The sequence below is a fragment of the Eschrichtius robustus genome, chromosome 4 (assembly GCF_028021215.1).
Source record: "Eschrichtius robustus isolate mEscRob2 chromosome 4, mEscRob2.pri, whole genome shotgun sequence".
Classification (NCBI taxonomy): Eukaryota; Metazoa; Chordata; class Mammalia; order Artiodactyla; family Eschrichtiidae; genus Eschrichtius; species Eschrichtius robustus.
In genome coordinates this window covers 67146135-67290313 of record NC_090827.1, presented here as the reverse complement: position 1 = coordinate 67290313, position 144179 = coordinate 67146135, and positions in this window count along the sequence as shown.

Here is a 144179-nt window from a genome sequence, read left to right as displayed (position 1 = left end):
TGTGGTGTATATATACAATGAAATATGACTCAGCCATAAAAAAAGAATGAAATAATGCCATTTGCAGCAACATGGATTCAACTAGAGATTATCAAACTAAGTAAAGTAAGTCAGAAAGAGAAAGACAAATACTATATGATATCACTTATATGTGGAATCTAAAACATGACACAAATGAACCTATCTACAAAAGAGAAACAGATTCATGGACATAGAAAACAGATTTGTGGTTGCCAAGGGGGAGGGGGTTGGGGGAGGAAGAGTGTGGGAGGTTGGGGTTAGCAGATGTAAGCTATTATATATGGAATGGATAAATAACAAGGTCCTACTGTATAACACAGAGAACTACAGTCAGTATCCTATGATAAACCATAATGGAAAAGATTATAAAAAAAAGAATGTATATATGTATATATGTACGATTGAATCACTTTGCTGTACAATGGAAATTAATGCAACATTGTAAATCAACTATACTTCAATAAAAAAAATTAAAATAAACTTTTAGTGATGACATCTAACTCATCTGTGTGGTAGCCTGTCCAAAAATGCGCTCAGCATTCATATGACACCTATTGGAAGATAGCTTTTAAACAAATAGGCATTAGCTTATCTTCATTTTTTTTGTACCAAATACTGTACTTCAGGCACTGTTATATTAAAGTAAATAAGCCTCAGTGACTTCCCTGAAGGAGTTGAGGTTTAGTGTTTTCTGATCTTTATGGTAAAACCCAAATTCTCCTTTTGATATGGCAGTGAATCATTAAATTTTAGAAGTGCCGTTTCCGTAAGTGCAAATTTTTATATTTTAGTAGTCTCTAGTGGAGTTCATCAGCAAGCAATACCTAATCAAGGTGCCTCTGCATTTTAGTACGTTTCTTCATTGCTGAGCAATCAATGATTCATTATCAAATTATAAGGAAAATCAAACTCTCAAAATTAGGACAAGAACTAATTTTTAAAAGAATGTTAAAACTTAAGTAAAAGTTTCTTTATATAGTTAAACCATTTATTAAGTGCTTACTATGTGCTAGGCACTGTATATATGTGTATTACCTAATTCTCACAATAACTCTACAAGCAAGATATTATTGTCCAAATTTAACAAATAGAAGTTCAGAAATGTTAAGTAACTGGCATAATTTCACACAGCTGATAATTGGAAACATCATGATGGGTTTTTGACTCCACAGTCTCCATTCCTTCCATTACTTCAATATCTCTAAACCTAAATTTTCTGTTTCAGAGAACAATCTGTGTGGTCTTTTGACAAACTGTTTTTAGAAGCAAAGGAATACTTTGGAACAAACAGTATAACATGGTTGGAAGTATTTGCTTGCCTCAAAAATGTCTGGCAAGAAGGTGTATTTTGTGAAATAGGTACCATCACTATACTACTTAGTTCACTGAAGTTGAAAACCTTAAATTACATCACAGTGGCCTGAAGGAGTTAATATAGTTTCAATTTTTTCTACATGATTTTCATTGACTCATTTATATATTGCAGAAATACATTGATGTCCAGATGGATTTATTGGAACTGCTGGTGTTTCCCAGATTTCAGGTTTCCTATCACTGTAGATTACAGATTTTTTGGTCCTATTGCTTGGACCCATAATAACAAGCAGCAGAAAACTGAAACAAATGACTATTGATTGTTTGACTCAGCTCTCTGAGTTTTTAATAGCGATGATCTGTTAGAGTTTTTAAATTATTGAATTGAACTTGTGCTCTCAACAGCAATTCACTAAATTTTAATCTTCAGATGCTCCTTTTGCGGTGCCCTTCCTCCAAATCAATAAGAAATTATTATATTACATTGACAAAAACATTCCTATTTTGTAAAATTATCCATAAATTTTCATTTATAATCCTGTCAGTACCTGTCACATCCTCTGATTTCTTTTTTCTGATGTCCTTAGTGGTAATGTTCATCTCTACAATTTTAAATTTCCATAATTGTTTTTTCCTTCTTGTATAAATTTTGATAGAACTGTGTGCAAATTTCAGTTTTTTATGAAAATTTTCCCATTGAGTTGGAATGTCCCTGAATATATGCTAATAATAATAATAACTTCTATATTTTAGAAATACTAAGTATGGCACAAGTAGATAGTCTATTTATTTCAACAAATACATATTTACTGTCCAGTATGTTAGACATTCTGCTGGAGGCTGAGGCGAGACTGTTTTAAACAGGTCAGATGAAACAGGTCAGTGGGGGAGACAGAAAAATAATCAATACTATTAAGGATTATTAAGGAAATAAACTGGGGTCAGAGAGTGAGCAAAAAGGCACAGGGTATTCTACTGAATTTAGGAGCTCACACCATCCGTTAAATAAAACAGACACTTCTTTATTAAATGCAGAAAAGACCATGCCTTCTTGCTCCATGGATAATTTTATCTTCAAGTTTCTTCAACCATTGAATAAAGTTTTTGTTTTTTAATCAGCAATTATACCAACAACTTTTTTCAGTATGAAAGAAAAACATACAAAAAAACCCCAAAACCAAACTAAAAAAAAAAAAAAAACAAGCAAAAACAACAAAAAAACTGATTTTTTCCATACCTTAGTACATATTGCTCACAATTTAGGAAATAAGAGTTCTATTCTTGAGTGAATGCTTACCTAGAAGTCCCGCATACTAAATGCAGTTTTGTGACCTGGTGTCGAGAAATAAAGGTTTTTGAACCAGTTACTGAAGCTCTCAAATTCCCTCCAAGTTTATCCTTGATATTTCTAAAGATTCAATAGTTTATTTCCTTTTTTTTTTTTTTTTTTTGTATTTAATAGGAAGAATTGAATAATGGTGTCCATTATATTTTAACTGTGAAAGATGCCAACATTAGTGCTAGAAATTGGACTTGGAGAATTAAAGTTACCCTTGAAACACACACATCTCTTGTAAGGCTTATTTCTTCCGGATTATTCTAGCCTCACTTTTACTTTATAAAGTGTGGCTTACCTTGCTTCCTAAGAGTAAGCAGGCCTAGCAAGGCAGGTTCATAAGAAATATTAAATAGAATTAATATTAATAAAGTAAGGAAACCAGCCTGGTTTAGAGAGGCAGTAACCTTGTGAGGGCTTCAATGGATAGACTTTCATTGTGGCTGTTGATTATATCTTATAACATACAAATATCCTCTGTGCCTCTTCAATTTTACCTGTAGGGATCTCTGAACTTTCTTCACTTTCTTCTCACTAACTTGACTATGTACCTGGTGACATTACTGGATTTTAACTCCGACTCTGCCCTTCTACACTCTGCACAGAGTTGCTGGGTCTAGAATTCTAGAGACTATATTTCTTAGACATCTTTGTCAGCTAGTTTACTGTTAAATTCTGCCAAGGGAAGCCAGGGAAATTGGAACAAATGACTCCCTCCCTGCATTTAGTTTCAGACAGTGTGCCTCATAAAAAGAGAGCAGACAACTCCAGCTCCAGTCTTTTGGGTCTCCTGCCACCAACCACAAGGAGGCCCCTCACAGGTGCCAGTAGCATCTTGGCCTTGGCAGCTGGAGTTACAGCTGTGGATGCCCCCTCCTCATAGGTCAGGATGTCAAACCCATGCTATTCGTGTCCATTGGTCCAAGCACTGGACCTACAGGATCCATCGTCTCAGCTACTAGGTTCTGGCAAGCCCGCTCTTCCCACTGGTTTCCCAATCCTAAGGGTAGTAGCCTCTTCCTGGAGTTATTAATCTCTGAATAACTTCAGCATCCCCTTTATGCCCTTTGGACTTTCTACTATCTGTGTAAACAGTGTCCTCTATTAAATAATTTTCTTTTAAAAATACTTAATATCTTTCTTTTCTTTTCTGATTATACTTGGCCTGATATGTACATGTGGCCCTTACATCATGTTTTCCCCAGCATGGAATCTTTGGTAACATTTACCTGCTCAGTGTACACTGAAACACATGTTGCCTCATTTGTACCTAAAACTCTTCACTATATGTTTCAATTTAAAGAAGGACAATTTTTAAGTTATATTAGAAAAAGGGTACACATGCTACATGAAATGAGGCATATATGGAGGATACATCTTTTGTAAAATCAACTTTTTCATGGTAAAACAGAATTATATTATTGGAAATCAAAAAAGGGCCCCACCTTCAGGCCAGAATCATAGGATTCTTTTTTTTTTTTTTTTTTTTGAGATGGCATTTTTTTTTTCATTTTAACAATATATTTTATTGAACATAATATATCTAAAATATTATCATTTCAACATGTCATGAACAGAATAAACTTTGTTATTAAGGTATAATTTATAATGTGTTAGTTTCAAGTATACAGCAAAGTGATTCTGTTATATATATTCTTGGGTAGAGGACCAAAACCTAAATGTGATAAACCCTGTCGATATGTTTCATGTGTAAAGATGAAAGAAAGACATTTTCAAACTGGCCGAGTCTTCAACTGTATGCCAGCCATACAACTTCTCTAAAGCAGACTACTCTAGGGCACATTCCAGCCTAAAGAAAACTGAACCAGAATAAAGTTGAGATAGGCAGCCACAAGACTGGATTCAGTTTGAGGATTACCATGATGTAAATTTATGTTTGGTTACATGTTGCATTAAATGTAGTTTACTTCAAAGTAGTTAATAGTCATTTACCTCAGCGGTCCCCAACCTTTTTGGCACCAGGGACTAGTTTTGCAGAAGAAAATTTTTCCACGCAGGGGGTGGGGTTGGGGGGATGATTCAGGCAGTAATGCCAGCTATGGCGAGCGGCAGATGAAGCTTAGCTCGCTCGCCCGCCCGCCGCTCACCTCCAGCTGTGTGGCCTGGTTCCTAACAGGCCTTGGACCAGTACCAGTCTGCTGCCCAGGGTTGGGGACCCCTGATTTACCTTATACTAACTAGATAAGGATACAAGTGGGTAAATCTATCTCCTCACTGCCTCCTTGAGACACACCCAAGTTTAATATGGTATTTTAGCCATATTTTGGAGGGCAATACCTTACCAGTTCAGAGAAAGACTACTAAACTGAGCCTTGCTACTTTTTATCTCTCAATTAGCATACAAAGACAGCTTATAATGGCACTAAAGCAATAAGTCTGCCTTTCAGCAGGCCATGTCACACAGGCCAACATTTAGATTTTGGACTTGAATTTGTAAGTGCTTAGGATTCTCTCCTTATCTGCATCTGTGGCTCAATATAAAAACTTTTAGTTTATACCTTTTTAGGAGCCATGGCCAAATAGGTGTTTCTTGATACAGAGATTTAATATACAGGAGAAATAAATGACCAATAAGGCCTTTAGAATCTGTATTAAAATACTATACTGTGGTATATTGTAGCAAGATGATTAACAGCACATTTGATGAAGAAATATACCCATCCATTCAAATTCCAGTTCTGCCTAATACCAACTGTTACCCTGATCCTTTACTATACTTCTCCTTTCCTTATTTCCTTATATTTAAAGTAAGGAGTCAATAGTATTTGGCTTATAGGATTATCATGAGGGTTAAGTAAGTTATTGTAATATAAGCAGGCAATGGCTTAAATACTATTCTAAATCATAATAAATACTATAGCTTTTGACAATATTTTTATACCTCTGTAACGTTTGATATGGTGATTTGTAATATACAATGTAATTCTTAAATCAAACTCGATGTGGAACAATGTTAACAAGAATACCAGAAATCACTTTTAGTATGGTAACAGAACAGTTAAAATATGCTAAAGATGTTTTATTTTTGTATAGGAGAGGATGTAAGCACATTTATAGTTGAATCTTTATATTTTGATATTGAAATAGAAATGTTGTTCATTCTTATAACCACTAGGGGAATAAAAATAAATAAAACTTCCAGTTCAATAGACAGAAAGGCAACAAGAAATATGATATGAATTCAAATGCATATTCACCCTTAAAGAGGAATATTTCTCTCAAACGCATGTAAAATATTATCAGAATTCATTAACTGCCTCCCCCTCCCCCATGTGCACACACACCTTTACTTATCAAAGTACAAATCTAATTGATTTCCTCATCTGACACCAATGTAATCAAACTTAATACTAGCAAAACAAAATTGAATGAACAGATTCCTGTAAAGAACTAAATAACCTTTAGATCAAGGAAGAAATGGAAGCATCAGTTACTGGTTATTAACAGACTTAAATAAAATTTTTTTAATGCAGAATAACTGTATTCTGAGAAGCTTTCATAGCCTTCAGTTATACTGGATACAAGTAAATTAAACCTTCAACTCAAGTATTTTGAAAAAAAAATCAAAGAAAAAATATAATGATCTTAGGAAAAATAACTAGCTTAGAAAAATATCATTAGAATTATCAGATATCAGATTCATATATTTCCTTTGAAAATATAGAGAAAACCCCACAATCCTGTTTTGGCTGATGAAGAACATCAAGAGAAAACATACATAGGTGACACTGCAAATAATAAATGTAATAAATCACAAATTCAAAGGAATACATCATCTAAAGAAGGTTATTATAACTTTGGATAAATGCTTCTGATAATAGTCATAAAATAGCTTTTTCCCCCTTGGAAACAGATAGAAATTGGTATAATATTCTCATCAAGAGGTAGGAATACAGACTAATTGCTCTGAAGAAATGAAAAACTTTATCAATAATAAACATCAGAGAAGCCTAGTGGTCTTACAGATAAAACATAGCAAAGTTCAAAAAGGTATTTATAGGATATAAAAACACAAAATAATTCTAAATGTAATTAATGAGGTCAGCATATAATTCATTGGGTTAGAAATAAGTTTAAACTAGGCTTAAATCAACCAAATTGACAAATACTAAGAGAAAACAATAAAAAACAAACAAAATATAGACCCATATTATAAATACAAATGGAGAAATTCCACAAAAGATCATTGTTAATGAAATCAAACAGAGTAATAAACATAGACCATGGACAGTTAGGCTTCAACTTAGAAATTTAGGTTTTATTTACATAGCTCGGTCTATTCAGGTATTATGGGAAAAGTATAATATCAGTAAATACTAGCATGCATTAAATAATGCATAATTATCTATTATAGTCTTTTATGCTTTGAAAAAAAGACAAACTTGTTAAATGACACCTAGAATGGATTAACTATATCAAAATTAGATATAATTTCTATACAAACTGCAAATGCCATATTAAACAACTCCACCCAATTCTCAGTGAAGAATTTATTATATTAAAAATAAAACAAATTTCTCCAACTAAATTGTTTGGAAGTTTTTATCCAATGCAATATAATTTTAAAAAATTGAATAGCACTTCTGGAGAAGAAATCATATAGGCATTTGAATTAGTCTTCACAGAAAGCACATTGTACTTGCATCCAGCTTGGTCTTCAATTCATCTTGAAAAATTCTCCATATAACCCAATAATCTTTTGTCACATTCTGCTCAGAAGATGCTGCAAATATTTAGTGTTCCCCTGAACCTCCCTCTTGTCACTTTCAAGGATAAACTTCACTATATTCTATCAGAGAAGGAAAGATAATGATGTAGAAACTGCCTCAACTCACTTCCTTCCCACACAGTTTACATTTATCCAAGATCATTCCTTTCATCTATCTTCCCATCACAGTGGAAGAGATCTCACTTTTATATCCAAAGTAAATAAGTTTCTGGAGTGGTGCTTAGGATAATTGTATTAAGATGGACAAAAATTGAATATGTTTATGCACCAGAGAGAACCTTATTGATACATCAAGGAAGTATGAGGTAGCTGGAAAAGATGGAATACATTCAACAGACAGGTTTTCTATTCAAAGGCTTTTCTAGAAGCCACCACGCTGAATTCTAAACTTCACTCCTTTTCTCCCACATCACCATATGCTTATTTTTTATCATATGTTGGGTTATATTTATGTTAGTGTTTTACCTTTTTCTCCACTATGTTATAATCACCCTCAGAAGCAATGTTAATAAATTCACTTACTATTTCACTTACTAAATCCATATATTTATTAAACCCATATCATGTGTCATGCATTCTACTAAAAGGATGGAGGAACAGAAGAAATGACTTCCTCATTCAATAGGACAAAGGTGTAAACTGATGTTAATTTTATATTTACTCATGTAGGCAATTACCTATCAAATTTCTAGGCAGTGGAAATGACCAAAGGTGCATAAGGTTTAGATATAAAAATATGATTGAACTAAGATCTTAAGAATGAGTAGGATTTAATTGGACATATATAATAGGTAATAATAAGAGGTACTATGGATGACAATTTAGTATTTGTTTGGAAAATCACATAGAAGTCTACGGTTCTTTGTGGCTTAGTTGCAACACTAAAGATATAATATAAATCATGTCATTACATCATGCAAAAATAATTATTAAGCACCTAGTTCTTAGTCAGCGTACCACATAAATTAATAAATACTGCCTTTTCCATGGAGCACCCATGTTAAGTAATTCAAATAGTTACAAAAAGAATCACAAAATCCTTAACAAACAATTTAATAAACACTAAATAATTACATGCATTAATAAAAATAAGAGTATATTTTGAAAGAAATATCATTTCTTTAACTAAAATAAAGGGGGCCAAATAAAGCTGGAACCCTGTACAGCCTTCCATTTCTGGTGCATAATTGTTTCTTTGTTGATTATCTCCAAGCCATAGGTAAGGCCCAGCTAGCACCATTCCTTATACTGATATAAAGCCCGTGTCTTCTCTCACTTGGCTGCTGGGCTTAAACAGTTCCCAGAGTGAAGAGACCAGTGAGCCTTGGCAGGAGAAAACTTCCCTCCTTGGAAAAGAGACTACGTAGAGGAATCAAATTAAATCTCAAAAGAATGTTAAGTGATTTGATAAGAATACATATATATTTGATTTCATCAAAAAATTGAAGAAACATCTGCATCTGCATGAAGTAAAATATAAGAGAGAGGGAGAGAGCTTGCTGTTTACGACCATACATTAACTTTATGCTAAGCTCAGCATAAATACGGTGGTATGGTGAATAATGGATTGTCACAGCAGATCCTATTTAGATGATATAAAGCCTCTCTATTAATTAGTTATAGTGGTAGCCCTTCCCATTTCCCTCCCAACAAAAATTATTCAGTTATTATTCAGAAAGGAGAAGCAAGTTCTGATAAGGTAGAAGCCAATATAGAAAGAACAAGCTCATTCAGAATTTACTATCACATTAGGTCTATTTTTTTTTGAATTATATTTATTTTTTATACAGCAGGTTCTTATTACTTATCTATTTTATACATATTAGGGTATATATGTCAATCCCAGTCTCCCAAGTCATCCCCCCACCACCCCCCACCCCTGCTTTCCTCGCTTGTTTTCCATACATTTGTTCTCTACATCTGCGTCTCTATTTCTGCCTTGCAAACCAGTTCATCTGAACCATTTTTCTAGATTCAACATATATGCGTTAATATACGGTAGTGTTTTTCTCTTTCTGACTTACTTCACTCTGTATGACAGTCTCTAAGTCCATCCACGTCTCTACAAATGACCCAATTTCATTCCTTTTTATGGCTGAGTAATATTCCATTGTATATATGTACCCCCAACTTCTCTATCCATTCGTCCATTGATGGGCATTTAGGTTGCTTCAATGACCTGGCTACTGTAAACAGTGCTGCAATGAACATTGGGGTGCATGTGTCTTTTTGAATTATGGTTTTCTCTGGGTATGTGCCCAGCAACGGGATTGCTGTGACATATGGTAGATCTATTTTTAGTTTTTTAAGGAACTTCCATACTGTTCTCCATAGTGGCTGTATCAATTTACATTCCCACCAACAGTGCAAGAGGGTTCCGTTTTCTCCACACCCTCTCCAGCATTTGTTGTTTGTAGATTTTCTGAGGATGTCCATTCTAACTGGTGTGAAGTGATAACACATTGTAGTTCTGATTTGCATTTCTCTAATAATTAGTGATGTTGAGAAGCTTTTCATGTGACTCTTGGCCATCTGTATATCTTCTTTGGAGAAATGTCTATTTAGGTCTCATGCACATTTTTGGATTGGTTTTTTGCTTTTTTGATATTGAGCTGTATTAGCTGTTTATATATTTTGGAGATTAATCCTTTGTCCGTTGGTTGTTTTGCAAATATTTTCTCCATTCTGAGCATTGTCTTTTCATCTTGTTTATAGTTTCCCTTGCTGTGCAAAAGCTTGTAAGTTTCATTAGGTCCCATTTATTTTTGTTTTTATTTCCATTACTCTAGGAGGTGGGTCAAAAAAGACCTTGCTGTGATTTATATCAAAGAGTGCTCTTCCTATGTTTTCCTCTAAGAGTTTTATAGTGTCTGGACTTCAATCCATTTTGTATTTTGTGTTATGGTGCTAAGGAGTGTTCTAACTTCATTCTTATACATGTAGCTGTCCAGTTTTCCCAGCACCACTTATTGAAGAGACTGTCTTTTCTCCATTGTATGCCCTTGCCTCCTTTGTCATAGATTAGTTGACCATAGGTGCATGGGTTTATCTCTGGGCTTTCTATCTTGTTCCATTGATCTGTATTTCTGTTATGTGCCAGAACCATATTGTCTTGATTACTGTAGCTGTGTAGTATAGTCTGAAGTCAGGGAATCTGATTCCTCCAGCTCTGTTTTATTCCCTCAAGATTGCTTTGGCTATTCGGGGTCTTTGTGTCTCCATACGAATTTTAAGATTTTTTGTTCTAGTTCTGTAAAAAATGTCAATGGTAATTTAATAGGGATTGCATTGAATCTGTAGATTGCTTTGGGTAGTATAGTCATTTTCACAATATTGATTCTTCCAATCCAAGAACATGGTATATCTCTCCATCTGTATGTGTCATCTTTGATTTCTTTCATCAGTGTCTTATAGTTTTCTGAGTACAGGTCTTTTACCTCCTTAGGTAGGTTTATTCCTAGGTATTTTATTCTTTTCATTTCAATGGTGAATGGGATTGTTTCCTTAATTACTCTTTTTTATTTTTTGTTGTTAGTGTATAGGAATGCAAGTGATTTCTGTGCATTAATTTTGTATCCTGCAACTTTATCAAATTCATTGATTAGCTTTACTAGTTTTCTGGTGGTATCTTTAGAATTCTCTATGTATAGTATCATGCCACCTGCAAACAGTGACAGTTTTACTTCTTCTTTTCCAATTTGGATTCCTTCTATTTCTTTTTCTTCTCTGATTGCCATGGCTAGGATTTCCAAAACTATGTTGAATAACAGTGGTAAGAGTGGACATCCTTATCTTGTTCCTGATCTTAGAGGAAATGCTTTTAGTTTTTCACCATTGAGAATGATGTTTGCTGTGGGTTTTTCATATATGGCCTTTATTATGTTGAGGTATGTTACCTCTATGCCCAATTTCTGGAGAGTTTTGATCATAAATGGGTGTTGAATTTTGTCAAAAGCTTTTGCTGCATCTATTGAGATGATCATATGATTTTATTCTTCAATTTGTTAATATGGTGTATCACATTGATTGACTTGCATATGTTGAATAATCCTTGTGTCCCTGGGATAATTTCCACTTGATCATGGTATATGATCCTTTTAATGTGTTGTTGGATTCTGTTTGCTAGTATTTTGTTGAGGATTTTTGCATCTATATTCATAAGTGATATTGGTCTGTAATTTTCTTTTTTTGTAGTATCTCTGTCTGGTTTTGGTATCAGGGTGATGGTGGCTTCACAGAATGAGTTTGGGAGTGTTCATTCCTCTACAATTTATTGCAAGAGTTTGGGAAGGATGAGTGTTCGCTCTTCTCTAAATGTTTGACAGAATTCACCTGTAAAGACATCTGGTCCTGGACTTTTTTTTTTTTTTTTGGAAGGTTTTTAATCACAGTTTCAATTTCATTACGTGTGATTGGTCTGTTCATACTTTCTATTTCTTCCTGGTTCAGTCTTAGGAGGTTATACCTTTCTAAGGATTTGTCCATTTCTACCAGGTTGTCCATTTTATTGGCATAGAGTTGCTTGTAGTAGTCTCTTATGATGCTTTTTATTTCTGTGGTGTCTCTTGTAACTTCACCTTTTTCATTTCTAATTTTATTGATTTCAGTCCTCTCCCTCTTTTTCTTGCAGAGTCTGGCTAAAGATTTACCAATTTTGTTTATGTTCTCAAAGAACCAGCTTTTAGCTTTATTGATCTTTGTTACTGTTTTCTTTGTTTCTATTTCATTTATTCCTGCTCTGATATTTATGATTTCTTTCCTTCTACTAACTTTGGGTTTTGTTTGTTCTTCTTTCTGTAGTTCCTTCAGGTGTAAGGTTAGATTTTTTATTTGAGATTTTTCTTGTTTCTTGAGGTAAGATTGTGTTGCTATAATCTTCCCTCTTTGAACTCCTTTTGCTGCATCCCATAGGTTTTGGATCATCGTGTTTTCATTGTCATTTGTCTCTAGGTATTTTTTAATTAACATCTTTATTGGAGTATAATTGCTTTACAATGGTGTGTTAGTTTTTGCTGAATAACAAACTGAATCATCTATACATATACATATATCCCCATATCTCCTCCCTCTTGCTTCTCCCTCCCATCCTCCTTATCCCACCCCTCTAGGTGGTCACAAAGCACCAAGCTGATCTCCCTGCTGCTATGCTGCTGCTTCCCTCTAGCTATCTATTTTGCATTTTTAATGGATAAAGAAGATGTGATCTGTGATCTCTTGGTTATTTAGTAATGTATTGTTTAGCCTCCATGTGTTTGTGTTTTTTACTTTTTTTTCCCCCATAATGATTTCTAATCTCATAGCATTGTGGTTGGAAAAGATGCTTGATATGATTTCAATTTTCTTAAATTTACTGAGGCTTGATTTGTGACCCAAAGTGTGATCTATCCTGAAGAATATTCCATGTGCACTTGAGAAGTGTACTCTGCTGTTTCTGGATAGAATGTCCTATAAATAGCAATTAAATGTATATGGTCTATTGTGTCATTTAAAGCTTGTGTTTCCTTATTACTTTTCTGTCTGGATGATCCGTTCATTGGTGTAAGTGAGGTGTTAAAGTCTCCCACTATTATTGTCTTACTGTCAATTTCCTCTATTATAGTTGTTAGCAGGTGCCTGATGTATTGAGGTGCTCCTATGTTGGGTGCATATATATTTATAATTGTTATATCTTTGTCTTGGATTGATCACTTGATTGTTATGTAGTGTCCTTCCTTGTCTCTTGTAACATTCTTTATTTTAAAGTCTATTTTATCTGAGTATTGCTACTCCAGCTTTCTTTTGATTTCCATTTGCATGCAATAACTTTTTCCATCCCCTCACTTTCAGTGTGTATGTGTCCCTAGGTCTGAAGTGGGTCTCTTGTAGACAGCATATATATGGGTTTTGTTTTTGTATCCATTCAGCCAGCCTGTGTATTTTGGTTGGAGCATTTAATCCATTCACATTTATGGTAATTATTGATATGTATGTTCCTATTACCATTTTCTTAATTGTTTTGGGTTTGTTTTTGTAGGTCCTTTTCCTCTCTTGTGTTTCTCACTTAGAGAACTTCCTTTAACATTTGTTGTAGAGCTGGTTTGCTGGTGCTGAATTCTCCTAGCTTGTACTTGTCTGTAAAGCTTTTGATTTCTTCATTGAATCTGAATGAGATCCTTGCCAGGTAGAGTAATCTTGGTTGTAGGTTCTTCCCTTTCATCACTTTAAATATATTGTGCCACTCCCTTCTGGCTTGTAGAGTTTCTGCTGAGAAATCAGCTATTAACCTTATGGGAGTTCCCTTGCATATTATTTGTCATTTTTCCCTTGTTGCTTTTAATAATTTTCTTTGTCTTTATTTATTTTTTTTTTTTCAATTCGATTACTGTGTGTCTTGGCTTGTTTCTGCTTGGGTATATCCTGCCTGGGACTCTCTGCAGTTCCCGGACTTGGGTGGCAATTTCCTTTCCCACGTTAGGGAAATTTTCAACTATAATCTCTTCAAATATTTTCTCGGGTTCTTTCTCTCTTCTCCTTCTGGGATCCCTATAATGCGAATGTTGGTGTGTTTGATGTTGTCCCAGAGGTCTCGTATGCTGTCTTCCTTTTTTTTACATTTTTTTTTTTCATTATTCTGTTCCATGGCAGTGATTTCCACCATTCTGTCTTCCAGGTCACTTATCCGTTCTTCTGCCTCAGTTATTCTGCTATTGATTCCTTCTAGTGTATTTTTCATTTCAGTTATTGTATTGTTCATCTGTTTGTTTGTTCTTTAATTCTTCTAGATCTTTGTTAAACATTTCTTGCATCTTCTCGATCTTTGCCTCCATTCTTTTTCCAAGGTCCTAGATTATCTTCACTATCATTATTCTGGATTCTTTTCCTGGAAGGTTACCTATCTCCACTTCATTTAGTTGTTTTTCTGGGGTTTTATCTTGTTCCTTCATCTGGTACATAGCCCTCTGCCTTTTCATCTTGTCTATCTTTCTGTGAATGTGGTTTTTGTTCCACAGGCTGCAGGATTGTATTCTTCTTGCTTCTGCTGTCTGCCCTCTGGTGGATGAGGCTATTTAAGAGACTTTTGCAAGTTTACTGATGGGAGGGACTGGTGGTGGGTAGAGCTGGCTGTCGCTTTGGTGGGCAGAGCTCTGTAAAACTTTAATCCGCTTGTCTGCTGATGGGTTGGGCTGAGTTCCCTCCCTGTTGGTTGTTTGGCCTGAGGTGACCCAGCACTGGAGCCCATAGGCCCTGTGGTGGGGCTAATGGTGGACTCTGGAGAGACTAACAGCAAGGAGTACTTCCCAGAACTTCTGCTGCCAGTGTCCTTGTCCCCTCGGTGAGCCACAGCCACCTCCTGCCTCTGCAGGAAACCCTCCAATACTAGCAGGTAGGCCTGGTCAGTCTCCTATGGGGTCACTGCTCATTCCCCCTGGGTCCTAATGAGCACAGTAATTTGCGTGTGTCCTCCACGAGTGGAGCCTCTGTTTCCCCCAGACCTGTCGAGGTCCTGCAATCAAATCCTGCTAGGCTTCAAGTCTGATTCTCTAGGAATTCCTCCTCTCGTTGCTGGACCCCAAGGTTGGGAACCTGATGTGGTGCTCAGAACCTTCACTCCAGTGGGTAGACTTCTGTCATATAAATGTTCCCCAGTTTGTGAGTAACCCACCCAGGGGTTATGGGATTTGATTTTATTGTGATTGCACCCCTCCTACCGTCTCATTGCAGCTTCTCCTTTGTCTTTGGATGTGGGGTATCATTTTTGGTGAGTTCTAATATCTTCCTGTCAATGATTATTCAGCAGTTAGTTGTGATTCTGGTCCTCTTGCAAGAGGGTGTGAGCGCACATCCTTCTACTCTGTCATCTTGGAACCACTCTCTCTCATTAGGTCTTTAAAACTGGCTGATGAGGTATTTGGTAATTTCCACTTGCAGTGGCAAATAAAAGAAGCAGCTTCACTTCTAATCTTGCTAGCAACATTATTCACAGAACATAGTCACTGAAAAAGACTCATGTTAACTTTAAACTCATATTTTGTCAGTTAAAATTCATGCCTCTTATCCCCTCACTGGATCACTGCTTTGTTGAAAAGTAGCATCATTTACAATCCTGAGAGCAGGGGATTGGGGTGCCAGGAACTGCAAATGTGTTGTCTTCTGACCTCAGCAATGGTTTAGGAGTCCAAAGAATAGTGCAACATACTTTCAACAAGGAAAATTCTCTTACAAAACGAAAAACAAAAAAAACAAATATGTATATAGGATAAAAGTAAAACAGGTGGTAAGGCCTCCACTAAGTAGCTTTTCATTTATTCTTTTATATTCTTTTCTTTCTGATTATTTCACCAAATAGGATTTTAAGTGTATTCTTCCTCTCTATTCCATGAAGTATTTCTGCCAAATCTGTAATCACAATAGAAGCCTTCAAAGAAAAAATTATTATGCATTTTTTTAAATTTAGTACTTTCAAGTGCTTATTACTTTAAAGATTTTCTTTTATCAAATGGTGATAACCCAAGAAGGGTTGGCGCCTCAGAAATCGAAACCTGCTATATTCTGCAAAGTTACATACAGATAACATCAATGAATTAATTCATAGATTCTAAAAATTATAAACGGAAATGTGAATTCTAGACCTTATTCCTTATGTACCTCAGGTTGAGAAAAGGCATTCAACTTTTCTCCCTAAACTTTCTTCTGGGTCACTCTCTTCTACTCACACCAGTTAGACAATAAGAAGGAATAATCAGCTTCCTGGACACTGATCGGCTCACATTCCCAGGTAGGGGCAGGCATCGGTGGCTGCAGCCAACTCTGGAGACCCTTGTCTTAGCACATGTTCAGGTGCAGTGGGACAAGATTCAGAATTTGTCTTAGTGGGGAGAGATAGGTCACATCCTCCAAACTTCCAGAGGTTTCTACATTGGAGGATTTGGCTTTGCTTCCTTTTGAGATACTCTTTTAAGTTTATAACTCTGTGGGGAACAGTGGCAGTGATACAGAGCAGGATCCAGATATGTTTGTTTTGCAGAGGGGGATATGGGACCCAACTTGTCCTTGGCTATCCATTGAGACATTCATAGTTTTATCTGTCCCCCACAGATTGCCACTGCCATGCTTTGAACAAGTCTTTCTTGTCAGGTAATCTCCTAGGTATTTATTTGCTACCCATTAAGACTTAATTTCAGGACATACTGGGACACGAGAATATTCAAGGCTTTCTAAAGCTCTGTTTCCTTGAATCACATGCACAAACGTACGTTTAGTAGAACCTTACTATCTGTCTAAGAAGCAACAGACTCAAATCACTTTCTGCAGTCATATTTTTCTTTCATCCCATCACCTATTTCAAAACAGGGGATTATTTGTTACTTTGGAATAGGATGGTCTCTCATTCTTAAAATACCATTTCTCCCATACCTTTTGGTTATATCCTGAATTGCCTTTGATTCTCTAAATGCTTAGCTATTTATAAACCTCTTACATTTTTTTCTGAAGACAATTTGTACAGAATTTCTTATTCCTTGACTTAAAGGTGGATCGCTATGGGAGAAAAAAAGAGTAAGAACCAAGAGAAAGGGAAAATAGTTGATGTTTAAAAATGTCTTTCCATGTCTGTCTATCCATATATCCACCTACAATTTGAGCTAAAGCTATTAAAATTGAGTGAAGTTGGTACAATGCCTACTTATTTTGTAAAAATGAAATACTTTCCCTATTTACAGTCCTTATTCTTTTCTACCTAATTTTTGTGACAAAGCTAGTTGTCACTAAACCCAGAATGTTATTTCTTTGATATTCTCACCTTACAAATTTTCTGTTAGAGGGGTTTAACCTGGAATCTATGAATACAAAGCAGGCAGTCCATGAATCAGGGTGGGAAAATATTAGCTACATCTATGTTCTCACTAACTTTTAACTGAAAATTACATATAGATAATAAACTATGGTAGTATTAATATCTGTGAATTGGCAATCAATATAAATTACAGATATATTCATGTAATAGTACAGCTTATGCAAATCCTTAAAATGTATTTGCATTTAACATTATAAAATTTCAGTATTTATTGAAACCACAACTAGATCTTGTTATTTAATACATTAATAAAGAAGTAGGTATATTAGTCTATCTTTATTTTGATTTTAAATTTTTTATAGCTAAATTTCAGTATAACTAATTTCTTTTATAATTGCATGCATTTCATTATTTACAATTAGAAACATTATTTAAAGAATGGTATATAACCTCACACTGGTCAGAATGCCCATCATTAAAAAGTCTACAAATAACAAATGCTAGAGAGGGTGTGGAGAAAAGGGAACCCTCCTACACTGTTGGTAGGAATGTAAGTTGGTACAGCCACGGTGGAAAACAGTATGGAAGTTCTTCAGAAAACTAAAAACAGAATTGCCATATGATCCAACAATCACACTCCAGACAAAACTCTAACTCAAAAAGATACATGTACCCCTATGTTCATAGCAGCACTATTCACAATAACCAAGACATGGAAACTACTTAAATGTCCAACGACAGATTAATAGATAAAGAAGATGTGGTACATATATACAATGGACGACTACTCAGCCATAAAAAAGAATGAAATAATGTCATTTGCAGCAACATGGATGGAACTAGAGATTATCATACTAAGTGAAGTAAGTCAGAAAGAGAAAGACAAATACCATATGATATCACTTATATGTGGAATCTAAAATATGACACAAATGAACCTATCTGTGAAACAGAAACAGATTCATGGGCACAGAGAATACATTGGTGGTTGCCAAGGTGGAGGGGAGATGGGGAAGGGATGGTCTGGGAGTTTGGGGTTAGTAGATGCACACTGGTATATATAGAATGCATAAACAACAAGGTCCTACTGTACAGCACAGGGAACTATATTCAGTATCCTGTGATAAACCATAACAGAAAAGAATATGAAAAAGAATATATATATATATATGTGTGTGTGTGTGTGTGTATATATATATATATATATATATATATATATATATATATATATATATAACTGAGTCAGTTTGCTGTACGGCAGTAATTAATACAACATTGTAATTCAACTATACTTCAATTAAAAACAAAAAAAGGAATGGGTACATAATCTTTACCCGATGGCCAAAGAGATACATGGCACACACACACAAAAGTTTAGGAACCCCACATGTGACTGTAGTTTCTGATAGAGCCAGATATATTTCTATAACACCCATGTCACTAGCAGAATTATGAGGGCTTTTAGTTAGTGAATTGATGTTTTCTGATCCTTGATTTGAAATCTTCTTGTATAGAAATATGATTAAACAAGAAAAAGAAATAATGTAATGCTTACTTATATTTGACCAAAAACAAGAAAGCAATTGTTCTTTACTAACAGTCAATGGATGGAGTGACACTGATGCCCATGCCCTCACCAGGTCCACATATCTGTCAAGTCACTTGTCACTTATGTGGAAGGATTCCTAAAGGAAGGGGGTGTAATTATAAAGAGTTGATAATGATGGACTCATTAGTCTTTCAATAGCAGAACTTTACAATATATTGTATTTTATATGCTATAAAATGCCCCTAATATGGGTATTTTTTTTTTTTTGGAAAAATACTTTTAATAGTAGATTCTAGTCATTTGTAATGTAATGGATTGAGTTTAAGAAGGAGTCACACAACTTCCTGTGTGAGAATGAGTGGGAGCACTCATTCTCCCACTCATTTTTTTTCACTTTACAGAGATAAGTAAATGTTTCAAATTTGCTGACCTTTTCTGTAGTAAGTCAGTAGTTTGCTACCAAGCAGTTATAATCAAAAATAATAAAGACACATAATCTGTCATTTCAATATAAAGGTGGCATTTTAATATTAATGGAGAAAGTAACTGCTGTTCAAAGGAAAGTTTTCCTATGGAGAGACTAGTTTAAGAGAGGTGCTTGCAAATTTTTTCATCTTTATGTGTTTTAGTTGCCAAAAATGATTATGTGCCATCTATATGTGGTAATTTCAAAACACTAAAAGGCTTCTAAATTAAAATTTTCAGTTGTTTTTAATTTATTTGGTAAAAATATAAAAATAATGCAGTATCTTAGTTTGGAAGAACTTTCTAGGAACATGGAAAATACAAATTTTCTATCTGTATTTCAGCAAAAATCTGTATATAATTGGAAAAGTAAATTGAAAAATCATCATAATGGTTTGATAAGTGCATTTAATAATGCCTTTTCCCCATTTTTCACATGTGGATTTTTGTACAGTATTTTTCTCTTTCTCAACCTATGATAGCCCATAAAACTACTATTTAAAAACAAAAGAAAAACACTGGACTTTGCAAAAGATGCCTAAATTGGTAAACCCACATTTTCAAAAATCATGAAATAATCATCTGCTCACAACAGAAATATCAGCATTAATTTTAGTGAAACCAAATGTTTTGTACTATTAATAAGACTATAATTAAATATTTTATATACATATGTCTCACCTCATTAACTTACTATGTTTAATGTATTTTATGATATAAACATTCTCTTAGTTTGGTTGTATGTGTATATAGTTTATTGAAGTTAATAAACATATATTAGGATAGAATATTTAAAGTCTTTTCACTAACAGAGCACATAATCCAAAAAGTTGGCACATCACTGGAATAAACATGAAAGAATTTCCATGAGTGAATAGATTTAATCTTTGTCAAAAGATATTTTGTAAAATTCATTTACTGTTATATTGACTGCTTTGCTTTTAATATATCAAATGATCATTTGAAAACCATTTCCTCTTGAAGGTCACTTGAAATGACTTTTACTAGCAAGGCTATTCCTTTCATGTTTCAATTATTTCATGACTTCTTATAATTATGGTCATATTCTTTATGCTCCTTGTTCCATGATATGGAAGTCCTCTCTTGCATAAGTATGGTCTCCTAAGTAACTTTTTGAGCTACACATGAGTTTTTATTAACTTTTGTTGTTCTCTCACACCCTCTCTCCACTATCAATGCCTTAGGTTTGGCTATTCAGATCTCGTGCCCAGATTAGTACAAGAATCTCCTAACCAGTTTCCCTATTCCTTGTAGCATTTTCAAGGTTACTGCCAGAATGATATTTCCAAAAAGTAACCCCATACTCAAAACTCTTCAATGGCTTGCTTTCAGCCTCAAAATAATATCCCAATTCCCGAGGCTTGTGACAAAGTTCCTGCTGGATTGGCCCCTCATCACCTCAGCCTCTTTTAGACCCTGTGCACCACCAGAAGTGAGCCAGCTTGTTCAGCACACCATTGCACGGGCAGTTTCCTTTGCTGAAAACCCCATTTCTGACACCTAACACCTTATTTCTTAATTCTGGAATCTTCTGTTCTTACACATCTGATGTTTATCCTTCCTCTGTTCCATTTCATTTGGTTAATCATCCCTAGTCTATACTTCAATTGCTCCCACATTAATGTTTATCAACTCATTTATCATATTTTAAATTAAGTTATATAATTGGCAAGAATACCTAGACAAAGTCTTTGACCAGAAATTCTAAAATGTGACAATTCCCTAAATTTACCCACAGAAATGGAATGTTGAAAGCTCCTGTGAAATTATATCAAAAATGGTATAATTTTCCCTCTGAATTATAGTATTTATTGACGTTAGAGGAGAAAACATTTCCTAAAACAAGTAAAAAGGATTCGTTGTACGTACTGAGACTAATTGAAGAATGTGTATGTATTTTTAATATCAAAAGATTTTACCTTTTATGTTTTTAAAATAAAGATAATTGACTATCCTGTCTTTACATGAGAATCAAATATTCCTCTTTTAACTTTTACATTATATTTATTCATACATTCAAGCATAACACAAGCATATGAAGCATTTATTCTGTCCCATGCACTGTTCCAGGAACTGGGCATATAATAGTGAAAACAAGAGATAAGGCATAGGCCCTGACTTTTCCCCCCGAGCAAACATACAAAATATATGAAGTAATGGTCTTCGTAAGGATGTTGAAAAGCCCACAAACAATATCCCTCTTCCTACATATTTACCTATTTATTGATTTACTTCTATCTGATAATGCTGTGATGATTTAGCCCTTCATCCAGACTAGATACCTCAGAATATTTTTATTATAAATTGAGGGTGTACAGCATTATAATTCAACATCTATATATATTATAAAGTGATCACCACAAGTCTAGTTGTCATCCATCACCATATAGTTAAGCCCTTTCACCTATTTGACCCACCTCCGAACCCCCTTCCCCTCTGTTCTCTGTATCTATGACTTTTTTTTTTGATTCCATATATGAAAAATTATGTGGTATTTGTCTTTCTACATCTGACTTATTTCACTTAGCATAATAACCTCAAGGTCCATCCATGTTGCTGCAAATGGCAGTATTTCATTCTTTTTCTTGGTTGAGTAATATTTCATTGTATATATATATGTCACATCTTCTTTATCCATTCATCTATGTCTGGATACTTACTTTGTTTTTATATCTTGGATATTGTAAATAATGCTAGAGTGAACATAGGGGTGCATATATTTTTTGTATTAGTGTTTTCATGTTTTTTCTATATATACCCAGAGGTAGAATAGCTGGATCATATGGTAAGTTATATTCTTAATTGCTTGATGAACCTTTATTGTTTTTCATAGTGGCTGTATCAATTTACAGTTCCAATGTACAAACAGTGTACAATGGTTCCCTTTTCTCCATATCTTCTCCAACATTTGTTATTTTTTTGTCTTTTTAATAATTGCCATTCTGACAGGTGTGAGGTGATATATCATTGTGGTTTTGTTTGCCTTTTCCTGATAATTAGTGATGTTGAACATCTTTTCATGCGCCTGTTGGTCATCTGTATGTTTTCTTTGGAAAAATGTTTATTTAGATTCTCTGCCAATTTTTTAATCAGGTTGTTTAGTTTTTGTTGTTGAATTCCTTATATATTTTGGATATTAACCTCTACCAGATATATGATTTGCAAATATCTTATCTCTTTTAGTAGGTTGCCTTTTTGTTTTGATGATGGTTTTCTTCACTGTGCAGAAGCTTTTTAGTTTGATGTAGTCCCATTTGTTTTGTTTTTGTTTCTCTTGCCTTTGGAGTCAGAACCACAAAAAAATCACTAAGACTAATGTCAGGGAGCTCACTGCCTATATTTTCTTCTCGAAATTTTATGGTTTCAGATCTTACATTCAAGCCTTTAACCCATTTTGAGTTAAGTTTTGTGTGGATAGTGACTTGGTTTCTCAAATATTCTAATTTTAACTATAAGGAAAAACACTAATTACCCTTATTAAATAGCATAAAAGCTCCATAAATCAGTTAAGGCTATTTCAAAAGTAAAATTAAAATACAACAGAAAAAGAAGAAAGCACTCTTTACTTAAGAAGATAAATTGATACACTGTATACAGAGTGATTTAACAAATGCAAAAAAAATATGATGCCTTTTAAAAGTGTGTGTACTGAGGGAACAAGATTAATACATTCATTCAGATGCTAATTTACAAACTAAAATTATTCTTAAAATGTATTCTGATTAAATCTCTCATATTCAAGCTGGGAGTATCTTCAAAAGTTGTATTGATACGTAATCCTGCTACAGTGGCTCTACTTCTGGCTGATTTCAACTTTTAACTATTATTTTCAGAATGGATTGCAAGTAGAAACACCACATTGTTTTTTCCACAAAACTTTTCCACTATCATCACATGAAAACTGATTATTTCATAAATAAATATTGGGTTGGCCAAAAGGTTTGTTTGTTTTTTCCATAAGATGGCTCTAGTAACACTTAGTTGTCTTGAACTTCATTCGAAACAATTTTGTCAGATTGTATGTTACAGCTGTCATATCATCGTCCATTTAAAAAAAGACTTACCAAAATTGGTGAATTTTTGTGTAGCCATTTTAATATTGAAGATGGAAGGAAAAGCAACATTTCAGTATATTACGCTTTATTATTTCAAGAAAGGTAAAAACACAACTGAAACGCAAAAAAAAAAGATTTGTGCAGTGTATGCAGAAGGTGCTGCGACAGATCAAACGTGTCAAAAGTGGTTTGCGAAGTTTCGTGCTGGAGATTTCTCGCTGTATGATGCTCCACGGTTGGCTAGACCAGTTTAAGTTGATAGCGATCAAATCGAGACATTAATATAGAACAATCAACATTATACCATGCGGGAGATAGCTGACATATTCAAAATATCCAAATCAAGCGTTGAAAGTCATTTGCTCCAGCTTGATTATATTAATCACTTTGATGTTTGTGTTCCACATAAGTTAAGTGAAAAAACCTTCTTGACTGTATTTCCGCATGTGATCCTCCACTTAAATGTAAAGAAAACATTCCATTTTTTAAACAAATTGTGATGAGTGATGAAAAGTGGATACTGTACAATAATGTGGAACAGAAGAGATTGTTGGACAAGTGAAATGAACAACCATCAACCACATCAAAGGCTGGTATTCATCCAAAGAATGTGATGATGTGTATTTGGTGGGATTGGAAGGAAGTCCTCTATTATAAGCTCCTTCCAGAAAACCAAACGATTAATTCCAGTAAGTACTGCTCCCAGTTAGACCAACTGAAAGCAGCACTCGACGAAAAGCATCCAGAATTAGTCAATAGAAAATGCATAGTCTTCCATCAGGATAACACAAGACCACATGTTTCTTTGATGACCAGGCAAAAACTGTTACAGCTTGGCTTGGAAGTTCTGATTCATCCACTGTGTTTGCCAGACATTGTACCTTGGGATTTCCATTTATTTAGGTCTTTACAAAATTCTCTTAATGGAAAAAATTTCAATTCCCTGGAAGACTGTAAAAGGCACCCGGAACAGTTCTTTGCTCAAAAAGATAAAAAGTTTTGGGAAGATGGAATTATGAAGTTGCCTGAAAAATGGCAGAAGGTAGTGGAACAAAAGGATGAATACATGGTTCAATAAAGTTCTTGGTGAAAATGAAAAATATGTCTTTTATTTTTACTTAAAAGCTGAAGGCACTTTTTGGCCAACCCAATATTTCCAGCCAATGATGCTTTTACTATGTACATAAGTAAATGTCTATTTAAAGATATATATATAATATTCATTTCCTAAAGATTAAGTTGCTTAATGAAAATAAAGCACTTTTACTGTACAATTTTCAACTTTGCTTTTTGTCCTTGGTAGGAGCCAGAAGTGTATATATGCATTTCTTGTTCAAAACATTTACTGCCTCTTCCTTTGTCCCATTCTGACTGGCCCCCTTCTATCAGTTCCTTTTGTATAGGAAAATTAGGCTTTCTAATCTACCAACATAAGGTACCCGACTTGTTTTGGTCAATGAAATGTGAGTGGAGGTGATGTGTGCTAGTTTCTAGTAGAAACTTTAAAGCCATTGCATGGTTCTACCATAGCACTTTCCCCTTCAATGTGAAGCCAGCATGTTTCAGGTAGGACCTTCAACTTCACATTCATGCTAGAATAAAGATCTGCAACCACTCTGTGCAGGGAGCCCAGATCAAATGCTCTGTGATCTCAGAAGCTGGGCTTCAAGCTCTGGTTCCGGACCAGCTCCTATTGAGGCCCCAAAGTTCAGCGTTCAAGGGAAAATACCTTGAACGCTGAACTTTTTATTTCACCTTTTGAACCTCAATTTCCTCAGCTTTCAAGTGGATACTATCAAATTTGTAGGATTGTTAGAAACTTTAAATGTTTTTGGTACACAGTAAACTCTCATTAAATGACCTAATTACATATATGACCAATAATATAACTAGAGTCTAGGAGAAACACATTTATTTATTCTCCCTAACTGAGCGACAATTAAAAATGTTTCTTGTCTGAACAACTTACGTATTCCTCTCTAATGATTTCTGAAAATATTGAAAGTACGGCAAAGAAGCACTTAAAAGTTATTAGAAAAGATTTATATAAGTATTTTCACAAACCAGGTAGTGGTAGTTTAGAGAAAGACCCCTTTTCCTATATTTTAGAGAACACTATTCAGACAAACTACTTCATATATTTGGAAACATAGATATTTTAGAATTTTCTTCACATTGTTTCTTATTTTTAAGAGAGACACAAAATTTCATTTAGATTTAGATTAGTACCCAAGCCTATCAAAGGTACATTAACAAGTTTTGTGCTTTCTAATGACAGATACATATAAACAGAGATTACTGGTGTTGGAATAATGAACATATTACTTGCATTGTATTTATTTTAATATTCATTTTAATTTAACTAGTTTATTTTCTTTAAAAGCGACATATTTATGGCAAGTGTTAAAGGTTTTGCAGTTTGCAATATGTTTAAGTCAGCTGATAAAAATATATAAATAAATATATAACACAGGTAATATAAGGATATGTCAAAATCATAGACAGTATTAATGTGAATAACTAACTATAAATTAGAAAATACTGTCATAAAATAGGGTTACTGATTAATATAGTTTCCTGATTTACAAAATCTCTTTAATACCTCTCCTCTAATCCAGGTAACCTAATTCATTCTTTTTAGAACATATTTTATAATTATTTTCCTTACCCTCTCTTCTCAATTTTTATTATTTTTCTCATCTGTTCTTCTTTATTACCATGGAGTAAATATAAAATAAATATATATATAAATGTATATATAGATATACAAACCACTTTAGCTTCCAGAAAGCACAATTTTAAAATACTGTGGTCTCTTTATAATAGAGTTATAAATACTCTTTAAAATATAATTATAACTTGTTCTTTAATGTTCTCCACTTTTCACATATTTGTCTTATATACTCAAGTAGAAAGTATAGTTTTTGGTAAGTCAAGATTGTAACATTTCCATAGTGCATGGAACACTGGACTAGAGTCTATGATCTTTAATTTCTAGTCCTGGCTTAGTTATTCATTCATGAATGTATTAATTACATACTCTGGTTATCAATTTTCCTTTCTTCAGAATGACAGAATTGAATTTTCTTGCATCTATTATTCTTCCCAGATCTCTAATGAAAGAAGATGTGTCTCTTTAAAATATTGACATTTCCTGCCTTTATATAAATTCATTTTACAGATATAGGCATTTTTAGTTCAGACCTCCTAATTGGTTTTCGTCTGCCATTTTTGACCCACACTATTTTTATCAAAAATTAGATAGAAAAATCATTAATAATCATGATAGATCTCTAAATCTTGAGGCTCACTTATTAGAATCAACACTTTTTAATAAGTTTTATGAATTGTTCTGTCTTCCCTACTGAAGTGGGAATACCTTAAGGGCATAATCATCTCGACAAATTCATTTTTGTATTTTCATAACACATAAACTGCCCTGCATGTTTGGGTCTGTAAAAACGTTTATTGAATAAAAGAAACAAAACAAATAATATCTGGTTTTCTAGCACTGTTCTCATTGAAAAGGCCTAATTTTCTGGAATCCTCAGTTCAGAAACTTGATACAGTTTCATGGTAGATGCTAAAACTAAAACTGGAAAAATAATTTTGTATCATCAACTTTTAGGCTGATTTTCATCAGGTAAAGCCAGACTCTACATTTAGAAAAGGAGATAATAACATAGAAGAATGGAGAAATGCAGTTATTAGAAGTGGGAGATGATATCATTGCTATATAGGAGATACCAAACATTTCACTTAGCTGTAAAAAAAAAAAAAAAAAAAAAAAAAGGATATTTAAAAGATTTAGCTTTTTACTTTATCTTAGGAGGTTCTCTTTTCCATTTCTATGGTAACTTACTGCTCATTATCTAATAATTGCAGGTACACTTATAAAATCATATTCTGAGAGTTTACTTTTTAATTTTGATCCCCTTTCCCTTTGCTGCTTCCATCTGCTTTGAGTGTGACTGATGATGTTGGGAGCCTTTGCAGCATCATTGCCTCATGTACTTTGTATGCATGAAGAAGATGTAATCTCAGATGATCAGGCATCTATTACTCCTATGAGGAAATATCTACAATAAGCAATTAATTGTGTTTCAGATCCTCCAGTTAGTCATTTATAGAAGATTTAGCAGTACTGTTCATGGACATTCTATTGATCTGTATGTGTGGCTAATTTATCTTCCCTTTCCTATGACTGAAGATAATATAGAGCATATTTTTTCTTTTCTTTCAACAGATTATCATGCACTAGATTTGCTTTTTTCCCCCTCCTTAAAATGTTATTGAATTTATTTATAAAGTCCAGCATTTCTGTGTACTATATGATTCTTATTACCACATGAATACATTTACAAAAATACAGAAGCTTGAACCTAATTTAATAAATAAGTAAAAGCAATGCCCTTGAAGTTCTCTCTTTAACTGCTCATAGCTAACCCTCATAACACAGAACACAGAGGCTTCAAAGAAATGCTCCTTTCCCTTCCCTTTCATTTCTCCTCAACACACATGAACACATACACAAATGTACTGCAGAGGCTTAAGATTGTCCAATGCTGCAGAAAATACTGCCTTTCTAGGATCTATCATAGTCTAAGAGTATTTTGTGACAAGAATAGTAGTTCCACCAGAAAAGGGGTAGAGAAGGGGACTTTAACAATTTATTCTCTTTATTTTCAAACATACCCACTACAGAAAATTATAGAGGGAGTCATTAGTTTACACAAATTTTCTTAAGCTTTTTCCTCCAATGGCAGCAGAGAGTTTCTGGAAAGAAGCAGGGAGGGAAGAAAACAACAACACAATCTTCAGTATTTAAACTAGGATTCCTAAACTTTAACCAGCTTTTGGAAGCATCCTCTGAAATGCATTTTTCTTGTTTTCCTGGGGAATTTTTTCCCACTTCATATCTATCACATCAAGTTTTAAAAAATGAATGCTAATTCATATATAGTCTGCTAAAGGCAGAAAAAGCAAAAAAAAAATAATAATAATAATAATCACAGCCACTTCCCAGTTAAATAATAACGTGAATTTTTGCTGTTTCATTTCTTATTCTTCTCTTTTCCCGTATCTCAAAGGACACCTCTTAGTATTCCAGAAGAAGTCCAAGATTTGCATATAAATCTAATTGTGTGTATTCATGCAAAACTTTTCAATTCATGACAAACTATCCATAGATATTAAAATTAATTTGTGAGGAAAGAGCCATTGTGTTCAGAGATAGAAAGTGTCAAGCCTCCTGCTCCTGCACGTTTTACTACCACTTAGCTGTACACAAAGTGGACTTATGAAAAGTGCTAAACATTCACCTAAGAAAAGGGCTATATATTTGAGAAAGGTGCATCTATGAACTGTGTCTCACATATCGGTGTACATTTGCATATGTACTTGATGCTTTCATTTTTATTGAATGGAAATGTAAGGCTTTACATATTTAGAGTAGATTGATCTAAATAAGAAATCATTTAAGCCTAAGACAACTGAAAGTTATTTTTATCACTTGGATCATATAGTAATCCACGAAGCTATTTAACAATGGACTAGCTATTTAAGTATTTACTCTGTGTAAATCAATATTTCTGGCTAAAATCAGGAACATTCAATTCTCAGATTTTTAAATTAATCTTTTTAACCAGGTTGAATTCAGTAGATATGATATTTATGTATTCAGTTAAGTCTTATCCTAGGTGTAGTGACCATTTTTCTGCTGATGTAAGCCATAGGGCTTTCTACAAATTGCGTACATTAAGGGAGACAGAATGGGATACTTCCTGTAAATATTATGCACCTTCGTATTTTGATGGTGACTTCTCCATTTCCCATCAGCTCTCTTTAATTGTGAAATTCCAAAGCTCAATGTTTACTTCCTGGGAGTCTATCATCACACTATGTCTATAGTTGAACTTATCAGTAAAAAAAAAAAAAAAAAAAAAGACACAGTATCTATTGATGCAGGTGGAACAATAATATCAAAACTGGCAAAGGGAATTTTATTATTAAACACATATGAGAAAAAACATCAAGGTCCATTTCTTATATTTATAGCTTTCTCAAAGCTACTGTTTAGGCCTATACCTGTTATCATGGGGTTAGGAGAGAGAAGTTTAAGACTGCAATCTTTCCACAGGTTAGTAGTGGAAGTGGTATCCTGAATAGCACTTGATTTATCGTATTTCCTGTCTTTTTGTTAGAAATTTTAGACTATGGGCTTAAGTCATCCACTATGATATACTGGTCGTTCATGACTTTATCCAGTGTAATATAATTAACATCATGAACATAACAGGTAAAGAAGAAGATATGTTTGGCCTAAAAGTTCAAGTAAAATTTTTAAAAACATCAGTTGACTTTGGAAGGAGTCCAGTTGTTTGGAAACACTTGCTCTTATCAATTCAAATAAGAAAAGTTAAAATTTAGAAACTATTATTAACACAAAGTCAGAAATTCTGTATCTTGGAATTTCTCTTTCAAAGTGAGCTATCTAGGTAAATTACCACAAAATTGAGTTTAAAATAATTATCTGTTACCAAATAAAATTTGGATAATCTTTGAAAAGGCCCCGAAGGAGATATAACATTTCATACCTATATAATGAGAATTGCTTTTCAGACTTAAATATGTGTATCTCAATGTCGTGTTTGTTTATAACAAAGACCTCTATTCCTAAGTTACTAAAATGTAGAGAAAAGAAAACTAATGGACGTTTATAATACTCACATAGGCAATTAAGCTTATTCTGCTTATTTCATTCAAACATTCTATTTTCTAGCTGGTAACGACAGAAATATCAAATCTTCTTTAAAAAAACCCAGTCAGTTGATAGCCTAAAATCGATAGAGTTTGCATATGTCCATTCAAGGATAGAATTTAATTTTTGAAATTTGGGATGATAGCTACTTCTTAAATGCTACTTGTACAGATAACCTCTTACTATGACAGTTGCATAACAACTAAATTTTCTGCCCTTGAAGTCAATGAGAGTTCTGTTCCCAGAAATGTGACCGCAAATTGACTTACTCTAATACCGTAGATTTTATTATTTACTTATGAGGCCTCCCTCATGCGCATTAGGAGTTGACAAGAGTTCGTGGATGGGAGAATAATTATTTACTAAATGTAATACATTAATTTCAAAAGGTTTACTTTTCAATTGATAAGCTCATGATGAATATGTCATCAAGGTACGACGATATTTTATCTTTCAGATGTTCTTAATCTGGAAACCATTAAGACTATATGCAACCTAAATTCAAGTTGTTTAGCAGTGATTCTGTAATGTCTACTGGAAACTTTATGTCTACACTAATGAGATTTGTATATCAAATCACATTTTTATTTCAAGAGGAGTAGCATGGGATTTTTAATATCTAGATCTTTGAGAGTAAATATATTTCAACGTATGTGGTACCATTTTTTCATAGCTTTTAAATAATAATCAACTAGGAGAGTTATTATAATAAAGAAATATTATAACAGGATATTCATCTAATAAATAAATCTTAATAATCATTAGAAAAAGTCACTACAATGTGTGTCACATGAAAACCAGAAACATTACTTGACTAATCCGAATTTCAAAAGGTATGGAAATTCATTTAAATAGAATTGGATTTCTACTTTTTTGAAACCAGCCAAATATTCAGTGAATTAGAATTTTTGTTTTATATACATTTTCCAAAAAAGACAAATAAAATTCATTATGACATAATTAAGTCATAAATTATAAAAAAAATACTTTATCTGTTTGCTTTATTCTGGACAGGCAAAAACACACACACTCACATATGCAGAAAGAGGAAAGAAAAAACAGATATCAAATATACCAATGCTAAGAATTGAATCCATAAAGTAAAACTATGAGAATAATTTTACTTTCCTTCCCCTTAGTTAAATTAACACCAGGGTTTATATAATTTCATTAAAGAAAGATATTTAGACTATTGCAATGTATAAAACCAACAACTATAATAAAGGTTGCTCAACTAGACTGAATAGTATAATAACTAATACTACCTTTGAGTAATTTACAGTCTACAAGTTAAGAAAGACATAACAAAATGAATGATGTGCAGGAATGGAAGGAATCATCTGGCACTAGGCAGAGAAAAAGAAAGAATAAATGTAGGAAAAAGTCCTGTGAAGCTTAGGAGTCTCCCACCCTAGAAATTGCAGTGGTCATAAATGAATGAACATTTGCAAAAGAAATCACTTACAAGTCCTACTTTAGAATTATAACTTCTATTTTGCTCTTGACAAAGATAGCTTTCCCAAGAAAGTAAAGAAAAAGTAATTTTCCTGCCACACTAAAAATGGAGATGAACCTGAAAACACAGAATATGATATATACCAGAGTGACTAGCGTATACTGAAAGGAAGTAAAACAGAAATAGAGTCACAGAGGTAGAAAACAAATTTATGGTTACCAAAGGTGAAGGGGTTGGGGGAGGGATGAATTATGAGATTGGGGTTAACATGTACACACTACTATGTATAAAATAGATAACTAATAAGGACCTACTGTATAGCACAGGGAACTCTACTCAACACTCTGTAATAACCTATATGGGAAAAGAATCTAAAAAAGAAGAGATATATGTATATGTATAACTGATTCACTTTGCTGTATACCTAAAACTAACACAACATTGTAAATCAACTATACTCCAACAAAAAATTTAAAAAAAAAAAGAAGTGGGCTGACATAGGTGTTTTGCCTTTGAGGTAGGGAGATTGAATTAAATTCCTAGACTTAATATGTCAGCTTGTACAACTGTTCAACAAGACTTGATCTAAGGAAACATATTTAAATAAACAAGACTTGTAAAAGAAGTAATTGTTAAAACGATTGTTGTAAGGATTGACTCCCATATTTTTATTGAAACATATTAATATATAATAAAATGGAATAATGCACATTATCTCATTCAAAAGGGGTTTTTTCCCCCCAGATTATTTGTGGTAGACAAGTCACATTAGAAGAGACTTGTTTAATGATCTTAAACTATGACATAAAATTAGCAAAAAAGAATCACAATAATTTGCGTAAAAGGTAGGGATAAAACATTATAATACAATTTCTAACTGAATTATTTTGTTGCCCTATTGATATAACCACAGAATAAGTAAATCCACAGTTTATATGTAAAAAGACATAACCATTATTTGACCTATTCCTTTGAATAGAAATATGTATTCAAGAACTAGCCCTGATGCTTCTTCTCTACTAAGAAGCAAAACCAAACAAAAAGAAACAAAGCACTTTACATGAAAGGGACTTTGCAATAAATAACTATTTACTATTAGTATGTTGTTCTCACAGTTTCTGGACTTTTTGCCTATTTATAATGAAAATAACAGAACATTTCTAGACACAATTGGCAAATTCATCCAAAAAAGATTGTAACAGATTGTTTTGTTGTTTTTGTTTAATTTGCTAGATGAACTATAAGAGGCACAGGACACTAGTATATATTTAGGACAATGTGAACCATCATAATATGTATAAATGGGTAAGTGCTCTTATGAATATGTTAGTATGAAAACAATTTAAATGCCAGAATGATTACACAAAACAAAGATTATTGATATTTGGCTTTTATTTTTAGATCCTTTCCCTATAGTGTAATCCAATCATAATTTTTAAAAATTCCTCTGTTAAGGAGACCAAACTCAAAGAAGTAGAAATCAGCACGGCCATGCCTTTTTCTTATCCCCCAATCACCTCACTGAAATAAATCCTGACAAAACAAAAATTGAAAGAAATTATTGTTTGCTTTGCTTTATCCATCCTATACATAATTACAAAAATTTTCTTCGCATAACTTCTTGAAGTTCATTAGCTATCTATAATTTCTCAATTGTGGCTTTGTCGTGGGATTAGAACTTCATTATTTTGAGTCACTATTGTGCCAGTAATCTTCAAAACTTAACTCTAGGTCAATTAGTTTAAATGGACTCCAAAGTCCAGAAATATGCTCCCGTCTGGTGCAAAACAGTGTTTTTAAAAATTACTTATTTTAACAAGTAGTTATTGTCTGAATAATTTAGACTGTATAGAAAACAAATATTTTCATACATCTCCTAAAATATGAGATAACTAGCTCTTTGATTGCTACAAAATTACTCTTATTATTATGTTTTCTTTGGAATATTTGGTCATTTTTCAAATATGCCAAGTTTAATTTCATTCTTTTTAGGTGTGTTATAATGCAGTTTGAGAAATTATACTCAAGTAATCACCATAATAACTTTTTGCATATTTAAAAGAAAAAGGTAAAAGAAAATATAAAAATTACAACTTTATAATGGTCAAATGCTTTTTTAATGAGTTATGTTTGATTAATTCATTTGTTCCATTAGAAGAGAGTTGACACTATAAGGAAATTCAGGAGAGACCATGTCTATATTATCATAAATTGTATCATTCCCTACCATTGTCCATTCTATGATATGTAAAGATCCTTCATTATGTGTACAATTAAGTATTAACAAAATAATTCACTCTAAGAGGAACTGTTTCTATTATATTACCGCACTTCATGTATCAGATAATTTTTATTGTTCTCTTTAATTTGAAAGTCCCATTTCAGGATATGTTTAATTTTCAGAATTTATGTTACTCGAATCTTTGCATTTGAAACAGAACATGCAGAGAAAAGATAAAAGTCTTGTTTTCTTTAACTTTGATTTTGAGTCTTTTCACTCTGGACTTATTAAGAGAGATTTATTTGCTATATTTTCTTTCTGAAGAAATATGGATAATTCTCTATTTTCCTGTCCATTTCTACTAGATAGTATCATAAAAATCAGTAGAATTTCTTACTTTATGGCTACTGAGCTTAGAATCTTCAAAGACGTAATTATTGTTGACAGAAAGTTGATACAGATAAATGGCCAAAGAAGGCCATTTTTTCACATATTTCAAGGAAGACATTTCCCTTGTGATAAGTACCAACTATTCAATGACTTACAACTGAAATATTTTATAATTTAGCTCCTATAAGCACTTTTGTTCCCTTGAATAACTGGTACATTTCTCTCTCTCTTTTTCTCTCTCCTTCCCTCATTCCTTCCCACATAATTATATAATCATATATATTTATATTGTATATAGAAAAGTATATATACAAAAATATTGTATATTTAACATATAAATATATGTTATATGTAACATATACAAAATTATACAAAATATAGTATATTTAACATATTATGTATTTAAAATTAAAAATTTGTTTCTACCAGTAAGTGCAATGGCACTTTTAACACATATATTCTTCTTGTGAGACACACAATTTCAAAATAAAGCTGTATATATATACTTGAGCATCTAGTCCATATCATTGTTGTGCCTAAGAATAAAGAAAAGTATCAAAATAAATTGTTCTTTCAAAAGCTCAAGATAAATTTCATCGTATCAAAAACAAAGTTGATGTAAGCAAACTATTGATAGCCATTTTCATTTCACTGTCCTTCATTCTTCATATAAAATCTGTAATCAAACCTTTCTATTTTTTAAAGTCATTATTTTGATAAAAGGGTTTCCTCTCTCCCATAAGAATTATATAGTTAAAAGACACTTCTATGTAAATATTTGACTAAAAGAGCTCAATTTTTTTGAATATGTTTGAACTCTCCTGAAATAAATAATGGCAATCTCTTTAATGAGTTTGAGGTGAGTGAAAATTTGATAGATTTACTAAAGAACAGCATTTAGCTATTCAATAAAAATAACTTTCATAAAAAAGTATAGAGGACAGGATTAAAATAAATAATATTGAAGTCTGCTTGCCATTTGTTTTCTTTTTTAAATTTAATTTGTTTTTCACTAATTTTTATGTCTACTATTAGCCAAGACTGAAAAGAATATTGTTGCTGAATAGAATTAAGTGAAAATAAGACTTATGAAGTGAAAGCAAAGCTAGGATTTAGATGGAGGAAAAGAGAGCTCTGATATGAAAGATAAAAATGAATAATGGTAGTCTAATATTCTTAACTGGAAAAAAAATTCTTACCTGGAACTACTCTAAGTGTCTTGCATATACTAACTCATTCAAACTTTTCAATGATGTATCTTCTAAGGATCAGGTATAATTTGATGTCTATTATATGATTTAGGTAACTGATACACAAAGAGGTTAACAAAGTTGCTCAAGGTAACAGAAGTGGTAGAGCTATGGTAGGAATTTAGCCAGTTCTACTTCATTGCCCACATACTTATACTGAGCCATACTGCCCGTGATGAAGAAATTTGACTTAATTATTTTAGGAGATTAGTCCAAGTAATCTCTTAAGATGGGAAAGAGCTAACTATGGAAAGCCAACCATTTGCTTACACTGTGAAAAGACTGAAATAAAATGAAGAGTAAAAATATTAGGAAGTGGAAAGTATATGGTTTCTGGAACAAGACTGTGGATTAAGTATACATAACCTATCTCCCTGCCCTCCCAATCTCATATAAATGAAAAACAAATATGTACTAAATAGAGTAAAACCATAAGAAAACAAGCAGTGCACCCATTAGAACCTTTGACAAAATGTTGGAATACCAAGAGCATATGGAATGCAAGTGATTGATGAAGTAGAGAAAGACATAGGCAAAACAGGTAGAGGCAAGGCTGTAATAAAATTTGGAGTTTTCTACCAAACTCCAAACTCAGAGTGGAATATCCAAACTCAGATTGGAATATAAAGAAATGCTCTAGGTTTTTAATTTAATGATCATCAATGGCTACTCATTCATACCCACACTCATATAGAGAACACTTGTCAGTGGAGATATTTACCATCATAACCACTGAATCCATAAGAAATATGTGTAATTTGCCAGTGAGTTACTGAAGTTTGGGTGTCAGGATTGGCACACCAGAATAGGGCCCTTAACTTCCCTCACAGTTTGTCTGCTAATATTTTGACCACTAATTCTAAAATTAAAAGTGTCAGTGGGCATGCTAATATATTTAAAGCTCATAATTAGTTCAAGAAAACACATATAAAAAGTAAATCCTTATACAAACCATACTGTACACAAATATTAATAAAAAATAAAAACCCAGTGGTTAAGTTATATTTAGGGAAAACAACTGCATAGGAGGGAAGCATCACATTAAAAATAGACAAATTACACCAGAGGAAAGAGATAATTCAAGGAACACAAGGGCATCTTAAAATAATCTAACTAGCAACTTTGGAGAATATAAGAAATATTGCTTCAATAAATCAACCTAGGGTATTATAGGAAAATTGAATTGAGAGAATGAAGAAAACATTTCTAAAATTATAAATGTATGGAAAATGAAAAATTTAATAGAAGACTTTGAAGACAAAAATGGGAAAATTTGTAGATTGAATAAAATGTCAAAATAAGACAACATTTAATAAGCATAAAGATCCTATTCTAAAGCTATGTTTAATATCAGAAAAAAAGAAGCGTGAAGTAGATAGAAAATGAATAAATAAATGTTAGAAAAAAATCACAGATTTGAAAGGCAGGAATATGCAAATCAAAAAAGCTCACAGTGAAACTCTAGTACACTGTTGGTGGGGATATAAATTGGTACAGCTATCCTGGAAAACAGCATGGAGGTTCCTCAAGAAATTAAAAATAGAACTATCATGATCCAGCAATTCCACTCCTGGGTATTTACCTGAAGAAAATGAAATCACTAATTTGAAAAGATACATACACCCCAGTGTTCACAGCAATATTTTTTTACAATTGCCAAGATATGGAAGTAACCTAAGTGTCCATCAACAGATGAATGGATAAAGAAAATGTGGCATATGTATGTATTTTTCTGGGTGAGTAGCATTCCACTGTGTATGTGTGTGTGTGTGTGTATGTATAAACACACACATTGTGATGTGTATATATACACAATGATATGTGTATGTATGTACACACACATGCAAACACACACTGGGGAATGGTACTCAGCCATAAAAAAAAGAATTAAAATTTGGCATTTGTGACAACATGGATGAACCCAGAGAGTATAACACTCAGTGAAATAAGTCAGATAGAAAAAGACATATACTGTATGTTTTCACTTACATGTCGAATCTAAAAAATAAAGAAAATGAATGAATATAACAAAAAAGAAATGGACTCAGAGATACAGAGAACAAACTAGTGGTTACCAGAGGGAAATGAGTGAGTAAAGGGGCAAAAGAAATGAAGGGAATAAACAGGTACAAATTACTAGGTATAAAATAAATAAGTTACAAGGATGTAATGTACAGCACAGGGTATATATCCAATATTTTATAATGACTTTATATAAAATATAATCTATAAAAATATGAATAAGTATGTTGTACACCTGAAACTAATACAATATTGTGAGTCAACTATACTTGAATAAAAATACTCACAGTAACTGCTAATTTTTATTTTTCTCCATTTTTGTAATATTGACCTAATTCATTAATTTCCTTCAATAAAAACTATATTGACACATTTGTAGAAAGTCTTTCATAAAGTATGACCAGAACAATGGACCAGACACTTTAAATGTCAAGAATCATTACATCCATTGTAGATTTCTCTTTGAACTAAAATGGTACTAACTAAAATATGTTAAATATATACAAATAAGTGTTAAAGTTTGGCTTTAGGTCTGCATGGTGTTATTTAATAAATCTTCTAAACCATATACCTAGTATATTGAATTTTTCATTTTTTAAGCTTGAAGCTAATTAAAGTATACCTTTCAGAGAAAATAGTAGGTTCTGGAATTTTTAAATTTTTTTTTTAATTTTATGTTTCTGAAAAATATTAAAATAATTGACCTAATCAACAATGTAGGCATTAGGTATGAAAGGGCAAACATGAATACAGGAAAATTTCCATGTTAAAGAGCAAAAATCTGTCAATTTTCTGCTTTCATCAGACGAGAGCAATGCATTTTTATTTCTCACAATACATTTCCTGACCTCCACCTGGTGCCTTGATTTGGTATAAACATTCTGTCTTAGTGATGCCTATTAATGTCATAGGCCCCCTAAGTAAGAGCACCAAAGGCATATATTTTAGTATTAATTTATGTTAATTTCACTCATGATAAAGCATGATGAGACAGTTTAGTGCACATGGGCTCTATAATAAAATCAAACTGAGAGAAAGGTAGCTCTATAGTATTGTCACACTATCACTGATGTATGTGTGTGTGTGTGTGTGTGTGTGTGTGTGTGTGTGTGTAGATAGATAATATTGCTGGTCTTAGTGTTCTGATATTTATGTCTAAACACTATGTACCAAGTGCATATATTTAAGTCCAAAAGAGAAACTTGTTTTCAGTAAGAAGTATCTTAAAACACTTAATATATTTTACAAATGACTTCTTGTAGAAAATAAGATTTCATTAGTTAGGAAGAAAAATTGGCAAAATCGCACTGCTCTAATACCATTTTGGCAATAGCTGTATCAGTAATGCATCATTTGTTTTACAGAAAGTGCTATAAAAATATAGATGTAAAAGGCATAGTCATTCATTATCTTTCCCTTTAGCAAGGTAGACTAAGTATTTTTCAACATATTTCAATCCTTTGGCATTTTTTAGTTAATTTATTCACCTATCACATTTCAGCTCAAAAGCAATATCTGCTTTCTTGCTTGCTTTGTTATTATATTGAGAAGTGAAGCAAAATAATTATCTTAAGATTATCTACTCATATTTTCTGTATAGCATACGTGGTATAAAATTTACCTTAAACTTGTATTGTACAGGTAAAATTAAGAGAAAAAGTACAGAATTGTGTATATACATGATCTATGCATATATTCATAGAGTAGAGCAGTAAGATTATTTATTAGTTAATTCAGGATCTAAGATTTCTGCAGTCTTCTATTGTGTAAAGGAAGAAACTAAGGATAGAAAATTGATTTAGCATACTCAACTCTTTGACACTGAATAATAATAAGAAAATTGAATATATCTAGTGTATGCATATAAAGGAGATACTTCTGAAGACGGACATTCATTTATTCATTTAACAAATATGTATAGAATACATGCTCTATGACAGGCAATGTTCTAGGAAAAACAGAGAAAAATATCACTAAGGAACTTATCTTCTAGTTGAGAGTAACAGATTATACAGTTTATTCAAAGATGATAAATGTTTGAGGAAAAAGGAAGAAAAGAAGGGGAAAAGGGAGCACAGGTTGAAGCTGATGGATGTATGAGAAGACAGCAAAATTGTGAATGTTATTTGAGGAAGATTTTTAAAATATCTTGAAAATTTCTACAAAAGGAACTTGACATGAATATTCTTGTTCTGGCTATGCTTAAGCCTTCCTTCTTTATCCCCTTCAGATATTTCCACAAATGTCACTTTCTTGGTATTATTTTCAGATTTCTATCCTTCCAATCTTTGCTCAAATTTCACCTTCTCAGTATGCGTTTCCATGTGGGTTTCTCTTATTTGAAATTATGATTCTCCACTCATTTAACCATTAACTCCACCTCCCCGTACATTTTCTTGATTTTATTTTTCTCCATTTTTCACCATATGAACAAATCTATATTTTATTTACTAATTAAGTTATTATCTGTCTCCTCCAACTAGCATATAAATTCTATGAAGGCAGAAATTTGTTTTGTTTTGTTTTGTTTTCACTGCTATTGCTCTGGCCCTTGAATGGCATTTGGATTTAATAGGCACTCAACAAATCTTTATTGAATATATGTCTAATTAATCTAGCTATCATCTTTGACACATTCATTCCCTTCACTTTTTCTACCCAATCAATTATTATATCTCCTTTATTTTTTCTCTCAAATATCTCTTTAATCTGCATACATCACTGCAATTCTACTGGCATCAAGACTGCCTCATGTCCATTGCTCCATCTCCTACTTTTCTCAGTTTCCACCTATGGCCTTTTCAAATCCATTCTCTTCACTTTTGCTAGAAGGAACATGCTAAAATGAATATCTGATAAACTCATTTTCATTTTAGAAATTCCTCAATAGAGTCCTTGGTTCTTTTTTTTAAAAAATAAATTTATTTATTTATTTATCTGTTTTTGGCTGCATTGGGTCTTCATTGCTGCACGCAGGCTTCTCTCTAGTTGCGGCGAGCAGGGGTTACTCTTTGTAGCAGTGCACGGGCTTCTCATTGCGGTGGCTTCTCTTGTTGCGGAGCATGGGCTCTAGGTGCGTGGGCTTTGGTAGTTGTGGCTCGCGGGCTCTAGAGCACAGGCTCAGTAGTTGTGGTTGCAGGGGCATAGCTGCTCCGCAGCATGTGGGATCTTCCCGGACCAGGGCTCGAACCCTTGTCCCCTGCATTGGCAGGTGGATTCTCAACCACTGAGCCACCAGGGAAGTCTGAGTCCTTGATTCTTAAAGTCCCAAATCCAACAGAACTTGGCTGTGCCAACATCTCCAGTCTCATGTTATGCCATTGCCAATCTTACCTGATATCAGGGTCATACTGCCCTTTTCCAGTTGATCAAACAATTTTTTTCCTCTAGAGTTTTACACATAACAAGCCTACTTCTAGCGTATATGCTCACATCCACTCCACCCTCATCCATTCTTTGCTCTTGGGTCAATTACTTTTTCAGGGAAGCCTTTCCTTCTAACTCCTAGAACTTTGGTTTGTAATATTATACAGATCTCTAAACTTTTCTTTCCTAGTCTTTACCTCAGCTTGTAAATATATATATTTGAGGGATTATTTTTATTAATTTCTGTCTTCTCCACTAGGTTGTATGCTCTGTGAGAATGGACATCATTTCTGCTATGATCACCATGGTTTCCCTGGAACCTTGTACACAGTAGATGCTCAAAATAAAACCAGGGGAAAAAACAAACAAAAAGGAATGGATGAATGAAGACAAGGTATCTTGGATTCCTCCCCAAAATAGTGATCTATAATAAAGGGGAAATGTTACCTAATTGAGAGTGGCAAACTTGAGAATGAATATTCAGTTGAGTCAGTACCTCTTGATGCCAGTTCAGTATGTTGATTTAGATAGACTAGCTGAATAATGCTAAAATACTAAGGCCATTTAAAACAAATCAGTAATAGTGTGTGAAACCTATATAAGTCTAAATACAAAGAATTTATAAATCCAATTGAGGACGCATGTGTTTCTGTTATATTTTTTTCCTTTTTTCATTATGTTTGACACTTTTGAAACTGAGTTTTGTTACAGTTCATTAGCCTATTGCAATGTGCTAGTATGATGAGATTGCACTGAAATGCATAACATAACATTTTAGCATGAACAATTGAAATTACAAGGTTTTACAGATAGTGTGTGGTAGAGATTGTTTCAGCTTGGCCTGGGAGTTGAATTTGTGAGCAGGTAGCTTTTTGTGATGGAGTGAGATGAAATTGGTGCCCAGTCATTGGAGAAAGTTGTAATGATGTATGAAATGAGAAATCTCTGCCCACTCTGTGCAGAGAATACAAGCCCTCCTTTGCATTCACTGCTTGCTATTTTCTCCAAAATGTTTTGTAACTCCAGAGAATGGAAAGTCCATAGCAGAGCCAAAACTTGCAGTTTATCAGAGAAACTGAGAAATTAGATTTGTTAGAGAATTTGTGAAAATGAAGAATTATATAACCTCCTATTGTAAGCAAGATTTTTGGTAACCATATAGATACCACCACTTATACAATTAAGCTCCAATGTCCTTAACCCAATGCATGTGCGCGCACACACACACACACACACACACACACACACACACACAGAGTGAGAAAACAACCTATCCAGGAAAAGTACTCTGAAAAAAATGTAAGTTAAAACTCATTTCCATTAAATATTTTAAGCAACTTTTATCTTGACTCCTTTTGAAAGTTATAAAAGAGCCTTATGATAAGAAGATTCATTCATTAATTAGACAACTATTTATTAAAATGTATTATATCATTCACAGTACTCACTGGGGATACAGAGTGAGCAAAACACAAAGACCTCTGCTTTACTGGAATTTACTTTCTAATTCAGACAATACAGGGAATAAATTAGGAAAGTATGCAACATGTTTGTAGTAAGTGCTATGGAGAAGAATAAAGTGGAGAGAGGAATCGAAAGAGTAGAGTGAAGGTTTTTATTATAAATAAGTTGGTCAAGGAAAATCACACTAAGAAGACTTGAGAACAGTTCCGAAGGAAGTAAGGAATCAAGGAAGAAAGCCATTCCACGATTAGGGAAAAGGGCCTTTCAAACACCAGGAAAAACAAGGGAAACCAGCAGGAGAGTGCCTAGAATATTTGAGAAAAAACAATAGATCAGTGTGGGTATGCAAATAACGTTAGAGAGACATTGGAAGAGAAGGTAGCTTACATAGAGACTTGCACATTATTGTAAACTTTTTGCTTTATTTATTCTGAGTGAAATAGGAAGCCATTGGTGGAGGATTGAGAGCCAAAGAATGACATAGTCAGGGCTATTTGAAAGTACTACTGAAAGCACTTTGACTGCTTTTTGGAAAGACAAAGATCAGTCAAGAATTATTTCATTACTCAGGGGAGATAGAATGATAGCACAGACTAGGATGGTAACAGAAGTTGAGAGAATAGAAAACTTAAAATGGGAGACAGACAGATAAGCATAAAGCTACTTCAAATGTGTAACAATCACACTGAAATAGGAGAAGAAAGAGGAGAGAGGGAAGAGGGGGGGAGAGGAAAAAAAAGGACTAATCCAGGTTAACTTTTAAACATGGGATTTTTATAACATCCTCTGAGACTAATGACAAAAAGAGCTTACAGTGATGAAACTTTAGTTACTAGGTTTAGCAGTATATTTTCTGCAATGATTTGAATTCAGGATTCTGAGTTCACATTCTATGTATCCTAGAAAAAATGTAGTAAGTAATTATGTTGAAGATAATATAATAGGAGCCAAGTTTCTCATTTTGGGAGAAGAGTGTTACAAATAAAAGGGAGGAGGCCAAGAATAAACCTTATGGTATTGGATTGGAATTGGATGTATCAGTATAAACTCAAAAAGCGATATGAATACATACAAATGTACAAACAAACACACATACCCCACACACATATTTCCTAGTTTTTGGTTTCTTTTTCTCCTCTGAAAGGACATAAGAACAATGATATCTCAGTAGCAATGAGCACCCCTTGTGCCTGGTGTCCATGTTAAACATCAGTCTGAATTAAAAGGAACAAAGGCTCTGAAGAGAAATGATTCCAGGGCTGGGCAATACAAGGAAATGTTGAAAGACATACGGGAACATGTTGAAGAGGCTCCTACTGACCAAACTGATTTAAACATCAGAATAAATAATCATAGTATTGCATTATAACCCATAGAAAAAAACATTATTCTATTAGTGCATAATAATATAAACATAAAATTAATTAATATGTTAATGTAGCAAAAGGAAAAGGCATTTCTTTACAGTAGACTTCCAACAAATAAAAGCAGGATGTAATTAATTAATCACATTTGGCAACCATCAGAATTATAAATGATTCAATCAGGAATCATGAACAGATGCTAAAAATAGTAAGTGAAAGTTTGATGAGGAACAGGATGTTTACAGAACCTCAAAATATTTCCCCACCAATTACTCACTAATTGTAAAGGGGAAAGTAGTAACTTTACCATGAGAAACCTGAAGGCACAGTCTTAAACCAGGGATCAACAACATCACCAACAAGAGGACAAACTTACAGTATGTATCTCCCTCTATTGTGCATTGGTAAGTTCACAGCATCACTTGCATACAATTTGTGACCCAAGTGGACAACCTGAATCTGAGAAAACACTGAGAGGAATTCTACAAACCAACAGCCCTGTACTCTGAAGATCAAAACCATGAAAGACAAAAAAACCAAAAAAACAAACCCCCAAAAACAACAAAGGAGACTAAAGTAACCTGGCAAGGAAATGCAATGCTGACTTGCCCGATTTTACGATTTTGTTATACTGTCAAAGAATGTCACTGTCCTTAGGAAATACAAACTGAAGTATTTAAGATAAAAGGCATGAGGTTTGAAACTTACTCTCAAATGGTTAACAGTTCTTTAAAATAAACAGAGAGAGAATAAATCAAATGGGGCAAATTATTTTAAATGGTTGAATCTGTAAAGAAAAAACAAAGGGCTTGTAAAAGTGCTATGTAGTATTCTTGAAACTTCTCTGAAGTTTGAAATGAAATAGGTAGAAAAACTTTCTTCAAATATTTTATTCTTTTACGAATTAAGTACATATTTGCAACACTGAACCTTCAAATGTAGTAACAGTCTACTGCCTTTTTTTCCTTTTTAAAAAATATATTTCTACCATAATTCAAAAAGAGTCATGTACCACAATGTTCATTTCAGCACTATTTACAATAGCCAGGACATGGAAGCAACCTAAGTGTCCATCAACAAATGAATGGATAAAGAAGATGTGGCACATATATACAATGGAATATTACTCAGACATAAAAAGAAACAAAATTGAGTTATTTATAGTGAAGTGGATGGACCTAGAGTCTGTCACAAAGAGTGAAGTAAGTCAGAAAGAGAAAAACAAATACCATATGCTAACACATATATATGGAATCTAAAAAAAAGATAGTTCTGATGAACCTAGGGGCAGCACAGGAATAAAGATGCAGACGTAGAAAATGGACTTGAGGACATGGAGGGATGGGGGAAGGGGAAGCTGGGACAAAGTGAGAGAGTGGCATTGACATATGTACACTACCAAATGTAAAATAGATAGCTAGTGGGAAGCAGCCGCATAGCACAAGGAGATCAGCTCCGTGCTTTGTGACCACCTAGAGGTGTGGGATAGGGAGGGTGAGAGGGAGGCTGAAGAGGGCGGGGATATGGGGATATATGTATACGTATAGCCAATTCACTTTGTTATACAGCAGAAACTAACACAACATTGTAAAGCAATTATACTCCAATAAAGATGTTAAAATATATATATATATTTCTTTGTCACTGAGTAAAGGTTTATAGTTTTCCAGAAAGAAATTTTGCTCATATCTTACAAAATTATTATCTAGTATTTAGTTGTTGATGCCTTTGATAATGGATTATTTTCCTTTATCAAAACCTGAGTTTTGATATTCATATTTTTCCTTGTATATAGCCATTCAGCCAAAATATATCTTATTCCTTCTAATAGTTTATAATTTAACATATATATTTTTAATTTTGGGGGTGTATAACCATATTATGTGAGTTTTTAAAATGCTGTCATATTTTTCTTCTCTTCCTAATACATTAGCAAAAAAAGAACATCCGTAATAGTCTACCACAGGGAAACTAGGGGAAACTCATTCTACTGGGGATCCTAATTGTGGATAACCTAACACTTACTGTGATCACATATTCACAGACATCTAGGGATTTAAGAAATGGGAGATGTAGGTAATCTAGAATTGGAATGTCATGAATGTTTATAGAATTATTGTCATGTTCCTTAGAAGAAAAAAGTATGCTAAATATTCTAGTTTTGATACTATAGTTTTTTATAGACTATACATAAATTTGTTAACTTTTTTATTTTTCAACATTACTTGGCCATGAACATTTTTATATTCTTAAGCATTATAAATCCTTGTTTTGTTTTTTTTTTTAATGCAAGATAAAGTAGTTGAGCTAATAATTATGAAATTCTCTGCTTCTTTCAATGGGTCTTAGGACTAAATAAACCACTGATTATGTAACAAATGTTTCTGTTAAAACAGCCACGGTGGAAATGGACCAGAGGGTAAAAGCTCTTGTTCTGACAGAAAGGAACAGGGAGGAGAATCACAATTAAAGGGCTGAGACTTAATCCAGGTGTGAGACTGCTGAGGTTGGCATATTCTCCCTTTGGAAAGATAATCCTGAGGTCCAAACTGTCCCTGTGACAAACATGCTTGGGGTTTCTTGGCAAGATTTTTCTCCCTGATAAAAAACATGTAAAAAGAAACCTCTTTTAACCCCAGACATCCTTCTTTACTGCTTAGGACTTCACCTTGCGAGGATATCGTGTTAGAAGCTGCTGCAGCCATCTAGGGTCCCTGAATGGAAAGACAAGCCAACTTAGCATCCTGACTCTTGAACTACTGTACAACCACCTCCAGATTCTGAAGTGATATAACTAAGCCGTCATGAGCCTGATATTCTCCTACCAGCAAGAGCTTTTAAGTTTCATTAGGCCCCATTTGTTTATTTTTGTTTTTATTTCCATTTCGCTAGAAGGTAGGTCAAAAAGGATGTCGCTGTGATTTACGTCATAGAGTGTTCTGCCTATGTTTTTCTCTAAGAGTTTTATAGTGTCTGGCCTTATATTTAGGTCTTTAATCCATTTGGAGCTTATTTTTGTGTATGGTGTTAGGGAGTGTTCTAGTTTCACTGTTTTGCATTCAGCTGTCCAGTTTTCCCAGCACCACTTATAGAAGAGGCTGTCTTTTCTCCATTGTATATGCTTGCCTCCTTTATCAAAGATAAGGTGACCATATGTGTGTGGGTTTATCTCTGGGCTTTCTGTTGCATTGCTCTATATTTCTGTTTTGTGCCAGTACCATACTGTCTTGTTTACCATAGCTTTGTAGTATAGTCTGAAGTCAGGGAGCCTGATTCCTCCAGCTCCATTTTCCTTTCTCAAGATTGCTTTGGCTATTCGGCATCTTTTGTGTTTCCATACAAATAGTGAAATTTTTTATTCTAGTTCTGTGAAAAATGTATTGGTAATTTGATAGGGATTGCACTGGATCTGTAGATTGCTTTGCGTAGTATGGTCATTTTCACAATGTTGATTCTTCCAATCCAGGAACATGGTATATCTCTCCATCTGCTGGTATCATCTTTAATTTCTTTCATCAGTGTCTTATAGTTTTCTGCATAGAGGTCTTTTGTCTCCTTAGGTAGGTTGATTCCTAGGTATTTTATTCTATTTGTTGCAATGGTAAATGGGAGTGTTTCCTTAATTCCTCTTTCAGATTTTTCATCATTAGTGTATAGGAATGCAAGAGATTTCTGTGCATTAATTTTGAATCATGCTTCTCTACCAAATTCATTGATTAGCTCTAGTAGTTTTCTGGTAGCATCTTTAGGATTCTCTATATATACCATCATGTCATCTGCAAACAGTGACAGTTTTATTCTTCTTTTGTGATTTGTATTCCTTTTATTTCTTTTTCTTCTCTGATTGTTGTGGCTAAAATTTCCAAAACTATGTTGAATAATAGTGGTGAGAATGGGCAACCTTGTCTTGTTCCTGATCTTAGAGGAAATGGTTTCGGTTTTTCACTATTGAGAATGATGTTCGCTGTGGGTTTGTCATATATGGCCTTTATTATGTTGAGGTAAGTTCCCTCTATGCCTAGTTCCTGGAGACTTTTTATCGAAAAATGGGTGTTGAATTTTGTCAAAAAATTTTTCTGCATCTATTGAGATGATCAGATGGTTTTTATCCTTCAATTGGTTGATATGGTGTATCACATTGCTTGATTTGCATATATTGAAGAAACCTTGCATTTGTTGGATAAACCCCACTTGATCATGGTTTATGATCCTTTTAATGTGCTGTTGGATTCTGTTTACTAGTATTTTGTTGAGGATTTTTGCATCTATGTTTGTCAGTGATATTGGCCTGTAGTTTTCTTTTTTCGTGACATCATTTTCTGGTTTTGGTATCAGGATGATGGTAGACTTGTAGAATGAGTTTGAGAGTTTTCCACCCTCTGCTATATTTTGTAAGAATTTGAAAAGGATAGGTGTGAACTCTTCTCTTGATGTTTGATAGAATTCTCCTGTGAAGCCATCTGGTTCTGGGCTTTTGTTTGTTGGAAGATTTTTAATCACAGTTTCAATTCCAGTGCTTGTGATTGGTCTGTTTATATTTTCTATTTCTTCCTGGTTCAGTCTTGGAAGGTTGTACTTTTCTAAGAATTTATCCATTTCTTCCAGGTTATTCATTCTATTGGCAATAGTTGCTTGTAGTAATCTCTCACGATCCTTTGTAGTTCTTCAGTGTCAGTTGTTACTTATGTTTCATTTCTAATTCTGTTGATTTGAGTCTTCTCCCTTTTTTCCTTATTAGTCTAATAGTTTATGAATTTTGTTTATCTTCTCAAAGAACCAGCTTTTCATTTTATTGATCTTTGCTATTGTTTCCTTCATTTCTTTTTCATTCATTTCTGATTTGATCCTTATGATTTCTATCCTTCTGCTAACTTTGGGGTTTTTTTGTTCTTCTTTCTCTAATTGCTTTAGGTGTAAGTTAGGTTGTTTATTTGAGATGTTTCTTGTTTCTTGAGGTAGGAATTTATTGCTATATACTTCCCTCTTAGAACTGTTTTTGCTGCATCCCATATTTTGGGTCATCATGTCTTCATTGTCATTTGTTTCTAGGTATTTTTTGATTTCCTCTTTGATTTCTTCAGTAATCTCTTGGTTATTTAGTAGTGTATTGTTTAGCCTCCATATGTTTGTATTTTTTTACAGATTTTTTCCTGTAATTGATATCTAGTCTCATAGCGTTGTGGTCGGAAAAGATACTTGATACAATTTCAATTTTCCTAAATTTACCAAGGCTTGATTTGTGACCCAAGATATGATCTATCCTGGACAATGTTCCATGAGCAGTTCAGAAGAAAGTGTATTCTCTTGTTTTTGGATGGAATATCCTCTAAGTATCAATTAAGTCCATCTTGTTTAATGTACCATTTAAAGCTTCTGTTTCCTTATTTATTTTCAATTTGGATGATCTGTCCGTGGGTGAGATTGGGGTGTTAACGTCCCCTACTATTATTGTGTTATGGTCAATTTCCCCTTTTATGGCTGTTAGCATTTGCCTTATGTATTGAGGTGCTCTTATGTTGGGTGCATAAATATTTACAATTGTTATATCTTCTTCTTGGATTGATCCCTTGCTCATTCTGTAGTGTCCTTCTTTGTCTGTTGTAATAGTCTTATTTTAAAGTCTATTTTGTCTGATACGAGAATTGCTACTCCAGCTTTCTTTTGATTTCCATTTGCATGGAATATCTTTTTCCATCCCCTCACTTTCAGTCTGGATGTGCACTTAGGTCTGAAGTGTGTCTCTTGTAGACAGCATATATATGGGTCTTTTTGTTGTGTCCATTCAGCCAGTCTATGTCTTTTGGTTGGTGCATTTAATCTATTTACATTTAAGGTAGTTATTGATATGTATGTTCCTATTACCATTTTCTGAATTGTTTTGTTTCTGTAGGTCTTTTCCTTCTCTTTTGTTTCCTGCCTAGAGAAATTCCTTTAGCATTTGTTGTAGAGATGGTTTTGTGGTGTGAATTCTCTTAACTTTCGTTTGTCTCTAAAGATTTTAATTTCTTCATCAAATCTGATAGAGATCCTTGCTGGGTAGATTAATCTTGGTTGTAAGTTTTTCCCTTTCATTACTTTAAATATGTCCTGCCACTCCCTTCTGGTTTGCAGAGTTTCTGCAAAAAGATCAGCTGTTAACCTTATGGGGATTCCCTTGTATGTTATTTGTTACTTTTCCCTTGTTGCTTTTAATATTCTTTCTTTGTATTTTATTTTTCTTATTTTGATTAATATGTGTCTGGGCGTTTTTCTCTTTGGGTTTATCCTGTATGGGAATCTCTGTGCTTCCTGGACTTGACTGACTATTTCTTTTCCCATGTTAGGGAAGTTTTTGACTATAATCTCTTCAAATATTTTCTCAGACACTTTCTTTTTCTCTTTTTCTTCTGGGACTCCTATAATTTCAATGTTGGTGTCTTTAATGTTGTCCCAGAGGTCTCTGAGACTGTCCTCAATTCTTTTCATTTTTTTTTCTTTATTCTGCAACTTGGCAGTTATTTCCACCATTTTATCTTCTAGCTCACTCATCCATTCTTCAGCCTCAGTTATTCTGCTATTGATTCCTTCTAGAGTATTTTTAATTTTGGTTATTGTGTTGTTCATCACTGTTTGTTTGCTCTTTAGTTCTACATCCTTGTTAAATGTTTCTTGTATTTTCTCCATTCTGTTTCTGAGATTTTGGATCATCTTTACTATCATTACTATGAATTCTTTTTCAGGTAGGTTGCCTATTTCTTCTTCATTTATTTTGTCTTTTAAGTTTTTACCTTGCTCCTTTGTCTGTAACATACTTTTTTGTCCTTTAATTTTTTTTTTTTTTTTTTTTTTTTTTTGATGCATGGGGCTGTATTCCTGTCTTACTGGTTGCTTGGCCTGAGGCATCCAATACTGGAGTTGCAGGCAGTTGGATAGAACCAGGTTTGGTGCTGAGTTTAGGACCTCCAGGAGGCCTCACTCTGATTAATATGCCCTGGGGTCTGAGGTTCTCTGTTAGTCCAGTGGTTTGGACTCAGAGCTCCCACCACAGGAGCTCAGGCTGAACCTCTGGCCTGGTAACCAAGATCTCGCAGGCTCCAAACTCCAGAACTCCACACTCCAGAGACCTTCCTTTCCATGTGTTGCCTCTCCTTTTCTGCGCACATCCTCCTGATGGATACTTTTAACAGTAAATGTGGCAGAGATCCAGGGCAGTGAAATCACAGTCAAATAGATTTACTAGAATGGCAGCCACCCTCAGCCATGTCCATCCTGAATGGGATAATATTAAGAACATAAGAATGCCCTTTTCTGGCACCAGGAAAAATTATGGGAAATTGGATATAAGGAAGTTGATACATCTTCTTTTATTAATGTTTATTTTGTTTTACCTTGTTTTGGTATACTCAGAGAACATATATTTTTCCTTTTAATTGTTTAAGTGTCTGGAGTAGATGGTTCAAGTCAATTACCATAAGACGATAGAGTAAATAACAGTGGTATCTTTTATTAATTGCTTTAGCCACATTGTGATTTACCTGCCACAGGATTTCAATCCATTCACAATTACAGGGAATTTCTGATATGTTATGAGGATGAGGAAGGGCAAATCTAAGTAGAAATAAATGAGAAAAGAGATATTTTGTTGACTGTGACACTATTGTAGCAATGCAAGCTTAGATTAAGTAAAGGGAAGAGAAAGATATTAGGCTATTCTTTTAAGTAATTCTTATCTAATTTAATAGTTAAGCCACTGCTAATATAGACATTACTAATGTCTTCTTACAGATGGGAGAAATCAAGGATTAGAGGAGTCACAGAAATTTCCCTAGGTCATACAACAAACACATGCTACAAAAAATTCTCATTTTTTTCTTGTACCTGGGAAGCCCACACAAGATGTCCTCCTGATTCTACTTTATGTCACAGAATTGTCAAATTGAAGAATGTCTGCTTTGACAATATCTTTAAGCTGGTTTATTAAATAAGTCTGTGCAAAGTTTTCAGAGCTCTACTTATACTCAATTACTTTTAGATTTAATGTCTGTGATTCAATAACAAAACCAGTTTATTAGGGCTACAATTTGTTGTTTTTCTTTGGAAGAAGCAATCAGACAGTTCTTATTCTGTTAAATGATTTTGTCTCCAGGCTTAAAATAATTACATGCATATGTAGAGAAAAGAATAAGGAGGCCAGGTCAGAAGATGGAAGTTGTCTTTAGATGAAAATAAACAACTCAAAAAGGGTGCAAAGATGAGTTTTAGAAAATGTAAATCAGTAGATGATATGCTGATAAGTGGTATTTTTTTAAACCAATGTGATTGGTGACATTAAATTCATTTGAGAAAAGAAACAGCTGACCTTTTATGCTGGCATGGGTTCAATAAGAATAAGTATGCTAGAGCTTTCCTGTTAGTTTAGAAGAATGTATATACGATATTTCATGCCTTTATAGCAAACATTGTGTAAAAATTATCATAGTACACAAGGTACAGGAAACTAGCTTGGGTTATATATTGATACATATAAGGTTCTGGATCAAAGGATCTATGAACTATCTCTGAAGGCCCTCAATCACCTGATTTTGGATATAACAGATTCAAAATAGAAATAAATCATAGAATTCTAAGAGGAAGAGATAGTCTAATCTGTTGAGTAGCTTGAGCCGAACATGTGAAACTATTTAATAAAACTGTGTTGATTTAAAGAGCCAATATTTGGGGATAAAATTAGCTAGTCTGGAGTGTGGTGGGTAATAACAACAATTTCTTAAGAAGTAACAACAAAAGTAATTTATGTAATTTAGATACAATTTGAGTCACGTAAAAAATAGGATAGGTAACACTGATTTAATACAATTTATGTGAAAGAGGCAAAGGGATTTCAAATAAACATGATATCAAAGTACATCAACATCATAAGTTTTCTCTGCTCTCATTCAAGTGACAAGGTTCTTACAGGTCAATTGTGCCCCCCTAATTCTGAATTGGTGGGCCTCTTCTTTTCCCTGTATAGTCCCAGATAAGTGAGGGCCAGATGAAATATTTTACATGAGAGGGAGAAAAATGGCAAGGAGTATATTTGTTGTATGTTTTATATACAAATCTATGACTTGAATCACTCTGCATTTATCTGTTTTGCTTGCAACTGTCAAGGTAACAGCCCCTTTCCTGCTTCATCTCTTTAAACTCCTTGATAATTAACTAAAAAGAAGAAGAACATAAATAAAGAAATGCACCCCCAGAACTTTTCATTATTAATGTTCTATGACTAAATTGGAAATCTGCTACTGTACCCCAAGGGGGTGATTAATTTAGCAGACTAGGAGTTTTGATTAAAAAGGAATGAAATGTCTGACATGTAGTCTATTTATCAGTTATTAGGATATTAAAACACTCTAATCATTGTGGTACCTAAATTAAGACTTCATAGCCTAAATGTCACTTCATTTTGCTTTTTTTGATTTGGTGGTGTTTTATGGGTTTATCACCTGTGAATGTGTGTGTGTGTGTGTGTGTGTGTGAGAGAGAGAGAGAGAGAGAGAAAGAGAGAGAGAGAGAGAGAGAGAGAGAGGCACACGTTCTTATGGATCTTTGAAGAAAAATAATGCTGCAAGAAAGCTTTTTGTCACAAGCTGTGTTCCCTATTTCTCCATGTTTCTGAAGATATTGGGAACATAAAGAAATTTATAATTTTTACATTAGCTGGTCATTCCAAAAATTTAGATATGATTGTAAAATTATTCTATTGGTATTAGTCAAAAATTCAGTTATCAGAATTTGTAATTTAAGATTCTGTTTTATTAATTGACACTCGTAGACCCAAATATTAAAAAAGTTGTACCATATCGTTGATTTAAATATTATATAAACAGCATAAAAAAAAGGAATATAGATTTGTTCAGTGAGTATAGCTTTATTTTAATCCTACAGAATATGCTGAAGATTTGAAGTGCTAGTGTAATGCATAAAAAAATAGTAAAATATAATTTTAAGTGTTGTTTTTCTATTTTATGAAAATGTTTACCATAGTTCAGCCTTTCTCTCTCCAGATGATTTCACCACCCATTCCCATTTGGAAAATTAAGTCCAAAGTATTTCCTTCTCATAGTTCTGTGTGTTTCTCTCTTTGTCTCTGTGTATCTGTCTCTGTCTCTGTCTCTCTCTCTCTCCCCCGCCCCCCCCTTCCCCCTTCCTTCAGCGTGGAACCACAACCAGTCTTTTTTATTGATTCCTAAGCAACTTTTAAAACCTAAGAGTGTCAGACTGGGGTCTTCTTTCCCAATCTCATTTCTAGTTCTTTCTTTAATGTCTCAAAAGGCTCAGACCTGGGGCAAGACAGGTTATATTTGGAGAAATAATCTAGTTTTTCCTCCTCCTTTCTATTCTCCAATCCATATTCAAGTGTGATTCCATATCTTGGGCTGGAAGAAGCATGAAAGCAGTGAGAACTCAGAATAGAAATAGGGGCAACAGGAAAAGACCACTTATTCAGCCTGAAACCCTATTCGGTTCTCTACTGACCCCTTTCCAAGGTTTAAGTCATTCGAAATCCCCAAATGAAAGAGAGGGCTAAGATGCCCAAGCAGATCTTGGTGATGTAAAAGCGAAGATGTTCCAAACCTTCAAATTTCCAAAGGCGGGGGCACTATACAGAATCAGCACAGGATTTACCAACAATCCAGGGAAGAGATGGAAATCCTCTCCAATTCCCTTTCCACCCTCATACCGTAAAAGTCACTTAAATTTCCTTCTGTTTTAAGACTGAATATTTCATTGTATATATGCATCACATTTTTAAAATCCATTCATCTGTCCAAGGACATCTAAGTTTTTTCTATATCTTGGCTATTGTAAATAATGTTGCAATGAACATAGGAGTGCACATATCTCTTAGAGACTCTAGTTTCAATTCTTTTGAATATATACCCAGAAGTGGGATTGCTGGATCATATGATAGCTCTATTTGTAATTTTTTGACGAATCTACATACTGCTTTCCACAATGGCTTTACCATTTTACATCCCCACCAAGAGCATACAAGGGTGCCAGTTTCTCCACATCCTTGCTAACAGTTGTTTCTCGTTTGTTTTTTGAGTATAGCCATCCTAACAGGTGTGAGATGTTATCTCATTGCGGTTTTGATTTACATTTCCCTGATGATTAGTGATGTTGAACACCTTTTCATGTACCTGTTGGTAATTTGCATGTCTTCTTTGGAGGAATATCTATTCAAGTCCTTTTCCCTGCCATACGCAACAACATGGACTCACCTGGAGGACATTATGCTCAACAATATAAGCCAGTCACAGATGGACAAATACTGTATGAGTCCACTTACCTGAGGTATTTTAAGTAGTCAAACTCATAGAAACAGAGAGTAGAATGGTGGTTGCCAGGGGCTGGGGTATAGGATATTGAGGAGTTGTTGGTCAATGGGTATAAAATTTAGGTTAAGCATGTGGCAAAAGTGATAGAGATCTGTTTCATAACATCGTGCTTATAGTTAACAACTCAGTATTGTACACTTAAAAATTTGTTAAGAGGGTTAGATCTCATGTTACATATTCTTAGTGCACAAAGTGGAGAAGGCAGGACTTTAGGAGGTGATGGATTTGTTTATTACCTTGGTTGTGGTGATACTTTCATAGGTATATGCATATCTCAAGTTATGTACATTAAATATGTCCAGTTTTATTGTATATCAATAATACTTTAACAAAACTATTTTGAAAAGTCATTTGTGACATGAGGAAAATGTTAACAATTACAATAATATAACAACAACTAGCATTCATTAATGTCTCCCTATACTGTATCAGGCACAATGATAAATATTTGATATATATTTTATTATTAACTTTTATAAGCCTCCTATAAAGTAGGTAATATCATTGTTTTAAATTTATAGATTTTATTGCTCTTGCTAAATTAAGTTATTTAGGATAAGATAACTAGTAAGTGAAAGAGGCTTGGCTCCTATAACAAAACCCAGGCTCATAATTGATACAAAAATTGATATGCTGAATACTAGCAGCTGCTGATTGACTCTACACATAGACTTCTCTCAAATATTTGTTCAAACTGAACTACTCATCTGGGATTGATTCATAACATGAAAATCACATATCCAATACTGGGATTCCTCCCTTGGAACAGATGTCTCACATCTGCCTTACTTGCTTTCCCCATCCATTCAGATTTAGAGATGGACCCTAGATTAATGGAGCATGAGTGTGGTGAGAGCACAAACGTCAGAGTTCTAAAAATCTGAGGGTGAATCACTTCTATCCCATAAACTAGCTACCTGAGACTTCTACCAGGCACTCACCTGTCTTTGAGTTTAGTTTCCTCTTACATAAAATGAAGATACAAGGTAATTGCCTTCTAACTTGATCTATGAACATATAAGATCAAGAATGGAAGATGTCGACTGCTATGATTGACACAGATAATGTAATCAAAATAGTAAATATATAACTAAGATCTAAAGTTTATGAGTGCTTGATGAGAATATCAGCTACTTAACTTGCTCTGCTTCTTTTTTTTTTTTTTTTTTTTTTCTGCTTCTTTAACTCTGATTCTAGCTAGAATTCCAATCTAGGTACATTTACATATGTTTTCTCTTTTAATGTTCAAAGAGGATGAGCGTGATATTGGATAAGAAGGAAGTTGAGGCTCAATGAATTCAGAAGATTAAGTTGAATATTAAGAGCCCCCTAATCAATTTCTTGCCAACCTGGTTGTACTTCACAGTGCCCTCCGGTGCTCACTGACCTTGTGCCACTCCCCACCAAACACCCTCACCATCATTCCAAGTCAGTCCTAGCTCTACAGTTCCCCTGACAGCTGCTGAGTTGCTGAGGACAGAGAGAAGTTTAAAAACTGCAGACCTGGACATTGAGTATCCTCGAAGCTATCCCAGTTCTCGGTTCCAATTTCAATCTCACTCCTCTTCTTGACAGAAAGTGGCCCAGGATAGGCCATTTACCCTTAATTTAGGATGTATTAGATCTTCATTTAGTTCTTGCCTCTGGATAACTTAAATGTGGTTATATAGGAGGGCCCGCCACATCAAGAAGAATTTGCTTGGAATCAGATGTTTCTATCTTTTTAACATTTTGTCTCCCTAGTCTTTTCTTTTTAACCTGTGACAATTTCAAAGCAAAGTAAAGAAAACTAAGTAGTTTAAACACACATACATACACATCAGAAGTGCTGCTCAGAGACTTTCAGTGTGTCATAAACATAACCAGAGCAAATAAAAAGAAACCATTTTGAGACGGTCAAAGAAAAAAGAGAAGCAGCTACACTGTACATTATTGCCAGATTCTGGGCTTCAGAAATAAACCAAATGTCTGAATCTTGGGCTACTTGTTTGGGCAAAGCTGCAGAGAGCTGGTTAAAAGTAAACCAGGCCCACTAGGCTCTCTTGACCTTGTGAGGAAGTAGGTAAAGCATGAGGATGGGGATAGGTACTCTGTAAGGATAATTTCTGTAAGAAGAGAGCAACTCTGACTTGAGATTACCTCCCTGCCATGGACAGGCAGTGGCTGACTATACTCCTAAAGCTTTCTCTTTTAACACTATAAGAAATATTTTCAAAGAACTCTGAAAAAAGTAGCTCCTTTCTCTTATCACCTTAAGGGTTCTCTGGGTTTATTTCCATCATTAGTTGAAACTGTAAAGCTGAGCCAATAATTCCATGTGTACTTTATTCTCTGGAGAGCCAAAAAACAAAAAACAAAAAACGGTCAGTTACCCTCCTTGCCTTTTTTCTTCCACCCGTTTGGGGCTGCTGATGGTCTCCTTGCATTCTTGGCTTGCTAGATCAAAACCTGGGATGAAGCCAAGAGTGACGATAGCTTTGCATTGAAAATAAACAGGAATTTAAATTCTACAAGTGTGTTGTTGTGTTGTTATTTCACGTTTATTTAATTCACAGGACGTTTGGCACTCATAGGTCATGTGAAAATAGTGTGATAAGGATCATGCTAACAAAGACCAGTTCTTCCCGATATTTTTATGCAAATGTGACACAAAACCATACCTATAGCTTTTGTGGATTTTATGCTTAGGCTCTTTTACTTTGTTGAGTTTCTATTCCTTCTTCTTCTTACTTTTTTTTTCCTTTGCCAAGAGCCATGTTTCAGGGAATAGGGGGCATGGATATACTCAAAACAGATTAGTGGATATTTGATTGGAGATACAGTAGGAATAAAATCAACGTAAAGCAATTTATTGTGTGTGATTGGAAACAAATAGGTAAGTGTGACACACAAAAGTAAGTACGATAGCACTAATGGGAAAGGGGAGAAAAATATCAAGATTAATCAGAAAAATAAAGTTGTTTCTGGCTAAAAATTGAACTATGATTCTTAGAGTATGCAAAGATAGAGAAGATGTGGAATTGGACAGTACTAATATTATGGCTCCTGTTCTAAATCCATAGGAGCCAAAACACCTTATTGTTTTGTAAACATGGTTTTTATTTCCCCATAGAATAAACACAAGGAGATGATGGTGCTATTGTGTCATTTTTATTTTTACCATCATCATATTGCTTTTTATGAAGCATTGCTTCTCTCCTCTGGGATACTCCAGAGGAAAGTAGTGAGAGATTACAGTAATCTCTGTTCATTGGGACAGCAGAAGATACCTGCAACTGTTTGTCTTTCTCATATCTATTTAAATTTGATATTACTAGATGGAAAACCTACAGAATTGACACCACATACTCCCTTACATAATGATCTCCCGATTCTTGTAAGTAATGCTAAAGATCATTTTCAGCAGTTCCTGGACTCTGTGCATTTTTCATACATTCTAACAGTGCAAGGCACAAGACCAAAACCCAGTGTGTTGTGCCTTCACTCAGAAGATGAGCAGAGCTTTCATGTTCATTACCATTTCGATCTCAACATCCCAATGTCATACATGTCTGTATGGTTTTTTCAGATTGTTTGAAAAAGCCTTTCACTGATTTAGGAAATAAAATAGAGAGAAAAGATTAAGGCAGTGGGTTAACTGTCAGAGATAAATTTAATTCAAGTTTTGCTACAAAGTTTTCCTCTGCCTCCTCAAAAATGGCAAAATTCTTGGTTATATTTCCATTGGATATCACATTCATTATAAGCTTCTTGGTAAATAAGGATTAGTTTATTCAAGAGTTTGTTCCATTTTCCTCCCAGAATCATTTTATTTGTACTTTGCTTAAATATAATAAACAGAATAAATATTCTGGCAGCTTGCAATGGGAGATTGAGTTCTTATATTGAAAACAAGATCATAGTAAACAATAACAAGCTCTGTCTCTGGCATGAGTTAGAAACAGACTCACAAAGCTTAGGGAGATGTGCATCTGTGGAAAGTTTTATAAGAAATAAATGTTACCCTTTACCATGATTCACAATGATGCTGTTAAACAGAAATATGAGTTTTTCCTAACTGCCAATACAACTGCAACACTCTATGTGGGATTCTGACTTCAAGTGGAGATATAATGGGTATACCAGACAGACTCCAAATGCAACTACAGTCTTCATGCAATTATTCCAAAAGCTTCTTAAGTGACCCTGAAAGCAATTTAAAATCTATGTGAATCTGTGCTTATTTTCCAATGGATCCAAGTGGGTACATATTTATTTGAACCAGGCTCTCAAATTTAAAAGGGAGTTTTAGAGACACATAAAAAGAATGTCTGGGTTTTTCCTCAGATCCAAAAAGGGGGAATAATTATTAAAAGTAGTTGCTGCATGATGTCTTTTACATACAACTCACAACTTAGATCTGGTCTGAAGATCAAGAAAGTTCTACATAGTTTTGTATCCAAAATACAACCTATACATTACTAGGTGTACAACAAATAAGTGGTGAGTATCAATATCTGTTGGTAAAAGGACTGGCATCTGAATTTGATAGAGGGAGTTTTCTTCTGAGCTTTGGGGATGTGCATATGAACTTTCTCACTACATCTTTAATGCTTCTAATTTCCAGATAAGATAGACAGACAGACACACAGATTGTTAGATACTTAGATAGATGACAGACAGATATGCACATGCATACATTAAATAGATACATAGAAACATAGATACATGGATAGATACTTAGACAAAGAGATAGATGACAGATACATGGACATAGATATATATCCATATACGTGACAGATAGATACATACATACATAGATAGATACATAGATAGATGATAGGCAGACACAATGATCAAAAAATTTTATTCAACTCCTTCCAGACCTTATTGAAAATATGTATGTTCTTAAGACTGATTGATGGTCACACACTGGAATAATTACCAGTCCCAAAAGAGACATCATTTTCTTTTTGACCAATAAATTGTCCTTAAGGTTTCCCTATCACACCCTTATACTAGTCCTTTCATTCTTCACTCAGAAAATTCACTGCACTTGTGTTTGAGTGGTGCGGTGCTCTCTCACCTGGCCAGCTAACATATTCAGTTTTAAATAAGCTTCTTTAGTGGTCTTATATTACTCTTTAATGGTTTGTTTTATTCATTTGAAATTTTATACTGTATGAGTTTGGCCCATTGTGCTCTTGTCTTTTTACTTTCTGTTAAGCAAAGACAGTCTGTGTCTTCTTCTTTTACACACACTCACATTGTTACAGAGGCCAATTCAAACCAGATTTTAAGACCAGACCCTGTTTAAACCAGGAAACTGCTCTGTGATTCCCTGTACTTTCAACTTGTCTTTTACCACCAGCAGCTCTACTGTCTTGAGTTTTGTTCACAGAGAATGGACCTTGATCAAATTCCATAAATTTCTGTCCAAGTACAACCTAGAACAAGCAGGTATGGGAGCTGCAAGTCATTTGTCTCGCTCTGTGCAAACAGATCCTAAATACAATTTTTGATTAAGATAATTGAGTGGTTTCCCTAAATAATTGAATAAAAAGCCCTCAATAAAGTTGTCCTTACTTCCCTTATGGTCTTTGAGCGTATACATTGGTTTGCTTAGCTGAAGGAACTCCTTTTATTTTTTATTATTAGAACCCATCCACAGATTATACTGAGAATGAACCGCATGAATTATTATTTCTTCATGATTATAATTCAGAGTCCTTAATTTACTCTAAATACTGCCCAAGTTACTGGGAGGTGAGTTGCTTAATTTATAGTGAAAACTAACTTCTGGTTTATTGAAGAGCTACATTCAAGAACTTTCGAAAATTGAAGAAGATAGAAAAAATTTAGGCAAGCGTTCAGAATTATATTGGATACCAATGTCAGGTTTGCCAGATCTCTGATAATTGATCTACTTACTGGATTAAACAAATGGAGACATATAGACAAAACATGTAATTAAAAGTTGTAAATAGACTAAGATGTCTAATACATAAAAACATCTTGTAATAGCCAAAAATGAGGAGAAAAAAGCCATATTCAAGGCTGTCTTTCCTTATGGGATATTGAACAAAATTCAAACTGTAAACAGCATGATAAGAAATTATGAATGAAATTATGAGGTAATTTCAAACCAGATTATATCATAGCTTTAAGTGATGCTTGGATGTCAGCCCAGCTGCAAAAGTGAGGGAGCCTCAACTCTATCTGTCATTGGTTAAACATAAACAAGGTGATTTGACTTAGCAGACCTTTACATTCACGAGCTATAATGAATAGACATACCAAAACCCAAAAGAAATCCCTTACCTTAAAGTCAACAGCTGGGACATGTTCAAAAGAACTAAATTACAAAAGTTAAGCCCTTTCTTTGTCCTAAAGCTAGTAGATGGACAAATATGTTTGTAGATAATGGAAAATGAAAGGATACTGGAGAAAAACACTATCAAGCCCTACAGGATGTATTTCAAGCAGAAACGCTATAGATAAAACACACTGATGGTGTTTTGAGGACATCTAGGGATCCTCACAGCTCTCCATTTTACCTTTGGCCTAGTACAAGGGAGTTGACAATAGTCATAGGCGGATATAAATATAAATATCATTTGAGTTAGGTGTTGCTGTCTAAAGTCTAAGTCCCACAATTTTATATTGTATATCCATCAAAATATATAAAATCGTTTTACCAATATAGTTGTAAGTACAAATTTGTAAGTAACAAATACCAATCATTCTCTCCGTTTCAACCAATATATTTCCTTTGGGCCCCTTTACTCAAAAACATTATTTTTTATATGATACTACTTGCAAACTGAATTGAAGATACTTTTTATGTAAAAGCTATTGCCAACCAAGTTGTTTAGAAAATATATTATTTTTGAAAATATTTATTGATCCCTCATGCATAACTTAATTAGATCTGGTCTTGTTAAAGCTGCCCAACTTGATCAGGATCTACTGAAAACAGATGTAGAAGTCCCAAATACTCTCTGGAACAAAAATTCAATGTATAATACAATGACTCAAGGAGACAGATCCAGTTACAGTCCAAATTGAAAACTGTCTTTCTTTAATAGCTTACATTACATAGTAAAACTAGAAGCCAAGACTGAATAATTGAAGTATTAATTGAAATATTAATTAGTAAGGGCTTACCAACACCCTTCATACCATGCCCCTATAACACCTATATTTCTGTCGTTTAAAAAAAGCCAAAAGTAGAGGATACAGATTTGAATAGGATTTAAGGACATTTTAAATATTAGTATTCATACAATTTTCGGTAGTACTCACCAAAAATATTATTCTCTCCACCATATTTCTTTACAGTAAATTTTATGTTATAATAGAACTCTGCTCATTGTTTTAGATAGTAGAGATTTGCTTGCATTCACTTGGGAAAGTCAACAGTATACTTGGACTATAATGTTTCAGAGATTTACTAAGATACTGCCATTTAGAAAAAAAATTATTGTTTTATGGCGTGGTTAGTCAACAACAACATAACAAAATTCCCATAGAATTCTCATATGATTCACTTCGATATGGTATACATGTGAAATTTTTTTCTCCTGGCCTAAAAGCACTTGCAAACGTATGTACCTTATTATGATTCTTAGCTAAACAGGTTCATAAGAATTTTACTTAACACACAGGATCTTGTTGTCAAATTAAACTCACATAGATCAGGCATTTTACTCAGTATCAAACTCTAAAAATTAATTCAAAAATATAGGCAATCAAAAGTTTCAGATGAAGTAGAGAGAGATCTATGGTATTGAAGGAGCTCTCTAGGTCCTTACTTTCCATATTGGACACGTACTTCCCAGCTTAGAATAGGTGAGGTCTTTATGTTATGTCTGTGGGGTTCTTCACAGAATATGAGCATTGAAAGTATGAAACAGCTCCATTTAATAAACTAATGAGTTGTAGAACTTATGTGACATTCTTCACACATAAGTTGTAGGATTCTATTTTCTATAAGCAATTCTTAGTCAGGGACAGCACTATAAGTAATACTAGCCACGGACATCCTGCTGAGGACATTTTAAAAATAAAGTCTCTTCCTCCTAGATAATATCACTAGTTTATTAATCCCAAGGTCCAATTGATGAGGAAATTAAACTTGATAACTTGACTTCTTGTTTTCCCCCTTGGGGGTGGTGTTTTCTACAGGTAAAAGTGGTAAATGGATCTCATGCAAATTAGTTTAACCCCCTCTTCTCAAGCTTCTATGGAAAATACCTAGTTTTACCAAAGACCAGTACTCCACCTCAGGACATGATTTCTTAGCAAAAGTTTGAGCATTATATGGTGAAAGAATTAAAGTTAACAAAAACTGTTACAGAGCCATCAGTTAAGAAAATTTCTAGAATTAACAACATATTACAGGCAACAGGTCCCAGAATTTTCAGCCCTTTCTAAACCCTTTATGACCACATCAAGTTGATTGTTCTTATATATAATCATGAAATTCAGATGTTGAAGAAATTTTTATATCCCATAAGTTTAGCATCAATATTAACATAAATTATTTGACTTCTATGCACACGGAAAGAGATACCACACCTTAGCAGTATTTATGTAATAACATGGTCACATCCACATCAGAAAGTCATAACTTCCAAAGCCTTTCTTTGGACCCTGTAACTACAGCATATCTCCCCTCTTTGAAAGATGTTATGAAAATAGTAGCGGCATCATTGAATGTAATTTTAGGTAAACCTCTCCACTTGATAGGTCCACATATGGCATAATCTTTGATAATAATATATCTATCATTTCTTTACTTATCATCTAAACAACCATGAAGTTTTGCATCTCATGTATAATTATCCATCCTTGCAACACTATCCACCACATGAGTTTATCTGACTGGAAGAAAGAAAGTTTCAAATTACTCAACAATTATTGATGCCACAAACCAATGTTTTAGTTTCAGCACTTGACAATGCACATTAATTTTGTTTGTTGATGGCTCGTGTTTAAAGACTGAGGTAGGAGTCTCTAATAATGGATATATATTTTCTCACCAAAGTTCTTGATAGAATACAATTTCTATGTAAAATCATTCCAGGCAGACATACCAGAAAGTTCAAAAAAATGGAGCCAATGATCATATAAATAGTATATATGCCTATTATGTATTATAGGGAGTTTGAAATCCTAAGAAAAAAGTAGCATGTGAGCAAATTTCCTTACGAAAATGTTAACCAATCCTCCCACCTGCCCTCCTGTTTCATATCTATTTAGTCCCATGTTATCTGAAAGAAACACAATGCAAGCCACAGATGGGAGTCTTGTACATAATTTTAAACTTTCTAGTAGCCACATTTTTAGAAAAGTAAAAAGAAACAGATAAAATAAAATATAACCATATGTTCTATTTAACTCATTTATCCAACATTTTATATTTTCAACATGTAATCAATATAAAATGAATGAAGTATTTTACATTATTTTCTTCTTAATAAGCTTTTAAAATTTAGTATGTATTTCACACTTACTGAACATCTCAATTAGGACTAGCCACATTTTAAGTGCTCAATAGCCACTTGTGGCTAGTGCCTACTGTATTCTATATTGTGTAATTGCTTAAATTCCCCAAGTCATTTTCTTAGGCTATCAACTAAGAATGAAAATAACTGCTATACTAATGAACGAGAATCAATGTTCCTTAATACTATTTTGAAACTTTCCTACAAAAAAAAATACAGATGGCCAGAAGTAACAGAACTACCGTCTGAAAACATATAGTGTGATAAAAACTTGATGGCATGATTAATATTGGAAAAATTCAATGCACTTTAATTCAGCAAGTACTCACTGAATTCCTATTAGGTTCAAAGTATTAATTAAGAAAATATTAATTGAAGGTTTGTAAGTAGAACATACTTTTCAATTGTCAGAATTTAAGCAAAGAACAAGGGAGACAAAATTCACCCCTATAAGGAGTTTTGGTAACATGGAGGTGATTATGCCATGGAAATTGCAAAAGAAATGAGACACTGCCAAGCATACAAGGAGTTTAATTTCTATTTAAAGTAAAACATGAAGTACTACAAGACAGTGTGAAAATGTCGTTGTAAGAGCACAAGTGAATAAACAGATTGAAAATAAAATGTAAGCTAGATAATAAAAAGCACAATGAAGGTAAATTTTTAAAAAGTGGATGATTTGTTAGCTAATGATGTGGTGAGAGGGTATGACCTGCTATTTTATATAGAGTGATCAGAAAAGGCTTCCTGATCACTCTATATAAATTTTGATAAAATTATATAAATGAAGTGAAGGATGAATCATGTGAATATTTCAAAGAAGGACTTTCCAAGCCTAAGGAAATGCAAATATACATTAATTCCCTGAGCAGAGAAAATGACACTCCCTCTACATCTTTTAAATTTATTTTTATTTTTGGAGAAAGATTAAAGATAGTGAAGATTAGTCATGAATTTGAAAAGGTGGCTAGGGACTAGATCATTCAGGTATACCATGGTAACAACTTTGGATTTGGGTGTTTTTGTTTTCTGAATGTGATGGAAGCTACTGGGACATTTAGATAAAGAAATAATGTGATCCTATATTTATTTGTGAGAAATAGAAAACAGGGGATAATGCTGAATACAGGGATAGTTGTTTAGAGTCTACTGTGGTTGTTACACAAATAGTATAGTTTCTTTTCTAGGATGATGAAGTGATGTGATGGTACACAGCTGGGATACATTTAGAAGGTAGAGAATATAGGGTACTTCCTAATGACTTGCTGTCGATTGTTCAATAAACAGGAAAATATAAGTCTGAAAAGCAATAGATACAAAGAAACCACTAAGGAAGCAGATTCCAAACAGAAGAAGCACTTCAAAATTGAGCATGAAGCCAAAGTAACATCCATAGCTAGAGTCTGTTGAAACAGAGGAGTTAGATGGCCTGACATAGACTTTACAGGGTCAGGAAGAAATTGGAAAACCTTTGATTAGAAATTGTAAGTAAAAGGACAGACTAGAATTAAGAATAGTCTGAAATACAAAATTACTTAGTTTTATAAAACAGCCTTTCCCCACACCAGAATTTTACTGAGTAAACAGAAATGAGTTGTTAAGAGTAGAGAATTCTTGATATTTTGAACATTCTTACAGTGATTGTTTCTGATTCTGCAAGAACAGATGATGATATCTGAAACTAAATTCCTTCCTTGCTCAACAAGTAGATGGGTAAGAACCTCAGCTTTTTGTAATGGTAGTACAAAAGTTGGGAGCTGAATTATCTAAAAGTGATCTTGACTTCATTAAATCCTTAAATCCCTCACCTCAAACTTCTACACAAAAGGAAAGATGTGCATTCTTCAGGAAAAAAAAAAAACAAAGCAAAGCAAAATGTAGTTTACTTTCCACTGAGATTTTATATACATATATTATATTTTCATAATTTATATGTGTTATTTGTATATTATATAAATAATATGTGCCATATGTGTATTATTTTTATTTCATACATTTATAATGTGAAATAAAATAAGAATATGAATCTTAGAAATAACCAGAAAATGTAATACATAATCAAAGGACAGATAAATTAATGGAAGCATACTCATTGATGAATCAGATATTATACTTAGCAAAAATGACCAAAAATTTTTTTCATTATAAAGATGGATGTGATGGATGGAATTACAGGACACAGAAGGATAAATGGGGAATGATATAAATAACTTTAAGCTGACCAAAAATTTCAACAACTTAGTGGAGGATATTACACTAGTTAACATATATGCACCCAATACAGGTAATAGTTTTTGCTAAATATATAAAGCAAATATTAACAGACATAAATGGAGAAATTGATAATAATACAATAGTTGGGGACTTTAACATACCACTTACATCAAAAGAAGAATAAATATCACATGATCTTAACAATAGATGCATAAAAAGCATTTGAAAAAATTCAACATCCATTCATGATAAAAACTCTCCTCAAAGTTTTTATAGAAGGACTATATCTCAACAAAATAACAGCCATTTATCACAAACCCATAGCTAACATCATACTCAATGGTGAAAAGTTTGGCTTTTCATCTAAAATCAGCAACAAGACAAGGATGCCGACTCTCACCATTTTAATTCAAAATAGTATTGGAATTCCTAGCACAACAATCAGACAAGAAAAAGAAATAAAAGGCATCCAGATTGGAAGGGAACAAGTAAAACTGTCACTCTTTGCAGATGACATGATGCTTTATATAGAAAACCCTAAAGTCTCTACACAAAAACTATTAGAACTAATGAATGAATTCAGCAAGGTTCCAGGATATAAGATTGATATACAGAAATCTGCTGACTTTCTATATACTAATAATGAACTATCAGAAAAATAAAATGTAAAAAAACCAAAACAATCTTATTTAAAATAGGATCAAAAAGAATAAAATACCTAGAAATCAACTTAACCAAGGAAGTGAAAGACCTATACTCTGAGAAATATAAAACAATGATGAGGGAAGTTGACAATGATACAAAGAAATTAAAAGACATCCCATGTTCTTTTACTAGAAGAATTAAAATTGTTAAAATGGTCATACCACCCAAAGCAATGTACATAGTTAATGCAATCCCTATTAAAGTACCCATGACATTTTTCACAGAACTAGAACAAATAAACCTAAAATTCATATGGAACCACAAGAGACCCAAAGTGCTAAAACAATCATGAGGAAAAAGAACAAAGCTAGAGGCATAATCCTTCCAGATTTCAGACTATCCTACAAAGCTACAGTAATCAAAACAGTGTGGTATTAGTACAAAAACAGGTATATAGAACAATGGAACAGAATAAAGAGACCAGAAATAAATCCATGAACCCATGGTCAATTAATCTACAACAAAGAGGGCAAAAATATAAAATGAGGATGAGACTCTTTTTAATAGGAGTTGGGAAAACTGGACAGCTACATGTAAATCAATGAAATTAGAAGATAACATAGGCAGTATGTTCTTTGACCTAAGTTGTGGCAATATTTTTTTGGATATGTCTCCCTAGGCAAGGGAAAGAAAACAAAAATAAACAAATGAGAACTAATTAAACTTAAAATATTTTGCACAGGGAAGGAAATCATCAACAAAATGAAAAGACAACCTACTGAATGGGAAAAAATGTTTACAAATAGTATGTCTGATAATGGGCTTATATCCAAAATATATAAGGCGCTCATATAACTCAATATCAAAAAGAGAAACAACCCAATTTTAAAAATGAGCAGAAGACCTGAATAGACATTTTTTCCACAGAAGACATACAGATAGCCAATAGGTACATGAAAAGATGCTCAATATCACCAATCATCAGGGACTTGCAAATCAAAATCACAGTGAGATATCACCTCACATCTGTCAAAATGTCTATCATCAAACAGACCACAAACAACAAATGTTGGTGAGGATGTGGAGAAAAGGAAATTCTTTAACAGTGTTGGTGGGAATGTAAATTAGTGCAGCTCCTGTGGAAAACAGTATGGATGTTCCTCAAAAAACTAAAATAGAGCTGCAATGTGATCCAGGAATTCCACTCCTGGGTATATATCTGAAGAAAACAGAAACATTAATTCAAAAAGATACATGTAGCCCAATATTCACAGCAGCATTGTTTACAATAGCCAAGATATGAAAGCAGCTAGCAGCCTAATTGTCCATTAACAGATGAATGGAAAAAGAAGGTGTGATACACACACCCACACACACATATACATACACTCAATGGAATATTACTCAGCCATAAAAAAGAATGAAATTTTGCCATTTGCAACAACATGAATGGACCTGGAGGTTATAATGCTTAGTGAAGTAAATCTCTCACAGACTTACAGATACAGAGGAAAAGGGTGGGGGATGGGCAAGATAGGGGAAGTGGATTAAGAGGTACAAACTACTAGGTATAAAATAAATAAGATACAAAAATGTACTGTACAGAAAAAAAATGTACTGTACAGGACAGGGAATATAGGCAATATTTTATGATGACTTTAAATGGAGTATAATCTATAAAAATATTGAGCCATGTTGTATACTTGAAATTAATATAATATTGTAAATCAACTATACCTCAATTTTTAAAAAATGAACTTTTTACAAATAAAGGCACTATAAATCAAGTTAGAAGATACCAAAAGACTGGAAGAAGACATTTTCTATATAAGTAAAACAAAGGATTTGTACCAGATTATAAAAAAATGAATATAGATGGAGAAAAAATAGTGAAAGTTCAATAGAATAGATGGACTATTAAACAAGCAATACACAGAAAAAAATAATCCAGATAACCAAATAACAAAGAAAAAGTTATGTCAAAATTCTATTACCTTAATCTTCAAAGTATTTATATGGTTGGACTTCTCACCACTTCTACTATATCTACGTCACCGAACTATATCATAGTTCACCTAAATTATAGTGTTTGCATTCTGTTATTCCTGCTTCTTCCTTCACTTCCTTTCATAATTCTATTCTGAACACAGTAACTAGAGCAGAGGTTCTTTATGTCATTGTTGCTGTTTTTGCCATGGGCTCTTTTGGCACTCTAGTGATGCCCATGGACCCCTTTGCAGAAAAAATATTTTAATCCAATAATATAAAATACATGAAATTTCAAAGTAAACCTATTGTATTTAGATATGGTTAACTAATTTTTTAAAAATTATATTCTAGTAACATTAACAGGATATTTCAAATAGAAAGGCAGGTTAAACTTCATTTTTTATAGAAATAATAGGAAGACTGTTTTTGCTTATTTTGTATAAGACCATTAGATTGTGTGTAACCTTTGACAAGAGAAAAATATTATGAGGGCATCTACATAATTTTGATTGGTTTGTTTGTTTTGGTAGTTGTGAGTGCTGAAAATCCTGATTTGCAAAGATATAGTTTGAAAATGGAATTAAAATGTCCTTAGTTGTTTGTTTGTTTGTTTGTTTCAGGTTCAGCCAGGCTTCTCTCAATAAATACCTGCATTTTCAAAGATTTTTGAGTTAATCTCCAATTGTAGTGAATTATTTTTGGTTCTAAGTTTGATGAGTTTATCTTTGATGAGGTCAACATTTCCTATAGAGACTGTTTTTTAATCAGGAAAACGATGGTTCAAGTCACTGCCATCAAGATAGATATGCTCTTAAAAGAGTTATGAAATGTCTCCAAGTACATGCACATTTGTATTTTCAAAAATATTGAAGAACTTAGTACCTTAACCCCATCCAAGTAAAACACTTATTTCAGCTTTGGAAAGAAGTCAAGGCCACCTGACCCTTCTCTTTTATCAGTATCAGTAATTTACCCAAGAAACGTTACAACTGTTTAGTAAATTCTATTACTGGTTGACTTCTGGACCTTTACCACAGAGACTTACCTCATTTTCATGATCAAAAAAGTCTTTCAGGTATACCAACCTATGAATAAAATCCTTTTTCTTTAAAAATATCACAAAAATGTGTCTTTTTTTCTTTCAGAGAAAAAGTAAAATTTTGGTTGTCCTTAGTAGAAATAAATGCTTTACAACTGTCCTCTTAGAAGTCAACAACATTCTGTGTTGTATAGAAAAAATGTCATATTCTATAATTATATTTTTTAAAATGTCTAAAAAATATAATTCACAGACTTGTTGATGATTTTTATAGCTGTTAAAATTTCTTTCAGAGCTACTGTAAAGTAAAAAGCATTGAATGGCAATGGATTGAAACAAATCAAGGTGGATCACCAAGCACCAAACATCAAAACTATGTGCAAAGGGAAGAATATGAAATTTTTCCTTCTGGCTGAGTTATTTTCCCATAGCTACTATAATAAATTATAACAAATTTGGCAGCTTAAAACCACAGATATTTATTCTCTCACAGTTGTAAAAGCCAGAAGTCTGAAATCAGTATCACTGGGCCCAAATCAAAGTGCTGCCAGGGCCACACTTCCTCCAGTAGGTCTAGGGGAGAATCTATACCTCATGTCTTCTAGCTTCTGGTGGCTGCAGCATGCCTTGACCTATAACTGCATTATTCCAATCTTCAAGGTCAGGAAATTAAAATCTCTCCTGTTTCATCTTCACATCGTTTTCTCCTCCGTATGTCAAATCTCCCTCTACCTCTCTCTTATAAGGATATTTGTGATTTCATGTAGGACCCATCCAGATAAAGATAATTTCTTCATCTGACAATCCTTAACTTAGTCATCTCTGCAAAGACCCTTTTTCCTTAGGGATTAGGAACTAATATCTTTGTGATTGTAATGGGAAGGGGTACTGTCATTATTCCATTATTCTGTCTACCACACCAGCTATACTTTTATTTGGGAGAGGAAAAAAAAAAGAACTTTTCTATTTCTTAAATAATAACTTTAAGTTTAGTTTCCAAAAGTGATTCACAATCACAACTTAATAAAATCTTCTTTGGTGACCACTACAGGAGGAAAGGTAGGTATTTGTTCTTTCTTCAGCTTAAATCAAGCAAGGGATTTAAGGAGGATTTAATTCGTGTCTCTCAAAATTTGGGGGGTTCAGTGGCCTGGTATATGACTCCTCTCTGAAAAATCTAAAGGACAAGCAACTCTAAGTGAAAGATGAAGGAATTTTGCCATTGGGTAGAATCACCCAGTACACACAGAGTTTTTAGGGCCTAGAATGAAGAAGAGTTTTCTGTTGACAAAATGTGGACCTTATACACAGGATGGCTGACTAATGGGACCCAAAAAAAAGGGAGAGAGAGATTTTGTAATTGGACCTGAGAAATAAAATATTGCCAGCCATATCAATAAACAAAGGATCTAGCCACCACATTACAGCTGCCCCAATGGTGATCCCTGAGGGAACTCAGGAAGGAAACAAAGAATGTCTGCTATCTAGTAGTCATCAGACTGCAGCCACCCCAACGCTGCATCTTGAGGAAACTCCGGATGAGAAAACACAGGACACTGGCCCGAGATAGCAGAGGTGCATATCAAAGGAATGTTTCAGTGAGCCCAAACTCTTGCATCTTCCCATATGTAGAAAAGTGTTAAATTCCTTAACTTGAGATATTTGACGATCCAACTACCTGCCTTTTGTTTCAAAAACTCCTATATATCCTGGCTTCCCCTTCACCTCCTCAGAACAATTTTCTCAGCCTTTATCTGAGATGCTGTCTCCCGGGCTCGAAGTTCTAAGAATGTCTGCTGAATAAAACACAACTCTCAACTTTCAGGTTGTGCAATTTTTTTAGTCGACAGACTCCAAGAACTAGAAACCAAAAGACAAGACTTAACGACCCATGAAGGAGAAACTATCACCTATCTCAAGTAGTAGTGATAAGGGTGTTGTCTCAGAAGAATTTACAAAACTTTCCCTCCAGAGAAAGTTCAATTTCAACAACTTTCAAGACGAGAGAGTACAGCACCAGTTCCTGAAAGCGTAAGACAGGAAGGAATGTCTATGCCCCTTTAGTTGTTTCCCTCTCCTTCAAACTCCAACCCTGGAAAAGTCAGAAATTAAGGAAAAGTAGGACTAAGAGGAGAAAAAAGAGAAAAGAAAAGTACCCCGTTCAAAAAGAGAAGCTAATTGAGTAATTAATTTGGCTGGATTTTATGACACTAAAGAGAAAACAAAGCAATTAGATTTAATAGATTGTTTTCAATTTCTAATAGAAAAAAATCTACACATTTGTATGCATAGATGATAATTTTTAAGAGAAAAATTTGTTTATAATTCAAATCAAGAATAAAAGGAAGATTGGATTTTGCTAAAAAGCAGTCTTTTTTTAGTGGCCAATATATTATTTGTTCATATTTATGACAAGTAATCACTTAAAAATTAGCATTTTCTTGACATGGATTGTGTTACTTACACCACTTTCACTCTCTACTAGCATCCAATTAATAAAAAATATCACTGCTTATATTTTTGTCCAGCCATTTTAATCAGGTAAGAAAATCATAATTATACAGTTTAGAAGTCATGGGCTAAATTTAAACACTGATGCATTTGAAATTTCCATAAAATTAATGCTTATGCCATTCAAGATGAGAAGTTTGTTAATTTTACCATCTAGGTTTCTAATAGAGTTGTTGCAGTTATTTCACAAATAATATCATAGACAAACATGATCAAGTGCTTTCTATTCATACACCATCTCAAGGACATAATTTATTTCCACAAATAACCATGTGAAAATAATAGCACAACACATCACTGTTAACCATAATAAGTCCAGAGGCTCAGGCTTTTAAATTGAGTTGCTGCCCAGCTGCTCACTTGAGAATTCATAAGATATATATATATATATATAATCGGAGATCTCAAAATATGGTTACCGCTTAGTGGTAAATTTTTTTTTTTTTGGCACCATATTATATAGTATAGCTCGTGTTTAGCATTTAAGAAGTTGCAGCTACATTCCATTATCAAAGACATATTTGTTAAAACATGCATATAAAAGGATTTGTAATTGAAGCACAGCTTTGATATATTTAATAGGATGTAAAACTGCCATTCTATTTTAATAGGCAATGTTTTATGTGCATTAGCAGTAATATAATAATGCTTCTTCCGTGTGCTCTTGCCATTAGCACTTTTTCCCTCCCTTTCTTCTAGTTAATCTTAAAACTTTAATGTAATCCAAACACATTAACATCTTTTTTCCCCTCACTGTTCTTGAACAGAAGGCAGCTTTGAAATGAACTTTCCTTAACTGAAGGATAGGTGCTATACGACTTGATCATCAGTACTTTTCCTCCAGTTCTGCCTGCCTGTTGATTCGTGTACACTCTTTCTAGCCTTGGAAATGCTTATGATTACTGAAAGTGTTAGAATGGAGCGATGAAGGGGATAAAAGTGAGTCAGAATGCAGAAAATCAACGAGGAATAAATTTCATTCGTTTAAGCACAACTGCATGCTCTTATGTGCCATTAGGCCGAGCCACTTCTGATGGCATTGAATGAAAATGAGAAAACAGTGGGTGAACCACCTGGAGACTTAATAATGGCAGAGTTATTGGGATTATTATAAAAACTCATTAGAATTCTCTCACAGGTGTTTTTTATTTTTATTTTTTAATTTCCTCTGATCCAGATTGTATTAGTTTTTCTTATGATATTTCAGTATGACTTTTAACATTGTCCTTGAAGAGTGTGGCATATAGGAATATGTCAAGAAAAGTTAATCAGACTAATGCAAATTCCTGACTGAGTTGCACAAAAGTAGTCCTGTCTGGATTGCAGCTAAATATACATACATAAACAGCTCTCATAGCAAAACAGAAGGACAATCTTGCCTTCAAACAGCAGGAGAAATCTGTATTATTTAATGATCTGAGATTCTGAGCTCTAAGAAACTACATCTCAAAATTAATATTACCATGTTCTCTTAGGAGTAAGTTTTCGTACTTACTTAATTATTTCTATGATATATATAAACTGGAGATGCTGAACTCAAAGGGAATTGGGTATGTTATCCTCTTCAACTCTATCAAAGTTTAGATGTTTTGAAGTTTCTGGGACCAGGAAGATTAATCTAGAATTCTTTCAAAATTTAGACAAGATCCTAGACCTCAGTATTGAGGCTGCTTTAAGGGGACTCAATAATGTAAATGAAAATACCCCAGGGCACTTGAATGTATTTGCTACTCTAGAAGTTTTCTGTATTAGGAGCTTATTAAAGCATAAAGGCTACATTTTAACATAGGTGTTTACCTCTTGAATTATCTATTAACTTAAGTTACACTTGTTTACACTAAACTAAGTTGTTAATCAGTGTCAGCAGATAATTTTCTTGATGTAAAATTAAAAGCTGAAAGCTGCTTCATATAAATCTTATCCTACATGAGCTTTAGGGAATCAATGTCTAATTTCATTCATTCGTTAAATAAATTTGAGCATCCATTACATGGAATGTACATATTTCCCACTTTCACATTTTAGACAAAAACTATGTTTTAAAAAAAGCTGCTTTAATAAAGAGGATGTTATAATCTTTTAAAGTACACACCAAACTCTTTTATAAGACTAATATTGGTATTAAATCAAAAAATATCTCTCAATACATTGATCTCACTTCAGGGTGCAGTCGCTCAATGTACTTGTCTCAATATCTTAAGCACAAATGATATGTAGTCTATTTTCCATTCTATAGTCCCTTGTTCAAAAATTTGTGGATGTCTTTTATATTAGTTAATGTTTGTGGGGGATAAGGGGATTACATATATAAATTCTAATGTTGTTATTTTCAGGATACATGCTATTTTTAGATAGGTGATACACAGATAGATATGAGAGAAAGAGAGAGAAATTGATTTCCTGAAAAGATTATTTACTAAACATTTGGAAAAGTAATATTGGACATTATATAAAAGTTCTGACTTTGTATATAGAAAGTGTTGGTTTTTTAAAAAATCTTGTTTCAGAAAGTGAAAATATTGTCCCTAAGTCTTCTCTCTCATAACCCAAGTATAACATAAAAGATTATCTGAAATATTGATTCTTAAAATTTTGAATTTATGTGTACTTAAATTAAGAAAAAACAGAATGTTAAAGAACAATGCACAGATAGAAAAACCAGAAAATATATAATCTACAAATCTAAAAATAGGCATTTCTATTAAATAGACTTAACCTTATGGGACATTGTCTTGTCTTTATTTTTTTTTAACCATTTTAGCAAGGTCATTGAACATTAAATTGTAATAAAAAAATTCAGTAAAATGAACCCATCAATATAGCAGGATGAAAATTCAAAAAAATACAAAAAGTATAGTACATCATGACAAGGATTGTTTATTTCAGCAATGCAGGATTGGCTTAATAGTCAATAATTAATCAAATTATTTCACTATACTAAAAGACTAAAAAAGGAAGAAAAACAACCTCATGATCATTTCCACAGGTGTAGAAAAAAATGTTTGATGAAACTCAGTACACATCATTACAATACTTCTCACCAAATTAAGTACAGAAGTAAACTTCCTCAGTCTGATGAAGGGGATATAAAAAATTCCTACAGCTAACAACCTATGTCAAGGAGAAAAAACTAGATGCTTTCTTCCTCACACTTAAAGTTTGTATGCTTACTTTAAATAATATAATTTATACTATACAGAAAATGAAAATCAGTGTACTAAGGCAAGCAAAATAAAAAATCTACAGTCTGGAAAACAAGAAGCAATAAGGACTGTATTTTTAGACCACATGCTAACGTTTGTAGAAAATATTAAGAGGTCCACAAAAATAGCTATGGAACTAAAACATAAGTAGAGTAGCATCACAGAATACAAAATCATTATATAAAAATCAACTGTATTTCTATATGGTAGCAGTGAACAATTAGAAGTTTTAAATATCATTTACAATAGTATCATAAAATGAAATAATGAGTGGTTGATTTAACAAAGGACATATAAAACGTGTATGCTACAAAATATCACGGAAACAAGTTAAGGAAGTCCTAACTAAAAAAAAGATGCTAAGTTTAGGATCAGATGATACCATATAAAACAGATATAAAACTGATCTATAAAGCCAAATGATCCCAACCAAGATCCAATAAAGTTGTGACAAACTGTTTCTAAAATGTATGTGGAAATTAAACATTATATGAAATAACCACTGGAATTTTAAAGAGGAAGAAAACTTTGGGAAGAGTTAGGCAACCTGATTATAAGACAGGATACAGCTATAGACATCAAGTAAGTATTGGCGTTAACATAAACAGGTTGACCGACAGAAAATAAGAGAGTGTCTAGAAATAGAACTACACATATGTGGTCAATATGCTTTTGACAAACATGCCAAAGTAATTCAATAAATTATTTTTAAAGGATATAATCCGTTTATAGTTATTATAAAATATTGGCTATACCCCCCATGTTGTACAATATATCCTTGCAGGCCACCACTGCCAGGGTCCCATGATCCAGGGACAAATTCCCCGGGACAACACACAGCACGTCTCAGGTTGGTGCAATGTCATGCTGGCCTCTGCCACCGTAGGCTCACCACGCATTCCATAACCCTCCCTCCCCCTGGCCCGAGTGAGCCAGAGCCCCCTAATCAGCTGCTACTTTAACCCCATCTTGTCTGAATGATGAAAAGATGCCCTCAGGCGACCTACATGCAGAGGCAGGGCAAAATCCAAAGCTGAACCACAGGAGCTGTGCGAACAAAGAAGAGAAGGGGTAATTTCTCCCAGCAGCCTCAGAAGCAGTGGATTAAATCTCCACAATCAACTTGATGTACCCAGCATTTGTAGAATACCTGAATAGACAACGAATCATCCCAAAATTGAGGTGGTGGACTTTGGGAGCAACTGTAGACTTGGGGTTTGCTTTCTGCATCTAACTTGTTTCTGGTGTTATGTTTATCTTAGTTTAGTATTTAGAGCTTATTATCATTGTTGATTTGTTTATTGATTGGTTGCTCTCTTCCCTTTTTTAATATATATATATTTTTTTCTCCTTTATCCCTTTTTTTTTCAGAGTGTGTATGTGTATACTTCTTTGTGTGATTTTGTCTGTATAGCTTTCCTTTTACCATTTGTCCTAGGGTTCTGTCTGTCCTTTGTTTTTTTTTGTGTGTGTGCGTGTGTGTTTTTTTTGTATAGTTTTTAGCTCTTGTTATCATGGGTGGATTTGTTTTTTGATTTGGTTGTTCTTTCTTTCTTTCTTTCTTTTATTACTTATTTTAATTTTTAATAATTTTTTCAATCTTTTATTTTAATAACTTTCTTTATTTTTTTTCTGCCTTTCTTTTTCATCTCACTTTTCTTCTGAGCCATGTGGCAGACAGGGTCTTGGTGCTCTGGCTGGGTGTCAGTCCTGAGCCTCTGAGGTGGGAGAGCCGAGTTCAGGATGTTGCTCAACCAGAGACCTCCCAGCCCCACATAATATAAAATGGTGAAAGCTCTCCCAGAGATCTCCATCTCAACGCTAAGACCCAGTTCCTCTAAACAACCAGCAAGCTACAGTGCTGGACACACTATGCCAAACAACTACCAAGACAGGAACACAACCCCACCCATTAGCAGAGAGGCTGCCTAAAATCATAATAAGGTCACAGATACCTGAAAGCACACAACTGGACACAGTCCTGCCCACCAAAAGACAAGATCCAGCCTCATCCACCAGAACACAGGCACCAGTCCCTCCAACAGGAAGCCTACACAAGCCACTGAACAAACTTTACCCACTGGGGGCAGACATCAAAAACAACAGAAACTACAAACCTGCAGCCTGTGAAGAGGAGACACCAAACACAGTAAGTTAAGCAAAATGAGAAGACAGAGAAATACACAGCAGATGATGGAGCAAGGTAAAAACCCACCACACCAAACAAATGAAGAGGAAACATGCAATCTACCTGAACAAGAATTCAGAGTAATGATAGTAAAGATATCTAAAATCTTGGAAATACAATGGAGAAAATACAAGAAACGTTTACAAGGACCTAGAAGAACTAAAGAGCAAACAAACAATGATGAACAACACTATAAATGAAATTAAAAATTCTCTAGAAGGAATCAAGAGCAGAATAACTGAGGCAGAAGAACGGATAAGTGACCTGGAAGATAAAATAGTGGAAATCACAATCGCAGAGCAGAATAAAGAAAAAAGAATGAAAAGAATGGAGGACAGTCTCAGAGACCTCTGGGACAACATGAAACACACCAACACTTGAATTATAGGGGTCCCAGAAGAAGAAAAAAGAAAGGGACTGAGAAAATTGTTGAAGAGATTGTAGTTGAAAATTTCCCTAATATGGGAAAGGAAATAGTCAATCAAGTCCAGGAAGCACAGAGAGTCCCATACAGGATAAATCCAAGGAGAAACACACCAAGACACATACTAATCAAACTATCAAAACCTAAAGACAAAGAAACATATCAAAAGCAGCAAGGGAAAAGCAACAAATAACATACAAGGGAATCCCCATAAGGTTAACAGCTGATCTTTCAGCAAAAACTATGAAACCCAGAAGGGAGTGGCAGGACATATTTAAAGTGATGAAAGGGAAAAACGTACAACCCAGATTACTCTACCCAGCAAGGATCTCATTCAGATTTGATGAAGAAATTAAAATCTTTAGAGACAAGCAAAAGCTAAGAGAATTCAGCACCACCAAACCAGCTTTACAACAAATGTTAAAGGAACTTCTCTAGGCAGAAAACACAAGAGAAGGAAAAGACCTACAATAATAGACCCAAAACAATTAAGAAAATGGTAATAGGAACATACATATCTATAACTACCTTAAATGTAAATGGATTAAATGTTCCAAACAATAGACATAGACTAGCTGAATGGGTACAAAAACAAGACCCATATATACGCTGTCTACAAGAGACCCACTTCAGACTTAGGGACACACACAGACTGAAAGTGAGGGGATGGAAAAAGATATTCCATGCAAATGGAAATCAAAAGAAAGCTGGAGTAACAGTTCTCATATCAGAAAAAATAGAGTTTAAAATAAAGATTGTTACAAGGGGCAAAGAAGGGCACTACATAATGATAAAGGGATCAATCCAAGAAGAAGATATACCAGTTGTAAATACTTCTGCACCCAACATAGGAGCACCTCAATACATAAGGTTAAAGCTAACAGCCATAAAAGGGAAAATCAACGGTAACACAATCATAGTAGGGAACTTTAACAGCCCACTTTCACCAATGGACAGATCACCCAAAATGAAAATAAATAAGGAAACACAAGCTTTAAATGATACATTAAACAAGATGGACTTAATTGATATTTATAGGACATTCCATCCGAAAACAACAGAATACACTTTCTTCTCAAGTACTCATGGAACATTCTCCAGAATAGATTATATCGTGGGTCACAAATCACATGATGACCCAAAACCTATGAGATGGAGCAAAAGCAGTTCTAAGAGGGAAGTTAATAGCAATAAAATCCTACTTCAAGAAACAAGAAACATCTCAAATAAACAACCTAACTTTACACCTAAAGCAATTAGACAAAGAAGAACAAAAAACCCAAAGTAAACAGAAGGAAAGAAATCATAAAGATCAGTCCAGAAATAAATGAAAAAGAAATGAAGGAAACGATAGCAAAGATCAATAAAATGAAAAGCTGGTTCTTTGAGAAGATAAACAAAATTGATAAACCATTAACCAGACTCACCAAGAAAAAAAGGGAGAAGACTCAAATCAATAGAATTAGAAATGAAAAAGGAGAGGTAACAATGGACACTACAGAAATACAAAGGACCATGAGAGATTACTACAAACAACTATATGCCAATAAAATGGACAACCTGGAAGAAATGGATAAACTCTTAGAAAAGTACAACCTTCTGAGACTGAACCAGGAAGAAGTAGAAAATATGAACAGACCAATCACAAACACTGAAATTGAAACTGTGATTAGAAATCTTCCAACAGACAAAAGCCCAGGACCAGATGGCTTCACAGGCAAATTCTATCAAACATTTAGAGAAAAGCTAACACTTATCCTTCTCAAACTCTTCCAAAATATAGCGGAGGGAGGAAAACTCCCAAACTCATTCTCCAAAGCCACCATCACCCTGACACCAAAACCAGAGAAAGATGTCACAAAGAAAGAAAACTAAAGGCCAATATCACTGATGAACATAGATGCCAAAATACTCAACAAAATACTAGCAAACAGAATCCAAAAGCACAGTAAAAGAATCATACACCATGATCAAGTGGGGTTTGCCCAGGAATGCAAGGATTCTTCAATATATGCAAATCAATCACTGTGATAAACCATATTAACACACTGAAGAATAAAAACCATATGATCATCTCAATAGATGCAGAAAATTTTTTCGACAAAATTCAACACCCATTTATGGACCCATCATCCAGAAAGTAGGCATTGAGGGAACTTACCTCTACATAATAAAGGCCATATATGACAAACCCACAGAAAACATCGTTCTCAAGGTAAAAAAATGAAACCATTTCCTCTAAGATCAGGAACAAGACAAGGATGCCCACTCTCACCACTATTATTCAACATAGTTTTGGAAGTTTTAGTCACAGCAATCAGAGAAGAAAAAGAAAAAAAAAGGAATCCAAATCGGAAAAGAAGAAGCAAAACTGTCACTGTTTGCAGATGATATGATACTATACATAGAGAATCCTAAAGATGTTACCAGAAAACTATTAGAGCTAATCAATGAATTTGGTAAAGTAGCAGGATACAAAATTAATGCAAAGAAATCTCTTGCATTCCTATACACTGATGATGAAATATCTGAAAGAGAAATTAAGGAAACACTCCCATTTACGACTGCAAAAAAAAAAATAAAAAACAAACCTAGGAATAAATCTACCAAAGGAGACAAAAGACCTGTATGCAGAAAACTATAAGACACTGATGAAAGAAATTAAAGATAATACAAACAGATGGAGACATATACCATGGTCTTGGATTGGAAGAATCAACATTGTGAAAATGACTCTACTACCCAAAGCAATCTACAGATTCAATGCAATCCCAAATGAATTACCAATGGCATTTTTCACAGAACTAGAACAAAAAATTTCACAATTTGTATGGAAACACAAAAGACCCCAAATAGCCAAAGCAATCTTGAGAAAGCAAAATGGAGCTGGAGGAATCAGGCTCCATGACCTCAGGCTGTACTACAAAGCTACAGTAATCAAGACAGTATGGTACTGGCACAAAAACAGAAATATAGATCAATGGAACAGGATAGAAAGCCCACAGATAAACCCACACACATATGGTAACCTTATCTTTGATAAAGGAAGCAAGAATATACAATGGAGTAAAGACAGGCTCTTCAATAAGTGGTGCTGGGAAAACCAGACAGCTACATGTAAAAGAATATAATTAGAACACTCCCTAGCACCATACACAAAAATAAACTCATAATGGATTAAAGACCTAAATGGAAGGCCAGACACTATAAAATTCTTAGAGGAAAACAGAGGCAGAACACTCTATGATATAAATCACAGCAACATCCTTTTTGACCCACCTTCTAGAGAAATGGAAATAAAAACAAAAATAAACAAATGGGACCTAATGAAACTTCAAAGCTTTTGCACAGCAAAGGAAACCGTAAACAAGACGCAAAGACATCCCTCAGAATAGGAGAAAATATTTGCAAATGAAGCAACTGACAAAGGATTAATCTCCAAAATATACAAGCAGCTCATGCAGCTCAATATCAAAAAAACAAACAACCCAATCCAAAAATGGACAGAAGACCTAAATAGACATTTCTCCAAAGAAGATATATAGATTGCCAACAAAGACATGAAAGGATGCTCAACATCACTAATCATTAGAGAAATGCAAATCAATACTACAATGAGATACCACCTCATACCAGTCAGAATGGCCATCATTAAAAAATCTACAAACAATAAATGCTGTACAGGTTGTGGAGAAAAGGGAACCCTCTTGCACTGTTGGTGGGAATGTAGATTGATACAGTCACTATGGAGAACAGTATGGAGGTTCCTTAAAAAACTAAAAACAGAACTATCATACGATCCAGTCATCCCCCTACTAGGCATATACCCTAGAAAACCATAATTCAAAAAGAGTCATTAACCACAATGTTCATTGCAGCTCTATTTATAATAGCCAGGACATGGAAGCAACCTAAGTTTCCATCGACAGATAAATGGATAAAGAAGATGTAGCACATATATACAATGGAATATTACTCTGCCACAAAAAGAAACGAAATTGAGTTATTTGTAGTGAGATGGATGGAATTAGATACTGACATACAGAGTGAAGTAATTAGAAAGACAAAGACAAATACTGTATGCTCACATATATATATAGAATCGAAAAAAAAATATGGCTCTCTAGAACCTAGGGGCTGGACAGGAATAAAGACACAGATGTAGAGAATGGACTTGAGGACACGGGGAGGGGGAAGTGTAAGCTGGGACAAAGTGAGAGAGTGGCATGTACATATTTACACTACCAAATATAAAATAGATAGCTAGTGGGAAGCAGCCGCATAGCACAGGGAGATCAGCTCGGTGCTTTGTGACCACATAGAGGGGTAGGATAGGGAAAGTGGGAGGGAGATGCAAGAGGGAGGAGATATGGGGATATATGTATATGTATAGCTGATTCACGTTGTTTTACAGTAGAAACTAACACACCATTGTACAGCTATTTTACTGCAATAAAGATGTTAAAAAAAAAAAGTTTTGTTTTGAAAAGTAACAGAAAAAGTTGATGTCATGAGGATTTTTCTATAATGGGTAATTACAAACTGTTTATATGCTGATTGGAAGGATTCAATAGAAAAATAAAAAGTAATTATTTAGGAGATAGTGTAGTGTAACTGTTGGCACAATACGCATGTCAGAAATAATGGGATTAATAAAATAGGAAAAGGTTCATCCTTGAGAGAATGAAAAGTTCATGCACAGTAACAGGAGGGAGGTAGGGTATGTGGTATGTAGGAATGTTGGTGAGTAGGTGGTAGTACATACTGTGGAACTTGTCTTTTGATTCTTGTATCTCTCGGGAAAATAAAAGGTAATGTTACTAACAAAGTGAGGGAGAAGAAGATAGTGGGGGATGAATGAGAACAGGAAATGCAGTATGCATTATTCATCTAGGAGAATGAAAGAGTGCATGGAACAGTAAAATATGGCAGCATCACAAACCAATTTGACTTTCATTGTCATGATTTTTAAGTGAGAACAGTCAGAGTGAGTTTTTCTCCATCTTTCTTCAGCAGTGTGGGTGCTGTCAAAGAGTTGAATTTAACAAGAACTGGAACTTTGCATGTGAATGGGACAGAGTAAGGAGAAAGTGAGTGGAACATTGGGGTTGGTATGGTAGATGGGCTTGACTGACGTTTTTATCATCTTCCTTCTAGGGAGCCTTCTGATACGGTTGGAGCTGAAAAGTTAAAAACTACATTTTCCAGATGCCCTTGGATCTAAGTTCCAGATGCAAAATTGGATCTACACTAAATCTGTTCCTGAGAGAGATAGAAGCTCTCTTCCAGCTACTTGCAACTGTTTTCTGCTGGCAAGTAAGGTTGTGGAGTTTGGGGATTGTCAGCAGCAACAGTTAGTGTTGGGAGGAAGTTTCAGCAGAGATGGTGGCCAAATTGTGTGTTAATGCATCCATTTAACAAATTTGTATGTTTTTTGAGAAACATTTGGGACAGCTGAAAAGTTTCCTGATCCTGGATTCCTAAACTTCTGTTCACAAATACAGATCACTATTTATGTTTTGAACTGCATAGTTCAATATTGCCTCCTAATTCTTTTTGTTGTTGTTGTTCTGATCGTAGAAGAGTTTGAAGCTCTCTACACCATCAGACACTTGTGACTTTCTAGTATGAACCACTTGACAGTGTCCCTGCACACTTAGGGTGACCTCAGATACTAGCTGTCCAGAACAGTCCTGGATGCAAACTACTGTCCTGTTTATTATTAGTACTTCATTTTACAATCTAAAGTGTTACAATAAAAATGATAAAATTTATAGTGGCTGTAACCCTTTTGAAGCCAGGCTCTAGAGAATGTGAATAATGCTTTAATAAATGCTACAAGAAGAATTTGAACATTCATTTTAGATATGAAGGGCTCAATAAAAATTGGATTGAAACAATTTTTCCTATATTTTTGTAGATTTTCTCATTGAATTTAATTTGTAAATCTCAAGTACAAAATAATAAATTTATGTTCTACATAACTTAATTTTGTAGAAGATAATGTGGGCAATTGTTTGGCTACATAGCACATTGAAATCCTTTTGTATATTTGGAGTTTATTTCATTTTAGGAAACTTAGTGGAATATAGAAATTGTATTAGAAGTCAGATACCTTTTCCAGACTCCCATGTTGCTAGGTTGAGGTAAAAGAAGCAGAATCCATTAATCAGCTGCATCGACCCAAGATCTTTGAATCTTAGGTGAGTCCAGTAAAGAAAAAAAATAACTCATGAAATCCATTCCAGGAGAATGGTAGCTGCTTCAAAGGTATCCAGAAGCATTGGTGACATTCTGTTGGAATAGACTAGCTTTGGGGTTTTATTTTTAGCTCTATAGAATATATGTCTGTTTATCTGTCCATTTTAGAGATATTTAATAAGTTTTTGTTAACTTAGAAGTTTTTTATTTCAACAGAGAATGATATCAATTTTATAACTACAATAAATATGTATGTTCTGTTTTCTTATTTCTGTTTCCTAAAAATAAAAAAATATAAGTTACAAAATGGACTGATAAGAAAGGGAGAAGAAAATGCAGTCAAATTTGAAATGTGGAAGCAAATTTTTAAAGAAAATAGCAAATCATGCAACAGGATATATTCAGACAGTAAATTATAGTTTAGACTGTTATATTATTTATTACTTCTTGATATCATTCTTTATCAGATAATCTTTCCCACCTCCAGACATTTGAAGAATAGCATTTGTTTGATTGCTTGAATAGCTTGATTGATTGCAATGTCTTATAGGACAAAGAAGCTGTTTTAAAATCACATTTCCATTTGCAATTTGGAACTCCTCAGCCAATTGGGTTTTTCCAAAAGATCTGCCTCTCTGAACTTGTTTCCTTTTCTACTAACTTTTGTGATAATCCCACTGCAAAGAATTAATGAGATTGAGGCATGTTTAAATAATCTTGTATAGTACCACATTTGTTAATTTCCCTTCCTCTTGCTTTTCTTCAAAACCAAGTTTAAGGCAATTTTAATTTAACAGCAAATCTAAGAGTTACTCTGATTTCATTTAAAATGCTAATTAGATAACATTTTGTACACACAATTAGCATTATATTAATATTTTATTTTTATGGTGTTAGAGTCTGCATGAGTCATTACCTCCATGATTCAGCTTGTCAGAGTAAAGGTTAAATGTTTGAAATATGTGTAATATTTCAATTATATCCTTTGCTTATTTGTTCATTTATCTTTAATCAAATAATATTTCTTGTTGCCACCCTTCTTGAATAACTTGATATATTCTACCAACTTCAGTAATAATTAAGCATGCCAATGTTTGCTTTCTCCAAATCAACTTCCATTTTCTGTTTTTGAATTCTGTAATTTTTTTTTCCAAATTTGATTGACTCATTTGGGAAACCCAACTCTTTCCCGTGTCCAAACTCATAGAATGGTCATTTTTCAAAGTAGCAATTTTTTATTTTTTATTCTCAGGCTCTCTCTTCAAAAATAACTATCTTTTGCTTTTCCTAAGTTCCATTTGCTACTGGAATAAAGGAAAACATATCATAATATTAATGGCTGATATATGTTTAGGAGCTATATTTCAAGCTTTGCCTATTTCCATTATAAATGAAATTCTATATAGATATCTTGCATATCAATGAGTAAACAGGGTCAATTCAAATGGTTAGAATTTTTGTGGCAGAAACTTATATTCACTTCAGGAATGTGAAATAAAACCTATTTTTTATACACACTTACATTTTAAGATATTTAAATTTTTAAAATTTCATACAATTTTATTTTATGTAAATGATCTCCATTAAAACAAAATGTCCAAGATAATCAGAATTCTTTATATGACAGATAGAAAGTATTGAAATTGAAAAGATGAGCATTGTGTTAAAACCACTGTTGTTCAGAGAGCATATGAATGATTTAAGGAGTAAATTATACACTCTGGTTTTGAGAGATTTAAGTCGTTGATTTTAGTCACATCACTACAACAGGAGTCAATGGTGATTGGACTGCAGCTGCATAGTACAGCTGTAAATGGGACTCTGGCAGTGTATTCCAAAAGGCCTTCAGGAAACATGCCCAGAAAGAAACATCCATCTGGAGAATGATGGAAGCTTTGTTTTCAAAAACTATTCGGTGACTGCATGAATTGGATATGACACAGAGCATGGACTGACCCATCCCTATGGAAAAATCTGAGTTATTGCCCTTGTCCACACTTGCATCACCTTTTGGAAGTGATCTTCTATCTCAGCTATGGTTGGAGATTTGCATATTCATACCTTGGAAAACAACACCTTGTAGAGTAACTTTTTTCAAATATCAAGACTCTTTTGAGTTATCTCAGGGTCTTGTAAAAATATATGTCCTGCTTCAGGTGAGTCTGGGGTGGAGTTTAAGAGTCTGCATTTCTAAGTAAGCTCCCAGGTGACACTGACATTGCTAATCCATAGGTCACTCGGTTCACAGCTTGTTTGAGTAGCAGCAAGTGTGAAAGGAATCAAGGAACACCAATATAAAAGAAAATTGAAAAAAAAAAAAAAGAGTGACTTCAGCATGGCACTGAACAACAGAGACCAAAATGTAAGCCAATCTATAAATACTCTCCTTTTCCTTTTCTAGATTCCCTTTTCCCTCTTCTGGCTTAATTTGTTTTATATATTTCTTACATGGGAATAGCTATTGATTCTCCAGTTTACATAACTAATAATCCCTCACTTACAAGTTACATGATAAATCATTAATTAAGAACAAAAGGAAATTAAAAGTTTTTCTTATGTTAGAGTTACCTATCTTCCATATGTAGAAAAATCATCAAGTTTGGCACCTGGAACAGTTATTTCAAAATCTATCCCATTATTTATCATCTAGGTGAGGTTAAGGAAGTGAGTTATTTTCTGGGCTTGCTTTCTGTTTCTCTAGATACAAAATGTTGTATGGGCTAAATAACTTAATATGGGTAAAGTGCTGCAAATCTGATACTCATTACATATCTTTGTCCAACAATTCTTAAAATATTTTTTAAACATTGTGTTTTTCAATAATCCTGAAAGATCTGTGGCCTAGCTCTTGAGAATATTTTTCCTTAACTATATTTTTAAATGAATGCAATTTTGGAAAGAAATGTAATTCTGAATAATTGCTACTTTATTTAGCCAAGTGATTTTTAAGCAATGTCTGGTTATCTAAGAATTAGTCATCTACAAGCTTGAAAAAAATCCCCTTGCAGCCACTACATCCCCCCCAAACAGAAAACAGTTTCAGCACAAAAATCACCTCTAACATTTAAAGGATTCAACGTTTTAAAAAATTATAGAGAATCACCTTTGCAACAAGTCAATGACTAACAATTGGTATTTTTTAGGCACTTATTCAACCTCTCTATGTGGAATAATGATCAACTTGGCACCTGATAGTAATATTTCCAAAGCCCATTATTCACCATTTCTGTGAATTACACGCTTGTGGAAAGTTACTTCTTGTTATCAGTGGGCTCAGACAAACAAATCTGGACCTGGCTGCTTGTACATACTTGGAAAGTCAGAGGAAAGAAGTCTTTATGGATTTATTTTACATTTTGAGAATATTTCTCTCCTTCCTCTTCAAAATAATATTATAAATTGAACAAATTACACCAAAAATATAATAAAATAAAATTTTGGATTTTTGTCCTGAAGAACAGGTAAGCTACTACCTCATCAACTCATGATGCTATTATCTCAACTCATAATAGTCATGGACTCTGACTGAATTTATCAAATGCACATAAGTGGATTCCAAATACAAATGTATTTATATTGTGATTTTCAACTACCTCAGATTAATTATAATTATATAAAAACTTCAAGGGCTTTTCTTATAACGTGTATAGAGGATTTTAAATAGGAGTAATTCTGAATTTATGGCATTATTGTTGGAATATTTCTTCTCTATTTAAAATATTAAATAAATTAAAACATTTCAAGGGTTAATAAATAAAGGAGGCAAGTAGAATTTTGTGGCGCAAATTTGAGGAAAGCAATTCTCCTCACAGAAATTAATTAAATTAAATTTAATTTTATTTTTAAACATCTTTATTGGAGTATAATTGCTTTACAATGGTGTGTTAGTTCCTACTGTATAACAAAGTGAGTCAGCTATACGTATACATATATCCCCATATCCCCTCTCTCTTGCGTCTCCCTACCACCCTCCCTATCTCACCCCTCTAGGTGGTCACAAAACACCGAGCTGATCTCCCTGTGCTATGCGCCTGCTTCCCAATAGCTATTTATTTTACATTTAGTGGTATATATACGTCCATTCCACTCTCTCACTTCGTCCCAGCTTACCCTTCCCCCGTGTCCTCAAGTCCATTCTCTACGTCAGCGTCTTTATTCTTGTCCTGCCCCCTAGGTTCTTAAAAACGTTTTTGTTTTTCTGTTTTTTTTTAGATTACATATATATGTGTTAGTATACAGTATTTGTTTTTCTCTAATTACTTCACTCTGTATGACAGGCTCTAGATCCATCCACCTAACTACAAGTAACTCAATTTGTTTCTTTTTATGGCTGAGTAATATTTCATTGTATATATTGCCACATCTTTATCCATTCATCTGTGGATGGACACTCAGGCTGCTTCCATGTCCTGGCTATTGTAAATAGTGCTGCAGTGAATATTGTGGTACATGACTGTTTTTGAAATATGGTTTTCTCAGGGTATATGCCCAGTAGTGGGATTGCTGGGTCGTATGGTAGTTCTATTTTTAGTTTTTTAAGGAACCTCCATTCTGTTCTCCATAGTGGCTGTATCAATCTACATTCCTACCAACAGTGCAAGAGGGTTCCCATTTCTCCACAACCTCTCCAGCAGTTATCCTTTGTAGATTTTTTGATGATAGCCATTCTGACCGGTGTGAGGTGATATACCTCATTGTAGTTTTGATTTGCATTTCTCTAATGATTAGTGATGTTGAGCATCCTTTCATGTCTTTGTTGGCAATCTATATATCTTCTTTGGAGAAATGTCTATTTAGGTCTTCTGTCCATTTTTGGATTGGGTTGTTTGTTTTTTTGATATTGAGCTGCATGAGCTGCTTGTATATTTTGGAGATTAATCCTTTGTCAGTTCCTTCATTTGCAAATATTTTCTCCCATTCTGAGGGTTGTCTTTTCATCTTGTTTATGGTTTCCTTTGTTGTGCAAAAGCTTATAAGTTTCATTAGGTCCCATTTATTTATTTTTGTTTTTATTTCCATTTCTCTAGGAGGTGGGTCAAAAAGGATGTTGCTGTGATTTATGTCATAGAGTGTTCTGCCTCTGTTTTCCTCTAAGAATTTTATAGTGTCTGGCCTTCCATTTAGGTCTTTAATCCATTTTGAGTTTATTTTTGTATATGGTGCTAGGGAATGTTCTAATTTCATTCTTTTACATGTAGCTGTTCAGTTTTCCCAGCACCACTATTGAAGAGGCTGTCTTTTCTCCATTGTATACTCTTGCCTCCTTTATCAAAGATAAGGTGACCATATGTGCATGGGTTTATCTCTGGGCTTTCTATAATGTTCCTTTGATCTTTATTTCTGTTTTGTTCCAGTACCATACTGTCTTGATTACTGTAGCTTTGTAGTATAGTCTGAAGTTAGGGAGCCTGATTCCTCCACCTCCGTTTTTCCTTCTCAAGATTGCTTTGGCTATTTGGGGTTTTTTGTGTTTCCATACAAATTGTGAATTTTTTTGTTCTAGTTCTTTGAAAAATGCCATTGGTATTTTGATAGGGATTGCATTGAATCTGTAGATTGCTTTGGGTAGTATAGTCATTTTCATAATGTTGATTCTTCCAATCCAAGAACATGGTGTATCTCTCCATCTTTTTGTATCATCTTTAATTTCTTTCATCAGTGTCTTATAAGTCAGTTCTTAAGGTTGATCTTTGGGTAATTTAGAAAAACAAACAAACAAACAAAGCCCCAAATCTCAAGAACCTGGATGAAAGAAGTAGGTACATAGGCAACTCTTCCAGCATAGCAAAGTTGAGGCTCAGAAACACAAAACATGAAAGGACTTCACTTCCAAATTGCTCAGAAACCAGAGGATGATGAACTCAGAAACATCACTTCAGTCTTTAAGATTTATAACCAATGTCTGAGTAACAAGAAAGTAGAAACTATGTAAGGATTCCTGTGTATCTTCTGATGTTCATTTTATATAATTATGCATAGCAAACTGTATGAGGCTCTAATGAGAGTGTAGGTTCATTCATTCTCAACAGGTCCACTGAAGATTTCACAAAGTCCCTTTAGACATCTCCATTTTTTAAGTAGATATGGAACCACATGGAAATCTTATGCTACAGATTTCTTGATGCTGTTAGTCATTCTAGGTTGTGCTGATATGTTTGCCTGCCTATAGGCTTACTATTTGCAGATCCACTTGGTATTGGCTTATGCCTATGTTTTAAGTCCAATTGCAGAGTAATTATTATTTGAATATTATGAAAGTTTGCTTCCTTCCAGTAGTCAAATAAATGATTTCCTCCTGATTTGTGTCCTATTATATTTCATTTGCATCTAATCTCCTGTAGCTTGGTATCCAGTGCAGTATTCTGCATCTGAATACCCTGCCCAATGGTATGCATGTGTCCATAAGAAAGGGCTATTGTATCTCTTTTCTTGATAGAAACAGCAATTTCCCAAATAGGGACAAATCTAGGAATGAACTCTTATCCTACTGGGAAAAAACAGATCTTTGACTTTTCTTCTATAAAACTACTATTCTGTAGCATTTTCTTTCTCTCTTATTTCATAATCTTATGACTACAGAATTTGTTGTATAGAGAAACTGCATTCATCTATTTCCCTTCTATGTTTCCTATTCTACAAATTGGGGACAATACTGTATTTCAATAAATTGAATATACTATTATTGTAAGACACATCATTATGTACCACAGAGAAAGAAAAAAGCAACCAATTAAATTATTACACTACACCTCAGTAATAGTATTGGACAACATCTTAATCACTCTCATAAATCTACTGTTACTTTGAAATGTCTTTCAAATATTCAAGGCGTTTGACAATTTCTCCTGCCTTTAGTGGCACTGCTTTGTCCATGTTAGGAATCCTTTTGTATGTGTTTCAGGAATAAACAATTATACAGCCTCAAATCAGTGATCCTCAAATTTTAAGCATACAAATCACCTGAGGAGCTTATTAAAAAGTAGATTCTAGTTTAGTAGGTCTGGAATAAAGCTATGACTGCCTTTCAAACAAGCTCCCAGCTACCCAGGACCACACTTTGACTAGAAAAGGCATAATGTACTTGGTTAAGACTTCCAAGGAAATAAGGAATTGTTTCATTTTTCGAGTGGCCAATATTTGCTTCACTATTTATTTTTCACAGATTGTTCTGTTTCTGTGCCTTTCTGGGTATAAAGTGACTTTCTATTTCAATGTAATCAGAACCTACTAAGCTCAGTTGAAATGACAGTAATTTGAAAAGCTACAGCCAAAATTGTGCCAGGGAGTAACAATGTCGAACTTCCCCTGAGCCTTATGCTCCTTGAAAGCAGAGACAGTTGAGAAATCCCCACACCATTTTCTGTTTCAGAAAACCGGTGAATGCCAAAGAGCACCCTGCCCTCTCGTATTCTAACATGGAAACTGTCTCCGTTCTTCCCCAGTGTGCACTGCTTTCCCTGCCTCTATAAGACACCAGCCTTCTTCCTTTACTCTGAGGCTTCCTCAGTAATGAATGTTCTCCCTACTGCGGCAGCCGGAATGAAATCTGCGTAATTGTTCAGCTCATACTGTCTTTCACAGCAGGCAGTGTCTATTTTCAGAGTATAGCACAGTGGATAAATACATGGACCCTAAAGTCAGATTAATTAGTTTTTAGTCCTGGGTCTCCTGCTTATTAGCTGTGTAACCTTAGACAAGAGATTAAAACTCCCTAAACCTCCATATCTCCATTTCAACATGACTAAAAGAGGGATAGTAAACTATTTTTAACCAGTTACATCACTTCCCTACTCAAAAACCTGGGTGCTCCCATTCCACTTAGTGAAAAATCTGAAACCCATTTTTGGGCGTGGCTGCCCCTTGAAGTGGCCCTTTGTCCTCGTCTCTCCTCTCCTACTAGTCTTCTGCTCACTCTGCTCAGGCCACAATGGCCTTTTTTTTTCTCACTTTGGGAACTCATGAAGCCATTTCCCATGTCTAGGCTATTCCTTATGCTGTTCCCCCCTTCCGAAGTATTCCACAAGTATTATCATGCTTAGCTTCTCATCACTCAGGTCTCGGTTATAATGTTACCTTCTCAAAATGGTGGAACTCCTTCCCTGAAATCCTATCTGAAATACCCCTTTCCCCTCACCACTATCTGTTCCCTTCCTTCCTATGTTATAACACTTCCATATCTGTCATTCTAAGAGTTTGTTTACTATCTTGTTTCCTCATGAGAATATAAGCTCCAAATGAGGCAAGTTAGAAAATTTATGGGGCTCAGTGAAAAATGAAAATGTGAGGATTCTTGCTCAAAAACAAGTATTAAAACATAAAGTTTTCTTCTTTTGTCTGTGATCTCTTTCCACTTATGTTGTTTTTATTTGCTATTAGATATAATTCTATGTAACTAAAGATTTTTAATGTATTAGCATGGATTTTACAGTTCATCTTATTATGCAATGACAGTTTAAATGAAAATGTGGGAGCATTTAATTTATGTAAAAAAAATAAAGAAATTAAATAATTCATACATATTGTTCTACCCAGAACAGCGGAAACACTGCACAATCCTACTGTTTTTATTTGACTTTTTGATATATGCACATTCTACCAATACTCTCCACCTTTGGCTGACTGAAGAGTAAGGAAGCACTGAAGGAAAAGGAACTATGGGTAATGGTATCTTCCCCCTTCCTTCTCTGTCTTTATTTTCTGCATAAGTGGTTGGTGGCCTCCAAAAGTTACCTGCCTTGTTACTTGCCTTGAGTCTCACTGAACCCTCATGGACCAATGGTCTGCCAGAATTCTGTGGTCACGGGGCTTTATGAATGCTATGTGTGAATTGTGCAGAAAGGAAACATGCATACTGTATGTACCTCTTCTGACCATGATCTTACTGCATTCTCACATCACCCTTCACATACAAAACAGAAATTTAATGATAAAATTAAAAATTTCAAGATGGCAAAAGCAGCATATTAAAACAAAGAGAGAGTTCTTCTGAACATGGGGGACAGCCAACCTGGCTCCATTAGCTCAGAAACTCTCAGACTGGTTCATTTCTGTGCTACTAATGACCAAATAATGCCTGGACATACAGAAAATTAAGAACTATTTTTGAATAAGTAAATAAATGAACATTTACGGTAAGACATATACTACATGAATTATTTGCAAAGTACCTGATAAGAATTAAGTTAGCTATTAATAGTGCTATTATTGTTAGTAGTATTATCATTATTACATGTTAGATAATTGCTAAGTTACTTCTGGATAATGAACAATATGTCTTGGATTAAAGATCTTTTTGTGCATTCACTCTAATCATAGGATTAGTTGATGTGGGTTGAAGGTGGGAAAATACAAATGAATTAATTAGACTTCCTACTAGCTTCTCAAGTAGAAGTTCTGGTGAAATAGTAGGTTGAATTTAGTGGTAAAAATAATATTTTCGGGTTAAATACAGTTTAATTACCTACATGTACATTGTACTCAAATACAATAAATAAATATCATAACTTACCTATATTAGGTTTCTGAAAAATATTAGCACTTCATTTTACTATGTAATTCAAGACTTAGAATTAGAAGTGATAATGCATTGCTGAGACCATCTTCCAATTCTGTCCCCAAACGCTTTGCCATAAAAGATAATCTAAAATCTTCCTCTTTCATGGAAAATTTCCAAGGCTCAAAGCACAAGCGCAATTAATATTAGCATTGGATGGGGAGCAGTTATGCTGACGTCTTCCAATTTTAAATAATTGAAGAGCCTAGATTCCCTTTATAAGCTTGTTTCACAGAAGGTGGAATTAAATATCTCAATCTCTGTGCTTACATTTTTTTCTAGAATAACATCAAATTAGGTTCTAAATAATAAATCTATTAATATTTGCAGAATATCTCTATGGATGAGTCAGAGTAATTGGAGTGAGAGGGAGTCAAGAAGGTATAAGACATTTTACCTGCATTCATATGATTTTTTAAAAGACTATAATGAGATATCTCAAGACAGTGTTTATTTAATAACCAGTGAATAGTATTTAACTTAAGGTTTGGCCACTGTATCAAAGGATGAAGATGTAATAAACAAAACAAAAATATGGCTGCTTAAAAATAAGTTTACATTTCTCTCAGATGACAGTCTGAGTGTAAGCATCCCAATAATGATGTGGTAGCTGCGCAAAATTAAGGAAAAATAGCAGGGGTGGAGGGGAGTGCTCAACAGAAAACTACGCATTATCTGCAGTGTACCCTTCAGGGTGATCTGATACTGATTCTGTGCGAGATATTTTGCAGCTCTGTTAATTGTAGATAACTGATAGCAGTGCAAAATGATTCATCTCTATGTACTGATAAATTAATTCAGTGTCAAGAGACAAACTATACTTTCCTACTTTTGCCCCTATTTTCACATTCACTGTATTATTTACTATAATATTCGGATGTCCTGTTCTTCAGATTCTCCTTTGAACTGATTGTTAATGCCTTACCATTTTCCTCATTAATGATTTAAATAAAATCTTAAATACATGTTAATTTTTACATCTGTAGGAGAGTCGTGATTTTACCTTTAAAAGTGTTATCTTTTAACATGACTCAATATCTATCATTTTACATGTTGCCATGTGGTTGCCATCAACAACATATAGCTTCCATGTCATAATCTAAAATGTCTGTTTCAGCTCCTACTCTCCTGTCCACATTCCATCCAGCAGGGCTTGGAGAAGGCAACGGAGAGGGCAAGCCTCTTTCCTTTCTAGAGGTAGCATACTTCATGTCCACTCACTCCTCATTGTCCAAAATTAAGTCAAACAGATTACTTACTGGCAATAGGGCTGGGATATGTTGTGTTTGCCAGCTCAGTCCTGTGCCCAGAGTCAAACTTTGAATTCTAATTACTAAAGGAAAAAGGGAGCAACAGACATTGGTCAATAACTGTCCGTCTCTGCCATAAGTAATTATATGGGGTGACCAAGACGGCCTTAATGTTCTCTTTGGCTTCACTAATCTTCAGACAGGCTTCTCCCTAACTCTAGGCACCTGATTCCCCTTTTCTTAGAGTACTTAATTTAGAAAATGTATAACTGTAAATTCTTTCTCTACCCCTTTAGATATAAACCCCTTTAAAAGCCTCTTGCCTGATCTACAAGCCAAAAATATCTTTCTCTAGGATGTAGGAACCATCCCTTTGAACTATAATCATCAAGGAAAATAGACCTCTTATCTCCCAGTCTCTGTGAAAGGTTAAGGGCCTTCAATGGGCCAGTGCTGTGAACAAACACAGATAGCCTAATCATAGAGAAAAGCATCTGCAAACCAGAACTAACTCAATGAGATCCACAGGTCCCACTGATCTTTCTCTTATCATTCTCTAGTACTTTTACACTAGCTTAACCTCAGTTGTTTGTCTAGTGGAGTTGAGCTCAGACTGTGTTTTGGTCTCTTTATCCCATTGCAGTTGCCTTGAACAAAGTCTCCCTTCCCTGTTTAATACTGTCCAGTGTAATTTTTGCTTTGATAGGAGACTTGGAGAGAGCCGGCTATCTGGGAAGATATCTTCATGGAGAAGGGATTGACTTGTGTCTTAAAAGTTTAGTAAGACTTTCATAAATGGAAGGGTACAGAGATTCATGTTCCAGATTAAAAAATAGTGTGCAATCCAGTGCAGAGAGAGTTTCTTCTAACACAAGATTCAACTATATAAGGTTCAAATAAACTCAGATGCAGGCAAGTTAGTAAGTGCAGTAGCCTAGTGTAAAACAAATGAAGTGTGGGGGACTGTGAACTCAACAGCTCATGCCCCTTCTGAGGAGGCAGCCCTGTTCAGTCTCATCTGGTTGCTGCTATGTTGTTAGATTTCTTAATTTTTGTAAATAAACCGGAATATAGACTTCTATTTTGAACCTCAATTTTATCTATGTAAAATCAGTTCAAAGTTAGAAAATCATGCGGGGCCTACCACCAACCACTAAGCTATATAAAATTTGCTTTACTTTGTGTCTCTTTAAATAAAAAAAGCTAATATTTGAGGCATTAAATAATAGAAAGAGAGATGTGTTTATTTGGGAAGTGAATTACTTCCAAATTTTGTCATTGTGGCAACTTAATTTTTCTGAGTCTTTGTTCCCTCATGTGAAATCCAGATAATAACTATTACTTAGGGTTGTTTTGTTGATGTTGAGACAATGAATACAAAAGTGTTTGGTAAACGGTAAAATGTTATTCAAAATATGAGTTACAGAAAAGTATAAACATAGAAATAAAACATGGAAACACAGCCACTTGTCCAATGACCTTACAAAAGCCATATAATATCCTGTTTGCAAAATGAATATAAAAACACTATTTCATAGGGCTATACTAAAGATTAAACAAGATAATCCATAGAAGGTTTTCAGCATGGTTTATATTAAGTATGTAACAAAAGCCTATAACTATCAGTAGGAATAGGAGTAGAACATAGCATAAACTCTGATCCCTCTCAGTCAGCCAGGAATAATGGCACCTTCTTGAGAATAGCTAAAGTGGGGAAAAAGCAAAAAAACAAAAAAATAATACTACAAAGGTTGCCAATTATCCTGTGGAATATTAATGCTCATTTTACGCTGATGCTGTTATAATGTTAATTGGGAATCCAGAGCCTTCCTTTATGCACATAATGAATATTCTTTCTCATGCTCTACTTATTCAACCCTGACAATTACTAAGTTAATTACTTCAAATTGAAGCTCATACCAGTTTTTAACCCTTTAAGTTTGTACTCACTGTGGAATTTAAACATGGTCCTCTAAGTATTTTCACTATTGATTTATGTATGTTAATAAAATGCCTATATGATCAAATGTCTTGTGAACATAATTATGTAGCAGATATAGGAAGATTTGAAAATGTAGGTCCTACAAAAAACTTAGTTTGATCAAAAGCTGTCAACACAATGTACTTGATATTGACATTCTTTGGCCTCTGTAGTCACACAACAATGCAAACTTAAAATATAACTTTGAGGAATATGAAACTTATTTACTTGGCTGAAAAATAGTAGGGATTCACTAAATTAATATAAAGATATAAAACTTAATATGCAGACAAAATTTTGGCATTACTTAGTGACTTTCATCTTGGGTGTCAACTGAGTAGGGAGATACACATATGAACAAGAAAATGTCTATTAAAACAAAACACCACAGCTTTTGATGGCTGATAATAAAATGAGCAGGAGATTCTAATAAACTTATACCAAAAAAAGTCAAATAACATCTCCAAAATACTTTGGTTAATAATCTTGACTCTTTGAAAACCATTACAGTGATTAACACACTTTTAATAAAATCTAAGGGAAAATAAAGTGGAAAATTTGCAAGAAATTGTTTTCCTATTTTTTAATCTCACCACATTTTCTAATCTCACTAGGATGGATATATCTCACCTGATGAATAGTGAATGCTGTCACTGATTTTCATGACCTTGAGAGCACATCACTCATGCTTTAACAACACAGCCTCACAAAAGGCTACTGTACTACCATAAGTGCAAAATGAAAACATAGAGACAGGTTATTTACACAAAAAGCATCTTCCATACAATGGAGTATTAGTTTGTCTTAAAAAGTAATAAAAGTCTGACACGTGCTACAATATAAATATTAAGACATTAAGTGAAATAAGGTAGGCATAATAGGACAAAAATTGCATATTTAGGTACTCCATGAAGCACCTAAAGTAGTCAAATTCATAGAGGCAAAATGTGGAACGGTAGTTGCCAGGGGCTAGGAAGAGAGGGATTTTTAGTTTAATGGATACAGAGTTTCAGTTTGAGTAGATAAAGAAATCTGAAAATGGGTGTGATAGATGTACAACAATGTTGAATGTGCTTAAGGACACAGATATAAATACTTCCCAAATAGTTAAAATGATAAACTTTGTTATGAATATTTTACCAAAGTAAAAGAAGAGACATATTCCAAAATCCTTTGAGAGTAAGTGTAAGTTGTCAAGGATCATGGCAAGAAGATACACACTTTGAAATGAGGTTATCAATCTAAAACATGAGAGTAGATAAAAGCAAAACAAACCAAATTTTCTTATTCTAGTTTCTCTTCAAAGTTTCTGACTTTGGTTTTAATTACTTTTATTCTGAAGAAATGATTTTTTAAATTTCTCATTCTTCAATATTAACCAAGATGACTATACTATCCATATAATAGTTTTTATATTTTCTGAGCAAAGAAATAAACTCCCTAGCTTGAAACATTTTTTTAAATGGAAGGACTAAATAAATGTAAAGGTCAATATAAAACTCCTGAAGGAAATGTAGTACTCACATAGATTCTATTTAAATGTGGTGAGATTAGAAAAATAGGAAAATAATTTCTTGCAAATTGTCCATTTTATTTTCCCTTAGGTTTTATTAAAAATTTGTTCGTCAATGTAATTGTTTTCAAAGCGTCAAGATTATCTTCTGAAGTTTGTCTTCTGGTAGAAACACAATGTATTTTCAGAATTACCAGCTTCTATAATATTCACGTGCATGATATCTAGAACAGAAGTATGCCAAATTCTGGTATTTCCCATCTCATTGTCAAAATTATATTAATTCAAACACCCAATAAATATGACCTGCCAATATCCAGAGAATTTTAGCAGCAGACGTAAGACTAGAAGAACAATCTTACAACTTCCAGTCCTGTGTTTTCCTCATTATAATACTAAATATGTTCTTAATCAGTTCCCATCCCAGATCTGTTTAGCAAATATTTATTACCTTATTTATTATGAGATATACACCAAATTATACATATATTTTCAATCAATTATCCACCATCCCATACATTATCAAAATCTCTCTGAATATGTAAAGATGTTTTTCCTATGTTTACAATAATATTTTGATGCCAAATGCTGATCTGAAGTGAAAATAAGCTATTTATAGTCCCACATTTTGTGAATATTCATATCTTCCACTGCATCAGTATAAATGATTATGGGTTGCTGACGCAGATTCTGATGGGAGTGTTACATAATAAACATGTACACCATCTTATCTTTGTTAAAAAATGGAATTCTGAAGTCCATCTTATTTTATATGTTTTGAAAGGATTTCAGACCTGTACTAAAACTAATTTCTACATATTAGTGACTATCAAAAAAATACTCAATTATATTCACAGGGTGGGGCCACACAAGTTGTGACTAAGTCTGTAAATTATTTCTTTTCACTTAGAGACTAAATTTTGTTCCATTTATTGCATAAACAATACATTATTTCCAGATTCTTTTTTTTTCCCCCAGATTCTTGTACAGTTTAGATAGGTATTCATTTTGTTGTTTTATTTTATCATTGATTTTGGTTTAACAATATAAGGGAATTCAGTTTCTTAGTTCATTTCTACTCTTAAGCTGTCATCAAATCTAATCCTGATATAAACAAAAATGCCAGAAGTACAGACTGTTTTACATGAAGAAAAAGACTACTTTATTTTTTAACTACAATAGATTAAAGGCAATAGATTAAAATAAAGTGTTATAAAAATATAACGTGAGACTAACAAAGACTCTAATAGTCCCCATTTCCCAATTGCTTGGATAAGAAAACAGGTGTAACTAAAGTTAATAGGGCCATTAACTGAGAACAACAAAAAAACTTTTAGAGTACTTTCTCATGTTTTACATCTCCCAAAACAACACTATCTTTATTATGTACCACGAGGAAATTGAAAAGGTAAATAAATGGAATAATGTGCTCAGCTTCACAGAATCATCCTGAGACCTCTTGAGAAGATGAGCCCTTGTAATAGATATCCCTCTTCCCATATACAGACAGATCATCTTTTCCCTAAAATTGATTAAATTAAAGAAGAATGTTCTCTCGTGATGAGTAGTCTTATTTGACTACTAAAATATAATCAAGTAAAACTCAGTTGGATAAATTTATTATGATTTTTTCCCACAATAAATAAATAGTAAGAAGGACAATATACTAGAGATAATCTATCTGGATTAAAGGAAAGCTTTTGTCTCATACAAAGCTATTGATCTGCAAGGACAGCACTGTGGTAGACAAGCAGAGACCTACTGAAATGGATGGGAAATAGGCTCGAGTGTGGATACAGACAATACAGTCAATAAAAGGATTAACAAACAAGTAAGCAACCTTCGCCCCTCCAAAAGAAAAAAAAGCTTGATAGATCAGGAGGCAGGGGACATCCAAGGAGAAGAGGCAATATTAGGTAGGATCATCTTTGCTATTCTTTGACTTTGAGAAATACCTTCCAAAAATAAAAGAATATACCAAATAATTAGATTAAATCAAAACAATGGTCATATATATGGTTTCATATGTATATAATTATTTATAAATTATATAAATATATATTTTTAAATTTAGGTATTTTCCTAATTGTTTTTATACGTAAGGAATTAGTTGGCAGACTTTTACATTTACAATTTGGTTTTATGTATCATCATGCTTTAAATAGGTATAATCAGAAAATCCTAATTCAAAACAGCTAAAACACCAAAAAATTTATTCTCACCTGAAGTTCCCAAATTTAGCATAGACCCCCAGATAATTTGATCAGCAATTCAATAATGTCATCAAAAACCTAAATTCTTTCCATCTTATATTATAACTTTCTCATCATCAGCTTCTTTATTTCTAAGGCTATTTTCCCTTATCGTTGCCCAATGCCTGCCATTATTTGGGGGGTAACAGCCAGATATAAGCAACTGATATCCTAATGATCAAGAAGCCATCCTTTCCTGTGTTTTTCTATTAGGAATGAGAAAATCTTTCTGGGGACATCCAACACACCTTAATTTATGATTCCGTGGACAGAATTAGAACACATGTCCATTCCTACCATAGTCACTGAGGAGAAAAAAAGAGAGTTTCATTTGACGGGCTACAAAGAGCCATCTGAGATTACGTGGATGCTGGGAGGTCTACCACCATGACTAAGTAAATGCTTTATACTTAAACATAATTTTAGATAGTTTTAAAATATTTTATAGCAAACTCCAGATTGTGTTGTTAGAAATACAAAATAACGTGATGTTTGCTTACATATTTAGCAAGTTTGTAAATTTCAGAGCAAAAGCTTAAGACAACTAAAATAAGTTAAGCGTTTCTGAATTATATGTAGTTTGAATTATTTTATGCATGTAGAATAGTCATTTACTTTTTCATTTCTCACAGGAAAACTAAAATACTCCAGATACCTATTTATTTATATCCTCTCAATGTTCACTCTTATTTTCCTGAATCACATATTCATTATTTTTTTTAACATCTTTATTGGAGTATAATTGCTTTACAATGGTGTGTTAGTTTCTGCTTTATAACAAAGTGAATCAGTTATACATACACATATATCCCCATATCTCTTCACTCTTGCGTCTCCCTCACTCCCACCCTCCGTATCCCACCCCTCTAGGTGGTCACAAAGCACCGAGCTGATCTACCTGTGCTATGCGGCTGCTTCCCACTAGCTATCTATTTTACATTTGGTAGTGTATATATGTCCATGACACTCTCTCACTTTGTCCCAGCTTATCCTTCCCCTCCCCGTGTCCTCAAGTCCATTCTCTAGTAAGTCTGCGTCTTTATTCCCATCCTAACCCTAGGTTCTTCATGACCGTTTTTCTTTTTTCTTTTTTTTTTTTTAAATTCCATATATATGTCTTAGCATACGGTATTTGTTTTTCTCTTTCTGACTTACTTCACTATGTATGACAGACTCTAACTCCATCCACCTCACTACAAATAACTCAATTCCATTTCTTTTTATGGCTGAGTAATATTCCATTGTATATATGTGCAACATCTTCTTTATCCATTCATCAGTCGATGGACACTCAGGTTGCTTCCATGTCTTGGCTATTGTAAATAGAGCTGCAATGAACATTGTGGTATATGACTCTTTTTGAATTATGGTTTTCTCAGGGTATATGCCCAGTAGTGGGATTGCTGGGTCATATGGTAGTTCTATTTTTAGTTTTTTAAGGAACCTCCATACTGTTCTCCATTGTGGCTTTATCAATTTACATTACCACCAACAGTGCAAGAGGGTTCCCTTTTCTCCACACCCTCTCCAGCATTTACTGTTTGTAGATTTTTTGATGATGGCCATTCCAACCGGTGTGAGATGACGTCTCATTGCAGTTTTGATTTGCATTTCTCTAACGATTAATGATGTTGAGCATTGTTTCATGCATTTGTTGGCAATCTGTTTATCTTCTTTGGAGAAATATCTATTTAGGTCTTCTGTCCATTTTTGGATTGGGTTGTTTGTTTTTTTCATATTGAGCTTCATGAGCTGCTTGTAAATTTTGGAGATTAATCCTTTGTCACTTGCTTCATTTGCAAATCTTTTCTCCTATTCTGAGGGATGTCTTTGCGTCTTGTTTACGGTTTCCTTTGCTGTGCAAAAGCTTTGAAGTTTCATTAGGTCCCATTTGTTTGTTTTTATTTCCATTTCTGTAGGAGTTGGGTCAAAAAGGATGTTGCTGTGATTTATGTCATCGAGTGTTCTGCCTATGTTTTCCTCTAAGAGTTTGATGGCGTCTGGCCTTGCATTTAGGTCTGTAATCCATTTTCAGTTTATCTTTGTGTATGGTGTTAAGGAATGTTCTAATTTCATTCTTTTACAAGTAGCTGTCCAGTTTTCCCAGCAACACTTATTGAAGAGGCTGTCTTTTCTCCATTGTATATTCTTGCCTCCTTTACCAAAGATAAGGTGACCATATGTGCATGGGTTTATCTCTGGGCTTCCTACCCTGTTCCATTGATCTATATTTCTGTTTTTGTGCCAGTACCATACTGTCTTAATTACTGTAGCTTTGTAGTACAGACTGAGGTCATGGAGCCTGATTCCTCCAGCTCCCTTTTTCTTTCTCAAGGTTGCTTTGGCTATTCGGGGTCTTTTGTGTTTCCATAAAAATTGTGAAATTTTTTGTTCTAGTTCTGTGAAAAATGCCAGTGGTAGTTTGAGAGGGATTGCATTGAATCTGTAGATTGCTTTGGGTAGTATACTCATTTTCACAATGTTGATTCTTCCAATCCAGGAACATGGTATATCTCTCCATCTATTTTATCATCATTAATTTCTTTAATTAACGTCTTATAATTTTTTGCATACAGGTCTTTTGTCTCCTTAGGTAGGTTTATTCCTAGATATTTTATTCTTTTTGTTGCAATGGTATATGGGAGTGTTTTCTTAAATCCACTTTCAGATTTTTCATCATTAGTGTACAGGAATGCAAGAGATGTCTGTGCATTAATTTTGTATCCTGCTACTTTACCAAATTCATTGATTAGCTCTAGTAGTTTTCTGGTAGCATCTTTAGGATTCTCTCTGTATAGTACCATGTCATCTGCAAAGAGTGACAGCTTTACTTCTTCTTTTATGATTTGGATTCATTTTATTTCTTTTTCTTCTCTGATTGCTGTGGCTAAAACTTCCAAAACTATGTTGAATCATAGTGGTGAGAGTGGGCAACCTTGTCTTGTTCCTGATCTTAGTGGAAATGGTTTCAGTTTTTCACCATTGAGGATGATGTTGGCTGTGGGTTTGTCATATATGGCCTTTATTATGTTAAGGTAAGTTCCCTCTATGCCTACTTTCTGGAGGGTTTTTAACATAAATTGGTGTTGAATTTTCTCAAAAGCTTTCTCAGCATCTATTGAGATGATCATATGGTGTTTCTCCTTCAGTTTGTTAATATGGTGTATCACATTGACTGATTTGCATATATTGAAGAATCCTTGCATTCCTAGGATAGACGGCACTTGATCATGGCATATGATCCTTTTAGTGTGCTGTTGGATTCTGTTTGCCAGTATTTTGTTAAGGATTTTTGCATCTATGTTCATCAGTGATACTGGCCTATAGTTTTCTGTCCTTGTGACATCTTTCTCTGGTTTTGGTAGCAGGGTGTTGGTGGCCTCGTAGAATGAGTTTGGGAGTGTTCCACCCTCTGCTATATTTTGGAAGAGTTTGAGAAGGATAGGTGTTAGCTCTTCTCTAAATGTTTGATAGAATTCCCCTGTGAAGCCATCTGGTCCTGGGCTTTTGTTTGTTTGAAGATTTTTAATTACAATTTCAATTTCAGTGCCTGTGATTGGTCTGTTCATATTTACTATTTCTTCCTGGTTCAGTCTTGGAAGGTTGTGCATTTCTATGAATTTGTCCATTTCTTCCAGGTTGTCCATTTTATTAGCATATAGTTGCTTGTAGTAATCTCTCATGATCCTTTGTATTTCTGCTGTGTCAGTGGTTACTTCTCCTTTTTCATTTATAATTCTATTGATTTGAGTCTTCTCCCGTTTTTTCTTGATGAGTCTGGCTAATGGTTTATCAATTTTGTTTGTCTTCTCAAAGAACCAGCTTTTCATTTTATTGACCTTTGCTATGGTTTCCTTCATTTCTTTCTGATCTGATATTTATGATTTCTCTCCTTCTGCTAACTTTGGGGCTTTTTTGTTCTTCTTTCTCTAATTGCTTTAGGTGTAAGGTTAGGTTGTTTATTTGAGATGTTTCTTGTTTCTTAAGGTAGGATTGTTTTGCTATAAACTTCCCTCTTAGAACTGCTTTTGCTCCATCTCATAGGTTTTGGGTTGTCGTGTTTTCATTGTCGTTTGTTTCTAGGTATTTCTCGATTTCTTCTTTGATTTCTTCGTGATGTCTTGGTTATTAAGTAGTGTATTGTTTAGCGTCCATGTGTTTGTATTTTTTACAGATTTTTTCCTGTAATTGATATTTACTCTCATAACGTTGTGGTCAGAAAAGATACTTGATAGGATTTCAATTTTCATAAATTTACTGAGGTTGATTTGTGACCCAAGATATGATCTAATCTGGAGAATGTTCCATGAGCACTTGAGAAGAATGTGTATTTTCGTTTTTTTTGGATAGGATGTCCTATAAATATCAGTTAGGTCCATCTTGTTTAATGTATCATTTAAAGCTTGTGTTTCCTTATTTATTTTCATTTTGGATGATCTGTCCATTGGTGAAAGTGGGGTGTTAAAGTCCCCTACTATGATTGTGTTACTGTCTATTTCCCCTTTTATGGCTGTTAGCATTTGCCTTATGTATTGAGGTGCTCCTATGTTGGGTGCATAAATATTTACAATTGTTATATCTTCTTCTTGGATTGATCATTATGTAGTATCCTTCTTTGTCTCTTGTAATAGTCTTTGTTTTAAAGTCTGTTTTGTCTGAATGAGAATTGCTACTCCAGCTTTCTTTTGATTTCCATTTGCATGGAATATCTTTTTCTGTTCCCTCACTTTTGGTCTGTATGTGTCCCTAGGTCTGAAGTGGGTCTCTTGTAGACAGCATATATACAGATACTGTTTATGTGTCCATTCAGCCAGTCTATGTCTTTTGGTTGGAGCATTTAATCCATTTACATTTAAGGTAATTATCGATATGTATGTTGCTATTACCATTTTCTTAATTGTTTTGGGTTTGTTATTGTAGGTCTTTTCCTTCTCTTGTGTTTCCTGCCTAGAGAAGTTCCTTTAGCATTTGTTGTAAAGCTGGTATGGTAGTGCTGAATTCTCTTAGCTTTTGCTTGTCTGTAAAGTTTTAAATTTCTCCACCAAACCTGAATGAGATCCTTGCTGGGTATAGTAATCTTAGTTGTAGGTTTTTCCCTTTCATCACTTTAAATACGTCCTCCCACTCCCTTCTGGCTTTCAAAGTTTCTGCTGAAAGATCAGCTGTTAACCTTAGGGGATTCCCTTGTATGTTATTTGTTGTTTTTCCCTTGCTCTTTTTAATATTTTTTATTTGTATTTAATTTTTGATAGTTTGAGTAATATGTGTCCTGGCGTGTTTCTCCTTGGATTTATCCTGTATGGGACTCTCTGTGTTTCCTGGAATTGATTAACTATTTCCTTTCCCATATTAGGGAAGTTTTCAAACATAATCTCTTCAAATATTTTCTCAGTCCCTTTCTTTTTCTCTTCTTCTTCTGGGACCCCTATAATTCAAATGTTGCTGCGTTTCATGTTGTCCCAGAGGTCTCTGAGACTGTCCTCAATTTTTTTCATTCTTTTTACTTTATTCTGCTCTGCAGTAGTTATTTCCACTATTTTATCTTCCAGGTCACTTATCCGTTCTTCTGCCCCAGTTATTCTCCTATTGATCCCTTCTAGAGAATTTTTAATTTCATTTGTTGTGTTGTTCACCATTGTTTGTTTGCTCTTTAGTTTTTCTAGGTCCTTGTTAAACGTTTCTTGTATTTTTTCCATTCTATTTCCAACATTTTGGATCATCTTTACTATCATTATTCTGAATTCTTTTTCAGGTAGACTGCCTATTTCCTCTTCATTTGTTAGGTCTGGTGGGTTTTTACCTTGCTTCTTCATCTGCTGTGTGTTTCTCTGTCTTCTCATTTTGCTTAACTTTCTGTGTTTGGTGTCTCTTTTTCGCAGGCTGCAGGTTCGTAGTTACCATTGTTTTTGGTGTCTGCCTGCAGTGGCTAAGGTTGTTTCAGTGTGTTGTGTAGGCATCCTGGTGGAGGGGACTAGTGCCTGTGTTCTGGTGGATGAGGCTGGATCTTGTCTTTCTGGTGGGCAGGTCCACGTCTGGTGGTGTGTTTTGAGGTGTCTGTGACCGTATTATGATTTTAGGTAGCTTCTCTGCTAATGGATGGGGTTGTGTTCCTGTCTTGCTAGTTGTTTGGCATAGGGTGTCCAGCACGGTAGCTTGCTGGTCATTGAGTGGAGCTGGGTCTTGGCATTGAGATGGAGATCTCTGGGAGATTTTCGCCGTTTGATATTACATGGAGCTGGGAGGTCTCTGGTGGACAAATGTCCTGAACTTGGGTCTCCCACCTCAGAGGCACAGCCCTGTTGCCTGGCTGGAGCACCAAGAGCCTGTCATCCACATGGCTCAGACCAAGTAGGTGGGGAGTTTCTTGCCTTTTGGGAGGTCTGAGATCTTCTGCCTGCATTCAGTAGGTGTTCTGTAGGAGTTGTTCCACATGTAGTTGTATTTCTGATGTATTTGTGGGGAGGAAGATGACGTCCATGTCTTACTTTTCCGCCATCTTGAAGCTTCTCCCACATATTTGTTTTTTTTGTTGTTGTTGTTGTTTCAACTTTTAATTAACATTTAACTCTATGATAATCACTGTGCTGACCCAATAAACATTCTGTTTTTGTTTGCAATGCCATGCTCCAATTTGACTTTTTCTTTATGTAATCCAAACTCTTTCTAGTTTTCCAATTTTATGAACTAATTTCTATAAGGATATTTTTAAAACCTATACCCCAAAAACAAAGCATTGAGTTTGAAATCTACATTTCTTTAAAAATCATTCTGTATGTAAGAAGAATGGAACTATAAATGAGTTCAGAAAGTTCAGATTCAGTAGTATGTTATTTATCGTAATTATTCTTAGTACAATTTATACGATTTCTGAACTTTTGGAGAAATACAATTCGTTGTATCTGTAGATTTATCTGTTCTCAATGATTACCAAGAGAAATTCCCTTTCAGTTTCATTTACTCTTCTTTCTTTCTATGTACATTTAGGGCATCCCCTGATTTTACATTTGTTTGTAAAAAGTAAATATCTGGGGACCACACATAGCATACAGCATATTCATTATGCACTTTATATGCATTTCTTAAAATCCCCTAATATTTTCTTCTGAAAAGTAAGGATTGTCTTATAAAAATAGAGAATCTGGGATTAGCATTCAAAAATCCCATATATCTAGAAGTATGCTTCTGGGTCTGGTACTTCAGTGATTATTGTGAAGCCAGTAAAGCTGATATCCAATCTTTCTGTGTCCTTATTTAATACAAGGCTGATGTAGGAAGAGCTACTATTAAATTGTAAAGAAGGTCCTAGTAAAGGATCTATGAATCTCACTGAGGCCTGTCAAAATCGAGCAGCTAATAATCCTATAGACAGCCTGGAAAGCACAGTGCATGTGAGACCTGGGTGAGGAGTTTGTCTTAATTACCCATTTTAAAGTATCTCTCTATTTTGTTGAATTGCACAAGCCAGATAACCCTATGGCCACATGATCTATGCTCAGGATAGAGAAAAATAAGTAGAACTTGTAAGACTATTTGTTGCTGTTAACAAAGCTAAACTTCCCAATAAAATGTCACTTATTTTAATGTAAAGAACACAAAAGTAGGAATCAAAATACCTGAGTTCTGAGAACTCTTTTCTACTTACTTGCTTTTTGAGGTAGAATGCATACTTGTCAGATATTAACTGTAGGCAAAGAATAAAAGTCCATGCTGAGAAGCTTAGGTTAACAGGGTGAGTATAGGCTCTTAGTGTAAACCAGAAATAGCCAAGGATTCTAAACTATTGGGATTACTCTTTCTCTTAATACTGAATAATTCCAGTTTCCTTCCCAAGTCCTGTGGGAAGCCCACCACTAGGGCCACCCTTAGAAATATGGATTACTTGGCAAAAGTTTTTTTGGTGGAGGGGGCTTTGTATCATTTATTGTCAAATAGGCTGTTCCTGGATAATTTTACATCTCCCATCATAAAAAAAATATGCTAGTAATGTTGTTATTATTCACAGTGGCATGCTCTTTGGAACCTGTTTGTAATGAAACAATATAGATCTTCTTGCCTCTGAAGTATCCTAATTTCATGTATTTCATGATGGTTACATCACTACTGACACTGCTCTCTCCATAATGCCTGCCATGAATTCTGGCTTCCACTGATGCCTTCAAAGGCTGTTACTGGGCTTCACTGATGACGACCACATATGCAAGTCTTCCACAGAGTATGCAGAAAAATGTGAATTTTAATTTATTTTCTGGTCATCTTTAAATTTACAGTTTCAAATTTTATAGTGCAAACATAGAATAATGCATCTTCCAACCATGTTTCTCTTAAACTTGAAAAACTTGATACATTTTTTTCAGAAGTTTAAGCTTTTATCCTACTATTTAGTTGATTAAGAAATGCATCTTGGTCTACCAAGATGGTTTAAATTCAAACTAACATGTAATTTAATCTGCAGAATAAAGGTAATTTTCCTGTACTTAGTATGTTCATTACTTGTTAAGAACTACCACTAATTAAAGTCTTATGAGACATACTCTATGATAGAGGCATTCTATTCCCATTTTGTAAGTGAAAAACTGAGGCTTAGAGAGATGTTTAAGGGAAAAAAATTATATCATCAAAATGGCATAACTAATTTATCTGATAATAATTTATCTGAAAATAATTTAAGGTAAAGTATATGACACTGAATTTCAAAACTTGTCTTGCATTCCTATACCAAATATCAGATGTTGATATCTGTGCTTAATGAATTCAGCATACTTCATTAAATTTATAACACTGAAGTGTACTGAAAAGAAAAAGGTTATATGTGACAATGTTATAAACTGAATTGTTTCTACCCAAAATTCATATGTTGAAGCCTTAACTCCTATTGTGACTGTATTTGGAGATAGGTCCTCAAAGAAAGGCATCAAAGTTAAATGAAGTCATAAGAGTGGGGCCCTAATCCAGTAGGACAGGAGTTCACATAAGAAGAGAAAAGTGCATGTGAGGACACAGCAGGAAGGTAGTCATCTGCAAACCAGGAAGAGAGGTCTCACCAGAAACAAACCCTGTCAGCCCATTGATCTTGGACTTCTATTCTCCAGAACTGTGAAAAAAATAAATTCGTCGTTTAAGCCACCCAGCCTTTGGTATTCTGTTATGAGCGCCTGAACTAATACAGACTATAAAATGACCTTGCACTATTTCACATATTTTGACATTTTTATTGTTAAAGGGTTTTAAACCCCCTATGACAATAAATTTAAAGTTTCAAATTTTAGTGAGAAAATTCAAATTCTTTGCTCTTATTAATGAGTTTAATACTCATGGTACTTGTAAGTTATATCTTGAGAATAAAATAATATAAAAACAGATTAAAACAATATTCTTAGAGTATTTTTAATATCTTACCATGTCCTGCTGAACACATGTTTTCTCTAATTTCACATTATGTTATAGTAATAGATTTGAAATAGTCTTGGAGATATCCAGTCAATCTGGTCAGTATTTTTATAAGAGGACACCAAGGTCCAGGGGAGTTAAGTGATTTGTTAAAGGTCAGAGTTAAGTCCTGGAAATATGGGATTATAACCAGTCTACTATATCTAGTTAGTGTTCCTTCTTGCTGCTTTCTTAAATACTTTCTCCCATGTAGAATGTTTTTTATTTACAAACTGAGAAAACTGAGTTAAGTTTTATGTAGATTCAAAAAGATTTTTTAAAATTATGGTTTCTAGGAGATTTTATAGTGAAACAAATTTGGGAATATCAACATTAATTACATTTTTCTCTTACAGTCTGCTCTACTGGATGTGACATATACCCACTTCTCTCCTGCAACTTGGAACTACATCATTTGAACTATGTGTCCTCTGAGGTTACCACATCAGGAAAGGAGAAAGAAGAGAGAGAAACAATGGTTCCTAATGACACACATCACTTTTGCTTTCAGTTTATTGGAAAGAACCAGTCAACTGATTCCAATCTAACCGTAAAGGTGTCTGTGAAGATGCCCATAGAGGAGTGCTATGGACTGAAATGAATTGTCCCCAAATTCATATGTTGAAGGCCTACCCCCCATTGTAAGGGCATTTGGAGATAGACCTATAAGGACGTAATTAAGGCTAAATGAATTCATAATAATGGGGCCTTGATCCAGTAGAACTAGTGTCCTTATAAGAAGAGACACAGAGATCTCACTCTCTCCATCTCTATGTCTCTATGTGTGCAAAAAGAAGAGAACATGTAGGTACAGTGAGATGATGGATGCCTACAAGCCAAGAGAAGAGGCTTCAGGATGAAACCTACCTTGTCAGCACCTTAATCTTGGACTTCCCAGCCTCCAGAATTATGAGAAATAAATTACTTTTGTTTAAGCCACCCTGTCTGTGCCAGTTTGTTATGGCAGCCCAAACTAATACAGAGGGATAATGAAAACTTTGTTGTGTCTCTCCTTTTCCTTTTTTGTTATTGTTGTTGCTGTTTCTATTATTATTTTAGTTTACAATCTCCTTATCCATATTGGAAATCAGATGCAAAGCAGACCTTATACTTTGATTAGAAGTTTCCTTTGTCAGAGAAGATATGTCATAAATAAATATATTTTTGTATTTGGAGAAATTTTGCATCATATGGATGTGACTTTGGCTTAGGAGAGCCAGTACAGTTTATGGGTTAAGAACATGGACTCTGAAAGCATCTGTCTGATTTGAACTCTAGCTCTACCATCTTCTGACGAATGACCTTGGAAAAAAATCACCTTATCTCTTTGTTGCATCAGTTTTCTCATCTTAAAGTATGGATAATAATTATCTTAAGTTATAAGGTTGTTATGCAAGTTAAATTAATTAATATGTGTAAAGTGTGTAGAACAATACCTGACACAGAGTAAGTGCTATTCATGCATTAGTCACTAAATAAAAATAAACAAGGGGTTCGTTAGAGAAATTTAGAGGTGGAAACTACGTTATAGATTGACTAAAAGTACAAAGGCACCTTCATTTTTAATACGAGTCTCATTATCTTGATTATTAATTTTGCATTTCTGAACATTTATAACACCTTAGAGAACAGTGAACTCCATGACGGGCTCCACATAAAAAGATATTTGACAGCCAAGTAAGTTTGAGGAATTTTGCATGTTAAATAAGATGACAAAGAAGTCATTCAGAAGAGAAACTGTTTAAATTTGTTTAGCCAAGAGCTTTCCTAACTTATTCTGAATATGAATCCATTTAGCAACACATCTGAGCATCTTAGGAAACTAATGTTCCATGGAACACACTGTGGAAAATGCTGTCATAGAAAGAACCTAGCACCTATTATAAAATAATAAAATATGCTCCTTTAGCTGGAATGTCATGAAGTAGACAGCAAGTTCCTGAGACCAGAAGCTAGACTATCCACTGTGGTTGGAGCACATGTAAAAGCAATAGGGAAATCTAACTGGTGGCAGATGCTTGGGGGGGATCTCATTATGTAGCATATAATAACTGAAGCATATGGTCAGAAGTCAGACTAGACATAAAGGTTCCTTAACATTGAATTGGAAGGTTGGGTTATTGTATTTTAAATACTTCCTGCGTAAAGTGAATACTGGCCCTACTAAAGTGACTAAGGCAATACACTGAAGCTTCAAGTCCTCACCCATGCACTGTGGTTGGCAAACTTCTTTAAAGTATCAGATAGTAAGTATTGTTGGCTTTGTAGCTATATAGCTTTTATCACAACTACCCACCCAGTATTGCCCTTGTAGCAGTGAAAGCAGCCACAGATAATACTTCAATGAATGATCATGATGGTGTTCAAATAGAATTTTTTGATCACTGAAGTTTGAATTTTATGTAATTTTCACATGCCACAACATGTTATTCCTCCTTTGATTTTTTTTTCAAACAATTATAAATATAAAAGCCATTCTTAGCTCGTGGAGTGTACAAAAACAGACAGTGCCAGGATTTATCCTATAGTTTGCCAACTCCTCTTTTTAAAATACAAAAGTTGAGTTATGACAACATCTAATAGGTCTTATATCAGAAACTAATTTTAATATTAAAAGATTCTACTTTGAACAGTGAAACTGACTTAAGATCAGGTTATTGACCATTAGCTTCAGAGCACAAACATCAGATATGATTCAGTCATTTTTTTAAAGAGGAGATAACCCTGCCATTGAGAACTATATTAATACTCATACAGATAATGGCTAAATTAAAAATAAATTTAAGAGAAAAATGTGGTGAATGGGATATTATTTGGAAAGGACATACTAGTTCCTGTATGTGTAAAGTTTACTGAAATTTTCAGAGTACAGTAGTGCTAACTGGGAGAAACGTATCCCTTAAGAAGAGTCGTTTCTGATACGAAAAGTGCTCTTTAAATATCACTTGGGACGACCAAAACACTTGCTAGAAATATACATGGTTATTGTGCATCTTAATGGGCTTAATTGAAGAGTTTAATAAATTTAGATCCAGCAGAAGTAATTGAAAAAGTGACTGATAATGCTAATAATATGTTGAAAGCATTAAAGGTCTAGAATTAGCTAATTCTATGGATATCTTCGGAGATTGTAAGCAATTATGACAGTGGTTATGCCAACTCAAAGCCAAACATCTGGATGCAAAGTGAAACATTCAGTCAATTATTCCAAAGCTTTCATGTTCAGGACAAACATCTGAATGATTCAGTGGAATATTCATTTTTTATTTAAATCGGTAGTACCTATGAATTACATTACAATGGAGGCCCTATTAAAGGAATGAGTCAGATTCTCTGAGTTGCCTTTTGTGATAGATACCAATCATTTTATGCTGAAAATTTAGTTATTTGTGTATTGATATAACAATGATGACTATAATACATAATAGAAATAGGAACATTGATAGACTAAATCAACAACCTGTGATCTGTGTTTCCCTGCTGTGTTCTCCAACCCACAATCCTGATCTAGATGGGTAAAAAATGCCAGTTGAAAACTGAGCCATAAAGTAGCTTTCTCAATGTTACCCAAAGTAAGCGGCAGAGATTAGTCTTCAATTTTATGATTCCTAAATAGACCATATTCTTCCAATATTTGTACTTGTTGCATGGCTTACAAATGGATGAATTCATTATATATCACTTAGCATTTTGCAGGCTTTTTCATAACAAGTAATAGATGAAAGGAATTAAAGAAATTGAGTGACTGAAGGTTACAGAGCTAGTAAATGGCAGGTGCTAGTTGCAAGCACAGGTTTTCCTGACCATTATTTAAAACGTCATTTTGTGTAAAATACAGGATGGAATCATGTGACGAAATGTATGTGATGAATTTATATTTAGATAAAGCTCCACATGTTAATGTAAAATAATGAAATTACTCATAACATTTAATATATTTTATAACAGATATCAGAAATGACTTATCATAAAGATATAAACTATATATGACCTATATTTAGAGAAAGTGAAAACACTACAAAATGTTAAATATAAGTAGTTTCCAATCAAATGTATCAATTTCCAATCAATTAATTATACCAGCATTTATAGCTTTAAAAAATATGGGGGCTTCCCTGGTGGCACAGTGGTTGAGAATCTGCCTGCTAATGCAGGGGACGCGGGTTCGAGCCCTGGTCTGGGAGGATCCCACATGCCGCAGAGCAACTAGGCCCGTGAGCCACAACCACTGAGCCTGCGCGTCTGGAGCCTGTGCTCCGCAACAAGAGAGGCCACGATGGTGAGAGGCCCGCGCAGCGCGACGAAGAATGGGCCCCGCTTGCCGCAGCTAGAGGAAGCCCTCACACAGAAACGAAGACCCAACACAGCCAAAAAAAGAAAAATAAATAATAATTAAAGGTGCTAATAATTTAAAAAAAAAATGATCTTTCAAAATTGGTATTGTTATTTTATTCAGCCAGATATCTACAGAAACTCTTTTGAGTTCAGAATCACCATTCAGCAAAGCATCTAGTACAGTGTGGGCCTTCAATACATGCTTATTGAAGTCAACCAGTAACAAGTCATATGGGAAAATCTGTCATGTATTAAGGAGTATTGCTCTTTATAATGATAAAGTTATAACTTTTGGAGAGCAAACGTTTTAAGCTAACTCTTCAATCTTACACTATTTAATTCAAAATTTACTGAGTTGGATTAAATAGTGTATTAATCAGAAAAGACTCAATTAAATGTTATCAGTTCTCTAAATTCAATTCCATCTCCACAAAACAAGTATCTGCCACCATCAAAGAAATGTGGCTTGCACAGCCCAAAGAAAATATGTCACCCATGACAATTATTTTGAAGTGGAAGGGAGAAAAAAAAAAACTCTGGCCCTTACAGGCAAAAGATAAAAAATGATTGTAAAAATATCTGTATCATTACATTTTATTCCTGCACCATGCATAGATGCATAGACAAAGGAGAAGAAAAGTCTATCCTTGTAAAGAACATATTAACTGCACAAACTCCATATTAAAAACTAGTATAAGAAATGTCTTCACTTAGGATTTATTTTTTGGTTTATATTTAGTTCTAATTGACAGACTAATAAATAAAGGTTACTGGTATTTTGGTAATTTTTAAAATCAAAGGTACAAAGATTTATTTAAATGTGTGTTTTAAAGAGAAGTATGAAATTAAAATAAGAATATGGAATATATGTTAAATGAACCTTACACATCTGCTGTATTATTAATAGCTTATTTAATTTAGTTCTTAGTCCTCAGCTTAATTGACCTTTCAGCATCATTTGAGACTGTTGACTGCTCCCTCCTTACACATGTACTATCTTCAATTGGCTTCCAGGACATAACTTTGCCTTGTTTATGTTTTTCCCTTTATACATCAGTATCACTGATTACTCCTAATCAGCATCCTCTGTGGCTTTCTCATTTCTCCTGGGCCTTTTAATGTTGAAGCACCTCCTGACTCAGTTCTTTAGGGCTTCTCCTTAATTTCTGCACTCATTCTCTTGGTAATCTGGTCTAATCCCATCTCTTTAAATACCATTAATATGGTGATACTCCCAACCTCGTTTCTTCAGCAGACTTCTTTTCCAAATTCTTACTTTTATATATTCAACTTCATCTATAGGCACAATAACTTCCATATTCCAAACTTGAACCATTAGTATTCACACCAGACTTGCCCCTCCAAGAGTCTACCTCATTTCAATTGACGGCAGCTGTATTCTTCTAGTTGCCAAGCCTAAAAACCTTGCAGCCATGGTTGATTTCTTTAATTATCTCACATTCTACACACATTGAATTAGAATTCATCAGTAAACCCTGTTGGATCTATTTTCAAAATAGGACCAAACCATTTCTTATCAAATCTATAGCCACAATTTGACTGAGCTACAATTATTCCTCATGGAGGTTAAGACTTTACCTTTCTAAAGGTTCTCTTCTATTTTCTACCACTACAGTCCAATTTCAACACAGCAGCCAAAGTGATCTCTAGGGCAGAAGGGGTAAACAATAACAAAGAATTTTTGTTCTTGGGGTGGCCAAACAAAAAAGCACATTTGGGTATTTCAATTTTATCCTATTACATGCCATTACCTGAGGTTAATGATGAATAATAAGACATTATGTTATAAACTATGGGAAAAACACTTCTGAGTTAAGATAAAATATGATGAAAACAGGAAATCTAAAATCAGATTATGCATAAGACAAAAATGGACAACCTTGGAAAACTCTCACTGACCTCCCTAATATTAACCTGCTGATATGGCAGGCTAACAAATTTTGGTATTAATTGTGATTTCTTTTAATATCAATAGAGTAGAAAAATTAGAATGAGGCAATTTCTTCATTTTCAACACCTTCCACCCCTACAAAAGTGGGAATTTGCATCAAGCAGGGCTTTGGGCCCTAAAGAATTGGGGTTTCTATTGCTCCCACGGTAGAAAGACAGGCTTTCTTTCCTAAAAGAGAGGACAATTTAAGTCTGAGAGATAGGGTTTGTGATCTGAAACTTTAAAATTAGGGGGTTTAATACTACTTAACTTGGAAAATTTATCTAGGACTGAGGGAGAGGTGATGTTTGCAGTTCCTGGAATAGTGCGAAATGATTCTTTAGACCACTAAAGAACCCAGAGTAGGTTATAGAAACTCAGACAATTGCAAGCTTAATATAAGTAGGAAAATAGCTTTATGGGGAAACACTGGGTAGCCACTTTGACACAGGAGCACAGAAGCAATGGAAGCATTCTTAAGCCTTTTTAGGGAACTCTGCAAACTTGGATTAAAAAAAAAAATTAAGTGGTCCTTTGAATACTGAAATTTAAATTCCCATCCACATGTGAAGTGGAGACTCAGGATAACTTAGATTTGTTTAAAAATAATAAAATAAATACAACTTTTCCTGCATCTCAGTATTATATTAGAGTAACCATCATAACTTTTACAGTAGATCCAGTCCATGCAGAGCAAATTAACATGCAGAGGATTAGATTAATTTTGGACATGTGATATGGGACTCACCAAAAATAGAAAAAATAAAAATTGTGGCCAGGTGTAAGAATGTGCTTTCTCAATGAACATCTCTGCAACTACAGCATCAACAGTGATAATATAGTACAGGTGCTAGAGGGAAAAGACAAGAAAGGAAAGTGAGCAAATGTATATAACTGGAAAATGACACTAATTAAAGAATTGTCTTCGAAGGAAAAAAACCTGGAATTTTAATTCTTGAGCATCCAATCATTTTTTAAAAGTGTACTTCAGGGAAAAGTCCATTCCAGTGTAGAAAAATAATATTCCAACTGATATAAAGCTCAAGTTAAATGAAGCTACATATCTATTTTAGCGTCTTGACAGCATTCATGACAAAAAGATGTATCATATATCTGTGTAGTTAAATGGCCTTCAAACTACTGCTTAAATCATGAAAAAATTAATTTAAAAACACATTTACTCAGATTGAACAGTATCCTATGTGGCATCCATGCATGCTGATCACTGTGAAGTTTTTGTTTGTGTGTTTCTCTGGCAATATCATCATGTGAAGCTTTATTACAGCACCGGTAAATATTTATGTCTCTTTTTTCTTTATAGAAGGTTGAGTTGTATGCCATTAATTCAAAGAAAAAAAAGAAATCTAATTTTATATTACACTGCTTTCCAATTAGCTCAAAACTGGTGTAAATGTAATAAACAGTACCAAAGGACAAGACTTTTAATTAATTTGTTACTAATAAAAATAATTTTGGTTACATCAGCAACAGTCATGGCAGAATAGAAAGGCTTACCCCTCACTTTCGCACAAAGACAGCAACAACAAAAAAAGATTTTAGAACTCTAGCAACTAGTTAAAAAGTTGCAGTACTTCAGAAAAGCTCAAACCAAAGAATGGATGCCTTGAAACAGGTAAGAAAAGTTGTTTCATAAAAACTGCAATGGGTAAACCTTCCCACAAGACAGCATAGGTTTGTGAAAATGGAAGAAAAGTCCAAATCACAACTTCTCCTTTGAGAGGGAACAAAGAGAAAAGTGAAATATCCATCCAATATTCCAGCTTTTGGGAGGACTGCTTTTGAGGAACTAGTTTTGTGCCACTTTATTTGGAGTGTTGATGGGGGAACTGGCATACTCTCAAGGCCTGGGGGCCCCTGAGAACAAAAGAGAGCTCAGCAACTTGTTCACTGCCAGAGAACCTGCAGTACTATGGAAAGACATCAGAAGGAGCAAGAGACTGTAAACTCTTAAAAAAGACACAAGCAAACCTCTCTAATTAGGAAATTACATGCACAGGCCCAAAGAAGACACATCCTTATAAAGGGTTTGAGAGTCCCTGAGAATCTTTAGCTGGGTTGATTGTCTTCCCCTGTTCAAAGACAGTCTGGAAGGTGGCTGTTTTTCAAATGCATATATCCCAGCAAAAAATAACAAGGCACATGAAGAGGTAGGAAAACATGGCCCAATCAAATAACCAAAATAAGTCTCCAGAAACTGACCCTAAATAAAAGAAGATCTATGAATTACCTGACAAAGAATTTGAAATAATAGTCATTGAGTCAATAATAGTCATTTAAGTCATTAATACGCATTAGAGTATTACAAGAGGACATGGACAACTAAATGAAATTAGGAAAATGAAGAATGAACAAAATGAAAATAATAACAAGATATAGAAATTATATAAAGAAAAAAAATTCTAGAGCTGAAGGATACAATAAATGAGTTGAAAAATTCACTAGAGTGGTTTAACAGCAGACTTGATTAATCAAAAGAAAGAATAAGCAAACTTGAAGATAGGTTATTTGACGTTATCCAATCAGAGGAACAAAAAAAAAAAAAAAAAAATGAAGAAAAGTGAAGAAAGCATAAGGGAATTATGGTATACCATCAAGCAGGCAAATAGTCACATTATGAGAGTCCCAGAAGGAGAAATAAGGGAAAAGGGCAGGGAGTTTTCCTGAAGAAATAGGGGCCCCCAAATTCTCAATATGAGAAAGAAAATGAACATTCAAAACCAGAAGTTCAAAGAATTCTAACTAAGATAACCCAAAGGCCCATACGGAGATACACTATAATCAAACTATCAAAAACGTAAGACAAAGAGAGAATTTTGAAACTAGCCAGAAAAAAGGTAACTTATCGCATACAAATGAGCTCTCATAAGGTTATCAGTGGATTTGTCAGCAGAAATATTTCAGGCCAGAATGGAGTGAGACATTATATTCAAAGTTCTGAAAGATAAAACATTTCCAAACAAGAATATTATATCTGGCAAAACTATCCTTAGAAGTGAAGGAGAAATATATACTTTCCTAGGTAAATAAAAGTGAAGGGAGTTCATCACCACTAGATCTGCTTTATAAGAATTGTTAAAGGGAATTTTTCTAGTTCGAGTGAAATGATGTTACACAGCAAAATGAAGCATATGAAAATATAAATCTTTCTAGTAAAGGTAAATAAATAGACAAATACAGAATCCTATAATACTGTAATAATGATGCATAAGTCACTTTCAATTATGGTATAGACTTGAAAATAAAAGCATAAAAAATACTGTAAGACTATGTTAATGCATGCACAATATAAAAAGGTACAATTTGTGACAATATTAACAAAGTCTGGGAGCAGAAGAATTTTGCAAGCAATTTTAGTTGTTATCAGTTTAAAATACATTGTTATAGGAGAGCTATGTTAGTAAGATGACAGCCTCCATCTCTCCACAAATAACAATTAGACATCTATCCACTAATGAAAATAGCTCTAGGAGAGTTCAAGAATCCACTTACAAAGCTTCAGCAACATAGTGGAGCAAAAAATCTGAGAATAAGGCACAAACGGGGTAGGAAGAACAGTTTCATTTTGTGTACATCATCTCACCCCCCAGACCAGCGCCAAAATGGAATTCTCCAGCCCCAGCGTGTTCCCCTCATTGGAAAAAGGAGAGCCTGTTAAGGGACCAGCTTCCCCCATCTTTCAGGGTACTGTATGAAGGCTCCAATTTAGGTTCACCCCACCCAGAGACTGGAATAGCAGAGATGTCTAATGATGACTAGGAATAAAGAAGAAGGGCAGGGGCTGTCAGTATCAACGACACAGCGGGAGTGACCATGGTCCGCAACAGCCTGATCTATAGAGGATCTAGCAGCATTCACTCCTGAGGACCTCTACAGCCTTCGTGGATACTGCAGTATACTTGCAGCTTTTAACACAGGGGATCCTGTCATGGACCTCAGCAGACTGCTCCTCAGAGGACCCCAGCTGCTTTCACCACTGAGGAAAACAATGACCAGCACAGTCACCGTGCACCCCCTTTTACTTTTGCCACCAAGGGTCCTACAGATTTTTTCTTTCACAGACTCCAGCTGCCTGAGTCCTTCTCTGCCCCACTCCTACTGTAGCTGCCCCATCCAATGCTGCTGTGAACACATCAGGACCCAGGACTCAGTGTGGCTACACCACCTGAAGCCAGTCTCAGGCTCTGTGGCAGCATGCATGAATTACACCAGCCTACCCCCTCACAGCTGACTCCCACTGCCACATGCATGTCCACTTTAGGCTCTACAGCATATAAGTATGCACAAAAATCCCAGGCTTCTACAGCTGCTTGGGCACCCAGAGATACCCACAACTCCTGTCACTGGCCTGCATTGCTTTACACAACCACAGCTAGCCCCTGCAGCCATGCACCTGCACTCTGTCAGCCCTGACTGCCATAACAAGCCACCATCACCATGTGGGTGCCTACAGCTACCCTCTACAGCTGCATAAGTGCATGATAACAGCCTGAGCCTTCATAAAAGTATTATGTGCCACAGTTGGCCCTGGTCCTGGCCCTCACAACTATCTGTATACCTGGATAAAATCTATGTCACTAGCGTGGGCAAACCACTAGCTGTAGCCACCACTACCACCTGTCTTGATCCCTCACCACTGGAACTGGAGGCACTGCTGAGGATCTTAATAACCCTAGCAGCCATGATGTACACCCCTCAGCTCTTGCCATCAAGAGCCACAATGTTGTCAATGGGATGGAACCAGCTGCCTGAACTAAGACACCATGATCCCACAAACCTGGAGCCATCACACAACCCCTGCAACTGGTGTTCCACACCACTAGTCCCAAGACCACAGAGGCTGCAATGTGTTCCACCACAGGTGAATGTCTTTAATGAAGCCAGTCCATAACTCTGGAAGAGATGACTCATTCCTCAAATGTGCAAATACTTATGCAAGGCTCCAGGGATCACAAGAAAGCAGAGAAACATGAAGAAAGCAGAGAAACATGACACCACCAAAGGAGATAGAACAACACTCTCTTGAACAACCAGGGGCTCAAAGAAGAAATTGAAAGGGAAGTCAAAAAAATATTTGAAATAAACAAAAGTGGAAACACAAAACACCAAAACTTACGGGATGCAGCAAAAGCAGTTCTAACAAGAAAGTTTATAGTGATAAATGCCTACCTACATCAAAAAAAGAAAGATATCAAATAAAAAAACCTAACATCACACCTCAAAGTATTAGAACAAATGAAGCCCAAAGATAGTAGAAGGAAAGAAACAACAAAGATGACAGTGGATATAAATGAAATAGAGGTTAAAGAGACAATAGAATAGATCATTGAAACTGAGAGCTGGGGTATTTTTTTTTGAAAATATTAAAAAATAGACAAAAATTTAGCTACTCTTACCAAGAAAAAAAGAGAGAAGACTCAAAAAATCAAATCATGAATAAAAGAAGAGCCATTACAAATGAAATAACAGAAATATAAAGGATCATAATATTACCCTAAACAAGTATATGCCAACAAATCTGATAACCTAGAAGAAATGGATAAACTCTTAGAAACACACAATTGATCAAGACTAAATCATGAATAAATAGAAAATTTGAACAGAACAATAATAAGGAGATTGAGTCATTAATTGAATACTCCCAATAAATTCCAGGACTAGATGGATTCTTCGGCGCATTTTACCAAATATTTAAAGAGGAATTAATATTGATCCTTTTCAAACTGTTCCAAAAAATTGAATAAGATATAGTAATAAACTAATAATAAACTAATTTGCAAGGTCCACATTACCCTGATACCAAAGCCAGATAAGAACACTACAATAAAAAAAAAACAAAAAAAAAAACTATAGACCACTCCCCCATGGATACTGATGCTAAAATCCTCAGCAAAATACAGGCAAACTGAATTTAATAACACATTATAATGATTATACACCATGATCAAGTGAGATTTATGTCTGGAATGCAAGGGTGATTCAGCATATAAAAATCAATCAATGTGGTGCACCACATTAACAGAATAAAAAACAAAACCCACAAGATCATTTCATTTGATTCAGAAAGAGCCTTTGAGAAAATTCAACAACCTTTCATGATAAAAACACTCTGCAAACTAGAATAAAAGGAAATTACCTCAACATAAGACAAGCTATATATAAAAAGCTCACAGCTAACATGATACTCATTGGTAAAAAGCTTCCTTTCTAAGATTAGGAAGAAGGCAAGACTGAGAGAGGTCTCATATTTTTATTCAACATTGTAGTGAAAGCCCTACGCAGAGCAATTGGGCAAGAAAAGGATAAAAAAGGCATGCAAATCGGAAGGGAAGAAGTAAAATCATCTCTGCTCAAAGCTGGTATGATTTAATATGTAGAAAACCCTGAATATTCCACACCAAAAAAAAATTTACTAAAACTAGTCAACAAAGTACTTCAGCAAAGTAGCGGGCTACAAAATCAACACGCAAAATAAGCTGTGATTCTATACATTAACAATGGGCAATCTGAAGAGGAAGTTACGACCACAATCCCATTTACAACAGCAACAAAAAGAATGAAATACTTAGGGATAAACTTAATGAAGAGGCATGTTGAGAGTTTAAATTACTCCATAATATTGCATTCATTTTGTGTAGCTAAGTAGCCTGCAGGGGGCTTGAATTGTCATTAGTCCCTCCCTCAAGGACATGCCTTAGATAACACCTCAGAGTCACAAGTAAATGTAAGTTCCTGATATGATTCCCTCAATGCCCCTTGTAATAAACAGTCTCCTCTGTCTCCCAGCTCCTTCCCTTGTGTACCTCTTAGATAAGACCCCAGTGGAGCTAAAACCCACATGCACTTTTTGTTTTGAATTCACCAATCCAGGCTTACCCCAGCAACCCCAAAGCATTCCACCTGCGAACCCTAATAAAGGGAAGTGTCCAAGGTTCTGTTGCTCACTCTCTGCCTGTACTTGGCCTTGACTTTCCCATGTGGTTCCTTGAGGCATGCTGAGTACCTCCTTCAGGACCTATAAGTAATAAACTTCTCTATTTCACTTTCTCTTGTGGTCTTTTATTGACCTATGACTCACTACCGAAGACTCTGAGGGTCTTCTTAACAAATGTTAATTTAACAAAAAAATCACAAGGCAAAGGACTTGTACTGAAAACTACAAAATGTTGCTGAAAGAAATTAAAGAAGACATCAATAAATGGAAAGACATCTAGTGTTCATGGATTAGAAAAAAATATTGTTAAAATGTCCATACTACCCAAAGTGATCTACAGATTCAATGGAATCCCTATCAAAATCTCAATGGCATTTTTATTTTGCAGAAATAGAAATAAAATTCTAAAATTGACATGTAATCTCAAAGGATACAAAATAAAAACAATCTTGAGAAAGAAAACAAAGATTCGAACATCACACTTCCTGATTTCAAAACCTATTACAAACCTACAGTAATTTAAACATTGTGGTACTGGTGTAAAAACAGACACATAGACCAATAAAAGCAAATAGAAAGCACAGAAATAAATCTTCACCTACATGATCAAATGATCTCTGACAAGGTTGCCAATAATGGGAAAAGGATATTCTCTGGAACAAATGGTGTTGGGAAAACTGGAAATTCACACGCTATAGAGTGAAGTTGGACCCTATGTTACACCATATACAAAAAGTTACAAATAGATTAATAACCTAAAAATAAGACTTGAAACTATAAAACTCCTAGCAAAAACACAGAGGAAAAGCTCTACAACATTGGATTTGGCAAAGATATTACAACAAAAGTTCAAGTAACAAAATCAATAATAAACTAGTGGGACTACATCAATCTTAAAAACTTCTGTTAAGCAAAGAAAACAACCAATAAAGTGAAAAGACAACCTATGGAATGGGAAAAAATTATTTGCAAACCATATATCTGATAAGAATTTAATATCCAGAATATATAAAGTTCTACATCTCAAAAACTACAACATAAATAATCTCATTTAAAAATGGGTAAAGGACTTGAATAGACATTTCTCCAATTAAGATATATAAATACCCCAAAAGCACATGAAACATCTTCAACTTGACTAAACATCTGGGGAATGCAAATCAAAACCACAATGGGATGTCATCTCACACCTGTTAGATGGCCACTATCACAAAAAATAGAAAATACAAGTGTTGGCAACAATGTGGAGGAATTGGAACCCTTGTCTTTTGTTGGTGGGCGTGTAAGATGGTGCAGCCATCATGGAAAACAGTATGAAAGTTTCTCCAAAAATTAAAACTACTGTATTATCCACCAGTTTCACTTCTGGTATATATTCAAAGTAATTGAAATCAGGATCTTAAAGAGAAATTTGTGCTCCCATGTTTATTTCAGCAATATTCACAATAGCCAAGATATGGAAGCAATCTAAATGTCCATTGACAGGTGAATGGATAAAGAAAATGTACATACATATAGTGGAATATTATTCAGCCTTAAAAAGAAGGAAACCCTGTCATATGATACAACACCAATGAACCTGGACTACATACTGTTACGTGAAAAAAGCCAGTCACAAAATGACACATACTGCATGATTTCACTTATGACAGGTATCTAAAGTAGTCCACCTCTTAGACACAGAAAGTAGAATGGTAGTTGCCATGGGCTGGGAAAAGGGGAATTATTGTTTAATTAGTATAGAGTTTCTGTTTTGAAAGATGAAAAGGCTCTAGAGATCTGTTGCACACTTAAAAATAGTTAAGATGAAAAATTTTATTTTATGTGTTTTTACCACAGGAAAACAAAGAAGGAGAGAGCACTCCATGTAGCCATACGAAAATTTTCCAACATGTGCATTTTATGTAAATGTGACAAGGAATAGAACTTGCTACCATCTGAATTAAAGATGGGAGAAAGACTATACATTGCTTTTGCATGTATATGCATTAAACAAATCTCTGGAAGAATGAAAAATAACTTCCCTAGGTATTAAACAAAATTGCTACCTATTATATTGGAGCTAAAAGATTTCAATGATATAAGACTGGAACTCTCAAACACTGTGTCTGAGAAAGTGCAAAAAAATACCTAGAAAGCTTTAGCTATGGTTTGCATTGGATAAAGAGAAACAAGTATTTAAACACAAGCTATAAATGTCCTTATGCATGAAAAACAGGCAATATTTCTTTCTTTTCCAAAGAAACTGAGAAAAGTAAAAGCTGGATCTAGAGATCACAGAGAATGAAACTCTATCAGTTATATGACTATAAAAATAACAAAGAAGCATCAAAAACACTTGAGATGAGTTATTTTTGTCTCTTTTAAACTGAATTCTTTATTCAGTTCACCTTTTAGTCACATTTCCTGAAGCCATCTATAATGCAGTTGGCAGTCATGACATTTTGGAAAAAAATGTATATGAAGGGGCACATCAAGCATACTTGGTATTCTTTTCTATTTTACTTTTTCTTTTTTTTTTTTTTTTTTCCTGTGACTGCATCCTTCAAATATTGCTTTAGACATAGCACTCAAAGCATCATGAAATTCTAGTTCAGCAAAATATCTGGTTTTAGTTCTAGACAAAAATGGAAAGATCCGGTGGTCATAAATCTGTGAATACAATTTATTGAATACATTTTTCAAGTCATTGCTGTGAGACAGACCAAATTGAAATGAGTCTATGTGCATGTCTGTTTTATTCCATTTTATGTGAAAAGGTCCACCCTGGACTGGGTCCAAATCGACAAAAGAGCTTTAGAAGAGTGATAAATTTTAATACATCTGTTAGCTGCTAGTGATTAATGGCCATATCTCAAACTCTTTAAGAAGTTTGAGATTTAAAGTGTCTCACCACTTCTCGGTAGATTTATCAGAGACAGTTAACTGATGTTTCTACAAGGAAAATTACCTACACGAAAAAGACTACCTGTTAGAAGTTGATTAGAGATATAACTAGTATAATAAGTATCTTTCACATTATCCAGGCTCTTTCCTTATGGAAAATGCTAGTTTACATGAAATATAATTTTATTAGTTTAACCTAATGACCAAGGTAATGGAAATTAATTAAATCTGATTGACAAGTTCATTAAAACTGTGTAATTCAGATTCCATTTATCTAGTGAGGTTATTACAAAAGTATTTTCTTTTTGAAAGTCATCATTGTATTTGTAAGAAAAGTTTACATTAATCCAATTTTCTCCAAAGTAATGGTAAATTTGTAGAATAAAATCTCCGACAGGAAATAAAGGTCTACATACTAATGTTACTTCCACAGAATAATTGATGTCATCGTATTTCATGTTACATGCTTTTCCTTGATCTGTCTTTGTAGCAGTTGGCAGCTACTAAGTTTTTGTTAAAATAGTTTATAAATACACAAAAGATTCACTTGTACTCTATTTGAAATATTAGTAAACATAAAATGACAACTTTAAAAATGTAAACTTATTCAACCTACAGTTTTATAAGCCCATAGATAATTAATAGGCTCACTTGAGTGTAAGAACTTGCCTACACACTAGTTATGATCTTGGTCACTCAGTATTTTCATCTTGGAGGATTTGCTAAGTAGTTTACAATTCACCGATTACAATTCTGTTTATTTTTTTCACTTGAATATATACCTAGAATGACAAGGTAACTCTCTTTTTGCTGAAGATGTTATAATAGCACAATGACAAGTAAGGCTTTGTTTGTAAAAGAAGAAAGGCCTTGATTCTAATAAAATCCATTGTTGAAGCAGATCATTGAGAAGACATGACCCGTTGTTTGACCTTGAGCTGGACCCTGGAGTTGGAGGCTTCCCACCCTGTCCCCTGTCCTTGAAATGTGTTCTGCTTGCCTTCCCACTTCTCAGAAGCTGCCCCAAGGGTACAGCCTTGAGCTAGAAACGTGGTGTTGAGATTATCTGGATGGTATACACGACTGAACCCAATTACGAACTCTATATAAACTTTCAAGGTTTGGCAGGCGGGTGCAGAAATCTACTCCTCTTGTGGCTGCCCCCATAAGACAAGCCTCATAAGTAAGTTCCCTTGTTTATTAAACCTGACCCCTACCACTCTGGAGTGGTCTGCCTCTTCCTTTGTTCTCTCCCTGACTTTCACATATGGCGGCCAATTTCACATAACACCTAGGAAGCTCCTGAGGTTGGCAGATAACATCCATTATTCTGAACTTAATTCTATATTATCAAATATTGCTGCAAGCCATATAATGCTATAATACTATAAACTTAATGTGTCTCCAGTATTTTGGGACATTGTTTACTTTCACCTAAAACTATTGAAAGTCCTGTCAAAATCTTTATCAGTATATTCTTATTAACACTTAGATTGAAAATATTTCTCTCCCTTCGACTTACTAAAGACATTGTGCTACTATGGCTGTCTTCTTTCTTCTCTCATTTTTTTCTGCTTTCCTTTTCCTTCTCTTACTTCCCAAAGCCTCAACTTTCTCTTTTTCTCTGCTGACTTATTCCTTCAAAAGGGTCATTCTCTTTCACTGCATTCATTATCTCCTCTCTCCTGATGAATTTGAAGCTAATATTTCATACCAAGATTAATAATTTTTTCCAGTTCAGGCAAAACTTTGAAGGTAGTTATTTTAGAATATTAATTATTAAAAATTTAAATTGCCATCTAATGTATACGTATGTGTACTGAATCAATAATTTGATTTAACAACACTATGTAAATAGGTGCCAAATTATATTAGGGCTGTCCTGTAGGATAATCTCTAGTTATATACGATGTTGCAAAGACACCTACATTGTTACTAACATGCTCAATACAGCAATAATATTCACTATTGTGAAAAAGATTTCAAGTAATTTTAGGAAAGAAATGAAATTTGGTTATTATTGAAATCTTAGTATAGCTGTCTTAAGATTCAGTCCAACTTTGTGAAATGCTATTATCATAATGATAGATCTAACAATACAAAATTGAACTTTAAATTTTCTCTGCATGTTTGTAATTATAAGGCTCTTTTAGAGGAGAACAAAAAAGAGTGAAGTAAATTGAGGTTGGAAATAATTTGAGGCAATAGTTCTCAAAGCATAATCAAAATTTCTTACTTTGTTCAAATGTTTGCCTAGCTCTATTTGTAACTGAAAATAATGTATTAGTCACAACATGAGCATGCTTAATTTACCCCATGCGTAGAAAGTAAAGTAAAATAAAGTCCTTGATAATTCTTGTGCTGAGAGAATCATGAATTTAAAGCTCTTAATCTCTAAGGTAGAAAAGAAGTGATTACTGCATTTACTTATATGAAGCCTAAGAGTCTAATATGGATTCTTGTAAACTAGAGCAGTGATATTAGAAGTATTGCATGCTACAGAATATTGGGTGTATAAAAAGAAGAAAGAAGAGTCTAGAATAAAAAAAAATTGTATGTTTGATATTCAAAATAAAAACTATCTTTTACTTTATTTCATTCATAAATGCCAAAAATTAATTGTAAGAATTTAAAGAAATATATTTTGACATTTATGAGTAAAATATGGCAAATTACAAGCTAGCATGTGGAAGGGAAAGTAATGTTTATTATTTGGTGTGTGTGGGGTGTGTGTGTGAGATTGATAGAAAAATAACTGATAGGTGTTGGAAAAACCTAACCCCAATAATTCGGTATTTTTCTATGGTTATCAGAGAAAGAAATAGAGTAGAAAATTGAGCTGCACCTATGACCCAAAAATTCAAATAAAACATTAGTTAAAAACCAGAGGTCTTAGGTTAGCAATTAGTCTTCATGTTCATTCATACCAGATCTTCTACAAATGTAAAATTCATCTGTTGCATAGTGTTCTAGTTTCCTTTCTACATTTTAAGTTAAGGTACTAATGAGCTATGAACTGAATAGTTAGTACCAAGAGAAATAAAGCTCATGAAATACACCAAATTGGCGTATTCAGCTATTAAAATTATCGAGATTTTACATAATAAAGATTCAGGATAACCTTATGTTAAGAATACAAGCTTTAGAAACAGAATGAAAGGGCTTCAAATCTTGGCTTTAAAATTATTATCTATTATAGATATTAATATTTATATGTAATAGTCCTTTGGTAACTTTTCCTTCTACGTTTTAGAGGAGAAAAAGAAGTTCAGAAAGGAATACTAATGTGGTTTCCTTTTTAATTACATGGAATAATCTATGCATTGTTTCTAATATAGGTCTAGTATATACTAGTAAGTATTCGAGAAAAGAAAAGGAAACTTTTTTTATTAGACGTGTACATCACTGTTACTTTCATAGTTCAGAATCACTATGTTATTTATAATACAGTATCATTTTACCACTATATAAAATTCCAAAACTGACTTTGCCTTTCCAGCATTTTCCTTATCTTATTTTTATTGTCTTTCATCTAAAGGTATCTTATTGAGGAAGAGGAATCAAGAGTGGAGAGAGGATGAGTCATATTAACAAAATAATTTACTTTGCATTGGATATTTTGATCTAGTGGATACTACAGTGTTATTAATCATTACAAGATTTCATAACACTCCATAGACAGCCTTAGCTTAAAACTCATGAAGTTTGTCATTAAAGTTTGAAATTTGCATTATTAAATCAGATCAGTGAAGACTATCACCACACAATAGCTCTATATAGATTTTTTTTTTAAGTCTACTGTTTGAGGGAAACAATTTCAGGAGCACCAAAACCTTTCCTTTTAACATCCCAGCTTGCTCAGTCTTTCTCTCATCACACTCAAGTAAAAATGTTTTTGTATTCACCTACCAAGTGATTTCAAATGTAAAATAAGAATAATCAGTGTAGTGAACAAAAACAATGACAAAAAAGATAGGGTAAACATAGTGTAAATATTTAGTAAAAATTTAGTAAAGAACATTATATTTTTAAAGAACATATACCAGGGACATTATTTATCATCATTATTTTAAGAGTGAATGTTGTGTGCTATTTATTTTTCAGTTGGCATCATTTGTCTCAGCAGTGTAACTGAATCGTAAATAACATCATAAAGGTAATTCAATCATAAAACACAATATATAATTTCCCCAAATTTGAATAAAAACTCATTTTTACTATGAATTTCCTAGGGGAAAAAAAATAAAGTCCAAAGGAAATAAAGTCCAAACAACATCTTTTAAATCTTGTCTATTAAAGTTAAAAAAAAGAAAACAAAAACAAAAACCTGGAATTTATCCTCCTCACATTTATCCTCCTCACATACCCTCCTCTGTTTGTTCAGTCTTAGTTGTAGGAGTCTCCTGATGACTCCTGAAATTCAAGTCTAGCCAGTAAAATAAATAAAGAGTTTTTAAGATCACTCTGTAGTTTTTCAGTTTCACTAGCTTTCCAGTATTAGCCAAACATATGTAAAAGGAAGTCACAATCCATTGATGGGGCATTTCTCTCACTTGATAAACATCATCATATGCTATTTGTGATACCTTTCTTTCCCTTCTAGCATATTGGAAATCTCGCCTTTCATTTGAAAGTAAGTGTACTTCTTTTTTGATGAATCCCACAATTTGGATACTTTACTCACTGGATTAGTTTCCTAGGGCTACCATAACAAAGTACCACAAACTGAGTGGATTAAAACATAAGTTTATTGTTCCACAGTTCAGAAGGCCAGAAGTCTGAAAGCAATGTGTTGGCAGAGTCATCATCCCTCTGAAAGCTCTCGGGAATGACCTGTTCCATGCCTCTCTCCTAGCTCCTGTAGCCCCAGGTGTTCTTGCTTTGCAGATATATCCCTCCAACCTTCCATCTTCGCTTGGTATTCTCCCCGTGTCTTTACATCATCTTTCCTGTATGTGTGTCTGTCTTGGTACCCAAATTTCTCCTTTTATAAGGACACCAGTCATACGGTAGTAGAGCCCACCCTAATGACCTCATTTTAACTTGATTAATTCTACAAAAACCCCATTTCCAAATAAGGTCACATTTTGAGGTACTGAGGTGAGGACTTCAACATACCCTTTTTAAGGGGATACAATTCAAGTCAAAACACTCACCCATCACAAGTAATACTGAAATATCTCATGTAAAACTTGGACTACCTACAACAGAACATAATGCACATACCATGAAGTAGGTTAGTTCCTAAAGCAGAAAAGAATAAGAGATTGGGATACTCTCTACCTTCCTGTGGAGTAGTGACAATTAAGGCAAGATGCCAAAAACGTTTATTTAAATAAAACTTTTTCCATGAAAATCAATAGAGTGGGGCAGAAACAGTATCCATTAATATCCTTATTACTATTTGAAATGCTATTGACTTCTTATATCTTTCTAACCCATAAAATAATTGCTTGTTATCTGTCTTATTTGTTGCTGCACCTCCAGTTTTTGGCACATAACATATACTCGATTAACACTTGTTGGTTATTGGATGAATCTTTACATCTGGATGATGGGGTGTTGATTACTGTAAAAAATATTTTATAGACTTTATCTTTTTACTGAAGAAATAACACACAGTTAAATTATGGATTTTTGCATGTAGAAAAACAGCTTCAAAATATTAAGCCATTAATCCCTTCAACATGACATACCATTTTATATTAAATATTTATTATTAAAATGGCAACAAAACACACTCATGTAATTGTGGCTTTCTCTCAAGTGTAGTATCAAATAAGGATATCTCAGGATAATTTTTAGGTTCCCAAAGTATTCACAAGTATCAAACAGAAGGAGAAATTTGCTTTCACATTATTAGGAGAATGGTGTCAAAAAGTGCTGATAAAAGTGTCGACTTTGAAGCTAGAAGGTTTGTCTCTATTCTGTACTATTTTTATAAACTTCAAGAAACCATTTAATCCTACTAATCTTGTTTTGTGCTCATGAAAACAGTGATGGCAAGAGAAATAGACACAGCACAGGTTTGCTGGAAGGATCAAACAAAATGATACAAAAATATTTCATTAGCACTATACAAATAGCAGTTAATATTTCATCAGAGAGCTCTTTGTGAAGATTGTTGAAGTTCATGCATTTTTTTTTAATTGCAATGTTGACAATGGATATTCCTGAAAGCTGGGAAATGACTCTAAATTATACTTCATTAATAGAAAAATACCGTCTTTTCATTACAAAGGGGTAAAAATAGATCGTATTTGTAAAATAAAAGTTAGACTCTGAAAAATCCAGTTCTCAAACTAATCATACACTTAAAACATTCCATATATAAAAAATTCCCAAAGATTTCCCCATTATTTTGGGAAAGAGCTTCAAAGAAAGAGTTAATGTCATTCACTTTTATCTATCACATGAAATGATTCACTTGAATTCTAAAACACTACACATTTTCAAATCAGAAGTTTTAGCCTTCAAATTACAAAAGTTCTACTAGAGTGTTTTTAAGTTATTCAGGTGTATTTGTCTCATAAAAAATGACTGAGTGTAAGTTGTCCAGGGTGGGTATGATGGTTCATCAGGATACCAAAGATAGCAAGGTGACTTTGAATTAGCCAAAGAGGAAAAGTAGATTATTTTCAAAAGACCAATGTTATTCAATACCTGACTTCTCAATAATTTCTCAGTAGCAACAAAGGAAACCTGAGGACAGTGGGAAACATCCTCAAAGTATTGAGAAAAATATGTGTCTCATAAATTATACACACTGAGAAAATATTTCAAGAATTAGAGTAATAAGAAAAAAATCCTTTCAAACATACAAAGTAGTTTGCAAGTTATAACTTCTCTCTAGGAAAATTCCTAAGGTAAGTGGAAAGATAATTAACCCAGATGGAAGTTCAGTGGTACAAGAGGAAATAAACAGTAAATATGAAAAAAATTAGTTGAGAAAAATGAAACGAAAAATAAGTATTCAAAAGTAGAAAAACAAAGGGAAGGGAAAAGGGTACCATAAACATAACTAAATAAGGTCTTAGAAATTAATCTAAGTATATCAGTAGAAATAATAAATGAAAATGATGTATATAACCCTGTCAAAGAAAATGTTACATTGGATGAAATATTAAATCCATCTTGATACTGCTTACAAGAAACAGAATTAAAATGTAAGTAAACTGAAGGAGTGAAAGAGTGGGAAAACTACCAGGTAATTATAATAGAAATAATGCTGGAATAGTCACATTAATTTCAGACAAAATGTTATAAAACATTACTAGAGATAAAGAGGGTAGTTCTCTAATGATAATGGCTTACTTCATTAGAAGTAAGTTCTCAAGTTCTCTAATGGCTTACTTCATCAGAAGATGCAATAATTTCTACAACATACCTCCTCAGTAACAAATTTTACACATACACGCACCTCTCACAACTCTGAGGAGAAACAGTAAAATACACATACTACTGGGAGATTTAAAAAGAAATATTCTTAAAATATGATTGATTAGACAGGAAAAATTTCAATAAGCATAAAGAATATTTGAACAAGCCAATGAATAAACTTCATCTATTAGACATATTAGAACACTGTACTGGGTATCAGTTGCTGTGGGTAAGGATTGCAGACAGGGATACATTGGAGATGGTTTATCTCTGCTCCAAAGCATCTGAGGCCTCACCTGAAAGATCTAAAGGCTGGAAAATGAAATGATGTGGATGCTCATTGACTCACAAGTCTTAAAGTTGATTTTATCGAGGGGTCTACCTGCAGCTATCAGAGGGAAAATCCACATGTCATCTCCATACGGTCAGACTTTCCTCAAAACATTGGGACCAGATTAAAAGTGAATAAAGATCAATATATCTATATTATAGATAGATCTATATAATACATAGATATAGATATATATAGGCATAGATATATATCAGTGTGGTTGATAGCAAAGAACAAAATAAACCAAAAAGCTAACAAAACCATGTATGTTTTGATATTAAGTAAAATAATTCCAAATATATCTTTAGGGATTGAAGAAGTAATCATTTTGAATATAAGATAATTTGTAGACATGATTAACACAATATCGTTATGCCTGACATAACCATTGCAATAACTGCAGATATAACCTCCCTAGACATACCTATTTTCATGGCACTCTGATTCAGTCTTCAATAGTTCCCATGCCTAGAAAATATGATAGCCCTATTTCTTATCAAAATCATTCTTCTCTAATTTTGACTTAAACTCTTTTTTTTTAATATGGTTTCTTTCCTACTTCTCCTTTCTATATGCATCTGATTTGCACAGACTTTACAGAGATCCACAAACACAGGTCAACTTTTGTCTTTATATTTTTAATCACACATTTCTCTATATGGAACATTACTCTCCACCATATCCATCAATTAAATTCTACCCATTTTGCAGGATTTATCTCAAATTCTGCCTCCTCAAGTACATACTCTGTGGTTCCTCCAACCCTGGGTAAAATTATTCTTCCTCTTTTTTACATGATCAAAAATACATATTTTGAAAAACTTGTTCAATAGCATATATCACTTCCTACCTTCTTTATTATTTTTGTCTTTTTATGTTTCAAGATCAGAGAACATGTACTATTTAACTTATATTTACCACAATGTAAAGCACCTATTGGAAGTCCAGGTATATAAAACGGGATCAATTAATATTTGCTCTGTTAAATTTACTTCACTTTTACATTCAATATGTACTTTCAGTACTTAGAAATAAATGTTCTTCAACAAGTACAATTCTAACTTCCCCAACATCAGAATATATAACGATCTCTTTAGTTTGAAGTTTTTATTTTTCTCCCCTCTCCTTTCATTCCTCCATCATAAAAAATTTTTGAAATATAGCATATTCACTCTTTGTCTTCTGATCTGCCACAAAATTTGATATACAAAACTTACAAGAATAGTGAAACTGACAGTGGTCAAATTTGACCAGTTTAACTTCTAACTGGCATCCAAATGACCCACATTTTCACACGTTTGAAACTCTTTACCTGTTGCTGCTAGATTACTTCCTCCAATGGCATAAGAAACTACATAGAATAAGTGACAAATATTGATAAACAATGTAAAAGTTTCAGCTGTATTTGTTGAAGCTATTTTTGTTGTTGTTGTTTTGTAAAATGTCCTCTGATATTCAAATTTCCTCTAGGAAGGAAAGTTTCATTTAGCCTTACACAGCCATCACAATGTTTTGCTCTTTATCCAGTATGGTCTTTCTTGGCAGACAGAAAAGACTAGTAGGGGGTTTAATTTCAGGAGTTTTCAGTAAATTTACCACAGTAACTGGAAGAAAGAAACCCATTTGTTTCCTGTAGGCATGGTCTAATCCCAGAGCTCTGTGATGTGAAGAATCAGAGGATGGTCTAGTAGGCTGAATGGACTTTAGCACTTCATATCTTTTCACACAAATGCAGAAGACAATTATTCCCTCAGGTTATAAACTCTCTTTTTATTTTCACCTTCATTGATTCACCACTAGTAGTGCAAATCAAAAGCAGGATATCTGCCTGCCTCTGTTTTTGAAGCTGTGCGTCCTGTTTCCATTATGCTATTTAAAAAAAGTTATTCTCTAGGGATCTGTTTGTAAGGATACACAAAAAATTTACCTTAATACCTCATATTGGTATTGAACCAGTTAGTGCTATTATATTATAAATTATATTATAAAATACATAGATTATTTTGTTAATTCACAATGTAAAATACATTGTACAAATAATTGCCATATATATTTTCAATATCAGTTATTAACTATTAATTGGAACATAGGGAAGAAAGTGGTGACTAGGTCTTTAACTCAGTTGACAGAAATATTCCATGATTCTTCCAACTGTAACTTTTGGTTGAAACAACTATTAATTTATCAATAAGTATGTAAATGTAAATTGTATGTATAAGTTGGAATGCAAAGAATGACTTAAAACTTATTTTATCGTCTCCATTCTAAGCAATTTTTATATATTAATTCATTAAAAGAAATGTTAGAATGTAGAGGTCATCATCAATGTCACCATCATTGTATACAGATGAGGAAATGAAACTACTGGATTGTTAATTAATTTGCCTCAAATCATACATGTAATAAGTGGTAGAACCTGAGATGCAAATCCAGTTAGTCTGTCTCTAGAGCTTGTGATCTTGGTCACTGCATTATACTGGATCCTTCTGTCTCTCCCTCTCATGCTGTCATGTAGCTATACGTTTGAGTAAACCTTTTTCTCTCATGCTCAGTGATGCCTCCATGTGAAAAATCATAAACTGATCAGTTTCACTGACCTGCAGATGGGAATTCTATAACCTGACTACATGGATCAAAGAATCATTAGAGCAGGAATCTGTTATATTTTTAAATGTACATACTTAAAATTGAAACTTTATAGACTGAGATATTATGAGATAACTTTATTCAGAAAATCAAACTATTAACTAATAAAAATCAAAACTTTTGTGTTAGAAATATGTATATCATAAAATATATATTAGAGTACTTGACTCTGATTTTGGATCAGTCTTTTTCTTTCATCTATTTTGAGATGAGATTCTGCTATTATTCACAATTACTCTGGTATATATTCATACATATTTGTATGGCATATATTTGTTTGACAATGTTTTTATTGAAATAGATTTCCTTCCATACACTCTTAATTGAAGGTATACTATCAGGAAGGGCAAAAAATGGAAATGATAAACTCAACAATTAGGGTTAATCTCCATTGATTTTTTTTCTTATTGTCGTTAGGAAGAATTTAGGAAATTACTGTGCAGCAGGAGGCTCTGCTCTTTGTTGCTGGGAAACAGTCATTTGTGATTATTTCAAGGCATTGCCACCTGGAGTAGAAAATGCCTTTCTAAGCCAAGGTGCCAGATTAGACAGATCATATCACTTCAAGTCCAAACATCTGCTGAGACAAGGTTGAGTATGCTGTGAAGTCGTATTGGCTGCATTTCTAAGAACATAGTTTTCAAAATTTCATGTGCCAATTAGTCCATAAAGTATTTATTGAGTCTATAATATATTCAGAACACTGCAATAGTCACTGTGGGCAAACAAAAAGTAGTAGATAGTTTGCAGTCTATCTACCTTTCTAAAGAGCTATTTATAATCTAAGGCTGGAAATAGTTTCAAGCATAAAACAGATGTGACTTTGTCCCTAAGGAACTTAGAACAGGCACTTCTGAGTCAGAAGCTAAATGAAATACAGAATCAAATACAGAATCAAAGATTGTCTAGTTAGATTCCACCCACCCAATGCAGTTGTTCCTTCTGCAATACATTACTAACTAAATTATGCTTGAATAAATTCAATAATATCTGTACCTACATAAGAGGAAACCATCTCATTCTTTTGAGGAGGTCTAATTATTAAGAATTCTTTACACTATTTGTCTTAGTGGTCCATCAATAACAAGAAAGGAGGGGGAACATCTCTTCAAATATATGAAGATCCCTCCTCCCTAAAAATGTGCTCTGTATTTATTCTCTAAGTCCTGCTCCTTCATGCCTTCACACAATCTTCTAAAGTGACTTTTCATTGTAGCTTTCTTTCATTTCATTTAACTCTCTTCCAGCCTTTAGGCTAAAGTTCTACCCATTCAAACAATTCAATTACCTCTATGACTTTCTCATTTTTCATGGGGCAAAATCCAAGATTCATGAGTCAACTAGGATTCACTTTGCTTTGTTTTGGTTTTTTCCTGAGATGTATTTTCTTTTTTTAAAAAAATAATTTCGTTGTTGACAATTGAGGATGAGACGCTTCCTAATTCTCTACATCATTACTGCTTTTGAATTTTATTTATTTTTTTATACAGCAGGTTATTATTACTTACCTATTTCATATATATGAGTGTATATATGTGAATCCCAATCACCCAATTCAATCCACCACCACCCCCACACACAGCTTTCCCCCCTTGGGGTCCATATGTTTGTTCTCTACATCTGTGCCTCTATTTCTGCCTTGAAAACCAGTTCATCTGTACAATTTTTCTAGATCCACATATATGCATTAATATACAATATTTGACTTCTCATTCAGACTTACTTCACTCTGTATGACAGTCTCTAGGTCCATCCACATCTCTACAAATGACATAATTTCATTCCTTTTTATAGCTGAATAGTATTCCATTGCACATATGTATCACATCTTTATCCATTCGTCTGTCGATGGGCATTTATGGCGTATCACTGATCTGGCTATTGTAAATAGTGCTGCAATGAACATTGGGGTGCATGTGTCTATTGGAATTATGGTTTTCTCTGGGTATATGTGCAATAGTGGGAGGGCTGGGTCATATGGTAATTCTATTTTTAGTTTTATAAGGAACTTCCATACTGTTCTCCATAGTGGCTGTGTCAATTTACATTCCCACCAAAAGTGCAAGAGGGTTCCCTTTTCTGGACACCCTCTCCAGCATTTGTATTTTGTATATTTTCTAATGATGCGCATTCTAACTGGTGTGAGGTGATACCTCATTGTAGTTTTGATTTGAATTTATCTGATAATTAGTGATGTTGAGCAGCTTTTCATGTGACTCCTGGCCATCTGTACATCATCTTTGGCGAGACATCTATTTAGGTCTTCTGCCGATTTTCTGATTGGGTTTTTTTTTTTTTTTTAATATTGAGCTGCATGAGCTGTTTACATATTTTGGAGATTAATCCTTTGTGGTCGATTCTCTTGCAAATATTTTCTCCTATTCTGAGGGTTGTCTTTTCATCTTGTTTACAGTTTCCTTTGCTGTGCAAAAACTTTTAAGTTTCATTAGGTCCCATTTGTTTAATTTTGTTTTTATTTCCATTACTCTAGGAGGTGGGTCAAAAAGGATCTCGTTGTGATTTATGTCAAAGACTGTTCTTCCAGAGGGCAGAGAGCAGAAGCAAGAAGAACTACAATCCTGCAGCCTATGGAACAAAAACCACATTCACAGAAAGATAAACAAGATGAAGAGGCAGAGGGCTATGTACCAGATGAAGGAAAAAGATAAAACCCCAGAAAAACAATTAAATGAAGCAGAGGTAGGCAACCTTCCAGAAAAAGAATTCAGAATAATGATAGTGAAGATGATCCAGGACCTCGGAAAAAGCATGGAAGCAAAGATCAAGAAGATGCAAGAAATGATTAACAAAGACCTAGAAGAATTAAACAAACAAACAAAAAGAGATGAACAATACAATAACTGAAATGAAAACTACACTAGAAGGAATCAATAGCAGAATAACTGAGGCAGAAGAACAGATAAGTGACCTGGAAGACAGAATGGTGGAATTCACTACTGCAGAACAGAATAAAGAAAAAAAGACTGAAAAGAAATGAAGACAGCCTAAGAGACCTCTGGGACAACATTAAACGCAAGAACATTCGCATTATAGGGGTACCAGAAGGAGAAGAGAGAGAGAGAAAGGACCCGAGGAAATCTTTGAAGAGATTATAGTCGAAAACTTCCCTAACATGGGAAAGGAAATGGCCACCCAAGTCCAGGAAGCGCAGAGTCCCATACAGGATAAACCCAAGGAGAAACACGCTGAGACACATAGTAATCAAACTGGCAAAAAATGAAGACAAAGAAAAATGATTGAAAGCAGCAAGGGAAAAATGACAAATAATATACAAGGGAACTCCCATAAGGTTAACGGCTGATTTCCCAGCAGAAACTCTACAAGCCAGAAGGGAGTGGCATGAAATACTTAAAGTGATGAAAGGGAAGAACCTACAACCAAGATTACTCTACCCGGCAAGGACCTCATTCAGATTCGATGGAGAAATAAAAGCTTTACAGACAAGCAAAAGCGAAGAGAATTCAGCACCACGAAAACAGCTCTACAACAAATGCTAAAGGAACTTCTCTAAGAGGGAAACAAAAGAGAAGAAAAGGACTTACAAAAACAAACCCAAAACAATTAAGAAAATTGTCATAAACATACATATCGATAATTACCTTAAACGTGAATGGATTAAATGCTGCAACCAAAAGACACAGGCCTGTTGAATGGATACAAAAACAAGACCCATATATATGCTGTCTACAAGAGACCCATTTCAGACCTAAGGACACATTCAGACTGAAAGTGAGGGGATGGAAAAAGATATTCCATGCAAATGGAAATCAAAAGAAAGCTGGAGTAGCAATACTCATATCAGATAAAATAGACTTTAAAATAAAGAATATTACAAGAGATAAGGAAGGACACTACATAATCATCAGGGAATCAATCCAAGAAGAAGATATAACAATTATAAATATATATGCACCCAACATAGGAGCACCTCAATACGTAAGGTAACTGCTAACAGCTATAAAAGAGGAAATCGACAGTAACACAACAATAGTGGGGGACCTTAACACCTCACTTACACCAAAGGACAGATAATCCAAAATGAAAATAAATAAGGAAACAGAAGCTTTAAATGAAACAATAGACCAGATAGATTTAATTGACATTTATAGGACGTTCCATCCAAAAACAGCAGATTACACTTTCTTCTCAAGTGTGCATGGAACGTTCTCCAGGATAGATCATATCTTGGGTCACAAATCAAGCCTCAGTAAATTTAAGAAAATTGAAATCATATCAAGCAGCTTTTCTGACAACAACGCTATTAGATTAGAAATCAATTACAGGGAAAAAAATGTAAAAAACACAAACACATGGAGGCTAAACAATACGTTACTAAATAACCAAGAGATCACTGAAGAAATCAAAGAGGAAATCAAAAAATACCTAGAGACAAATGACAATGAAAACACGATGATCCAAAACCTATGAGATGCAGCAAAAGCAGTTCTAAGAGGGAAGTTTATAACTATACAAGCCTACCTCAAGAAACAAGAAAAATCTCAAGTAAACAATCTAACCTTACACCTAAAGGAACTAGAGAAAGAAGAACAAACAAAACCCAAAGGTAGCAGAAGGAAAGAAATCATCAAGATCAGAGCAGAAATAAATGAAATAGAAACAAAGAAAACAAACAATGGCAAAGATCAATAAAACTAAAAGCTGGTTCTTTGAGAAGATAAAATTGATAAACCATTAGCCAGACTCATCAAGAAAAAGAGGGAGAGGACTCAAATCAATAAAATTATAAATGAAAAAGGAGAAGTTACGACAGACACTGCAGAAATACAGAGCATCCTATGAGACTGCTACATGCAACTCTATGCCAATAAAATGGACAACGTGGAAGAAATGGACAAATTCTTAGAAAAGTAATAACTATCCAAGACTGAAACAGAGATAGAAAATATGAACAGACCAATCACAAGTAATGAAATTGAAACTCTGCTTAAAAATCCTCCAACAAACAAAAGTCCAGGACCAGATGGCTTCACAAGTGAATTCTATCAAACATTTATAGAAGAGCTAACACCCATCCTTCTCAAACTCTTCCAAAAAATTGCAGAGGAAGGAACACTCCCAAGCTCATTCTATGAGGCCACCATCATCCTGATACCAAAACCAGACAAAGATACCACAAAAAAAGAAAATTACAGACCAATATCACTGATGAATATATATGCAAAAATCCTTAGCAAAACAGTAGCAAACAGAATCCAACAACACATTAAAAGGATCATAAACCATGATCAAGTGGGATTTATCCCAGGGATGCAAGGATTCTTCAATATACACAAATCAATCAATGTGGTACACCATATTAACAAACTGAAGAATAAAAACCATATGATCATCTCAATAGATGCAGAAAAAGCTTTTGACAAAATTCAACGCCCATTTATGATAAAAACTCTCAAGAAAGTAGGCATAGAGGGAACCTACCTCAACATAATAAAGGCCATATATGACAAACCCACAGCAAACTTCATTCCCAATGCTGAAAAACTGAAAGCATTTCCTCTAAGATCAGGAACAAGACAAGGTTGTCCACTCTCACCGCTATTATTCAACATAGTTTTGGAAGTCCTAGCCATGGCAATCACAGAAAAAAAGAAATAAAAGGAATACAAATTGGAAAAGAAGAAGTAAAACTGTCACTGTTTGCAGACGACATGATACTATACATAGAGAATCCTAAAGATGCCACCAGAAAACTAATAGAGCTAATCAATGAATTTGGTAAAGTTGCAGGACACAAAATTAATGCACAGAAATCTCTTGCATTGCTATACACTAATGATGAAACATCTGAAAGAGAAATTAAGGAAACACTCCCATTTACCATTGCAACAAAAAGAATAAAATACCTAGGAATAAACCTACCTAGGGAGACAAAAGACCTGTATGCAGAAAACCATAAGACACTGATGAAAGAAATTAAAGATGATACCAACAAATGGAGAGATATACCATGTTCTTGGATAGGAAGAATCAATATTGTGAAAATGACTCTACTACCCAAAGCAATCTACATATTCAATGCAATCCCTATCAAATTACCAATGACATTTTTTACAGAACTAGAACAAAAAATCTTAAAATTTATATGGAGACACAAAAGACCCCGAATAGCCAAAGCAGTCTTGAGGGAAGAAAACGGAGCTGGAGGAATCAGACTCCCTGACTTCCGACTATACTACAAAGCTGCAGTAATCAAGACGATATGGTACTGGCACGAAAACAGAAACACAGATCAATGGAACAAGATAGAAAACCCAGGGATAAACCCACGCATGTATCGTCAACTAATCTATGACAAAGGAGGCAAGGAGAGACAATGGAGAAAAGACAGCCTCTTCAATAAATGGTGCTGGGAAAACTGGACAGCTACATGTAAAAGAATGAAATTAGAACACTCCCTAACACCATACAGAAAAATAAACTCAAAATGGGTTAGAGACCTAAATGTAAGACCAGACACTATAAAACTCTTAGAGGAAAACATAGGAAGAACACTCTTTGACATAAATCACAGCAAGATCTTTTTTGACACACTTCCTAGAGTAATGGAAATAAAAACAAAAATAAACAAATGGGACCTAATGAAACTTCAAAGCTTTTGCACAGCAAAGGAAACCATAAACAAGACGAAAAGACAACCCTCAGAATGGGAGAAAATTTTTGCAAACGAATCAACGGACAAAGGATTAATCTCCAAAATATATAAACAGCTCATGCAGCTCAATATTAAAAAAAAAAACAACCCAATCCAAAAATGGGCAGAAGACCTAAATAGACATTTCTCCAAAGAAGACACACAGATGGCCAAGAAGCACATGAAAAGCTGCTCAACATCACTAA